The sequence below is a fragment of the Vidua macroura genome, chromosome 3, assembly GCF_024509145.1.
Source record: "Vidua macroura isolate BioBank_ID:100142 chromosome 3, ASM2450914v1, whole genome shotgun sequence".
In the NCBI taxonomy this organism is placed as follows: domain Eukaryota; kingdom Metazoa; phylum Chordata; class Aves; order Passeriformes; family Viduidae; genus Vidua; species Vidua macroura.
In genome coordinates, this window is record NC_071573.1 from 56,067,779 (window position 1) to 56,211,957 (window position 144,179).

Sequence of the window (144,179 nt, forward strand, 5' to 3'; positions counted from 1 at the left end):
GCACTTGCTTTGATGTCTGACTTGTGGTTTGCGTAGTCATGGCTTCTAAAAGAGACATGAGTTTCCTCTTGGGCAATTTCAGCATTGCAACTGATTTCTGTAAGAGTTTCCTCTCTGCTTTGCAAGGTGTATGGAGCTGACAGGACAAGCGTGGCTATTCGTCAGTATTCCTTGCTGGTAAGGTTGTGGCTAATTTTGTTTTGCTTAAGTGACAAATGTTAGTTATTTCTGTCTAGTCAGATCTATTTTCTTTTTCATTTTTGAAGAAAGTATAGTTTTAGCTGATAAGAAACAATGTTCACTTGGTACAAAAAAGGAAGTTCACAGGAGCAAGTAGCTGCTTGTTTTTAAAGGCCTGTGTAAAAGATCTCATGTTCTCCAATCCTCCTCTCTAAATTGGTTAAAAATGCAAATGGATCACTAAAAAATAATGAAATAATTAGAAAAATATTTGTTGAGTGAGGACAAGGGACAACATGTATATTAATTATTCTCTTCTGGACAAGTTTAATTCAGTTAAGTTTTAAAATCCATCAAGGGACACGGTGACAATCTATTCATGGCTGTTCATGTAAATCTGATATTTGTGAAGAAAAATGTGTAATATGGAAATTGAAGCAATTCCCTTACTGATTTTGGGTTTCTAGAGAAAAATGTGCAAATATAGTGTTGTGTGAAGAGAATTTAGGGTGCAATATGGGAGTAGATTTTGTGGTGACAGCACTGAGCAGAATTATTTCTGTTTTCAATGTGAAAAGAATTTTAAAGTCCATTAGTTTTAATGTTTCTCTCATACACATTAAATTGAATGAGTAAAGACATGGCTAAAGTACTGTGTGAATGGGCTTACCCATATAAAAGGACAGCTGGAATTAGAATCTCCTGTCCTTTGTGCTGAAACAGAAATCCCAAGCCCCTGTCTTTATCTCTGGATTCGAGTTTTCCTTCGAGTTTTTCCAGAGTTTGCCTCTGGAGAAAGTGGAGATTAGCATCCAATTTAATTATTCACTTACTCACTTTCTTTCAACAAGTTCTTTTGAAGTGTAGGGCTCAGTAGTATTAATTGGGTTTCTTGGATGGTTTATTATCCCTGTGCAGGAACTGTAGTTCAGTTTGGTAGGATTTTCCCATCTGCCAGTTATACCAATATTCAATAGTTTGTGACAATTCAAAAAGGAGAGAGAAATTGTTTTGTGCCTTATGGAATGGCCTTTCTGTACCCCCCCCTGTGGTGAAACTTTCTAGATACAAGAACTACCTCAGTGGAAAGGAGATTCCCACAGTGCCCCTCTCTTTGTGTTGACTCTGGTGGCAGAGCTGCACACAATGTGACCATGTGTAAGTCCTGTGGCATGTGGAGTCTGTGTGCCTCAGGTCAGGCATGCTGAAGCTGTCTGCTTTCAAAACATGCATCACCAGCATTTCACTTTGCTCAACATGCTGCCTCCCTGCTGTCCCTTTTCCATCACAGGGTGGTGGAAGGCTGTTTCACCTTATAAATAGCAAGAGCTATTAATGCCAGACTGCTAATATTCATGTGAACTTTGGGTTCTAGCTGTTTGCTACTTGTCCCCATGCATACTGAGAGACCTGATGTCTTGCAGGGCTGTCTAGTTGCCAGAACACAACATTTGCTTCTCACTTCTTTGAGTGTATTTCCTTGTAGGTGCAGCAGCTGGGTGCTGCCTGCTTAGCATGGCAGGCTCTCCACCAGCCCTGTGCAGTTCCTGCAAGGTGGTGGAGGAAAGCATCAAGCCAATAAAGGCTGAAGGGCTTCCTCATTTTTTAAGATTCTCTGTTTGTCCTTGTTGATTTCAGATGTTTCCCCTTGCCCCACCTGTCTGTCCCTTACACACTCCCCCATGATCTCTCTAAAGTAATACTGACTTGCTTGTGGGTTAGTGGGACAGGGTCTGCTGTGGATAAAGACAGAGATGCAGGGCACTGTACAGACAACAGTATTGTGCACTCATTTGATTAAATGGCATGGATTTGCAGCCTGCTGCTCACCAGCTTGTCATGGGGGGATCCTAGGAGATTTTCAGTTGCTGTTGGATCCTGTGGTAGGAGCAGTAACCAAAGAAAGGGCTGTCACTGCATGACATGCTAAATAGTTTCACTGTTTTGTGCACAGAACTCTCTTCAAGGCGTCACTCAACCCCCTGTTAAGTCATGAGGGCTGTTTACAGGCCGGTGTAGCTAGTACTGGTTTCATGTCTGGAGAAGGTGTCCTTCCTGATGCGTCACTTAATGCTGATAAAATCATACTGAGTGTTTCACCATCACTAGACAGGGAGATGGGCACAGAGGTAATGTTGCATGTGAAACTATACCTATTACCCCTTTCTGCCTCTCAGTTCCTTCTTGCCCAAAGGAGAGCCACGTTTTTTTTTCTCTTAAGAATTTCTCTGGAAAGCAGAATATGCAGTTACAGACACAGCTCATCAAAGTGTGTGCACTGTGTTTATGCCTTAGCGACATGCATTTCTAAAAATATTTCCCTTTTGCAGCCTCCTCTACTCTTTAATTGCTCACTTTTCTTTCCTATCATCAAGTTACAGTCTGGCTGTCCTCCAGTGTCTGTTTCTTTTGCTTTTGCTATGGGGCATCTCTGGCATAAATCCTGTGAATAGGCTGTGTCTGTCTTCCTCCAGCTCTATCCCCCGCCTCTGGCTTAGCTGAGTCATGCTTTCCCTGTGCTTATGCTTTCAGTTGTCCCCATTTTCTTGTGTCCTTTCTCTCCAAACAGCTCTCATGGGCTGCTTCTAGGGGGGAAGGAAAAAAAAAAACAACATAATGACAGGCCTTGACTCACCTAGTACTTCTTTAACTGCTTCTTCTGCGGATATGGCTTCCTCATCAGGGCAGAGGTCATCTTCCTTTGACTTCTCTACCTGCTTTTCTCCAAAACCTTCTCTAGCCTTTCTCTCTTTCTCAGCTAGCATGTTCTTATTTCTTTTATTGACTACAATCAATGAACAAAATCCTGTCCACTCTGCCTTCATTTATTCTGGCATTTTATCTGAAAATCTCTTCTTAAAACCTTCCATCTGTGGTTCTATCTGCCAATGGTTCTCCATCTGTTTTCTGAAAACACGTGCAAAATGTCTTTCAGAAGGTCCTGATATACCTCAACATGCTGTTTATGATCTAATCTCTACTGTACTCTGATCCATTTCTCTGCACATTTTGCCCAAGTGATTTTATTCACAAACGTCCTCCTATGAAGGACAGATCTAATCCTAAACACAGAGATTTTTTTTTGTTTGGTTGTTTTTTTCTGTTTTGTTTTGTTTTTTCATTTTTTTGACCAAATGTAGTGTTTGGCCTGTCTCTCTGGCATGTCATGGCTCAGCCTCTAGTTGAATCCAGCCAGCATGATCAGCTTCTACCTTTCCTAAGTCATACTTGCTCATTGCTGGCAACAATATCATAATGATAATGCTATCATAGTCTAAGGACTTCCTTTAGTTCTTTGTTCTTGTTTCCAAGCTATTGGTTAAATTTCACATAACTTTAAAATGCCTTCACTCTCCACACACAGAAATATACTCTTATCCAAGTGTCATTATCTAATGTCACTTTTACTGAAATCTCCTATTATCTGGCCTTGACAAAAGTAATTTCATCACCTCATATCAGTTCAGAAACTCAGTGCAAAGGTAGTTTTCCTACTCTGGTTCATTGATGAATCTCCTATCTTATTTATTTATACTTCTGAGCAGCATTAAACATACTGAGCCTAAACTCTCATTTTGAACTCCTTGGGATCCTTCACTCCCTGGGATCCCTCTCTTAGTTTTACAAGCATTTGAATGAATACTATCTCATTATTTTTCAAAGGCCTTGCTTTGGTGCTAACACAAACCTTCTATAATGCCTGTCCTCAGGCTTACTGAGACCCAAAATATGATCCTGGTGGTTGTTGTCCTGCTGTTATCTTGAAGTCTGTCTGATACCTGCTGTATCTTGTCTTGAACCTGCCAGGAGCAGTTGTCTTTTCTTCCCTGATCCTACAGTGCACACAGTCCATTGTAATGGAAGCAAGCATACTGCAATCCCTGTTGCTAACACTTCAGAGAAGTTTCTTCAAACTATATTTTGTGTGGTGATGCTGTGAATCACTTGACATATTTCTCTGCTTTTTTACATTGTGTAGCTGTTTCGTTGTCCTTGTTCCTTCTTGCAAGGTCTCAAGAGAGTTCATGCTCTTGTTCCGTGGTGCATCCAAGTGTCCTAGGTTCTTCTGGGAGCAGCTTCTGGGTACAAGCACCATCAAAATACCGTACCAGCTGAGTCATATTAATTGTGCTTATTTTCTCTTAATCTAAAGCAAGGACAACTGCTAGGCAATTCAGTTTGCCTTAAAGCTCCTTCGTAGTTAATGTGTCTCAGCTAATGCACAGTAATTTGCTTATTGTCTGAGCTTTCTGCAGCTCCCTAATAGAGTCTTTAAATGATTTGTGTGGATCTTACAAAGTGCAAGGAAAAAGGAGATGACGTCAAATTGTCAAATTTTCTCAGTGTGAAGATGTTTGTATTTAGTAAGATGCAGCATTTCCCAAATTGGTTGTTTAACATCTCTACAGATATGAGCAAAATAGGGAGGGAAGGGAAGAGAGCTGAAATGGAGAACCAGAAATTATCAGTATTTATTTATTTATTTCACTATATAGTTCACTGGATTTTTTTTTTTCCAGTTGTGGTTTTTGTATTGTGTCTCTGCCTGGGGTCTTGCGGGTTTTGCCCAAGTGCTGCCAGCACACTTAAAGCAATGCAGAGATGAAGATTGAATCTGGGTTCTAAATTGCCATGTAGTTCACACCATTGCAGGAGTAAGCAAGACCCTCCAGCAGTTCTCTGTGTTCTCGATGTGCTGTCTGTACCTGGCACACACTTCCAAATGAAGAGCAAATGAAATGCAAAGATGCATTGTAAAGATAAAATCCTAGAAACCCAGTGAAATTGCACAGAGCAATTTAACTCTGGTCTTGGGTTCCTAACCCACAGAAAAGACTTGGTCTTGTGCTGGTTAATTGCTGAGGCCTTTTCCAGTTCCTCCACTTCAGTGATTTCTGATCAGATAGACTTCCAGGTGGTGGTTGTCTTCTGGCCTGTTTTTCTCCTGATGGAAAGCTTGGTACAGCTTCAGAAACAGCTGCTCAGCGTGTGGAGATATGTTGTTCCTAATTTTGGGTCATAATATAGCTTTATACTATGTCAGATGATATTTTATTTGGGTTCTTTACTGCTGCCTGTGGATGTGCAAGGACAGTGGGTGCTTAGTTGGAGTCCACAGCTTTCCTCTGCTGCTGCTTCCTCCTCTTTTGCTTTTAAGGATGTGACAAAGCAGGAACATGTTGGTTGCACATGCAACACATTATGAAACGTGCAGAAAACTTGACTGACATACAGTTTGAGCTGTTCAGCCTTCTGACCTGACTCTGGGGAATTTTAGCCTTGGCTACCTTTAATTCAACATTTTCAGCATTCTTTCATCCTTTCCCTGTGGTCAGGTGTTCGTTTCCTGCTAAGAACTGGGGCTTAAATTCTGAAGTGGCAAAAATGATTTAGAAATCATATTGTTATTGGTATAAATTAGAGCTCTGCTACAATGGGAAATACCAAATGTGGGGTTGCTTTTCTTCAAGCATTTGCCTCTCATTTATTGCTTTTACTGCCATGGGGGTTCTGTTGCCAATGAGAGGAAAAACTGAAGTAAGAAGTTAAAATAATTTATTTAATGCGGATCATAGAAATAGAAGTAACTATTGAGGCTGCAATTACTATGAGATGTACAAATTGGTGATAATACTAATTTTATATTGTCTTATTTTTTTATGACTGAGAAGTCAAGAATTTATTTTGGCTATTTGCTTTTCCTCTATAAAGCTTCAAAATACATGTATAATAAGAAATATGAAAAAATTGAGGTGCTCTATATTGAAATATACTCTTTTAAATATAAAAGGACATTAAGAGCTGGGAATATTTTAGAAGAAAAACAGAGAAGAGAGGAAGTTTCTCCTTAGAAGAAAAATAATACACACAGATTAACTTTGTGTAGTCTGTTGTGAGAACCATAGGATGGTGGAACATAAGTACAAAAGTTTGGTGAAATACAGCTTATGATATAAAAGAAAATCCAGATCTTCTGGGAAAACTTTGAAATTGTTCCTGTGAAAGAAGAAGTTCAGTTTTTAGTTATATGTAAGTAATTTTAAAATATGGGTTTCTCCTTTAGAAAAAGGCTCACTGTTTTCATTTCAGATTTTACTACAGGAAAGGAGTACAGAAAAGTGCTCATTTCTGTAAGATTCAAGAAGCAAGCCTCTGATGTAGTCAGATCTGCATTTGCAGGAGAAGCAAATAGTTATCTCTAATGATTTATTTCTTTGTGCAGATGTTCTGGCAAAAGCTATGGTGTTTAAGAAACAAGAATCAGTAAATCCTGAATGCCTACAGGCGCTGAAGGCTGAAGAACAGTACTGCAGTGATCATTTGCATGCAACCATCATTTGCAACCAGTCATAGGGGTTTTTTAAAGTTTTATTGCTGCTCTCAGGGCCAACCAGCTTGTTATGCTACCCACCTTAGACAAGACCCCATTTTCACACTGGTGAGGGTCTGTATTCTATCAGATGTTACTTACTGTGCTCTTTTTGTGTGGCGAAGAGGCTTTTTTCTCTTGCTTATGGCAAATGTAACTCAAAGTAAATATGGATAGTAGCAAATAAAGATGAGAATTAATCTGTTTAAAAGAAACACAAATCTACTGCTGAAACAGTCTAGAAGCAGGCAAGCTACTTGATAATTAAACTGTATTTCTGGGAAAAATGTTTCTAAGAGTACCTTCTCATCGTATTTTTGAGCTTTCATCCTAGAGATGATTTTTTCTGCCTCTCAGCAGTCCCTCTCTGGTCTAACTCAGACATACTAAGAACAGCATTTGGCTCCCAGTTGCCTGCCCAGCTCACTGGCCTGCCTGTCCTAGACCTTGGAGAAATCCTATGCTATATATTAGCACGTGGATGTTGAATGGAGGAATGAGTTCTGGCTGAATTTCTCTAGAGAAGCTGTGATGTCAGCAGTCCAGTTTTCTCCATTCTCTTCTTCCTAGGGAAATGCCTTTCAGCCACAGGAAAAAGGAGGCCACTTGCAAATCTGTATGGTTCAGAAGATTACACTGTGAGCAGAGGCAGTTCCACCTTCCTTTGGTGAAACTTGTCAGGGCAGTTTATCCTTGCTATGCCTCTCCCCACTGGGATGGCCTTATTGCAGAGGTGATGTTTGAGTGCAACACATGTATTTGCTGTGCTCTGATGTGTGGGAGGAAGATAAACTCTTCATTGCTCCTGATCTTTTAATGAAGAACCAGACAGGACTCTTGAGACTTCAGTTTCTTGAGAACTTTATGAATGTGGAGTGGAATTCTTTGATGGAAGAAGCAACAAGTTCTCCAGATATTTCTTACCTATTTCATCCTCATACTTATCAACATAATGATTTTGCTTTGATTTTTAAAATCTGTTCTCTTGAGATTTCCCTGGAAGTGTGAATGCTTTTGTATAGTGTTGTTGATACAAGTGTTTCCTTGGCAGAAGAAACAAGACTTACATCTAAACTTCAGAGAGTGCAAAGAGTAACAATTTTTTATGACCTCTTGTTCTCAAATGCAGGAGTTGAAAGCATGCTCCTGCAATTTTTACCTTCCATTGGATGCATTAACCTCCTGCAATGCCATGACAGCAAAGTTCTGAATAACTGCCATCCAGTGAAGATGTCTCAGGTTGTTGTCACTGCAATAATCCAAATTTGCAAGTAGAGCAGCAGTTCTGTACCTCTGTGCTAGGGTGAGTCATGCCCTTATTCTCTCTTTATGTACTGGACCTTGCAGTGTTCCCTCAAAACTGCCTTTGCTGAACAGCTGATCTGAAAAAAAGAGAGGAGGGGATGATGGTTTCTCTCTCCTCCTCTGTGTCTTTTGACAAGGAACTTGCTTCAAGAGAAACCCCTTAGATTGTTGTCTCAGGAGGGTCTAGAGGCTTTTTACTTTTTTCCCCTTCCTCTCTTCAGTGTTTCATCTTCTGGTCTAGCAAAAACCTGTGCATCTTCAGAGGAGAGCAGAACATCAGGGAAGTGCTTCTTTATCCCTGGAGTGTTCCCTTACCCTCTCAGTGCACTAACTCTTCATCCAGTTTTGCAGAGAGCTTAACTTTGCCTGCTTTCATTGTCTACCACAGCAAAAGCAAAAAGCCAGCTAGGAGGCAGAAGAAATCGAAGCATTGCACTCATCTTTTCTGCAGGCTCTTCCTTGGCCTTCAAGCATAGCAGCACTGGAAGTCAGTTCAACACTACAAGGAATGTGGGGCAGACGCACTTCCTTAAGCATGCCATTTTGTTTTCTCATTTTAGTCTGTGAGGCCTTAGGGGCAGCTGAAGCACCTCTTCCTTTTGCTGAACTTCCTCTTTCTTTCCAGCCCCTCTTCTCCTGAAGGCAGAGAGTATTAACTCCTGCAACTGCTTGCTCAGAGCTGTCAGCACATATAACCTGCTGCCCTTGGGCTTCCCAGCTGGGCTGACAGGACCTGGCCATGATCCAAGTAGGGCGATGTCTACAAACCCTTTCTGTCTCCAACACAGGAGCAGTGAACTTTATTCCAGTTTTTCCTGGCCTTCTCCCAAACAGAGTCAGAAGTCATCTTTTTGAATCGCTTTCACATGAGGGGATGGAGTAATTCCAAATGCATTTGAAAGCAATGTTACAACCAATGGTATAAAATATAAATATATTAGATATGAAAAATGCAGTTTCTTGCTGCTAAGCCTGTGAAAAGAGCCTTTTGGTCTTTTCAAAATGTAACTCTTATTCAAAAGGTTAGTTATCCATTGTGGCCAAAGCTGAATGTATACTCTAAGAATTATGTCTTCTGACTATATTTTCATAGACTTGCTCTTTCTGATGCCAATGGTGAAGCTGTAGTTTAATCTGTAATTAGAAACATGAGGTTATGGGGACCAAAGTGAGTGGGGCAACCTTATCCAGGATGGGAACAGGTCCATGAACTTTTATGAAAATTACCTTAGTGTCTATTTGTCATTGCCCTGAGGTAAAGTACCACCTTAATATCTATCTTCCCTGGTGAGCCTGTATGTGAGAGAAAATCTGCAGGCCAAGAAACTCCTTGTACAAGTTAGACAGTCAATTTAGATAGATGATTGACCAGTTAAGTACCTGACTGGAGCTGACTAATTAGTGTTTAATGGTAAGGTTCTGTCAGATTAAATTGATCTCCAGTAAGCCTAAGGACAATTAAGAGCTTGCAATCGCTGTGATAATTTTCCCTCTGCATTGTTGCAAGAACCCCAGTTAAAGGTAAGGTGATAATTTAGGACTATTATGTAAGGCTGTCTCCTTGCCACAGGACAGTGCTTCAAGCGCTGCTGTAAATTGGGGCAATGTTATTCCTAATGTCTGGTGAAATTTGTGATTAAGTAATCATTGATTTTTGGGGGGGAAACTTTTCTGGCACTCTCACTAGTTTCATATCACCTGTCAATTCATTGCCCATTGAAGCGCAGATTGTTGCAGGCAGCCAAATGAACAGAAAACAAGCACAGGGGTTAAAGCTGTGGCCAGTGTGAGAAATGTAAACAGAAGGCTCAGAGCTTATTTTCCAGGTTGTCTACATCCCTGGCTTGGTGCTTGGTAAAACATAAATTTTCTTTTGGAGTAGTCTGTGTTGATGCCACCTGAACAGGAACTTAGCTATGCATGTTTTGGGTGCTTCTGTGACACAAATAGTCTGAGTCATGTTGCATATATCAAATATTTGGCTCATAAGCAGGAAGGCATATGTCCACTCTGAATGTCATCTGAGAGATGCCTGCAAGGCATGTCTGGCAGGCTTATGCCGTGATCATTGCAGATTGATATATTCGCTGCAGCTTGTAATTGGCAAGAGACAGCATAAGGCCTTGTGGATTTTGATTTTCCCAAGAGGAATATTACTAATGAATTAAGATTGATTTTTTCAATTAGAGTCATTAGAACCTCACCATTCTCTTTTTTCCCCCCTTTTCTCCACCCTTTCAAATTACATTTGTTCTTTATAGAGATATTTCTATATATTTTAGGAGAGAAGATGAGTCAAATGGACTACCTCTATCTATTATTGCAAGATATTTCTTATAAGACACCTGTCACATTTCCATGTTTGTTGCATCAGCTTATTGCTCACATAGGTACTTGTTTATTACTCTTCTTGAAAAAGCAAGGGTGAAGTGAGACTAATAAAACTATGCACACCGATACTTAATGTTCAGTTGTTAAATCAAAATAAAAAGAGCGCTCAAGAACTTGATTTAGAAATCTTCTAACTGAAACCACATTTGACATTGTATTCAATCCAGACTGAAATGAAATCAGGTGGTTCAGACGACTCCTAGAAAGCCAAAGAAATATAGATATGTTTTACAAACTGATAATATAAATCCATACCCTTTGCTTTTATTGAGCACATCTATTGCAGTTTAGCCTCCAGAAAATGAGAGATTCAAGTTTGTTTTACTGTTTCTGAAGCCATCTGAAGTGGAAGAGGGTTTACTGTGTTTAATTTTCTCTCTTTGATTTATTCCACATTTTAATTTTAGCAAATTGAGCATCCATTACAGCAGTTTGCAATCCTGTTGCAAGTCGTCCATGTGGGTACCTTAATCCGTAGGCTGGAGGGTTTTCCTCTCCTTCTGTTCCTAGAATTTATCTTGTTGCAAGTGGAGAGATTTAGGAAGAGGGCTAGAATCCCACACCCACCTTTCAGGGTGACATCCCTCTTCAAATTCCATGTCCACCTAGGTCAGGACAAGGCTACACACAGGTCTTCGGGCTGTAGCTCTGCACTGCGAGTGCTGTGAAATGGGACGAGTCTTCTCCTGCTGCAGCCATTCCAGCTAGGAGTCAGGATGCCTTCCTGATGATATGATCTGAAGGCTTGTCTCTTACTAACCTCTCACTGACTTGCAAAGCTCCTGAGCTCAGGTGTAGCTTTCATGGCCTGGGAAGTCTTTCTGTTGGCCAAGCTGCCAGCCCTGAGCATGGCCCTGGGCTGCCATGGTGTGACCACTACCGGCACACAGAGGGAAAAGTGAGAGCACTGCCCACCATGAGATCCCAGCTGCAGCCTGTGTGAGGGGTGTATTGAGGGGCAGGGGCCTGTGGTTCCCAGAGACAGCCCCTGCAGAGTCATGCTGGGCCATCCAGTAAGGTGGACATTGATTGGCTCTATGTGAGTGGCCACATTTATCCAGCTCCTTCTCCTAGTTCACCTGGCTGTTTTGATAGTTTTCCCACAGTATACCTGCACAAAATTGAAAGGAATCACTTATTTTGCTCTAGGGCAGAGATAAGAAGGTTATGCCCTTCTGAAATGTTAGTTTTGAAACTGATGAGTACACTTGAGTGGATAAAAAAAGTCCTAATGCCTTTTCACAGAGTAACTAATCTCACTTTAGAGTTGGGCTTTCTTGGGAGAAACAAACTCAGGTTAAGTGTCTAAGAGTTATTTCTGCAGTGACTGTGTGATTTTTTAAGTATCTTTCATTACACAGGGAACAATAAATTATGTTCTTTAACTAGAATGGGACAGAAGTCAATGCTGCTTTTGAACACTGGGTGCTGGCTCAAAACTGCTTAGTTTCTGGAAACTAAACAAATGTTTGAGTTAAAGTCACTGAGTAGGGTTAGCTGAAATCCATTTCAACTCCTTTGGCACAAAGCACACAGGAGGAAACATTGCCTTGCCAGTTAACTAATGCTTCTCCCCTTGCTCCTGGTACTGTGTGACTCAAAGCTGTGCAGTTCCTTCCCAAAACCAAGGCACACATGAAATTAAGAAATGACAGGAAAAAGGCCACATCACAATAATTACTGTGATATGGTCTGTTATTCCCTTTTTTTCTTGCTCTGTATTTGAGGATCAATGTTAATTTACTTGTATAACTCAAGGTGTTTCCTCTGCTTGTTTGTACTAGCTATGATTTCTAAACATCCTTGAAATTATTTGCCATAACATCTTTCCTCATCATGATATTACTTCAACTTGAGCTACTTATAGAAAGTGCTTCTTTCTACTTTTGAACAGAAACGGCTGGGAGCCAGAAAAATATGTATTTGTTTGCCTTTCTATTTTTGGTTTGAAATTGCTGGAAGCCAGTAGGTGGGTTTTTATTTTCTTTTTTAAGATTTTATTTTCAAACTAAGACAAATATTATGTATGAGGAGTGGCATATATCTTAAATAACTGGTTCTAGTAACAGGAAATTGTTCTTGTTAGAAATTCTTCTGAAGTGTGGCTCTATTTCTGGAAATCCTTTCTTGCTTGCTTCAGCCAAGTTTTGTATCCTCTTCCATTTTCCTCCATGATTCTTTCACATGCAGAGGGGTGAGTTTTGTAGGAACTTTGCTGGCACTAAAACATTGGTATTCATTCATCTTGTACACTGCACCGATTCATCATCTACCCATTCTACCAACCAAAGGAAAATCATGGAGGGAGCTGACAAGTGCTTGTGTTAACCAAATGAAATCACCTCATCTGCTACCTAAATGGATACCTACTAACCTGGTGTCTTTGGAAAATCCTGTGTCTGCTGTTGGACCACACAGATTTTGGTCTCCAGAAAGGAAAATTTCAACCCATTTTAAAATGAGTAGTATGGTATGAGGTCTCATCCCATTCAGGAGAACCAAAAGGTTATTTAATTTTTATTCCCAGAAAATGCTGGGAATTACTTACCCAAAGCAGGAACCCAAATCCTATAGATTTCTTTCAAAATGAACAAAAAAATCCACTCTCAACTTTATTTATTTATTCTCTCTCTTGCATTTCCTTCTAAAACCCCAAAAGCCTCCAATCCTACCCATCTCCAAAACCTATCACAACCAAGCAAAAAGCAACCCTCTGGCCACATCCATGAGCTTTGTTCTGTTTTTTTTCATAAAAATAAGCTTGAATACTTTTGAGTTAATGTTACTTACTGCTCATTGATTTCTAAATCAGTAAAATCAGTTCACATAACATAGGATTGTCTTTGGAATTTTTTTTTTTTCTTTAGGGACTTTTTTCTTTAGAGAAGTTGGAGGGTAGAGTTAGCAGGACATAATGTTTGAAAGCATTTTTTTACTCTACTGTCAAGACTTATGTTATATGAAAATGTAATACAGAGCTTAAGTACACAAAATTTTCTCTTTTAACAGCTTTTTCATTGAGATTTGAAACCATTCATGGAAGCTGATGGCAATATTCTTGTAAGTATGATTGAAGCTATGCCAGAGTTATTGATCATCTGAAGAGGTCATATGTTGGGATTATATCCTTGTAGTCACAAAGACCAAGAACAGCATAAAAGAACAACACATGTGAACAGCATCTTTCTTGTGGGTCAGCCCAAGCGGAGAGGTTGCCCCACTTCTGCTGTAAGGATAAAATGAAATCTAGTGCATGTGCCTGATGCTAGGGGTGTCCTCGCTTCCAAATCCTACCCCTCAATGCATGAGACAATTGTAACCTAAGATAGATGAGCTTAGCAAAGGATTTTCTTAGCCACACAGTCTAACACTTGGGAAGCTTAAAAATACAGCTCTGTGGAATATAACTGTTGATCACAGCTGCCTTAGGTGGCTTCTCAGACTCATGCCTTGTGAGTCAAACTTCATGAGACATGAAGCCTGTTTTTTAGTATTAGCCCAATGCCATGTAGACTTTTTTTTTCTCTTTCCCCTGAAACAGGCTTATGTACCTATTTCACCCTATTTTTATTCTTGAGGAGTTTGCAGGCCGCCCCTGACTCAGGACTCCTGGAGTCTTTGATGCAGCTGCCTCTGACTAGGAAGGGTCAAGAGTCCTTTAACTGGTGTTTGGAAGGGATCTGCCCTGATAGCAGCCAACAGAGCCATCAGTTTGGGCAGCTGGGTGTGAAGAAGGAGGGAAATAAGGGGGCCTCCATTGAAACTGTGGGGCTGTAGCAGTCTTAGACGTGGTGGTAACAGGGCAGTTTCCCCAGAAGGTGTAGGAACAGCTGTCCCTCCTAGGGCAGAAGTTTCCACACAGAGTGGCTGCAGCTCTCCAAGTCCCAGACTTCAGGGGGTGTCAGGAACCTCTCCCTGAGGCCAAGGGCGAAGTCTCTTGGCCCTGCAGGCCACCTTGGAGGAGCTGTGCTGGGAAGTGGAGGCGGTTCGGGAGGAATTGTGCAAACTGTGCACCATCAGAGAAAGTGGAAGGGAGAGAGATAGGGTTTTCTCTGAGAGACAGCAGTGTGAAGACCACCAGTCCCCATCTGCAATGGAGAAGCAGACAGTGTCTTTGCCCTCTATCAAAGTAAGAAAAACCTGTGGAGAATTGGAAGGATGGAAGCTGATGACTTCTTATATAAAGAGGAAGCTCCCACCTCATCTAAGAACGGGCTGACTGCCCTCATAATTGAAGAGGAGCCAGATTTACAGTCACTTGACTGTAAACCATGCAGGTCTATGAGGAAGAAAAGGTGAGACCCTACTGTGTGTGACTCTCTGCTGCAAGGGACAAAGCACCCATCCATAGGCCTGACCAACCATCCACAGATGTTTGCTGCCTGGGAGGGGCCAGGATCCAGGATGCTGTGCAGAGACTGCCAAAGCCTGTCCAGGCCTCTGACTTCTATCCCCTGTTGTTATTTCATTTGAGCAGAAATGGTACTGTTAGGGGAACCCAGTATATGGTGGAGGCCGTAGAGCTGGAAAGCAGCTTTGCAGAGAATGGCCTGGGAATCTTGGTGGACATCATGAGCCAACAAAGTGCCCATGCTGCAAAGAAGGTAAATGGTATCTTTGGCTACATCAGACAAAGTATTGCCAGCAAATCAAGGGAGGTCATAATTTATTCAGTGCTGCTGAGGCCACCCCTGGAATGACTTCTCAATGTAAGAAACACATGAAGCAGCCCAATGAAGGGCCAGAAGAATAATTAAGAGACTGTAGCATCTAAGATATGAGGAAAGACTAAGTGAACTGGGACTGTTTAGATTGGAAGACAGGCTCAGGGAGACTCTTACCCATGTGCATAAATACCTGAAGGGAGGATGCAAAGAAGAGGACATGTTTTAATGGCCAACATGGTGGTGGTGCTAAGTTGATGGTTGGACTTGATGATTTTAAAGGTCTATTCCAACCTTAAGGATTCTATAATTCTTTTCAGTGGTGCCAATGACAGGACTAGAAGTGATGCACACAGACTAAAACACAGGAGGTTCCCTCTGAAGATCAGGAAACCTTTTTTACTGGGAGGATAACTGGGCACTGTCACAGGTTGCCCAGAGAGAGTGGGGTGTCTCCATGCTTGATGAAATGCAAAAGCCATCTGGAAACGGTCCTGGAAAACCAGTTGTAGGTGGAGAGTGGACTTAGATGACCTCCTGAAGTCCCTTCAGTCTTAATCATACTGTGATTCTGCAGAAAAAAAAGGACATCTGGACTGACAGAAGCCTCTGCTGAAGTTGTCACTTCTCTCACATGTTTTCACTCATTGCTGGAGCCTGCCTAGCACAGAAGTGGCAATGAACAATGCACAGTTGTACAGGTTCCTTTGCAACTCATTCATGGTGTGTTTGCCAAGTGGAGGAGTGATAGATAGCAAGTTTGAAGTCTGTGTTGTTCTGCAGGATCACTAGCCCATCCTGTTCAGTCCTTAGCAAACCAAAGACTACCGAAATAATTAAAACCTACTCTCTATTGCCAGTCTTGCACAAAATTGTATGTTTTGCAGTTATCCCAGAGCTTTCTTAGAACTATTGCTCTCAGATTTCCCTTGGTAAGAAAAAATAGAAATACATCTGATGTTCTTGGTTTGTTTTTCAGTTGAACATGTGATAATGAAATAAATCACTCCCCATTAGGAAATTGAAAATTATAGAAAAATATCCACCATTGTTAAAAGCAAAATCATGACATTTGGTTTAGTTCCAGTGGCTATGTCTGCTAGTTACAGTACATTCACATCTGAAACTTCTGCTATACCCTTCATTTTGTTGGTAACAACTCTGCCTTCCACAGTTTTCTCTTTGTTCTGCACTGGTAAGAGTCTCTAGAAGAGTGAAACTTAAAAGTATCTCTTAATCAATGTTCACCCAGGTCCACTGATATAAAAGATGATTGACTTTTTAATAAAAGAGTTTTCAGTGAAGGAAACTTTAATTCACTTCTTGAAAAAAGGTTTGCCACTGGAGACTTGCTAATGTATTGTATTCTCATAGAAAATGGAATCCAAACTGTGCTGGTGAGGCATTTAATGAATTTTGTGGTAGATTCATTTAAATATAAGTTTTCTATTGGTTTAAGATGAAAACAGCTTTACTGAAAACTGTTTGTTTATTTCATAAAGTATCTATCTGGCTCCAAACACTGTGCTTTGGAGAAAGAGGTTGTTTTTATTTGTTTATAGATCAACTAAATTTGAGAAGGCAATTTTGTGAATCATGCTGCATTTTATTGCTGCATTTGGGGATGGGAGCTTTCTGTTGTGTGGAGCAGAACACATATTTTTTTATAGGATGAAGCTGGTTTTCTGAAAAGCACTAAAACACAACCACAAGTTGCAGAATTCCAGGCTTAGTGCTAATTTGTTGAAAATTTACCTCAGGTTTCAGGAATACTTGGAAAGATAATGAGAAATGTATCTTAATTTAAAAAAATTAATTCATCAGTTATTTTGTTAGAGATTTACCACTGATTTTATCCAGGCAAACTAAATACCATTCTGGCTGTAGAGAAACTGCTCTTCCTTCCACCATTAATTTCCCAACTCCTCCCACAATATATGAAGAAGAGAGGGTTGGTTTATCACCCCTATCAACTTGCAGCAGGATACCATCATTGCTGCAGAATAATACACATAAATTGGTAAATTATTTTAGCTAGCCCAGGCTCTTACTAGGTGATCAGTTTTTGTCTCAGTCTGATATAAAGTGGGCCCCAATGGATGTCTTACATAACATGGGCATTAGCTGTTTCCTGACACATGAGCAGCAGACCATGCTATTTTTCTTAGAGCATCAACAAAGTTAGTGGAAAGATTGCTTCCTCCTCACTTGTGTAGAGAGAGCCACATCCTGTCTCAGTATCGCTCTTCTTTTTTATGACTTCATATTGGTTAGAGATGAAATGACCCCAATATAGTGCCATGGCAAAGATGTGATGTCGCTTTACTACACAGTTTTTGGGCCAGGAGACCTGATTCACACTTGATTTTCTTAATATAATTTTGGATAGTTCTGAAGGAAAGCAATTAGTTTGTGTGACCCATTGATTCCCTGAGGCCATACATTATTTCCATGTGTCCTAAACAGGGCATAAGTTTCTTTGGAATGAAGACATGAAAAGGATGGGGAAATAGCAGAATCTCTAATAAAGCTGATGTGTTTCCTTATTGCTTTTCTTTGTGTGTTGTCATGGAGAATAGTCTGAGACAGAGAGGCAGTGGTAGAATTAAAAAAATGAAACAATAAGGGAAAAAGGAAAAAAGAATACTCAGTGATTAAGCAGGAGTCTGGAATTATTCATGCCTGGTAAAGCCTCCCACAAGAGCGTTGTTCAGGTCATGTCAAACAGGCACTGGATAAGCACAGGACTGCTAGGCACAGCTCTGTGCTCTGTGGTACACGCTGCAGAGATCCCTGCTTCAGAAAGTTGTCGCTCTTGTAAATACTGGTGACAGTGGGCACTTCTATCATTGTTTACAGATGGTCTAGCTTTACTCACCTTTAATTTGTGAGAAGAGCCATCAAATTTTTCAAGATGGATATGAAATGGGGTTTTGTTTTCCTGGGAAACAGTCTGACAAGACGAAGAGGCTACATTAGGGATGTTCATAGTGTAGCTCTGCAGCGGATCAGGTAGCTAGCGGCTTTGCATAGCAACATTGTGGCCAGCATATTAAATCATATGTCACTTTATGCAGCATTTGTCATCTGGGGGCTTCAAACCCTTCCTAAAAATAGGAAAAAGTGAATGCTTTAGTTCCCACGCTAGAGAAGGAAAGGTTGAGGCAAAAAGAAGTCAAATACTTTGTCTGCAATCACACAACCAACCAGCCTGCCTGGGGAGAATTTACTCCAAAAGCCATACCTTCCATTTTCAATTACCTCCTTTTTTGTTCTGTGGTCTTCTCTTTTAGTTTCATTTTCTATGTGTTTATGCAGGATTAAATACGTAGACTGCAAATGCATAAATAAATTCAATTGTGTTATTTTTGCAGTGACTAAAATTTCCATATATTTTGTGTGATTTCTTTTTCTTTAGAAATATTATTAAACTGTTTAATAGGGAAAAAAATACATGTTCTGCATTAAATAAAAAAAAGGCAAAGGTGAAGATCAATTTTTTTTTTCTTTTTCAGGATTTCTTAGAATGAGCTAAATGGGTATCAGTCATCTGGCATGTATTTTAATCTCCCCATGTTTGTAAATCCTCCTTGTGGAGCCTAATGAAGCATTAAAATGCTAGAGTTTTAACTCCTATTTTTTAACTTCAAAACACAGAATACCATTTGGGCAAACATAGCAAAGTAGAAGCTGTCTGTGGATGTGAAACAGGAAGCAGTAGTAGATAGACATGTGTAATAGGGTTGTGTGTGCTCTTGCTCAACTAGATATACATCAATTTTAATTAACACGTTTTTTGCTTCAGCTGCTAGCATCCCTTCAGCAGTGAGTGGGTTATGTGTTTCCATCCTGCATATACCACCAGCATCACCACCACGTCCTTCTCTAGCTTCCCCCTCCCCTTTCTACACAAATGTTGCAACACAATCTGAAATTTCCTCTTTTCTTTCCTTCCTGCATTTCTTACAGGTTCCTTTGCGTCAGAAGGCAAAAAAGAAAAGTCAAGGTAATGAGAGATTGTTTTTTCTTTTCTCTACTGGATTCCTCTTCTGTTATTTTCTTAGTATGTCTTATTCTTGGGAGGGTGAGGATTTTGTATTGCTACTCATCTGGTGAAAAGCTGTTTTTTAACTCCACTGATTCTTACATTGATTCTGAGAAAAATGACAACGGGCTGTTCCTTTGGACTAAATCCTTGTGGTATGTTAATTGAATCAAAGCTGGAAATCAGTGAGGTAGAATCAGCTGCCTGCACAGACATACATGCTGGTGATTTTCATGTACTTGGCATAATAGTTTTCTCTAGCTGACTTAAAGAGATGTATCCTTTTCAGTGCAGCTGTGTGAGGGAAAATATATGCATGCTTCTCTTAAAAGGATCAAAGGCTGTATTTTTAATTTACAAGAACTCGTGTATGGTTATCTTAGCATTAATTAGTATCTGCATTATCTATAGCTTACTGTTTAATTTCTGAACATCACAAGCCGTTCAAATGAATGTGTGTTACTGTCACAGCCATTATAAAACTGAATGACTTCTAAGTTTATTTTAAGATATGCTTGGATGACTTGCTGAGGTTCCTAAGTAAGGATGGTATCCTTAATTGGCAGCAACATCTTTCCTGGTAATGCAGTTTTAAACAAGCACAACACTGTATTTTTAATGGCACAGGGTTCTTTATAATGAGCCGACGGAGGATATCGTGTAAAGAGCTGGGGCAAGCCGATTGCCAAGGATGGCTCTACAAAAAGAAGGAAAAAGGAGCTTTCATTGGCAACAAATGGAAAAAGTTCTGGTGTGTGCTAAAGGAGTCATCGCTGTATTGGTACAGCAGTCAGCTGGTGAGTACAGCATACAGCCAGCTCCGGGTGCCAGAGAAACAGCATCTGCTGGGACTGAGAGAAAGGAACCTGGAGTCACAATTTAGGTGCACCCTGGAGGAGTACAAGTAACTGGGTTTATTTCTCAGTCCTGACACTTATGTGATCTGGGAAGTGTCTATATGAATTTGAAATTTGCAGAAAACTATGTGTTTTCTAGTTCAGCAGGTACTTGTGAAATGTTAACTTGCTGTCTGTTTTGCCCTGTAAAGGGCTGTCCTTTAAAGGTGGCATTTGAATTTGAGAAATGTTTTCCTGGGTATAGGCAAACACTTGTTGTCAAAACTCAAAACAGGAATGCTTCTTGACTTATTATTTAATTTTCAGAAATGTCTCTCCTATTTCTCTTTCCATCCCCTTCCCCACTGAGATTATTCTGTTTGCTTGGTTTCTTTTTCTGTTTTCTTCTATTTTTTTTCCTACTGAAATTTTTTGTCCTCTTTTTTTTTTTTTTTTTTTCAAATACTAGAGGGCAGCTGCTTTGCTCTGTGCTTGTTTAAATGGGCATTGCCCATTCTAGGAAGATTCAGATACAGTTATTCCCTTGACTTTGCTGTCTGGCACTGCTATCTCTAAAAAGCTCTTATCACATTCAAATGATGGAGTGACAGATCTAAGAATTAGGATGTGAAGAGAATTAGTGTATGCCAGCAAAAACATAGTGAAACTCAGCAGCTTCAGTGTCAAATTGTGGATGGCCATGAGGTTCCTTAAATGTAAAGCAGCTGCTCTGGAAATCAGCATGTCACAGGCGCAGCAAAGGATGAAAGATTAAAGGAACTCTTATTAATTCTTAGAGCATTTAAAAAAATATCAAAGGCAATCTGGATGATTTCCACTTGTTTATTTCCACTGCAGTAATCCCCATCAAAATTTTGGCTAACTTTTCAGGGAAAAAAATGCAATAGTTTAAGCCATTAAAAAAGTCCTCATACCCTAAACAAAGCTTTACTCATGTAGACTATTTCACATTTCTCCCTTCAGCTGTGAATATAGTGTTAGTGTTTCTTTGTGGGGTGTTTGTTTGTGTGTGTGTGAGAGAGATTTTTTTGGTTTGCTTTTTTAAAATCCAAACAAAACTTTGTCTGATACTTCAAGAGGATATTAACTATTTCTTTTTGGGGTAAAGGAAAGTAACTCTGCTAGTCTTGGGCTGTTGTTTTTTATGATGTCTTAGTCTGATATAGGTTCCTTTTAAGACTATGTCAAATACATGCATAATAGAAAGAAAATAAATAGAAATATTGGGGAAAAAAGTTTTGTAAAGGCACTTTTTTCCTTATGCTTACAATAGATCTTGAAAGGCGTGGCAAGGCAGTAATACCAATAAGCAGCATTAATACCTTGCAAAACCTTATTGACTTGTATAAATCTGTGTTTGTAGTTGTACTTCTGGCCAAGCAGATTTAAGAAAGGTGAGCTGGCTGGCTGACATGACTTTTTAGGCACAGAAAATATCAGAAAGGAATAATCCTAAGGAGTAATCAAGATGAGAGGAAATAAAGAAGGCAAGACTAGGAAAAGTTTGCCTCTGGGAAGAGAAGAGTGATGGAGGAGAGGTGCAAATTCCACCACTTCCTTCAGTTGTTCTGGCCTGGTTAAATTCCACTCCTGAGATCCAGAGAAACCATGATCATGCTGGTTCCAGTGCTCCTAGACAGCACTCACCCTTTTAGCCCATGCCTACTTCCTGACTATCACTGACTGCCTCCAAAAGAACAAGGTTGAAAAGTAAGTGTCAGTCTCATTCCAGTTTATTTCATTTCCTCTGAAGAGCTAATGTGGCTTCAAAATATTGTCTTGTGTCAACCCTGAGTTCTCACCTATCACAGCTGTTCTTTAAGCATGCTAGCTGATAGCACCTCTTTGCTTTCAATTACTGCCAATTCTCACACACTATTTTACATTAAAAAGTCAAGGTTTCTTTGGGCAACTTAAAGTGCAGCCTCTGTGTAACTATAGATTCAATCAGTGTTTGCAGAATGTCAATAACTGTGGGGTTTGGAAAGGAAGAGAGGTGCTCTTTGCCAAGGCTTGCTCTCTGAAATTCCTCAGAGGCATGCTCAGAGATGTATGTGTGATCAATTAGACCCAGATATTCTCACTTCTAGATTGATGAAGGAGAAATAGCAGTGACACATTCACTTGCTTGCTTGACAACTCTCTGGCCTGGCATTAGGACTGCCTGCACTTCCACTGTGTTCAGTAAAGTTAACCCTTGGTCCCAAGGGGCTGTACAAGATGACAGTCTAAAGTTCTGTTGAAACAGGAGTCCTGCTTCTCATGTGCCCAAGGCTTCCTTCATGTGACCAGCCGTTTTACAGGGGCTGATGCCAAAGGTGGTGATGAAAGAGTGGGGCTGACATCAAAGGGACTGGGGCACACTGGTTGCCTGTAGCTCTGCTTGACCAGTTTGGTTCTGGTGAGAAATGAGCTTGGTTTGTTTGTGGCTATGTGAAAACCAGACACTGGCAACTGTAGCATAGCAACAGGGTGCTGGACCTTTTTTCTAATGGAGATGGAGAAAATAGAGAGTGGGTGGAATTTGTATGGGAGCATGCATTATCCTGGATTTGGGTAGATAACCTCATCTGAATATCATCTTCTTGGTCAAGTTTGTCTTCATGTGCCTCTGAAGCTCTGGATGTTTCTGTCACTCTGGCTTAATTTTTCTTCAAGGCACTCTCATTCTGGGTCTCTCATGAGAGGCAGATTTGGATACATGAAATAGGACACTTGTGACATTTGCAGCTGATATTTCCTTCAATTTAACATAAAATGTTTTTTGAATGCCACAGCTTAAAAGAGTAAAAATAATACATGGGTCAGCAATAGCAGATCAGATACCCTAAGAGTCAAGCTTCTTCTTCACTGAAAGAAAGCCAGAGATCACATGAAAACATGAATATATTTTCGATGAGCTAGCTGAGGTCAGGGCCCAGTGGTCTCAGCAGTCTTGGGTAGGCTGCCCTGGAACCTCTTCCCACACAGTCTTCTTCTTTCTATAAAATGTGAGACAAGTAAACTTCTCTTTGCAACATGGAAGCACTCCCAGTCTGGGGAGGGGAAGCTGTTTGGATTAGGAGGAAGCACGGAAGGGTTGGTTTTGCAATGAAAATACAGGACATGTCTGAAAATATATCTGGGCAGTCAGACTTTCTGGGTGCATTCAAGAACACCAGACTCCTTGGACAACTCCTCTTCATTAGTGTTCGTTTATTTTTTTTCTTTTTTTTTTTTTAGCACTGCTCTCTGTAAGCAGCTGCCTTGAAGACAAGTGTTTAAGTAGTACAGTTTGTGATCTTGCCTGACCCTTTAGCTGTTTCAATTCTCATACTGAAACCCCAGAGGGAATTAGTACTCCTACATAGGAAGAGGGGTGGTGGGGGAGGATTGTCATGTGTAATCCCAGGTTCCTGGCTCTTTTGTTTGTTTCAACTGTGCTGGATAGTGTTGGCTGGAATGGGACAAAGGACTAAATGCCTCTGTCTGGTGGGTCTTTAGGGTAGCTTGACTGGTTTTCCAAATAGAGTTGAAATATATTTTTGTAGAATGTTTTAATGGTGGTTGTCATGGGGATTCAGCTGAAAATAAATATAAATATAAAATTAAAGAGATGCAGGCTGTGATCTACTGTCACTATTTATCTTTTTACTTTTTTTTTCCCTCATTCACTGCATTTGAATTGGTCCTCATTCCAGCAGCTTTGCTGGAAGCTATATAATTACAGTCTTTTAAAAGAAAAATCTTTTACCTTTGAGTTGTAATAGCTGCTTATGTGGGTGAGAAAAAGTCATTGATGTCAGCTGATTGAGCTGAGAGGCTTGGGGACCTATGGCCCAATATCTTACACAAATTATTCACAGTTCTATAAGATGCCTCATTGGTGTACTTGGCAGAGAGAAAAAAAGACTAAAATACTGAACTGCTCCTCCAACATCCGTAGTGTCTTCTGATGAAGCCATGAGGACTACCCTGATTTGCAGATTGGAGCTCTTCCACAATAGCAAGATATTTCATTTTCTAGCACTATTTTTAAAAATCTTGCTGTGACGTTACACTCACTTTAAATGACTTGCTAGATCTCCTAAAGCCACAACATTTAGATAACATATTGAGGCAAGCTCAAAAGGACATTAGCCTTTTTCATTGGATTCATGCATTGTTTTATAAATAATTTCTTATTTTTGAGTGCAAAGCTTTTCCTGTGAAAAAATGAGTCACTTTCTTTTTTGCCACAAGAACTTGCAGAGACTGTTGTTATTAATGAAATTATTTTTCTACAACTTGGAATAGCAAAAGCACAGATTTATGTTAGGCTAACCTCCATAAAACCCACAAGAGATGACAGCTTATTTTTTTAAACATCCTGATTAAGTAGAAAATAGGTCAAGGTTCTTTGTATCGGAGTTTTTTAGGGCTATTTTACAGCTTCACATCAAAATCTGAAGGAATCTTGAATGAAACGTGAGTTAAATAATAGCCTGCTGAAGTCATGTTAGAAATAACATTTTGGAAGAAGGAAAGCACTTAGGATTTCTATATGCTTTAAATGTTTTAAAATGTCATTTTTATCCCAAGAATGACTGATAGGATGACTTCCACATTTCTGTTTCTAGGATTTATTTGGAATTCTATTTGCTGACTGAAATAGCACCCTTAAGATTTTAGTGACTTCTTTTTCTTTTTTTCCTTTCTTTTTTTCCTGATTAATTATGAAGCTACATACCCATCAAACTCCTCTTTTCTGTTACATAGATGGCATGTTTTAGATGTGTACAAATAGGGTATTTCACTCATACATAAAATGAAACATGAATTTTTCTTTAAATGAACAAATATGAAATCACAGACAGAATTAGTATAAAATTTGAATGTATTGAGAGAGACTGTGTATGTGAGAACATAATCTTTTACCAACTGTATGCCAAGTGCTGCATAAGAAATCAAAGGTTTCTCTATTGTACAATTGTGAAAATTAAAGTATTGAAAGCAAGGCCTAAAGACCTACAGTCATTAGTAATTTAGAGGGCACTCCCTTAATTTAGGTAGAGGAATCTATCTAAGTTACCAATGGATTAAGTCAGTGATGCAAGTCTGAGTTCCATTTCTGCATGGGTGGGAGTGTTCCAGGTGAGTGTCTCCACACTGGCTTACAGGGTGCAGGTAATTCACTAATCCAATACAAAATCCAAACACTCAAATTCTTTAATACATTGACAGTAGAAACAGTGACTTATCTAATGGCATTTCATGGACTTAATCCCTTCAGGAGTGTTTTTGCAGCACTCTAAACTGTTTATAGGGTGCAGTCTAGACCGATGGTCACTACACTGATAGAATTGGCTGAGCTGTAACTGCATTCAAAACTTGGAAGAAAGGCCAAACCTGTCCCAGACCTGAGTCACCCACTCACCGACCTGTGGGCTTACCCACCTCAGGCCACAGATTCATTGCTGCATGGGTACCCGGGTATATTTCTTCACCCAGGGTCTTATGGATAACTTTTTCTTAAACTGGGAGTATGGATTCCTACTACAGAGAAGGAACTGGCATTGTATGCATTTCTCATCCAGCAGTGTGTGCAGTAGTGATTGTTGTACTTCATGGACAGCTTTTTTGAGTTTGGTTCATGGTATTCTCAGATTGGTCTTGGGAACTAAACAGGAATTTGGTGATCCAGATCTAGTAAGTGATTATCTTTTTGGAACTGAAATGCTGGATAATACAATCTCTAGCATTAGCACAGTACAGCCCAAGAACAGTGCTCCTTCATTACTTGCCAGTATTTATTTGCTCATCCGTATATTTTTACTATACTGTGGATTTGAGATGGTAATACTAGGTTTAGTTGTCATTTTATCTCAATGACTTTAAGCTCATGAAATTCTAACCTATGGAACGGAAACAAAAGCTCCTTTAGCTAGTCACTAAACAAGTTTTACAGATACAAATACAATCAGAGAGTGTTAAAAGTCCACAGTAGCAAATAAGCACTTTTTCATATGAATATTACAAAATGAAATTTTTTCAGCCCAGAAAAAATAATTTTTTTCTCCTGTACTGAAAGAAAATAAGAAAAACCCCTGCCACTGATGCTGTGTGTCCGTGTCTTGGAGCAACAAAACTGTCTATTGGTGATGATCTGAAATATAAACTTCTCACATGAATGTTTAATACATGTAAATGACAGGAATGAATGGTTAGGGCATGAGTTATTGTATACCAAAGAACATATATGCAGATGTGAGGGGAAGCCACCCACTGAAGTAACCATCCTGTATTAATATTTCAGTTCTCGGAGATTCGTACTGCTAAGCATTAAAGCTCAAAGGCTTGTCATGATGAACATCTTTTTATAGTCTGATCATATTCGTGCATAATGAGACTTGAGATAATGTCAGTCATCTTCATTTATCCTCTGCCTTTGTAATTGTTGTGTGTATTTTACCTGCTTTAACTCAGTGTACATTTTCAGAATTTTAATGTGTCTACTAGCAATGGCTGGGAGCAGCAAAAATGTAATTCAGGAATGAGCACTCCTTGTTTTGGAAAGTATGTTTTTTCCTGACATTATGTCCTACAGACTTTTGTCTACATTATATATTCATCTCATCTTAGGAGGACTCCTAATCTTATTGCAGATGACCAGGTGTATGTAGATAGATGTAGTAAGGAAGATGTTTTTCTTCAGATGTTTCAGTTTCAGGCAGCACAAACAGGGATTTGAGGCTTGTCACTTCAGTTTTTCAGCTCTGACTCAGAGTCCTGCTGACTGAGAGCAGAGACGTCAATGCTCAGTAAACTCCTTGCATGCAGAAAGGGCTGATGGATATAAACAGGGTACTGTAAATATAAATATGAATGTCTGCCTGGAATATTGCTACCTCTTGTACCATGCCTGCAAATTTCTGGAGGTAGTGATAGCTGGGTGACCAAAGCCCTCTGAGGCAGGTCAGCAGTGTTTAATCACAGAACTCAGCTGTGTGGGATGATCCCCTTGCACCTTGTGGGATGGGAACAGCCTGCATTGCTTCTGCCTTCCTTGTGTACAGGTGACCCTGCAAAATGGTCCATGCTGCAATTACACAGGGGACACCCTCCTCTATTTCTACTTAAAATCACCTTGAGGCACTTCTGAATTGTATTTTTCAGCTATACATGGGTCATTTTATGTGCTGCTGTTATGTGCCTGTGTAAGATACACACATGCTGTATCATGGCACAAACCCACTTTTGAGATTGTAGGTGCCATTCAGACTTGAACAGATGATATAACTCTTGTTCATCCTTACTAGTCAACAAAATCTATGCTTACACTCTGCCACTTGTACCAAGAGGAGTGGTGGCTTTCCAGCACCCTGGATTTGCACAAATATAGCTGGTATAGAAATATTTCATCAGGCATTAATCTGTCCCCATGGTGATAAGCATATATATTCACAGTATAAAAAGCTGTCAAAAACAAGCACTTGCATGTTAAATATTATTCACCATTGGAGTCTACTAGTCTACCAGTTGGTTGATGTGGTGATATTTAATTTTTTTTTCTTTTATGGAAGGCTGAAAAAGCAGAAGGATTTATAAGACTTCCAGACTTCAGTGTGGATCGAGCAATTGAATGCAAAAAAAAGCAGTAAGTTTATCTCTTGTTCCCATTTTTGCATGATTTTTACAACATTGCAAGGAATGAATCTCAGTAGTCTTTGACAGTGAAGCTGTGGGGAGTTCTTTTGTGTTGTATAAATATAGAGATATTAATTGAGCTACTGAAAGAAAACCATATTGCAAAATTATTTTTGAAAAATCTCTGCCAGATGTGCTTTGCTAAAATCACAAAAAAAAACCACCAAAAAAACAAACAAACAAAAAAAACCCACAGATGAGTGTGCCAAATGCTTTCTTTTTTTGTCTCCTTTTTTTCATTTGCTGGTTATGAGTAGACTGTAGTTCTCAGATGCTCCCTCTTAGTTGAGGAGGACAGCAAGTAATGCTGTATCACTCCAAGCGTGGATTATTCTTTAGGCTGCTGTGGTGCAACTGAGCTTGGGCTGTACTTGAAGCCTTTGGTTGTGCAGGGAATAAATACTTTCTTTAGCAGGGTGGACATTTAAAAATATTATCTCCAAACACCATATGCAGAACTGATTTCCAGCTGCTTCTGGAAGCTTCTTCAAAGGTTTGGAGAGGTGTTGCTGTTCAAAATTATAAAGTGCAGCATGGTTTTAATTGTGTCCCTCAAGAGAAAGCCTTCATTCTTCTGATGGAGAAGTCAGAAGAGTCAGTCACTCTTCACCCACTGTTCACCCACTGTGTGCTGCTTGTGATTTTACTGTGTCACATATCCCTTCCTTCGGCCATCAGTTTTCCATGCTTTGGGGTCTTAGCCTTATTGACCACAGCACACGGAAGCTGTTCCATGTTTTGGCTCACTACTGGTGCTTTCTTCCAACATTTTTCAAGTTTGCATTACTTCTCAGAGCTGGAGGAAGCAAAATTGCACATAGTATTTGAGGTATGAGAAGGCAACAGAATTATGTAATGAAATAATGGAAGACTTTGTTTTATTCTTTATTCCTTCCTTTTTAGTTCCCGTAGTTTATACTTTCTGAATAGTGTGTGGCCTAGGAAATGAGCTAAAAATAGACTAGCGTTTTAAAGAAAGAGCTGTATTGATGGACAAGCTAATCTGGATTAATACAGTGGAGTGAATAAATATTTTAAATAATTCATTCAGCTATTATTTTTTCATTCTTATGGAAACTATTTTTCTTCATATCTCTTATCTTTTTCTTTTCCCAAAGTGCTATTAAGATCAGCCACCCACAGATCAAGACATTTTATTTTGCGGCAGAAAATGTTCTGGAAATGAACACGTAAGTAGGAGTGACTGGTCATGTTTCATCCTGTCTCATGCCCGAGAATACCCTTTGAAAGTTCATTCTTTCACTGTCAAGCAGTCGTTGACAAAGTTATTTGGGGAATTACTGAGTCTAATTTTTCTGGTCACTAAATGGAAGAAAACTATTGCTCTTTGTTCACTAATTCTGATTGAAATCAGAATTGCATAATTAGCCCAGTTTTGATACTAATCTTCCCAATAGTTATATAAATTTATATAAATCCCTTTCTGTTAGAGCAGTGCTAAGATTCGATAGCAAGTACAGCACTTGGGAAGAAGTGAGGGGAGAAAGGAAAGAGAGGGAAAAGTCTCAGAAGTGATCTAGGACTAGAACACAACAATTTCGGAGTATCATAGCAGCTAACAAGGAGGGTTAGAGGGATGGAAAGGTCTGTTTCCTTAATGTAAATTAGCGTTAACTTAAGCATCAAACTATGCTGTTGTTGGATGATCATCATGGCAGGTCAGAAATTTTCTTTCCACAAATGTCTAGAAGATTAACAACCAAATAGTTGTCAAGTAATAATGGATATGAAAACTGCTATTTTAGAAACCACTAAGCTATCGAAAGATATTCTTTTCTACTGATACAAATTTGGCTGATTTAGATATATTTAGATATATCTCATACCTTTGCCCTTTTTACTTCAGATTGCAGTCATTAAATGGCCAAATACTGGATAAAAAGCAGTACAATTTAAATGGGAAGCGAGCTCCTACAATAGTCAGGTCAGGATTTTAATCATGGCTCTACTGGTGATCTTTGTGTGATTTTTCACAGGGCAATGACTATTCATTCCCTCTATAAACAGGCGACCTCATACATATTTACCACAATAGAAAAAGAGAGAGGTTGAGAGAATGTGTGTGATCTATAGATATAGAAATGTACAATATTACAGTAGTGTATGTACATAGATAGGTATTCATTAATCTGTACTCTACTGATGCCTACAAGTAAATATAGATGAAAAGAATCTGTTGCTCTGTGCAAGCTGGAGCATCATGGAGCATTCTCGTAACCATCCATTTCGGTGTTCCTGCATTTCCCACCAGAGCTCCTGAATGGAGTGACAAGATCCTGAGGCAGATAGGATGAGGATGACTGAGAATGAGGGATCACTGGGTAGGAGAATTTCAGCAGAGAGGGTAACCCTGGTTAAGAGAGAAGAGATGGAAGGACATATGGAGAAGGAAAATTAGAGCTAATGGAGGACATTAGTAAGTGCTAACAGCCAGTTTGGAGCCCAGCTGGAAATTCTCATGTGAAAAATGTTTAGTCTCCTGTGAGTCAGTGATTGAAATCTATGCAGGTGTCTTAGCTCTTATGCCCCTGGAATGATTTTGTTCAAACTCCACTTGATTAAATTTCATTTTGGCTTAAAGCTAGGTAGTCTAGTGTTAGAACAGCCTGCACTATGCTGTACTAACCCCTCACTGTTGCAACTGATGATGTTTTCCTTGGCAAAGTACAAAATACATGCATTTAATACATAAAGTACACGCATACTCACGCATATGTTGAAACAGACTAAAAGACATCTGTTCTCTTGGCTCCAGTCCTGCAAATACACATGTGAATGGTTCCACTGAACTCACTGGAGCATTTGTGTGTGTCGAGTTCCTGGTGTGCATAAATGCTTGATGAATCATGACCTTTTGTAACTCTTCATGCATATATCGATATATATGCATATACCTCTACATATATCTCTATTAAATCAACAGTGGATTTATTAACACAGTCATTTCTTTCACTAATTTATCATGTATTTGCTATTGTCATGTACACATGAAAAGTAAAGCCATGCTGACTAGCTGCATGCATTTAGCTGGCCAGTTGTATATAGTTATTAGTGACTTGTCTGCCCGTGTCATTAATGAAGTCCTAGAAATTTTTAGTAAATATTTTCATTGTTAAGGTGGATTTTCATTTAAAAAATCATTCTGTTAGGATTAGCTGTCAGAAAAGAGTCAATGGACCACTCTTATAGAAATGAAACTTTGTTTTTCTGATTTGTTTGTGGCTCTATTGCTTATACTGCAGTCTAAAAGTGCAGTTAGTTTGATAATGATCTTACTAGCAAATTCCCTGTTGCTTTAGTAGAACCAAATTCAAACAGAATTTTTTTTTCCAGTAATGAATTCCTGCGCTTCCTACTTTCTCTATATATGCCTTGAGTTTTAATCTTAAAAGCTTGAGCCTTTTCAGTTGTTAGTTGCTTAAAATGTGGATAGATCTGAATGACCTACAGGCAAACATAATATACCAAAAGTATAACTAGGGAATGTTTCTAGCACCAGAAAAATGCAGCCACCTAGGAAGATAAGTGAGAAACACCCTGGTTATAGCATAAACCAACACAGGAAGTGAGACTTACTAAAACAAAAAGTACATAGCAAGTTGAAAAATGTGATATGTTCTGATCAAAAAGTTTGGTTTCAAGTGGTGCAGACTGTGCTGCAACAGTTTTGCCCAGGGCAGATGATATCACCTTCTGAGGCTCCCATGCCTTTGTCTTCATCTCAGGTGAAAGATGGCACCTCAACAGCTGGACTAATTCACTGACATGGTGTTACAGCACAAAGACTTTCTTTATCTTACACAAATGCAGCTCCTGGGTCATCAGTAGTACCTTTCTTTCAGTATCAAGGAAAGATGTCCCAGGCAACTAATCCTATTCACTACAGGGAATATTAATATAGAGGTAACTGGTGCCTTTCTAGAAGATGATCTAAGAAATAGAAACTTTGACATTTGGTCTTCAGGCTAATGAAAACAGATGTGATGTAGAACACAACTGAAAGCATCAAAACTCAATCTCAAGAGCATATGAGTGTCCCTGACTCTGTGTTCCCTCTATTTCAAACACAGGTGGCTAAGTAAGCTGGGAATGGCTGTAGACCCTCAGGCACCAAACAGGAAGAATGAGGAAGGTATGCTCCTAACTGGCTTCATTATGGTTCTTCACAGTTTTTGCTTGGCCAAATTTTTGTCAGCTATTTTCTTTCTTTCAAACTGTCATCTTGGGTCTGCCTACTGCCTGAGCTCAGAGAAACCACAGAAAAAGAAAAAAATTATGAGAAACAGTGTGAGAGACACTAGGTGATCTTTTGAGAGGTGTGTAACTACTTTCTGGCAGTTTGCTGGCTTGCTAAGCCTACCAAGTGTGGAGAGGAACAGCTGTGCTGCTCTGGGTTTTGAGCTGGTGAGTTATATTACAGGAGTGCTGCAGCATGGCAGCTTGCAGGCCCAGGATACCTTGTGCTCTGCAGACCCATCCCTACTGTGTCCTCCAGTCCTGGGGTTTCAACAACTGCAGTGCTGGGGGATGAGGGGGTGGTACTGCTATTCTGGAGCCTACAATTTGTTTCAGAGCCAAGCCCGAGTTCATTATGGAATGAAAAACTTTAAAAGTCCTAAACAATTAATTTATTGTCTTAATTTTTACACTCACCTAATATAACTCTTTGGTGGGAGTATACCAGCACTCAAATCACAAATCTGGGCAGAGGGGCTGGTTTAGAATGAGAAGTGCTCTGAGTAATATTATGTTACCAAAGCAGGAATGGACTCTGAGGAATATGTGTCATCATCTGGGCTTTTAAGTCTCCGTTTTTAGAGTATTGGTACCCAGTGCCCTTTTTGGAATTGCTGAGCTTGTGAAGGAGCTGTCATTATGAAGAAGAAACTGGTATTTTCAGTAGTATGAACATTTAGGTGATGCAGCCTGTTTTGCCTAAGCAATGAAGTGTTCTTCTCTGTATCCTTTCTGCTTTATCACAAAATTCAAGATTGTCCTTTATGTCCAGGCTCGAGACATGTCATTACATTATTGATTAATTTAATCTGGCTCCATTTATGCTCTACCATTAAAAGCAGCTTTGGGGTTGGTAAACACTGATGCTACTGATTCCTGGAGAATTCAGCAAGTCTCATCAGTTTCTTTGTTTTCAGTTCACATTTGTTTCTTGTCAGGAAACTTGTAAACTTCCACACCATCTAATTCTTCCTGCCTGTATCCTGTTTGAAGCCAGCTTTATCAAAACACATTAGGATAAAGGGCTATATTGACTATTAGGTTGTGTAGCAAGAACTGCAAGATACTTGTACTCAGGGAGGAAGTGTGCAAATATATTATCCATCTTTTCATGAAGGGAAAGGTTCAACGGAAAATGGGAATGGCCAAAATTTTTTTACATTAAACCAATTTTTTTAAACTCAAAAAAATGTGATACTGGTTGTATTGGTTGAATCAAGAATTATGAAGCTGGACAGAGGCTCTTGGTCAGCACAGGCTTCTGAGTGCCAGTGGCCAGCAAAGGGTAGCACTGGAATCCATGGACACCACAGGGGCAGCCTCTGTTCTGTGATCCTTGGCCCCCAAGTTGTCCTCATCAAGGTCTGAGCTTGTCTTTGCAAACTCTCGTGTCCCCAGCTCAGTGGGGTGGGGGTGAGTGCTGTCACCCTGCGCAGGTGGTGCAGGGCGGGATGCAAGCACTTGCTCCTATAAAGTTTGCATTTGTGTTGGGACATTTAGCAAAAGTGATCTTTGTGGCCTTTCAGTGCACAAAGAGGACCTGTAAGAAAGATGGGGGCAAACATTTTAGCAGGGCATACTGAACAAGGGGTAATGGTTTTACACTAAGAAAGGGCTGGTTTAGACTAGATATAAAGATGTAATTTGTTACAGTAAGGTTAGTGAAACACTGAAACAGGTGGCCCAGAGATGTGGCAGAAGTTCCATCCCTGGAAACATTCAAGATCAGGCTGGACAAGGCTCCAAGCAGCTTGGTCTTGTTGAAGGTGTCCCTGCTCATTGCAGAGAAGTTGGACTATATGACCTTTTAAGGTCCCTCCCAAACCAAACTATTCTATGATCTTGTCCAGTGTTTACTATTGCCAGGTCCTGGGCATAAGAACCAGCAACATTCTGCCTCCCTTTTTCTGTGTATAATTTTATCAGTGATTATCACTTCATTTAATCCACCTTTAAAGAAATTTGTAGAAAATGTTTTCACCTGCTGTATAGATAGTTGAAAGAAATAATAGAATGACTGCCTCTGCTACACGTCAGTGAGTTAAAACTCCTGTGAGATTGATTTTGTTACAAAAAAAAAACCACCAAAAAAAAAGCAAAAAACCAAAAAAAACCAAAAAAAAACCAAACAAAAAAAACCAAACCAAACCAAAACAAAACAAAAAAAAAAAAAAACAAACAAAAAAAAAATCCAACAAAAAAGATACAAGTAGGGTAGTCCTAGAATACTGTGTTTCTGTATGGTGTGTCTATATGAGATACCATGTGTGACAAAAGACTCTCACAAAGCTGCTCTATAGTTTTCAAACCCTGATATGAACAATCAGTTTATTCCAAAATTGCAGCCAAAGCCCCTGTGTGCTGTTGCTAGCTCCAGGAAAACTTAGTGGTCACAGGGATTAAGGGATTGCCTCTGCTACTTGCAACAGCTCTCCAGCATTGCCGCAAGTGGATTAGGAGACACTGACTTGGTAAAGTGTAGTCTTAAATCCAGAACATCCTACTTGGTGATCTTTGGTTGTCACAGTACTGCAAAGAATAATGCACTGGTCTAACTCTTTATTTTTTGCTCATTTTCCATGTTTACCTCAGAATGCTACAGTGAAAGTGAACATGACGATCCAGAAATAACAGACACGCCACCTCCACCCTACGCAGTCCAGACCCCACCTCCTCCTTCGGTAAGTGTTCCAGTTATTATCTTTTTTCTTCTTGCAAACAGGTTGAAACAAAACCCTCCTGAGGTGGTGGACCTCTAGGAATAACCTAAAACATTGTCTGGAAATGTCCACGCTGTGTTCCTGTGAAACCTTCATGCACAGACTGCCCGCCCCGTGGCAGAGCACACAGCTGGCACATCCTGCACCACAGGGAGCTTTGCACTGTAAAAGATCAGCTCCTTCCTATTTATCTTGCTGGAGAAAGGAAGGTGTCATTCTACCTCATATACAAACTGTGTCTTTTCTTTACAAGATTTTTAACACACTGCTATAAGCTGGTTTTTTTCATACTGTTCTGTCTTTTTTTTTTTAAATCCATCCTGAAACCTCTCTCTTTTTGTGACCTTGGTGGCATATCAAACAGCTTCATATTTATTTATTTGAGTGGGCTGTTTTTAAGACTGCTGAATTTAAAGCTGCTTTTGTGGCAGTGAAGTGAGGGGAAAGAGGCCACTTCACACAGAGATAAGAATCTGTTTTATTTCTTCTACCTCTGAAAAATAGACTATGAAAAAAGATAATAGGCATTCTTCCAAAATCTATGTAGCATATTGTCCCAGAATATTCCTTCCTGTCTCACTTCATTTCATAAATTAAAATAAGCACTATGAACCCTCATGAGTCTAATCAAATTGGTTTGCCTAATTATTATCTACTTCTTGCCCTATTAATTTTCTTTCTATATCATTGTTTTTTCCCAGTGATTTCATTACACTTACATGTGATTTAAATGGATTTCTAAAAAAATCTTTTAATTTTTAAAATTTTTTCCCATTTTTTTTTTTAAGTAAAGAGAGAAAGTTGTTAATGTGCTATGACAGGTAGCTTCACTAGTAGGTTTGGGGTAGGTTTTTTTCCTCTCTTTGCAGCCTTTAAAAGAAAAGTTTTATTTGTAGTAGAAGTCAGGAAGTCCTGTTGCAAGTAGCAGAGGCAATCCCTTAATCTCTGTAACCAGTAAGTTTTCCTGGAGCTAGTAACAGTCACTGGGGGTTTGGCTGCAATTTTGGGGTAAACTGATTGTTCATATCATGGTTTGGAACAATAGAGCAGCTTTGTGAGAGTCTTTTGTCACCACATTTTAATTTTTTTTTTATTTTTCCCATTAAAATGGAAAGCCAAAATTACTTAATTCTGTGTTTAGAAATGAGTGATCTGGTTTGGGTTGGTAATAAGGAATCCTGGTTCAAACCTTTCCCTTAACTACCTGAAAGTTAACACTAAGAGGTGTGCAGTAATATACTTAGTACTAAATATTCTCATGGCATTTCATGGAAGGGAAGTGTCGGCTGCCTCACTGTTGTGGTACAAGTTCCTCTGTGGCACGCTGAAATGACACCCAGTAGCTGGGTGGGCACAGGAGCAGCAAAGCAGGAGCAAATCTGAAATATACAGATGACCTAGAGAAGCTTGCGCAATCACAGGCATTAATAAAAGGAGATGTCATGGACAGGGTTGCCTGTCTGGCAATCTGTAATTAGCTCACATAAAGCTGGGAGCACATGCCACAATGTCACCCACTCACCCCCCTCATTTTCTGTCAGATAAGTCAGTCTTCACTTCCTCTCCCAAATGTGTGATGTTTATCACTAGAACAATCCACCCGGCACGCGGGGGTGTGAGGCATTCACTGCTGTAGAATGTGATTCCTTGTTGCCTGTATTAAGTGGATGTTAAATGTGACTGAGTGGCTATAAATATCAGAGGAGAGAAGAACTTTGGCAATATGTCTCCTGCAGTTATTCAGGGCCGTGAATCAGTTAATGAAGCGTCTTGAATTTTATACCTCAGTGGCTTGACTTTAGGAGATGTAGATGTGTTTTCCGTCTGCTCACTTCTGAGTGAATGCCTGCGTTTTTCCAGATGATGGGTTTTAAACAGGTGCTGGTTTTAGTTTTCTGTTTTTCTGGTTTCCTGCTGCCTGTTGGTCTGTTGCTGCAGAGGCCATCTCCGGTTGTCTCCTTCCCATCTGCTCCTCTTGAGTGCTGGCCTCCACATTTTGGCAGGGAACATGTGGGACACAGGCAGTGGTGCAGATGCTGAGGGATACTGCTTTCTCAAGCTTTCGCTTAAAGGGTATCTTCCCTTCAGCCTTTGCCTTTGTCAGCTGATTTTCTGATTCTTCCTATCCCTTAAAATCCCTTCCCTTGTGGACCAAGGTTAGTGTGTCCTGAGCAGAAGTGTCATCCTTTCACCCCAGAATTGGCCACTGCAACTGGCCACTCCATTTGCTGCGGATCTGCCCCATGCTCAGCTTGCTTACATAGTGAGTAGGAGCAGCTCTGTTCGACTGCAAGTCAGAGTCTGCTTTTAAATACCATATTTAATACGCCTTTCATTTCTGGACAACTGCTGAAACAAGAAAAACACTGGAAGGATTGGGAAAGTGCAGCTTCTACTAAAACCTCAGTTCTCGGTTTGCAGCCTGTGGTTGTCTCAGGAAGGCTGGTTAAACACAGCTCTCTGCCTGTTTATTTGTTGCAGAGTTCTTGAACCAAGCTGTCAAGTCTCAAAAATGTGGTGGATTTGGGTTCTTATTCTGTGGGTGCAGCACTTGGCCTACTTCAATTTTCTCAGATTGCTACTGAAAGTGACACTTATCCTGTCAACTCAGCTCAGTGTCAAGAATGCCACAGGCATTGACTGGAGTTCATTTCTTTTTATTATTTTAAGCAGAAAGGCCTTCAAACTTCTTGACATCAACTCAAAACTAAAAGCTATTATTCTGGTAATAGAAACCCAGATGTAGGCTCTGTTACATTTTAGAGCAGCAAACACTTTGCTGTACTTCTAGCGCCAAGTTTGTACTTGCTGTTCTATTCTCTGCTGACTGAAACCATTTTGCAGAAGAAAAAAGTAGTGATCATGAGGTTCCATGTGTATGGATGGGTTTAGGTACTGTGGAGCAAAAAGTAAGTGAGGAACAAGTAAATTGTAACATCTGTAGGGCAAAAGTTAAACTGACCACCTGCATTAATTTGCCCACATGTGAATGCATACACAGTTAAAAAATCAGCAGATACATTAAGACAATAGATTGCAGCAGTGGCCAAAAAAGCAATTGAGGAGTTTCATGTTCATAATTTTTCTCTAAAAAATACCTAGAGACTCATTAATCTCCAGTGAAATCCTTATGATCTGCTTTTTAAAACTTCCCCAAATGGAAATTTATTATCATATGGATGGTTGCAAAACCTCCAGAGGAGTCAAATAAGATAGGTAAACATTTGTCATGCCAAATTAAAAACAAAACAAAACACATATGCAGACAAAAAGAAACACCTTCTGGCAGTCATATTTATTCTCACTCATATTTTTTAATTAACACACAATGAAAATGAAAATAAAAACATATTCCCCTCAGTGAGACATAGCCTTCATTTCAGTAACATTTTTTTTTTTTATATAGACAAATGCCAGAAAAATAGAGGTGAGATCTTACATCTTCCTTTTCCAGCTTTGAACAACTGAAATTAGACCATCTACAATATGTGGGCAAGAGCTCCTACTGTTCAGTTGTTCTGCTTGACTTTATAAACACTTCAACGATTTATCTTTGTGATAGGAACTCTTAGATGAAATGCTTCATATCACCTGTGTTCCCAAGAGCATTTTTAGCATTCCTAGTTTACTACAGCATCTCCTTGTTCTTTGCTTGAGGATTACACATGTGAAGGTTTCTATTTTAGAAACAAAAATACACCTGAAACACAGTGCTGTACTTTTCATAGGTGAATATAAATGTCTGGGTCCTGCAATGTTTGGCAAAGTTTTGTAAGAATCATGAAAAGACCAGAAAAAATCCCTTATGAGGAATGGCTGAGAGAGCTGGGTTTGTTCAGTCTCAAGAAGGGGTGGCTCAGGGGAGATCTCATTCCCCTCTACCATCCCCTGAAAGGAGGTTGTAGCCAGGTGGGGGCCGTGTCTACAGTGACAGGACTGGAGGAAATGGCCTTAAAGTGGGACAGGGCAGATTCAGATTAGATATAAGACAGTTTTTTTCACCATTAGGGTGGTCAGGGAATGGAATAGGTGAGTACCCAGTGAGGTGGTGATGTCACCATCCCTGGAAGTGCTCAAGAGGGATCAGAATCCAGTGCTGGATGATATAGTTTAGGGGTTGCAGTGGAAGTGCTGGGTGCTTGGCTGGAATGGATGAACTTGAGAGTCTCTTCCAACCTTGACAATTCTATGATACTATGAATGGCTTTGAAAATTTACAAAAGTGAAGAAGCTACTATAAACAAATAGTGCCCACAGTCTGATAGAAGTGTTCTTCACCCTCTGAACTGACTACTTGTTACATGATGCAGCTGTATTAGAAGCACAGGAAGGCTTTGCTGGTTTTAATATAAGAAGGAAGTAGTATACATTACAGTATACAACTCTAAATTGAGAAGTTTAAAAATCATAATAAAAATTGTTACTCTTGGTTTGGTTTATTTGAATAAAACTTATTTCTGGTTTACTTTATAAATAGTATTCCAGGCTAGCCCCTTTACTGTGTTTTCAGCTTTTCCAGGTTTCCCTAGCAACACCTTCTCAGTAAGTTTCAATATTTTCAGTCTAGTTATCATCTGCTTTAATCCTTACTCAGATCTATTCTACATAAATATTAAGGACAGAAACTTGCCAGAGTTGTGGTCCATTAAGTCTGGTATTCTGATGCTGGCATTGGCCAGTAGGAGATGATATGCAGAAGGAATAAATTTCTGCAGTAGCAAATCTGGCTTTCGTATCATGATGATCTCATCACAATTTCTTATAGTTTCTGCTAAACCTTCTTGCCCTGGTAAATGATTATCCCTTGAATGGACTAGGAAAAATACTTCTTTACTGTACTTCAGTGCTTGGGACCCCTTTGTCTATCTCTGGTTATTGCATTGATGGAACTGTTGAGTGCTTCATGTTCAATGGCTAATTTGGAGTTTTTCTTCTTCACTCTTGATTAGGCCAATAAAGTGAAGACAAATTAAAGAAAGAAGGTGAATGTGAGACCTACCACAGAAGGCTACATTCAGCATAATAGTTTACCTTGGTCTTTGTTTCTAGGTTTATACCTCTTTTGCCTTTGGCTTCCTGGTGGCTTGGTTTCTGAAGTTACTGCTCTGTAGGAGATTGGCTGCCACACCACAGACTTGTTTGGATGAATAAGTAACCAGATTGCATCAATTTTTGGTCATTCAGCATTTCAGCTGCATATCTATATATAATGTAGACCCTAGAAAAAGGAGTAATTTGTAAATAATTTTTCTTTTTTCTTCCTCCTCCCACTTTTGTTTCTGGAAAGCAGGATCAGCAGAAGTCATCAATCACCTCAACTCTGTCAAGTGAAGCATCTTGTTCTCTCTCCTCTCCTGAAAGTACTTTCAATTCCCAAGAATCATCGTCTTCCTTGACATCCAAAGTGGTTTATTCCGAGAGGCAGTCTTGGCTTGACCTGGTTAACAGCTCTGCCACGGAAGAGGGTGATCAGCCTTTAACGTTCTGCGTACAGATTCATTCGGACGAGGCGCCAGAAGTGGTCTGTGGAGATGCAGCAGAAAGCCAGGAAGTCCGGCTTTCCGAACCCACTGGTGGATCCCAAACCTCTTCCTTAAGTGCAGATACACATTTTCTAGCTGTGCCAGATGGAACAGGACAGCGATCACTAGCCAGAGGTGAGCTAATGAGAGACTTTTGCTGCAGAGCCATACAATAGAAGAGTTACTGGTTTCCTTAACTTCCTTCCCCCTTCTTTCCTCTATATTCTTTGCTGAAGAGTTTTCCAGTGGCATATAATTTATAGCATTTAAATTATTGCACATTAAATATATAACCTAGTGTCTGGTTGGTAGGTACCTTTACAGCTTTTCTCAAATTGTATCTATAGGTTAGACCATAACCTCTGTATATAAATTTAGCATACACATAATTTTATTAACAGTCATTATTTCAATGCACATATCTTTTATTAGTTAGGATTGAATCAAAATGTTAACAAAGTGTGTCACAGAATGGACACTAACAGAACTGTAATATGTAGGGAATGGTGAACATGGGGTTAACTCAGTCCAGTTTTACAAATGCTGTTGTAAATGCTATTTCATTTATTCCAAGTATGTACTCCCTATTTGCTTCATTAAGCTTCATTGTAATCAAGAGAAAACAACTGAAATCCTGAGTCAGAAAGTCCATTAAGACCGGATTTTGTTTAAGCAAATAGGTGTCTGCACAATATCTTCCTGCTGAAATGACTGTAAATTGAAAAAGGTGGTATGGTTCCAGAATTTGGTCATTGTTACTGTTCATAACTCTCCTGTATAGCGAGGAAATATCTCATGCCTTTTGAGCAAAGCTTCTTCTTTCTGAATTAAAAGCAGTTGAAGCCTAAGAGTTGCTTCTGACATACAGTTCTGTGTAGATGGGTAATACATAAGGGAACAACAACATTCCTCTGCCTCAGCTCTTCCCATGATTCCAAATTCTTGTAAAGATTTGAAGTGAGTACTTTGTTGCTGAAAGAGAAGGGTTGTCTCAGCACAATGCAACAGAAAGGTGCATCTAAGAGTTTAGGCTGAAAGTAATGCAGTGGTGGAAAGAAACAACGCTGGAGTTGTCAGGAAATTAGGGTATTTCTCTGTAGGTGAACTTGATACTGAAAGATGATTCTATAAGGCACATTGGTTACCTGGTCAGTCCCCCTGTGTTTTACAAATATCAACGCTTAGAAAGCTGGAACCCCTTTATGTAGTCATATCTTTTCTGATTTTACACAGAAAAAAGGGCATTAATTAAAGTTTTCATCAAAAGTGAAAATTAACTCCATGTTTTATGCTAACATACCTTATCCATTTTGTAGGCTTGTCTGCTAGAAAATTCTGCAGCAATGAAGATCAGAAAGCATTAAAATCCAGAGTGAGCATATGTGCTCTTTCTGTGTATTGGAAAAGAGTGCTTTGAGTTACTGTGGAATCTAATACCCCTAATTCTGGCTTTGCAAGTTGTGGAAAGGCTGGAGCTGGCAGAAATTGAGTCCCTACTGAAAAAGTCACAAAGACATATAAAATATATTGTTTTCTGTAATTTTACTTTCTAGGTTAAATTTGCTAAAGTAATGTCTTTGGAAAGCATCATTAGGGATATTCAAGTGGCTTGTTGGAATGTAGGTCATAAATGGCATAGTGGCTTATAGATCCTGTTGACAAAGATTCAGTAGTTGCTCTTCAGAAATCTTTTGCTTAAAACTTTTGCTTAGAATATATTCCTCTGGTATTAGAAGTCCTGCAATAATGCATAGGTTATTGCTTTCCATTGTAATGTAAGGGTGGGTGACAAATACTCTTATGGATGTCATAGAATGAGCATGACACATTCATAATCACTTAAAGTATAGTTTGATAGGCTCAATCATACTAACCAATTAAATGAGATTAAAATGTAAATCAAGGCATATTTTGGTATACTCCTGCAATGTGCAAGATGGTTTAATTTTGATTAGATTATTCCCGGGGAAATGAATTCTTCTGTTGCTCACTGCTTAGCTGATGGGCAACCCTGATGGCAGAACACAGAACACTACCATCTTAACCACACTGGTGATCACTGACGGAATTCCAGAAATAGATCATTTCACCAAGACAGTCACTATGGAAACTGTATAACCTCACTAGTTCTTGTCTGCATCATAACCCATTGCTGACCAAGTAAACATACACCAGACACAGGTCTCTCTTCCCTTTATCAGTCTGCATATTATGGGCTGGGTGTGGAGAGTGCTGCTGTGTGGGGCTCTCCCCTGCAATGGTCACTGAAAACTTCAAGGAAATATTTTTCAAGGAGATTAAGTTACTTCAATTTGAGCATGAAGTAGGAAAAGAAGGATTAATGTAAAATAACATTTCAGTTCCAAATGAAAATTATCAAAAAGGATGCAATTCTGGTTCTATGGCTTATCCCCAAAGAATTTCCCTCTCCAGCTAGTTGATAAGCATGTGCATAAATACTGTGAGATGAATTCAAGTTGTTGGGTAAAATCTAGCTGCAAATTCTCCTGATTTGCAATAACTGGTAAGAACGCCCTTGTTATCTGATGCAAAACAAGAAGGCATACCTCAGTGCAGTCGGTATTATTTGCTTTACAGTGCTTCAGAATAATACATTTCTGACATGTTTCAGAGTCATGAGACTGCATCTAGGAGGAGACAAGCCTGTCTTTTGTCCAGATTTGTCCTGAAAGCACATGTTCCCCGTGTGTAAAGATGGCCCTGTTGTCATCAGAACAGTCATGTTCTTTGAAAGCCTTTGATCCCAATCTCTCACAGAACCTTCAGCTGTGTCTGTGCACTCTTTCTCCTGGTGAGGATAAAAAAAAACCCTGCCACACTGTTTTCTGGCCACATTCTTTAAGGTAAAACCACAAGTTGAATTTTTGGTTGTAGCTGATAAGAGCCTAGAGTTGAGGTGAAAATTTTCTAAAACTGAAGAGCACTTTTGCTAGACAAAGTCTAGAAATGGAGACCAATATGAGAAAAGTTGGTACCTAAAAGGAAGAAAGAGTAGCTGTGGTTTGTGGGAAGAGCTTACCATGAAAAAGTATGAAAACAGTGAAGAAACCTTAGTGATGAGTTAAACAATGAAAGAAACATTTTTTCAGAAATAAATTAAGAAAAGCTACAGATTCAACTAAATGGTGATGGATTATTTTCTCAACAGAGATTTTTTAATGAATTCTGCAAAGCAACTGTGAGTGTCTGGTGCAAGGAGTCATAACATGATATTTTTAACAATCTTTCCAACCACTCTTAGTGGCGTTATGAACATTGTCAACATTAATTCTCTGCACCAGTTACTGGGGAGATGTTACATACCAGAGATTGATACAAAGAAGGGGAGTTTATCACTTTTCTCTTTTGAAAGGAGACCAACATTATGCATCCATTTACATTTGGTGACGCAGCTTCTACATGCACAGGGACAAAGGATTCTAAACTGCCTGTAATGCAAAGAAACTGAAAGGTAAACAAGAAACAGCTGAGAATACAAACAGCTGTCTATGTGTGATGTATCCAGAAGCTGGCCTTGCCCCCTCCAGGATGGCTAGACATGTTCTCTAGCCAAACTCCATCCTTTGTATTTCTTCTGACAACCACTGGAAGAAAAAGTATATGATTCTGACACACCACCATTGTGATCAAAAACCACAACAGCTAAAGGAAGCCACAGGAACTGAGAGGTTATATAAGAAAATAGGAATACGTGTTTCTATTTAGGGATCTACTACTACGGCAGTAAGATCCTTGTTCCCTGCATTTTCTGAGAGTTTCATGATCATATGAAGTTAATGCATCTTGGCAAGGCATTCCTATTTTACCACTTCTGGTATATTTTACCTTAGCTCACAGTAGCTGTGGAAGATCTGGTGTGTGCTGATATTTTCAAACCTGGACAACTTTTCAAGTACCTCTTGGATTTTATCTGGGTTGGTTTTGTGGGAAGGAGTTGGTTAAATACGAGCTGGATTCATTCAATTCCTTCTGCTCTCACGACTGACATCCTCTTCCTCTCTGGAGTCCGCCAGTGCCAGTAATAGCCAGAACAGATCCTCTGGTGTGCTCTGGCCCCTTTTTTCCTTTTGCAAAAGTTATAGAAAATAGCTAGATTGTGGCTGAGACTAGCCGAAAAATGTGCCTATGGTGAGAACAACTGTGTGGAGAAAAAACTTCAATAATTATTTTGTTTCTCATCAAAAAAGCTTTAGAAATCACCATGAAAACTATGGTGCTATGGTTTTCTGAACCCTCTGAAAAAGAGATACTTATTTATGTTGCTTCCAATTAAGTTTATTAAAATTCCACCCCTCACTTCTGAGTCCACTATACCGTCAGACAACAGCATCTAATTGTGGTGCCATAGTTTTCCTGTTATTTTCTTCCAATCTTTCCTTCCTTAGTTCTGCATTTGCCAGTGAGGAGTTTGCCTGAGTTATGTTCACCTAATTGAATTTTTTCCCTGTATTTTCTGTTCCATAATTATGTGGGAAATGTGATTTCCCTGAGGTGAATTCATATTCCCATCGAAAAGTCTAGTACCACTATGGAGAAGGGCTAAGGGGTGGATAGGTAGGTAAGGGCAAAAATCATCTATGACTTTTTTCCCTTTGCTCTTTTCAGCCTTGGGTGTATGTGTTCTCTCAACTGGCATAAAAACTTTTAGCAGAATCAGAAACAGAGGTGCTGGCAAAGCTACAAGACACTTATAAGAGTAGCAAGAACAGGAGGAAGAAGCAGAGTTTTTTTCCCTGGGATTAATACACAACTGGGGGTCTGTGAGATCTCAGTTACAGAATGGGAGAACAAATATTTACATTTCAGATAAATTTAGTCAGATACATTCTGTTGGAGGTAGTTTTCAATGCAAAATGTTCTTTCTGCCAAACATTTCCATTTTCTTTATCTTTACTACTGGGAAACAATCAACTTTATTTTTCACAGCTGCTTTTTGAAAGTTCTGGATAATTTCACTTACGTAGGCCTAAAGAGCATTTAAGTTGGTATTTCAGACAGGCTCTTGTACTGATGCTCCAAGATGGGGAGTCTCAATATCTTAATGTCTCCAGCCTCTGGCAAGTTGGCTGACATGAGAGCATAAGCTGAAAATTGAGGAGGTGAAGAATATTCATGTTGAACCTCTATGAGGTTGTTCTTGTCTATGATATCTCCTGTTAGAGGGAAATTCCAGATAAATGGCATCAAACCTCAGAATTTCAGTTTGTTTTATTTCCCCTAAATCAGAATTTTTCAGTTCCTCCATTACCTCTCCCCCTTTCAGATTTACAGCATCAATCTAGTGCATTCAGTGGCAGCTTCAAGCCTGCAAAATGTGGGTTTTTTCTTTCTGAACTTGGCTTAGGGGTACTCAGGATGCTGAAGGTAAAATTCTGGATAGGTAACATTCTGGTCTCAGTTTATCGAGGTTTATGTGCAGACATATCCTTTGTCAACAGCAACACTCTTCTACACAAATGCACAATATTAGGATAATCTCTTATTTTTTAGCTGTAGTTGAAATTCATCAAAGATGGAGACAAAAGTGCTATGAAACTCATACTTGGCTCTACACAACCTGTAAGTTCTACTCACCCTTGTTTTTCAGCAGTTTGCTGAAATCCCATTTAGTCCTTTATCTATCTGATATGAAGAATCGGACACATTCCTTTCCCTTTGAAATTACCTGACCCTGATTAATCCCTTGGAGGATGAGAATGGTGGAAGAATAAGAAATAGGAAAGGAGTTTCAGGTAGAAATCTTGAAAGTTTGCAGGAGCTGAGCTGATTTTGCTGGGCAAGTGTATCATGTGCAAGCCTTCTCCTGGGCTTTTCTGACTTTGGCTCCATCTTTCTCTGTGCTGAGTGTTACTGTGCTCCTTACAGTTTCCCACAAGTGCATGGAAGATATCAGAATATTTAGCATGGAAGAAGAGTGTTCAGTGAGGGTGTTTTCTCAGGTTTGCTGCTTTGTAATCCTTTTAGGACATTGAGGAAGTTCATGAGTTAGCCTCAAAAGGTGTCTGGAAGAGACCTTAAGTCCCCTGTGGGTTGACTTTATCTAAAAGTTTCTGAACAGGATTGAAGCAACTTCTTTCCCTTCTTACACAGTTTTTCTTGGATAGCTGATAGAAAACAATTTATCTCTCAAAGTGTTACTGTGCACAGTCCTGATGGGTGATGTCTGCAGCAGACTTGAGCCAGTCCTGTGCAGAAGCTGGCTAATGAAACAAACAGCTGCTTCATCCCAAGAAAGTAGACAGGAAACTAGTTATTACAAGCCTCATGGCATGTGCCAACAGCTTTCAGGAAATTCTATTGCCGTGTATTATGCCTTACACTTCCATTTTTTTTTCTGTTTCCTGCAGCTTGTTAAATATACAACAGTTCTCCTTTTCCTCCCCCAGCAATGTACCAATGTTGGAAGTTATATTTAGTTTTTGTCAAGTTACAGTAGGTTTTTTTGTAATCACACAGTAGTGAAGAATAGGCCAGAAATACAGTGAAGGCAAATATTTGCAGCATATCATAAACCTTTCTTGTAACCTAAATATTTAGAAAGAACAGAGATGTAGGAGGATGCTGTACTTTATAAAACATGGAAAAGATAAGAAGCAGCCTCTTTAGCATACTGACATATTGCAGAATTCTTTTCACAGCAGCATGAGTGAGCAGAAGGACTTGTTCCTTTTGTTCAGGATATATTTGCTGACTGCAGATGATTTAGAAAAGTAAATGTTTAACTTTAAAAGAAAAAAGTGCCCAGCCAGTTGAACGGGAATAGGAAGGACTGCGGTTGAGAAGAACCAACACCACTACCCCCAGTGATATAAAACCAAGTGTTGTCCAAAGTGGATCTTGAGGGATTCATTAGCACCCTGAAAAGAGCAATAGCTGTTAGATTTTCCTTTAGAGATCACTGAAGCTGTGTGGACTGAAGGACAAGAAGCGAGTTGCGCAGTCTGTTGCTAAAAATGGCCATATGCCTGGCACATTTTTAGTTTCTGTCTGTTCATTTTTAAGTTTTTTTATTCTGAGAATTGCCTTTACTTCAATTTTTGTCTTATCTTATGCTATTCTCAGCTTTTTACTCGCTTTTCCTTTCGTGTACTCTCTGTCTGGTCCTGCAGCTTGGGAGCCAGCAGAATAATTAAGGTGGAGATAATCAAGGCTTTGTTGTGAGGCATGGCAAGCAAATTCTCTGCTGCAATCTGTGAAACTCAGGGGCAAGACATTGGATCCCGCAAGGGTTCTTGCTTTAATCTGTTTTCTAGGAACCTTCTCTTGCAGCCCCTGAAATATTTCTATGTTTCTTTTAATTGTTCATTTTTTTTAAAATTCTGTTTTCAATAATTACCAAAAGCTGGTGATGAATCAGCACACCAAAGAGAATTTTCCCTGTGAGTTGCCAGGTACAAGCATAATTCACTGTGTGTAGCATGCAGGGAGGGGTGAATGTGTGTAGATGCTATCAGAGTTGTTTCATTCAAACATAGAGCTACTGACAGTTGTTCAAAGTCTGTTATATATTCAGAGCACTAAAGCAGCACTCTATTAGTGGAGATACAGGCTCACATCTGTTTGGCTCATTACCTGATTCTTAACAACATGTGAGTTTGGAAGTATATTTTTCTCATAGGCATTGTTACCTTAGATATTACCCTAATTGCCCTTAGTTTTAACTCTAATACAATTATTTTTTGAGTTGGTTGAGAGCCTTCCTGATGGCTGAACATAACTTTTCTGTTATCTGCTGCCACATTCACGTTCTCATACCTAATTTATTCTTTTCTTTGCAGACCAGGAAAAATGTGATGATGATGATGAGATGGAGCGACTTTACAAGTCATTGGAGCAAGCAAGCCTGTCTCCCATTGGTGATCGTCGACTGTCAACTAAGAAGGAGCTTAGGAAATCATTTATCAAGCGCAGCAAAAACCCCTCCATTAATGAGAAACTCCACAAAATTCGAATGCTGAACAGTACATTAAAGGTGAGTTTGCAGATCTTGCCAAGGAAAAGCTTGAGACAAAAAACCAGTTTGGCTGAAAAGAAGCAGTATAGACTTCAGCCAAACTCTAATTACATATTTACTGAAATCCCCAGAGAATTTTGTTAAGTTTTTGAATTCTTTTTTTCTGGTTCATTGTGAACACTGATCTGCATTATGTTGTTCAGTTTGAACTGGAAGCAGAGGCAATAGCTCAGAAGGGACTTTTCTTGCAGAAGTTCCAGTCCATTTGGAAAATTTAATAAAGAAAACTCTTCGTTAACTGGAAAACTTGCAAGCTCAGCTAAATGCACTAAACAGGGGAGCCTTAAAAAAGGAAAAGCAGACAAAGTACATTGATGATAAAGCACATGAAAATGACCCTGAGCCAAAAAAAGTTTTCCGTATGTGATTATCAGAGAATGTACAGGATGTGCCAAAGCTATTGTAAAGACCTCCTGTAACTAAAATATTTCTAATAACAAAAGCATCCTGCTTTTATGTTGGAAACATATCACGAACTGGTACAGGGATTCAGGAGATGTTCCATGAAAGGGCTGGTAAATCTGCCTGGAATATGGGAATTTATGTAGCAGTTTACTTGCCAGCATCAAGTGTCATGGGATTTCAAAGCCTTTTCTGAATGGTACTGAGAGAAACAAAAAGCTTAACCATAACATTTATATGGTAAGGAGAAGACAGAATAAATGCAAACTTGGGACTTCACTTGTTTCTTTTCGTATGCATTAGAAGCAGGAATTGAGTATCTTGTTTCAAAAGGATGTATTTGGCTTCAGGCACTGTAAGCTGGAGAAATGCATGTAAAATGGTTGGACTTGATGATCTTAGAGGCCATAGAACCTTAGCAGTTCTATGTTTCTAAAAACTTATCCTGCCAGCACAATCATTGATTTGATTATTAGTTGCAATGGAAGGCTTGTGTTTGGCACCTTAGCCTGTATTGAAATTCCTGAAAAGTACAGTTGTAAAGGGAATTGGAAAGAGAGGCATTCTTCTTGGCTCCATATGAGACCTGGTGAAGACTCTCCTTAGTATCAAAGAGTTTTCAGCGGTGTGGCAGTGACTACAAAAGTATTCATTTGCATCAGCAGGAAAATGAGCCCCCCACATAGCAGAAAGTTGATTTTAAAGGTATGCCTACTTCTGTACATAGGAAGCTATGTACAGAAACCTTCTGCAAGGTTTTTCCTGACAGGACCCTCACTAATAAATCTAAGAACCAGTTTGTGCAAAATGGAGTTGTATTTTGTGGGACAGTCACTTTCATTAGTATGGAGCTGAATGGAAGCCTTAATGTCAGACATGAGCAAGGAGGACAACGGTGCATTGATTTAGCATGGGAGTATTATATAAGTTGTGATTAGCTTAGGCTTGTCTAACAATTGTATTTAATATAGAAAAATAAGTTTTGGAGTGTTCATAACATATAAAATGTATTGATTATCTTTGGGGGTTTTTTGGTTGGTTTTTGTTTTGTTTTGGGTTTTGTTTGTTTGGGTTTTGGTGAGTTTTTGTGGTTTGTTTCTTTGTTTGTTTTTTCCTTTCTTCAAACTAAGAAACTGGAGTATTGACAAGACAAATAAAAAAGCACAAACATTTCTCATAGACACAAACAGAGTTCTGTACACAGCAGTATATAAGTTAGCCTGTCTGAAAGTCAAGTGCCTGCAGTGGGAAAGTGCCATATTAATTACATCAGTGGAATTATGTGCTTTTAGAGTCAATTTTCTTAGTGTATAATATAAGGCATAACATAATTGGAAATAATCTACTGGAAATTTAAAAATCAGGGTTTTTTTAGGTCCATATGTACTCTGCTTTAATTAAAACCCCATTAGCTGAGAAGTGATTTATGCAAGTCTCAATGCAATTTTAATTTTAGACTTTTGACTCCACTTATTTAACAACAGATTAATGTTGCTGCCACAATATATCATTAACAAAACATGCTTTGAATACTTTGGAAGAAAGGGAATTTATGTGCAAATGCATCACAGTCTTAGTGAATGTGGGAAATAGTTTTAGTGAGGAGAAATTCCATTGCATGACTTTTTGCTGCCAAGTTTGTCCAGTAGAAATATTCCTCTCCCTTCCACCTCCCTATCTCCTCACTTTTTCTTTTAAGCTAACTGCACAAATCCCTGCATCAATGCCAGAAGTCTTCTTAAAAGAGCTGGCACTGGGGTAGGACGTGTGTAAAATACAGTTGAATGAGCTTTTGGGTTTAAAAAGCAGCTAAGACATGACAGAAATTGGAGCAGTTGAAAGTTCTTTAGAGTAGCAGTGGGATATAGATGTAGAAACAGCTGATTGCTGCTATCAGAAGGTGAAATGCGTGTGTGGGAGTACTTTCAAGGTGTTTTCAAGGCAACCACCAGCAGAGGGTGTCCTTGGGTATGATAAATGGGTGGCAGCAGGAGAAGATGGTTAGAACTATTCCATCACTTTCACACACAGACTGGAGCAAGGGAGCCTGGCAAAAGTAGCCAAGTTCTGTTAGTGCAGCATGGTGCCTCCATTAATAAATTATACCTGCTAACTGAGGCTTCTCTATCCTGTGATCCATTGCATGGATAGGCAATATGGGCTGGAAAAGCAAAGTGGTTTGTTATGCCACAACATGTGAGGACATCAGAGAACATCAGTGTGTGAGAGTGTAATGAAGACAGAGCCAGGCTATTTTCAGTGGTGCTCAGTGACAGGACCAGAAGTGGTGGGTTCAAACTGAAACACAGAATGCTTCCCCTGGATAGCAAGAAACACTGTGGGGGTGACCAAGTACAGACTGTCCAGGGAAGCTGGACAGAATATCCTTGGAGATATTCAAGAGTCATCTGCACACAGTCCTAGGCAGCCTTCAGTAAGTGGCTCTGTTTGAGGAAGGGTTTTGAACGAAATGACTTCTAGAGGTCCCTTCCAAGCTCAACCATTCTGTAGTTCTGTGGCATACAAAGTCTCAGTGTCCCTGCATCAGTCTGCTTGCATCTTACAAATGAACCAGGGTGCCTGCAATATATGGTCTGAGCTGCTCTTGCCTAAAAGTAGATACCAGATTTATTAGCAGTAGCTGGTGGTAGATGGCAGACAAAGATACTGTAGCCTCTCTACTGCCAGTGCACAAATTATATCCAAAATTATGTTCAGTCAAGCTCCCAGAGAAGAGACATTTATTACATGGAATAAGTGTTTTTTGAGAAAGTCAGAACTCTTGTGAATTACAGAAATAAATGCTGTTGTGCCTGGTTTCATGCAAGTACTGTCTTGTTGAGTGACAGCATAACAATGTGTAATTTTCACATGAATCTTCTCTCATCAAGTTTTGTTAAGAAGCCTATAAAAAATCTAGATTAAATTATAACTTGCCTTTAACCGGGAAGAATTTTTACTGTAGACCTAACTTTGATGACCTATGGTCTAAAAATGGGAACAAGCTGCCAGGAGGATGGGTAATTGGCCATCCTTGTGACGTGAGTCTAACGTTCCCAGAGTGTTTTTGTTAGGGACAATTGTCTTGACATTTTCTGTGGAAATAACCACTTGTTCTCTTCCTAGTGTAAGGAACATGACCTGGCCACGATTAACCAGTTGCTAGAGGACCCAAAGTTGACAGCAGTGAAGTACAGAGAGTGGAGGAGCACAAACATCATGCTGGTCCAAGATATATATCAGCAGCAGGAGGTCCAGGACATGTCCACAGAGAATAGTGAAGACCAAGAGATGACTCCACAGCCAGTCACTGAAAGTGCTATTTAATCAATGGCACATGGCAAGATTTTTCTCCACGGGTCTTCAGGTACAAGCAATTTAAGCTGCTGTATCTTGAGGTTTGTTTTTCGCAAGTGTGCTTCAAAAGGAAAACAACCCATTCTCCAAAGTTTTAAATGCTCTTGCAGAACTCATTTAATGTCAAGTGGGCAATTTCCCCAAACTTGCCCAAGTTGCTCAAAAAACCACGCCTGAATGTGGCCTGCATAGATAAGAAGACTATTTAACAAAGCAGCAAAGAAACATTTTTCAGTTTTTGGAGAAGAAAATTATAAGTGTCCAGCTTCTGGAGGACACAGAACTATGTAATATGTACTATATAAATATGAGTTCCTTGGGACTGTTTTAACTATACAACTTACCTTGAAATGAAGCTAAACTGATCCCAATAGGATGTAGTCTACTCTACCTTTTTACCCTCTAAGGTAACCCAATGTATATATTTTCATCTCCATACCCATTTACTTTTACTACTCAACCAGTTTAAACAGAGACAAATGGAAGAGTAATTAGGCATGAGTTGATACTGTAGACAGCTGCCAGGCACGCAGTTTGGGCTCTGCCTGATGTTTTATGAGTTTCAAATTTATTTATGGTCCAGACCAAGAAGGTACTGTCTTTCTACACGAAGAAGAGGTCTCTAAGTTTTTGCTAACATGTAATTTACTCTTCAGCGAGACAAGATTCAACTTTTCTTATGGACTTGGCAAAATTCCTTGGAAGATTATGGTCTTCTTTCTTATTTTTGACAATTGGGAGTATATAAGGTACAAGTTCATCCCAGAGTCCAACTTAAGGAAGGCGATCATATTCACAAGCCAGAAGCTAAATGACTGAACTCCTAATGTGGACCTGGAAGTGTAAAACAAAGCTGCAAATATTTTTGTAAATATATGTAATTTTATGACTTATATGAATGTGACTATGTACTGTATAGACATTTTATTTATATATTTATATATGCTGAATTTCCTAATGTAAATAGGCACATGTGGACCAAGCCCACCCTGCTGTGAGTGCTTACAGATTGACTTGAAATGACTTTTTATTTTGTGTTCCATTATAGATCACAGTAATGGCTCTGCAGCTGAGACTACCCTGAGGCATATGCTGTGACTCTTTCTTCTGCTTTTCTAGCTTTGAGTTTTAGATGAAGAAAATCTGTACAACTTAGGGCCTGAAAAAGTTTTCTAGAGAGTTTCAAGATTTCTCTTTGGGGGAAAAAAATAAGAGGTATTGCTGCAGGATCATGATTTTTTGGCTTCATTGTCCTCAGTACAAGGTTTTGGGCTTTTGCCTTCCTCTCTTCTGCAGTTTAAGGAATTTTGCAGAGTGCTGAATTTTGAAAAGTAAGAATTAGTCCACCATTCCAAAATTAATGTCATTACAGGAACTGTGACAATCTGCACTTCCATTGCTCTTTCATGAAGATAGTCTTTGTCATTAGTTTTCGATACAGTTTATCTTTTAAAGCAAAATACACTATAGAGATGCAGCCATATTCATCTCTCTTTATACATTTTATGTTTTATCATAGCTTGATTGAGAAAACAAAAGATAATGGTGTTAGTGGGAACATATGAAGTCTTTTCCACCTGTGTAGTGATTTGTTTGACTGTTGATATTGCATTTTTAATACTCAGCAGCTTTTCTTCTAAAATAGAGGCAAGGAAATAGGTGAAAAAGACTAAATGGGGAAGCAGACACAAAACCCTGGATGGTTAAATATCTATTTTTTTCAGGAAATCATCATATGAATGGTGATTTTATCACTTCACTAATTCTAACTAGAAGTCAACCAAGCTAAATACCTGGTGAAATTTGGTTTGGAGTAATTGCATCTTAAAAATTGAGACCATTTTTAGGTTGCTTTTTTTGTTCTTCTTTTTGTTTTATGGGTTTTTTTAAATAATTCTTCTACCATTCCCATTGAAATGTTGTCAGTTAACTGCTGAGAGCACCCTGAAAATTAGGAGTGTAGGGATTAATCTGCTTGGTCTATTTAATTTTTAACTACCTGGTGCTAAGTAATGGATAAATATTGGAGGTCAAATTGCATGTACATTTCTATCACACATGTGAGTTTCTCATGAAACAAAGCACGTAAACACTGTTTTCTTTCAAAAGGGTCTTCACTTAGATGTTGAAAAGAAGCATATGCTTAAGTGGCCTGTTGAGCTGGGCCAGACAAGTCAGTGCCTTGCAGTTCTGAGCAAAGTCTGAGTCAACTCCATTTGCTGAAGTAGATTTGCTGTATGCAAAGAAAAGCCTATGTGGCTTGTACATGCTGTGTTGGCTCTGTTCACACTGCACTTGTGTAAGCATAGACAAAACAGCTTTCCCAAATCTAGAGACAAAGAGATGCCCTTGGACTGCCCAAACTCCACTATTAGTTTTGACAGATTACATAGCCTGAAATTGCTTTTAAATTACTCTCTTTCAGACGGTCAGTATATACTCATTGTTGAACTATTGAGGTTTTGGAGACCTACTGAGCATGGGCTCTATCGCTGCTTAAAAAGAACAGAAAATTCTCTAATGGAGTTACTTTAATCCCACTTATAACTTTAACAAATTTCTTTGTTCAGGAAAACAAATGTATGTGTTTTATGCAAGTACTGTGCAGGAAGTCTGACTCCACTCTCTTCAGCTACTACTTAGACTCAAAATAATGAAAAGCGTGGAAAATGCGAATTGAAAATTGCAGTGAAACAGGATTAATTTTCTGGCATTGCTAATTACTGTGACAGTTGTTGCCTGGGTTTATCACAAGGGGCTGCCCAGCAGCGTGAAAGCCATAATCAGGGACAGAATTGCGCACAAGCTGACAGCTACAGTGGGGAGCCACCTCAACAGGAGAAATTTGGACAAGTCTGTGCTCTGCTCAGTGATGCTTGAGTAACTGGTATTTCTTGGTCTGGATTTGGAAGACCTGCACTATTGACTCATAGAATAGGGAGCTGTGTATCCCTAGTGTGTGAATGTCAAGAAGTCTTTAACCATCTGCCTCAAGGGACGTGTTTTATGCACTTTTTTGGGAGAAAGTATGTGTGTGTGGATACGTACACATGCACAATTTTTCCTCTGTCAGTAAAGCCAGTTGGTGCAGCAAGTCCAGCCATGGAGGTTTTGGAATTCTGGTAACAATATCTAATTTCAGCTGTTTCTGCAGCTTTTCTGGAAATTGAATCTCTCTGTTTTGGTGTTGTACATCTTATGGGATACCAGAGTGAGGTGAGATCACATTTCCTTTCCTATGATGGAAGAGATTTCATGTGGGGATTGTGAATATTTTTACATCTAGCTCTGATGATTCAATCAATACTAGGGTTTCACCTTGCCATGGTGTTAAGTGCAGCTGGAGATGAAACACCATGCAGTTGCTTGCTCAGCCCCCCTCTCTTTTCCTTCCCCATCCCTGTGTAATGGGGAGCAGAACTGAAGTAAAACTTGTATGCTGAGACAAGAAAGGTTTTATAATTTCAAATAAAGTAAAATACAACAGTAACGGTAAATAATAATAATAATGATAATAAAAAGGAAAGAAACCCAAGCAAGTGATGTACAATGCAATTGCTCACCACTCACTGACCTGCCAGACTCCTCTTCTCAAACCCAGATCAGGCCCCCCTCTCAGCTAGCTCCCCCTGGTTTATATACCTGGCATGATGTTCTGTGGTGTGGAATATCCCGTTGGTCAGTTTAAGTCCCCTGTCCCAGCTATGCTCCCTGCCAGTTTGGTTTTTTGTGTATTTCCTCACTGGCAGTGCACAAGACAAGGAAAAATATCCTTGACTTAGGATAAGCATGGCTTAGCAAAAAACAAAACACCAGTGTGTTATCAATACCATTCTCATTCTGAATCCAAAACATAGCACTGTAACAGCTACTGAAGCAGAAATTAACTCTACCCTAAGTGATACCAGGAATAAACAGGAATAAATAAACAGGAAAAAATAATTATTTTTTGCAAATAATTTGAATTTTGGAGGGAACCATCATATTGAGAGAAAAGGCTGGTGTGGGACAGTCAAGGAGGGAGGGAAGAAAAAACGTGGTATTTGATTTAAAACTCTGTGGAAATTCAGAATTTAAAATTATTTCTAACTTGGAAAAATTATGGATGTGTTACACCCATTATTGTGTGAGCCTGCAAGCGTACATGTCTATTACAGATTTAATACGAAAACCTGTATTTTTAAACTTTTTAGTAGGAAAGGAGCCCATGAAAGCATAGTTTATGAAGGGAACTCCATGTACTGTGATTGGGTTTTGGGCTTTGGCCTTTTTTTTTACTCTTTTGTTTCTTTAGTCATAGAAAAGTAGCCAATTGTAACCAATTGTAACCAAGTGCGGGCCTGAGTTGAGTTCACTTTTACGGACATGTCTTTCTGCTAACAGGAAGCCAAAGTGGTTTTCTTGTAGTAGTAGAGCCAAAGTGGAATTTCCTGTTTTGAGTGGGGCATTTCAAAACAGCAGACATTTTAAGATGTCAGTGAGCATTTCCTTGATGCTTGAAGATTCATCCCATTTTGGTTTGCTTCAAGCTGCAACATTTTTGCATTTTTTAAAAACTGCCTTCATTCTGAGCTGAAACAAAATTTGAGGGGAAAAAAGGGAAAATAGAACAGAAAAAAGCTTGAAGCTAAGATCATGCTGAAATTCACTTCCCTGCATAGGGTAGTAGGAGCTGTGTTTGCCAAAAGCTGATCTTTTAAGTAATTTCAACATTGAAAAAAAATTGTAAGGTGTTGAAAAGAGTACTACATTCCTTGAAATTTGCTATGGGAGAAGTTCCAAGACCTGTCTGCTCTGGAAAAATGAATATTTTCCTAATTTATTTCCTCCTGATAAAAATCCAAAGGGAGTGGTTTATAAGATGGCAGCAAGTTAAAGATGAAATATGCATGTAATTCATTGATAGCTCAACAACCTTTGTATGATCTGGAAATGGTTAACTTTAGATGACTCAGCCTGTAACACTCAGCCTGTAAAATCCATTTCTTTGGGAAAGCATTGTAGCTACCAGTGTCTGAAGCTTATGCACCCCATCTGGTCCACATGAGGTCCATGTTGAAGATGTAGGTAAATGGCCTTTCTATAGGGCAAATAGTTTGTGTCATCATGCCATAGTTTAGGAACCATTCCGTGTCCTAGATGCCTTATAGGACCTGCCCAAATTATTCTGACTCTTGAATCTGCTTACTGCAGTTTTATCTTCTCCCAGCTAAAAATAAAAAAAATGTCTGAAAACACATCTCCCACTCCCACATGAAGAAAAACTAGCACTAGTCTAGCAGAGATTAATGTAAGTCACCTTATTTATGAATGTTTGCTAAAATAAGTCACCTGGTGAAAAGCCATTTGTGCATACAAATAGCAGTGCTCTTGTGACGAGCTTTCAGTGCTGAGGACTGGCTGGCCCAAAGGAAGAAAGGATGTGTCTATCGCACTGTGCTCTGTGTAGAGAGGAAAAGTCACACACAGAGGAATATTTGCAAGGACTTCTATGAGGCAGTGGCAGGGCCTGCAGCACCATGAAAGTACATGGGATCCAAATTCAGTATTTTATCTGTTGAGTCTTTTTTTTTTGTTTTTCTTCACTAGTTTAAAACTCACAGCGCAATGTTGGCGCTCAGCGCTGCCTTTTTACTGCTTGTTGCCTACATGTGTGAATTGATTTTCATGGAATGATGCACACATCTTGCAGAATGAGAGCCTTATGTTTGCACTTGTCAATTAAACACTGAAATGAGAGAAAATTTTGCTCAGCCTTTTTCTTTTTTCTTCTTATTTTCACTGCAGATTTTTCAGTTTACTGCTATAAAAAGAAATAAATTTTTACTGGTTCTTCAAGCAAGCAATTTCCCAGTGGGACTAGTATTATTATTAAATTGTATAACCTGAAACCAGGAAGAGTCAATGAATGGTTTGACTGAGGAATGCCCTCTACTAATTCACAATGTGGTATTTGAAACTGCTTTTAAATTAGTTCACTCTAACTCTTAATTGGTTATTGTAGACACCCTTTAGGAAGAAGAGTCTCTTCTGGCAGGTATGGAGCATTACTAGATTTTTTTAAGCTCACAGAGCAGCCTGTTTCAATTAAAAGAAGATAGATATTTTTGTCAAAAGGGTTTCAGTTTAGCTGGATAGGCCAGCCAGGTAGCAGTATGGTAAAAGCGTGTTTCCTAGGAAATGAGCTTGTCCTAAGGGCTCAGCTGAAAAAAGAATGTTCCTGTCTCTGTCCCCTCTCTTCCCCCAACCTCCAACGTGCTCCCACTGCTTGCTTTGGGCTAATCAGCTCATCATTTGGCGCCTCTGTCAGCTCAGCCAAGTCAGGCAGCAGGGAACAGACACAGCAAGCTGGATACTCATCTACAGTGATGATAACTAAACTTGCCTTATGGAGGGGTTCGGTGCCTGACAGTCCTCAGAAGGGATGCAGCTGGATTCTCTAGGCAGAAGCAGAAGGAAGAAGAGCTGTGTAAGTGGGAGGGAAGAGGGGGACTTTCAGAAGCAGAGCATTAGCTTGGCTCGGGTTTCCACAAAGTAATACCTTTACTTCTCTTTTTTCCCCCTGCCAGACAGGGAGTCATGAAGACAACCTGAAGAAACAGTTTTCATGTGATCTCAGCCTGTGCTCTTGCTTTCAGTGCCTAATACATGGCTAAACATTTGGTTTCTGAGTCTGAAAACAAAACTCTCCAAAAAAGCATCCAAGGATACCTCTCTTTAGGATCCTTCCTGGCATGCTTGCTGTGGGAATGCTGACAGGAAAGGCAGTGGGGCACCATATGTCTACCCTTATGCCTGCTGTAACACCTCACCTCGCTGGCTTGGGCTGCCTCTTGTTTGGCTCTTGCTTTTGCTTTACACCCTCTCGTGGTGGTACAAAACATAAGCTGTTCCAAAGTTTTATAAAGGTATCATTGAGTTGCATTATGATTTGGACATTTGTCTTTTGTCTGATTAAAAAAAATCCGTTGGGCTTTATTTGGCTTGCTTCCTGTGAGCTTGGGATGAGTATGATCACTGGCAACACAGAGGGCAAAGGCTCCATCCCTGGCATCTGACCCTATTTCATCACTGTTTATTTTGGAATGGCTCAGTCATCATCTTCCTTATTATTGTGGCTTTTTCTTATTGCTGGAAGAAAGTGCCTACTGTTAGTGAGAAAGTTCCTGTACTATCTTCCTGTTTTCAAGAAATATCCTGGTTATCACTAGGGGATGTTTCAAATTGTCTTACCAAAGCCTTGGCAGTACATGAGATACAGCATACAGTGACCAACTGCTCTATTTTGGTGGTTAAACTCTATCTTTCCCTTTCCACTTCTTGGCAAAGTGCTTTTAGTCTTGGACAGACAAAAAAGTTCTTGGACTGCCGGTGAGAAAACTTCTGTAAGTGGCTCTCAGCATGCTCCTGAAGGAGAAAACTGATCCCTCAGCACAGCCTGCTGGCTGCCGGCAGCACGACAAGCAAGGGAGGAAATCACAGGTTTGTAAGAGAGGAAACAAAAAATAAGAGGGTTTGCTGTAGGATCATGTTTTTTCAGCTTCATTATCCTCAGTACAAGGTTTTGGGTTTTTGCCTTCACCTCTTCTGCACGTGTACAAGTTTGTGATGGTCTCAGCTCACATTTGAGGAAGTTTTGCAGAGAGGTGACAGCATTTACAGCAGGTGTGAAAATGGGAGATGCTGTCTGGGACACTGACCCTCTCTAGGGCTGAAACAGAACAGTAAAAAGAAAGGTCATTCTGGAGATAAAGATGCTCTGTGAGAAAGAGCAAGTGAACCTGTGAGCAGCAAAGTCAAACACAAAGAAAAAAGAGCTGGTAAATTAGGGGGCGTGGGAAAGGGGTAATTATTGTCTGATGAAAAATGAGTGGCCATACAATGGATGGGGAATGATTTTTAGTATCTGGTTATTTAATATCCATGTATCTCATCCGGCAATTTATTAAAGCTGTTCAGCAGAGCATCCTAAAAGTTGAGGGTCTGAACCTCCTGAATGTCAGAGATTTGTGGAAAATGCACTTAAGGACCATGGTGTGTTTCTGTCCCTTGTGAAATGTTCTGTGCATGCCTGGTGAAATCCCAAAGCCACTATCATGGTGTGTCATAAGAAAATAGTTTAAAAGTCAAAGGCATTTCCAGTGTCCTCAACCCTTGCAATGGCAGCCATGTCCTGGTAACTGACATCCTTGCCTGCGCTCTTGCAGTCCTGTTGCTGAAGTAGAATCTTTGTTTCTAATGTGCATTTTATTAAATCTTATTTTTTTTACAGAAAGTAAATTCAGTCCACCTTGGCTAGCACTTAAGTTTATATGTTACAGCAGCTACGAAGATGATTCTGATAGTGGAGTCATTTGCTGTGAAATTTGGAAATTTTGCTCTACAGTTGACAGGAGGAGCTCCAAATCAGATTTTATACTGTTGTAAAACACATGTATCACCTTCCCAGACAGATGTGATATTTCATCATGAGCATAATTTGTTTTCTGTGAAACAATTTATTCTATCAATCTTACTGCTGATGACATGAGGCAATTCAGGCAGCTGTGTTGTTTCTGAAATGTGTTTTCTAACACAAGAAAAAGAATGGCTTATGGTGCTGGTACTATTTGGAAGAAGTAGATGAGAGCCTCAGGACTGAGGCAGCAAACAAAACTCAGCACTTTGGAGACAGTAGCACAAATGACATCTTCAAAAGAGGATGTGGGAATCTCACTCATTAAAGAGAGAAAGGAAGCCTATGCCATAACGACTCAGAGAAATGATGAAGGCAGAGTTTGTGTGACAGCACTGTTCATACAAAAATCAGTGTGTGAAGTAAACTCTGGGAATAAGGTTCAGATGCAGGAAGGTGTGGACTGGTTTAGGAGCACAGCTGCTCTGGAGGATTGTAGGGTGACCTGGTTGAACCACAGCCCAGGCAGGACTGGACAGCACATCAGCTGACATCTGGAACTAGCTTAATGACACAAGGCAAAAGGATCCTGTGGAGAGAAAAAACAGGCTGCAAAACTGCCTTAGTTCCCAAGTTTCATTTGTTTCATGGACACCACCTGGCAAGATAAGCAGAGCATCAAGACATAGTAAACCATGTCTTGATGTTAAGACAGGTTGGGAAGGTGACTCGAGGGAAACTGCAGTAGGTTCAGTTCCCAAGGACATGTTTGCATGCAAGAGGCACCTGCAATAGGTCAGCACCCTGAGCCTGAACTGTGGATGTGGCCTGAACTATGATGTCATTTCTGTTGATGTTCACAATCCAGTTTCTCCAGCCTTCAGTCTTCCAGCTGATGTTTTTGCTTTGGAAGACATGAAATCCTACTGTGTGGGTTTGCACCTTCCCCGATACACTATCTACCTCCTGGACAGGATACAGTGATAAATTCTGTTTATAGTTCAATGCAAGCTACAGAGACACTGCACAACTGCCTAGAAAGACACAGCTATCTTTGGGATCTAATGCCACCTGCAGCCTCCCAGAGTTTCACAGTAAAATGACTTCAGATGAGGATCTTTGCAAGAATTTCGTACTCCTACTTTGTCTGTCAATATTTACAATAAAGATCAGAAAAATAACTAAACACAAATCTGTATTCAGTTCTCAATGTAGCATCCAATTAATTCCAATTCACCAAATTCACCTTTGGCATTAGCTGAAGAAAGAGATACAGTTTTTTCTTTGATTCATTGAAAGTTTTGGAATAATTTGTAGCTGAAGTATCAGGCTAAATTCTTAAGTGTTACATTAGTGAAGATAATAAAAGTAGTACAGATCAAGATGAAAGAAAGACATTTATTCAATATTCAGTATTGAATATTCAATATCAAATTAATCTATCTCTATCCAATTAATCCTTTCAAATCCAGCAGCAGCCTTTTCTGCAGCACATACCCACAGAATCACAGATGAAGGTGCTGATATTGATTGCAACAAAACACCTTGAGCTTGAGGAAAACCTGTACAATACTGAACACTCGGAATACTTTTTTTCTTCATAACACTTTTTATATAACATTTTATTTCACTGTTCTTTGAAACATTTCCTCCCATTAAAACCATCACAATCAGAAATTTAAAAAAAGGTAATACTTCTTCTAACACTCTCATTGATACCTCTGCTGAAAGCCCAGCAGCACCTATCAAATACATTATTAGAAAATATGCACTTAGAAGGAAGAGTCATTTCTACAAAAGAATAGGACAAGAAGGAGGATTGCTGCTGTGTTGGAGAAGAGGCAGCAGTAGTTCCACTGAACTTACACTAGACAGAAAGTAAAATAGTAACTACAAAGCAGAGGCAGTAATGTTAAAAGGAAAGGGGTGAAGGAGTGAAAAGGGGGAACCTCAGTAAGACAGCCTGTGGAGATAACCACCTATGTGGCATTTAAAATTTGCCCTAAGTTTTACTTCATTATAGATAATACTGATTTCACTGAATTTTCCTGCATAATAAATTTATTTTTGCTGTTTGCTTTCTTCTTCTCACTCACTTCTAGACTGTATTTTATTATTGACATATGTTAGTTTAGGGAGTGGAAGAGATTTGCTGAAGTTTTGGCATTGTTACCTAGAATCTACTGCAACTAGTGACCTGCATTATTACTTTTAAACCAAAACATTGTGAAAATTTCTTTAGATGATGTTTTGCTCATAGGCAAATTCACCAATCCAGAGATTTGAAAGCTGAACCCAAATTCTACAACCTTCTGTTCAGACTGTCTACAAAGGCTGTCTAGTCTTTTACCAAGTCCAAGTGATCCGAACACGTGATGTTTTGCTTTAAGAAAAGTGTGGACGGAGAGTATTAGTTGAATAAGTTGAAATCCCATTACACCTTCATGATACTTCTGTCTAAAACGTTTCTAGTAGGGATGTATACAGAGGAGCCACCTGAATAGGCCATTGCTTTACTTCCTACTGATTGCAATTCATTTTCTGACTGTTTAAAGATCCCCTGCTATTAAAGAGGCTAAAACTTCCAGATGGTGAAGGGTCTAGAGCACAAGTCTAAGGAAAAGTGTCTGAGGGAACTTGTGGGTGTTTAGCCTGGAGAAAAGGAGGCTCACGGGAGACCTTATCGTTCACAGTGACTGCCTGAAAGGAGTCCCAGCTAACAAATGATGGGATGACAGGAAATGGCCTCAAGTTGTGCCAGGAGAGGTTTAGATTGGATATTAGGAAAACTTGCTTCATGCAAAGGCTTGTCAAGCATTGGAACAGGCTACCCAGGGAAGTGGTTGAGTTCTGATCCCTGGAGGTATTTAAAAGATGTGCAAATACAGCCCTTGGGGACGTGGTTTAGTGGTGGGCTTGGGAGTGCTGGGTTAATAGTTGGGCTCCATGATCTTAGAGCTCTTTTCCCACCTAAGTGATTCTATGATTCTGTGATTGTACTTCAGTTCAACCAATAGGCATAAGTACAGGTAGTGTGTACAGTTACAAGCACGTGTGTACTTCCACTGCTACTTCTATTTTCACATGGTTAACATGGGGTTTCCCTGCCACATCTAGCGCATGCTTTTCTTGGGACAGAAGAAGAGCTTTCTTACAATTATCCCGTATTCAACTTCCAAATTGCAGAGATGATGATTGCAGTATAAAAGGCAGCACAAATGCTCTATCAAACCTTTTAAAAAATTAATTTTCTGTTGCTCTGTAATAAACTGCATCAAGACATGAACACAGAGGGAGGTTATAGTTATTAGCAACACCAATGGGAGACCCCCTCCATTCAGAGTTCGTCTGGTGATGATATTCATCTTCTCCATTACCAAGAATTAATGTCAATGAATGAAATTTTGATCCCTCATAAGTGGATACTATGATATGGTCTGATTCTCTCTTGAAACTAAAAGTCTCGTAAACATTGTATAACAACTTTTTTTGTTAGTGTTATGATGCTACCATTCTCTGTTTTTATCTAATTGCATTATGGCACGTGGAAGCAATCTTGATTTCTAAATCTTTCAGAGCAAGAAGTTTTGTCTGCCTTCATCATCAGATCACATTATCACATTTGGATCTACCAGATTGTATTTATCCATCTGACTCAATGTACAGGACTCTTGAGAAGAATAAGCTCTTCTGATGCTGCCTACTGACAGCATCACAAGGGAAAAATAAAATAGATATTTATAGAAAGAGACTGTGACAGTAAATTGATGTGCAGAAACAATGTGATGCATCATTTACATGTGACCAGTGTATGCCTGGAGCCTGCCTGTTCCCTGTTCTTTTGTCTTGTCTTCTCTGGAACATCAGATACATGAAAATATCACAGTGAAGGAATACAAAAAAAAGCAATTAAAATTGAACAGCCTATATAATCTCCGCACTATTGAGTAAACCAAGCAAACATTTAATATAAGAGGTTTGAATATGTACATTTGCAGAATTGGTAAGAAGTGGGAGAGAATTTAGATGATCCTGAACTAAACTGCACCTTATTCACAAATATCTTGCTTCTTTGAAAAATTCAAAAGAAAATAACTAGTTGTTGGAAATCTATGGGGGAAAAAGAAAGGAGAAGAATATGATCCTGTGTCAGGTGAAAAGTTCAGCCAAAGTCTAAACACTTTTTTCTTCACGTTATTTGACAAAATGTAGTACATGGAATCACTGGGAATCAAGGGAAAAATTTTAAAAGATCAGGAGAAACCGCAGCTGGTCAAATTAGGAACTGGATACCAATAGAAAGTAAAGTGCTGATCTTACTGCCTGGTTTGGAGATTTCAGTACTGGCAATTCCCAGATGATATATTTTCCAGGCAGTTAACAGTCCTGACACAAAAGGCATCACTTTGATCCTACATGTTGAAGAAAATGTTTGATGCAAAGCAGAAGCTGCAAGAACGTCTTTCAGTTTGTTTGTACAAAAAGGCTTTCAAGAGAACATGATCTTAAAAATATAGTTCTGAGAAAATCAAGTAATGTAGAAGTAGGTCACTTTAAAAAAATTATTGAATGGTCTTTGGAAAATCAGAGCTGAACTGTTATTTCATAAATTTGGCAAAACACTTATATAGAAGACCTTACATAGTAAACTTCTTTGATCAAAAAGACCCCAACACCCCAAAACCTGTGAAAAATAAGTAGTAAGGATAGGGACACCTCCTGGAGGACTGTGTCTGCTGGCAACCCACACAGGGGCAGGGACCCACTGGAGGCCACCAAAGTAGTTTTTTTACCACTGCAGTTGGCATATAGTTGACTTCCAGAGTTTTTCCTGATTACCTGAATCCTTATGGTTAATTATCAAGGATTAGTTGTGACTGTTTTGCCCATGACACAATCCAGTATGAGTGCCCTATTTTTTTATTAATTTGGAGATAAGGAAGGGCATGATGTAGATTTCTAAGGTTTCTTCCCATTATTCAAAATGAGAGCCAGATGCCTGTAGCACAGGTAATCCTACTTATGCTGCCTTGACTTTATTAACCATAAATCCAAAAGGTGGGGAGTTTAGCTGCTGAGCTCTCCCTTCCCTTTTTCAGCTGAGTGAACCTGCACAAGCCAGCTCAAAGCCAACTCAGCTGCATATTTCTTCTGCTAGAGCATCTGTAATTACAGTCAGCTACATTCCAGCTTCAAGAGAGACAAACTCACACAAAGAGACTTGGGTTCATGGAGTCTATCTCTGCAGTGGAAAATGTCAACTCAATTTTCCTCTTCCCTTCTAAAGAGACTCCTTCAAGTCAATAGGGAATTGGCTGATGTAATTGCTAAGACATTCTCCATAGTATTTGAAAAGTCATGGCAGTCAGGTGTAGTCCCAGGTGACTGGAAAAAGGGAAACATTGCATCTGTCTTCAAAATGGGTAGAAAGGAGGCTCCTGAGAACCAACATATCAGCCTCATCTCTGTGTCTGGGAACATCATGGAACTCCTAGAAGTTATGTCAAGGCACACATGGGACATGGAAGTGTTTTGGGACAGCTGGGATGCTGTCAACAAGGGCAAATCCTGCCTGACCAACTTTGTGGCCTTCTACGATGGTGTGCCTACATCAGTGTGGATTAGAGAAGGGCCTTGAGTGTTATCTATCTGGACATAGGTGAGACTTTTGACATGATCTCCCACAGTGTCCTTCTCTCTAAATTGGACACATATGGCTTTGATGGGTGAACTATTCAATAGATGAGAAACTGCTTGGACAGCCACATCCAAAGAGTAGGGGTCTAAGGCTCAATGTCCAGATGGACAAATGGTCTCCGTCAGGGGTCTGTTTGCAATCAGTGTGCTATTTAATGTTTTCACCACAAACATGGACAATGGGGTTGAGTGCAAATCCACAAGAAACAGAGACATTTTTATTAAAGGTTTACAATGCAGATACAGAAGTTGTGTAATAATATGCTACTTACTGCAAAGCACTACCAATGAACATTCAAGCCTTATGGAAAAAGAAGACATTTTTCTTATTTTTTGCTAGTGCTCTGCTAATAAAATTTACTTCCTCATATCCTTAAACCATCAAGGCTACAACATTATAACTGCTAAACATATTTACAGTCAGGTTTCTCAACTGTTGGATTGCAGAAACAGAAAATGTCCTTAAAAATATTTGGCTGTCTGCTGGCAAGTCACAGTATTTTGCCTGTGTGCTTCATGCAAAGTAAAGAATAAATAATGGCTTCAATTAATTACATAAATTTTGTGAAAAGCTGAACTTTTGACTACTCACAAAACTAAGATCTTAAGTTTACTTAAACACATTTTTGGTCTATCAGTTAAGACTTTCCAAATATTCATTCAATATTTTAAAAATTTTTGATTGTTGTATGTGAGCATGTCAGACTACTCTGAATCCACCAGGTAGTAATTATGACATAGGATGTTAGTCCACTTAAACCTAGTGTATACTATGTAGGTTTTGTTATTTAAATAATACTGCTGTGAGGTGCAAAACAAGGTATCAACTTCTTCCAAGTGCCTATCTTATGATGTTTAAAAATTAGATGCAAAACCTCCTAGAATGGAGATGATTCTGGATTAAACTTTCATGATGGCCATGAGGTGATACAGCTAAAGTAACTCAAAATTAAACATAAATTCATATGACCACACAGTTGAATTTTCAACAGAAAGTTAAAAAAATTAAGGCACTTCTGTTATATCTAGCTTCATATTCTGCTAATGTATAGGCTACATATTTAGCTTCAACACCATGATGAAACTCCAATAATCCTTAAATTTACAACTTGCAAGGATTTGGTCTTCAATCTTTATTATGCAGTCTATGGCAGAAACAAACAATTTCACATTATAACCTTATTGTTACACAGACTTTAACAATGAAAATAAGAAATACATTTTGGCTGCAGAAAGAAAAAGACAAAAAAAAACCCTCAAAAAACCTGTTCCATATAGATGTATTTCAGAATACACTTAAATTCATCAAAGTACATTTTCCCCCCAGTTAACTATTGATAATTTATTTACAGAACAAGTAACAAACAATGTCTAGAAAATGCCATTGCACCACAAATTATCTACATGGATATTTCTAATCTTCATACTAGAAAACAGCTAAGAAGGCATTTGCAGCACATTGTTTCTTCCTGAAATCGTAATGTGTTTTAGCAGCTAATACAAAATGCAGATGCAGACTGTATTATGTTAATTAGAAAAGCAAATATACTACCAGTTTGGTTAAGAAAAAGTAGATGTCTAGCAAATTGTCGTTTAAAATTTCTTTTTTAAAAAAGGTCTAATGCATGAACTGCTCCAAGTACTTCACATAGGGGCTGTTGTTTACTTACAAATTGAAAATGCTGCTGACAGAGCAGCTGAAATTTGAGAAACTACTTGAAAGAGAAGACATCATCAGCCTGCGCAAGCTGTGACAGGCTTATAGCTACATTTTTATTCACAAAGAAATTTATGTTAATCTATGCTATTTTGGGGATCATTTGACAATCAGTAACAATGTAGAATACTTTCTTTTACTCACCTCTTTTAGAAGAAGTGATAGCTCATTGTTTTGATTTTAAGGTATTTTTTAAATTTATGTGAAATAGAAGCAGAAGATGAAGCTTGGAGGGTTTTTTTGTGGTTTTTTGTTTTTGTTTTGTTGGTTTTTTTCCTTTTTGTTAAAGGATCTCTGAAAAAAAAATCCTTTGAAACTGCAGAACATGCAACCCTTGTAAGAAAAGATCTCTTGAACTACAAATGTGTTGTTCTATTTGACCTTGTGATACTTCAGCACGTAAATAACCTGCACAGAAAACACCTCTACAAATAATTTTAAGAGTAAATAGAGTGTACCCAACAGTATTACAACTTCATATCCCATTATTTTCCATCCTCAAAAGCTCACCTTATTTTTCAAACTATAGTTGTCTAGCCTTTGAAGTTTTGTTTCCAACCTCCTTTACCACCACTGTAACTTACCAAGTGCATGTCAGGTTGCTACAGGCACAGTAGCTGTGTTTTAGACTACTGTATATGCTCCTGGTAAACAGGACTGCTTTGAACACTGGAACCTGGAAGGCCCCTGTATCTCCTGGCTCTGCTCGCTGTTACATTTCATGCTTCTGTTAAGTGCAATACAGATGTGCTGCAGAAGCAATTTTTGACAGACTGGAAAAGCAGGCACTTTCCTCTGTGTTTTTTTTTGAGGGAAAGCATATCCTACATGTTCCCACTAGCACTCTGTGGCACTGGCAACTGCTCTGAGAGCCATGCAGCAGGAGACCCTGTCACGGCAGTGGAGTAGTTTCAGCTTCTTGAAGTTCCAACTGAAAGGAAAGAAATTGCAAATACAATGAACAACTGTGATATCTTCCCACCCACAAGACTGCGTGTGTGTGTTTTTTTAGGAGGAATTTATTTCTCATTTGCAGCTACTGTTCTAATGTTATAAAGCTGAGCACACAGCCCAGAGTAAGACAAGACTATGCTTTTGTCTGAAGCAACAGATGAAATGATCACAAAGAAACATTAGTAGGTCTGAAATTTGGATTAGAATTAGAATATACTTAGTATCAAGCCAGTTGTTCTCTTTCTAGGGAAGAACTCTCTAAGAATTTCATGAGCATGGAAAAATTTCACTCCCTCTCTGTATTCTTTCTGTAGCAGTTACAGGGGAATTACTGCTTCAGTTGAATACATTCTGTGCTCATATCAGAACAGTGTCTAACTTCTGGATTTTCAGTTATAGTCTAGTTTCAATTCTGCGTGAGGTGAACTTACATCAGCAAACAAACCCAACAATCCCTCAGCCCTGTGTGTGCATAGTCTCCACACTGAGTGCTACTTGCATGTAGGCACGGTAGCACTACAGATCTTTCCACCAAGAAAACCTGCTTGCTGCACAGCATGTTCTGAAAGGCTGCAACCCCTTTTTGCTCAGCAAATTTTGTACCAGAACCTGTTAAGAGCTGGGTGGGAGACAGTGCAAATCAAGGGTTTATGGAATTGAAAGCATAGACACAGATGGAGCCTGGAGACTCACAAAGAGCCCGTGTCAACGCATATCAGCTACGAAAGAAAGCCCAGTTTTAAGGATCTATTGAACTTAGACAAATGTCTCATAGATGTCGCTATCTCACCAGAAACAGGCTGTTTAAAAAACCAGTACTTTAAAGTTATTATTGAAATACAGTATAATTCACAAAGGAGATGTATTAATTTTCTAAAAATACACAGGAAGGCAATTCTCTGTTAATACAGGTAGATGTGAATCTGACAAGAAGCTGCCCATTTTCTTTTCATGTTTCTGCAACAGGAATCACCAACATTCCCCATATTCATTCACAGTGGGTCACATAGCACAAGAAAAATTAAGAAGCAAGAAAACACTTTCTTCATTCATTTAATCAAAGTGAAACTGGCTTTGAATTTTTTCCTTGTTTTAACTTAAAAACTTTTTCTTGAATCCAATATCCTTTTTATTTCTACATGTGGCTGCCAGCCCAGGCAGTAAAGGCAAAGCTTTCGGGGCTGAGCCTTTTGTTATTGAACATATGTGAGGCCTCATTTTCAGCATATGGGGAGGATTTACAGTTTCCATTAGGGCATTTAGACATTTCAGTAGTTGACAAAAAAACAGCATCAGAAGCTAAAATTGAAAAGAAGAGTTACACACTAAAGTCCTGAAGATGTGCCTGTACATGATTTCCTTAGTTGCTTGGATGCATTCAGGTGAAGCTGCTATAAAAACAGCTATAAAAATGGGTCACAGAGAAACTAATCCACTGAAACAAATTAAATTTCCCAGATTTCTATAATTATTAATAATCCACTTCCCTAATTATTTAGGATTTTTAGTTATTAATACATAGATACTAGCAAACCCTCAGTTTTCAGGGAAAAATAACTATCAATTGATTTTAAACTCAAAAAATTAAACCTTCTTCTAATTTCAGAGATAAATTGATGCAGAGAGTCTCTGAGCATCTGAAGTAAAAGCCATTTCAATACACTTGCCAAGATTTTGATATGAATCAGTTAATGTCAACAACATCAAAAACTCTCAGCCATTTGCAAAAGTTACTATTTGGTCCTTCATTCCCCTCCCCTGCCAATACATTTTCCCCCCAGGATTACATCACTCCTTCTCCATGCAAATTCACCTATAAGATTGCATAAAACCTCCTGAAAACTATAAGCACTTAATCTTGACCTTTTTGGTAATGCCAAGGAGCCACAGACCAGGCCCAAGGCCACTATATTAACTCAGAATAATATGAATATTTATGATGTTTCCTGTGGTGCTTTTGAAGTGGTAGAAGACACTGTTGTTCCTTCCAACAACTTAAATACTTAAGAGTGTCTATTCTAAATGCTTTTAAATGCTTTAAGAGTGTTAGGCCTTATGATTGAGCCTTGCAGTTCTCATTTAGCAGGAGAAAAGAATTCTGACTTGGCAAAAAAGCAACTTGTAGAACATCTGTTTCTTAGAAAATTATATGAAGTGTGCCAAGTACTGCACAACCTTGCAATTACAATTCATACCAAATGCTCTCCAAGGCCTTGTCTATACAAGAAATACCTTGTCAGTATACCTCAATCAATAGATACACAAGCTAGACTTTCTTTTACAGAAAGCACTTACCTGTAAAAAGAATACCCTGTCTATAGAGTTTACACAATCTCACTGTCTGAGAAAATATTGGTGTCTGTCTTGGGGTTTATTTTCTTTTTTCTTTTCTGAGAGCTAAAGCTGCATTCACTCTAGGGCCTTTTGTGTTTAAAATAATAATATAAAAATATTAGGAATTACATTTTTAGTTACTATTCCAGAGAACCTTTTTAGTGTAGATTAATTCAACAATCTTGTCTCTCATTCTGATAAAAGCAGACATCAAAAAATATCTCTTACATAAACATTTGCAGGAGAAAAAAGATAAATTAATATTGAGCTTTGAACACAGCTTACTGTGAATGTATTCTATAGACACTGTGGAGAGTGAGAAAGACTGTACCAAATAGCTGCTGAGCTGAACTCCAGGGAGAAGGCCCAGGTCAGCTTTCAGGGAGCACATCTGGCAGAAATAAACTAATGGCAGCATCAGCAGCTGCCAAAACAAGGACTGCAGGAATGGTGGTGAGGGAAGTGGAGTTGGCCACTCCAGAGTCTTTCAAATATCTGAACATGCAAAGTCCTATCCATCCACCTATGAGGACCTGAGCTACCAAGTGCTGGCTTCTTCTCCCTGGCTCCGGGGAAAACTGATGGCTAATTGCTAGGAAGAGCTACCAAAGCAGTCAAACAATTTCTTCCAGCTCTGCATGCACCTTTTTTGTTCTCTGCAGATTGGTTCTTTGCAGATTGGTTCATGCAGTTTCCATCCTTACTGCCTCACTTGGACCTCATTCCTTATGTTTCCCTTTCTCCTCAGCATTCTTCCTCTCAGCTCCGCTTCCCTTCAGAGTCCTTCCCTTCTCTTCTCTTTATATATGCTTGATTTCTTCATAACTAATTTATTTAATCACTATTCCCTGAAGGGAAAAAAAAAACCCTAACCAGCAAAGAACCCAACTACAGGACTAGTTTCCTCCTTATTGCCACTCTCAAGATCACTTCACTTGCTTGCTCCATCCTTGCCCCAGCAGGCTGTCTCTCTTGGTGGTGTAGGCTGAAACATCTCTCTGGGAAACATCATCTTCTATTCTGTGCTTGCTCAGTTCTCAGGGAAACAGATTTTATTTCACTCAGCCTCTAGGCAGTACCACATTAATCTTTTCTGTGGGTAGAAGTTTAGAAGGCTACAGCTCTCCTAGAAGTAATATAAAGATATATAACTAAATGTAGAAAATGGGTGCATACACACTGCACTCTACAAAGCTGGAATTGTACTAGACAGAAATACAATCTTGCTGTCAGACACATGCACAAAATTGACTCCATTGAGGCTTGCAAATGCATTATTAACAGATGAATGTAGTAATTTGCTACACCTAGTAAATACTACACTACATACACACACATATATATGTGCACCTATGCCAAGTTTGGCAGTTCTGCTTCACCACCAGACTGAGCAGGTGCCAATTTCACAGGCCACAGTTTGGCATGTATGACTCAGACACAGGTGAACAACACCCATTGTGGATGCTTAATAAAGCTTCTCGCTTTAGCCCTTCTCCCTTTAGACTTCCCTCCTCTTTTGTGGTGCAATTACTGTTTAGTCTCCTTGGAGATGGGAATACTTTTATTTGGGCTATCTGGCAGCAGCTGAATATCAGGCAAGTAGCTGCTTTCACAAGAACCCACTGAGTTCTGCACCTTGAGGAGGCAGCCAGCTTGTGGCTGAAGTGGCAGCAGTGAGAAACTGTTGTATGAGCAACCGAAGTATATTGCTGAAAGGTGATAACGGCAATGAACCAGGCTTATGCCTTTTGTTCTTATTTTTAAGGAATTACAGAGACAACTCAAACTTCTTCTAGTGCTTGCTGTGTGCTTGAATTACTTTAATGAATGCTAAGATTTACTTTCCTGTTTTGCTGAGAGATGAAGCTTTGAAAATCTCAAGACCACAGTCACAGGACCGTGGATATTGAACATGTACAAAACAGCTTCTTTGCAAAAATAGGCTGAATAAAAAAAACACAAACAACTCTTGTTATCTGATGTGCCATAAAATCCCTACTTCTTAAAGGCTTTTTCTACATGGAAAAGGTATTTTCTTGGTATACCTGAAATGGCAAAATGGCACATTAGTATTTAACATGTGTGTATATATTTTCATATATATATATATACATATCTAACCCCACCTTATTCACCACATAATTATCTGACACAAGAATGGCATATAGACAAGCCTTGGTTTATCTCTTGCATGACTTTCAGGACAAACAAGGCCAGGTAGGACTTCTTTGTACATCAATCAAAGTGAAAAGGTAGAGGTTTTTTTTTTTTTTTTTTTTTTTTTATTCCCTGTTGCAATGGGAGAAGATGAGAGATCTGTATTCTGTCCCACTCCTGCCTCCATCAGCAGACAAGGAGCATGAACAGGTAAATCTGTGTTTTTCAACTGTGGCAAACATCCTGCAAGTGAAACACTGTTTTATGTGCTTTGTACATGCATGCATGCTGGACCCAGTCACTCAAGGTACCCTTCAGAACCCTTGGCTTCTGAGCATCAAGCAGGGCAGAGAACAACTTAGCACCATGCAGGACTGGGGTCTCTGTGTATGCATACACCAGTTTCAAATACAACCTTGAGAGCGTTCAGACCTTCCAAAAGCTACAAATCAGTGTACATGGTAACTTCAGAACACATGTCATCTCCAAGCGGGTGGCCTGGATCCAGAGATGACATCTCCACTGCTAGTCATACCTGGTGGTTAGTCCTATCCACAGTGTTGGCAGTGGAAGCATGGTCACGAGTGTTTTGTCGGACTCGGGTGGAGTTTTGCTGCTCAATGGTTGAGGAAGTGGGGATGCAGAACTCTCTGAAACACCTTTTGAAATTCTCATCTAGAAATGCATAAAGGACTGGATTAAGGCAGCTATTTGTATACCCTAGAGCAATACAGAAGTGCCAGGAGACAGTCTGGAAAGTAGTTTCTGGGATGTTGACCAGGGCTTTAATGATAACATAAATGTGGATGGGAGTCCAGCAGACAATAAACACGGCCACCACTACAAGAACCATCCTTGTGATCCTCCGCAGGTTCCTGTCCTTCTCTTTGGAGCCGGATAACATGCGAACGCTCTTCAGGCGTAAAATCATCAGCCCGTAACACACCGTAATGATCAGGACTGGCATGATGAAGGCAAAGATAAATACACAGATTTTCAGGAGGTTCTCCCAGTACCAAGCAGGGTGGGAAAATGTAAGTGTGCAGTCAATTGAACCTGAGGAAAAGGAAAACAACAGAGAAGAACATTCAGGTCAGTTTTTCATTTGCTTTTCTTTAAACCTTTCTTTAATTAAATATCACAGGCAAATATATTAAGACTTTACACCTAAGTAAACATGTAAAATGAAGCAATCTGTGACCTGTCATTTGCACAAACATTGGCAGGATAGAGTGCTGCAAAACATGCATGAAACGTGAGTTAGGAAAACAAAACCAAATTAACATGCTCTCTTTTGCATATTATGGCTTGGAACTTAATGTATACTAAACAAGGAAAAGAGTTGAACTGTCATATATGCTTAAACTTTGACTGATTTTCACTTACAATATAAAACATGGTGAAAAGAAGGATTGTTAAGCCACCATATATGCTGAGCGTTTGGGCATTTCGGGGCAACGGAGAAGAGAACGACATGATGCTTTGGTAACTATGCACTGTGGAAGGTCTGGATTTAGGCTGACATGCTGTCACTGCCCCTTTATGGAAGGTCTTGGAGCACCAGTGGTCCAGAAAATGCTCTCTGCTCTGTATCATGTCCTGCCAGACAGGGTGTAGCATATCTATGACTGCCAGTGGGAGTATCCTGGGTAAAGCACAGGCTCCTGTGCTGAAGGACAACACAGAACTGCCCCACAGCAGAAGGCAGGCAGGCACAGATCATTTTCCAAACACTACAATAACCAAGTGGGACAGCAAGACTTGCATGGACCCACTGAAGGAGCTGGAGCTGCTTGTTGTAAAACACAGATCACATGCACTGCTTGTCCAGTGATCACATGCACTGCTTGTCCAGTCAACTACAGCAAAATTGTTGAAGGGGCTCATTTTCACTGATACTTGCTTTACACAGGTTGGAGGTCAGAAGTTAATTCAATGCCTCTACACGACAGTGAAACAATGCAGAAAGGAGTTGAAATGCTGAGTACTCAATTTAGGAATGAAAGCCAGACTTACCATGCCTGTATTTAGTAGTTGCCATGAACATAACTGGCAGGCCAATGGCAGAGGAAAGAATCCAGTTGCAGATATTGACAATTTTGGCATTTCGGGGGGTACGGAAATCAAGGGCCTTAACTGGGTGGCAAACAGCCACATAGCGGTCCACACTCATGGTGCAGAGTGTGAAGATACTGGTGAACATATTGTAGTAGTCTATGGATATAACAATCTTACAAAGGATGGTACCGAATGGCCAGGTTCCCATCAAGTAATTCACACTCTGGAATGGCAGAGTACTTGTTGCTAGGGCATCTGCCAATGCAAGATTGAAAATATAAATGTTGGTGGCAGTCTTCATTTTCGTGTACCTAGAAAAAGAAATTGGCAGAGCATGTGAATGACCACAACTGACATTATTAAGTAAAACTGAATTCAGTGCATCATCTATAAGAAGTTTCTGTAAAATAATGTGCTAGATACTGTCAAAGATCACATTTTCTGCTTTTAGCTATGATTCACCTACATGTTGGCAGTTCAGTGTGACATCAGCTAAAGGGTATATGGAAGAAAAAACTAATTTAACTTGTGCAAAAGGAAAAGATACACATAGAAGAAACAATATTATAGAAGCTAAATAATTGAGAAACTGAAAAAATTGAATGTACAGATCAGATACTGTACTACATGGATAGATTTTCTGTACCTGCTGATGTCATGCCAAATATCATAACTATGGTCTGTAGAAATAGAAAATTAATTTCTAGGTTGTGAAGTAGTAATGTTGTCATTCCAAATGAGCAGCACTTGAGACCCATTTTTTATGCGGATGCTGTACTTTTGCAGTGGTACAAAAAAAGTTTCAATTTAAGTAATGTTCCTGGCCATTCTGCCCTGATTGCTGCTGAGGTTGCTGGGCGCTGTGGCTGCATGGATTTTGGGGGGGTCAGATGGCTTGCTCTTTTGATGAAACTTCCTTCCGTTTCTGCAAAACTAATAAGCAGAGTGTTTGATCAAACATTTTACAATTTATATAGTGTTTTTCAAGAGGAATAGCTAATTTCAAAAGACCTGTCAAGGAACCTGCTAGGGAAAGCAAAATGTAAAATACACAGTTTTGAGGGTTTTATCTCTCTGAATGAGATCTCTTCAGAACATGAGTCAGTTGCAAAAAATCCCAATTAAAAGATTGTGTAGGAAATGTGCATTTGGAACTTTTCTTTGGTAGGTTGTGCAGAAATGCAGATTTCATGTTGAATGGACCTAGAAAGCTTTAATGATGAACATTTGAAGTCATTGGCACTGGATCTGTTCTGTCATTTTTCGCCCTGCGCACGAGAAGGCACTAACAATCCTAATTTCAATTTAGGGTGGTTTTAAAAACAGATTTTCAAGTAGATACAAATGCTATCTTGACTGCTGCCTTGAGAAAGTATGAGTTGAATATAATACTTTCAAGTTGTAAATAAACTCCATATTCTGAAAGTCCTGTAAAAACTTTTCTTACTCCATTTATATAGCAAGTTCGTAACTAACACAGGAGGAGGTAGATGCTGCAAGCATCTACAACTCTCTCTTCTGGAAACTGGAAAAAATATACAAGATTGCAGTGTGGGAGAAGTACACAATAAAAGCTACAGCTCTAAAAACTGTTTGGAGGGAGGACAAAATATTTCTTGGGCAATTTGCTGGAAAATCTTCCAGATAAAGAATGAAAGCAGCAGCATTTATATTTTGTTATTAATATCTCTCCAAAGGTCTGAGATATCCAGGAGTAGCTGAAGGTGCGTCCAGAGCTAACCTGAAGGTTTGATTGTGTTGTGAGCAGACATATCCAGCTTGCTCCCACCTGATCTGCTCAGGCCAGGACAGCCACAGAGGGGCAGTGGCTCTCAGCTCTGCACAAACAGGCAAAGGTGACGAGGGTTCTGTGCCCTCACCCGGGCTGCTGATCCCTGCTCAGACCTTAGATGATTGCCTGCCTTCTTCACAGCTGGACAAGAAAGCACACTTGGGAATGCTGCTCAGTGCTGCTGCCATCACACGTGATTCTGGGACAGGTCTGCCTGGAGAGCATCGTCAGATAATAATGACAATGCTTTGTTATCAGTAATTAAAGCCATTATGATTTAAAAGGAATGCTTGACACAGCAAAAAAGCCCAAACCATCAACCAATATGTAAATGACTTTCAGGTTAGCATGAGAAAGGATGGACAGAAAAACACTCTGAATAAATAGAATTAAGTTTCTTAAGTGGGCCTTATCCCACTTAAGTGCTGCATATTTTCCAGTTTTGCTATCTAATTTTTGTTGTCAGTTTAAGTTTAAAAGTTCTTGGAATTGCTTTGCTTAATGGCCTCTATAGACCATTAGTGAAGGGTTTTGCTTGATGTACTCTATAGTCTTTGTATTTCTAATCATGCTGTTCTTACAATGAATAGAAGCAGAGCTCTTACGGTGATAGAAAGTATTTACTTCCACCTGCTGCCTAATCAACAAAAGCCTATTGAAATGCACAATATTCTTTTCAGTGAATTCTATGAGATTTGGATGTTTCTCTGTACAGAATATTTAAAGATTTTATAAGGGGCTTATTTCTGCAAGGTACATTTTGTAAAACATGTATTTTTCCAAATAAGTAGATTATCAGTGTCCCCCAGGATTATTTTTTGGCATGAACAAATAAATACCAAAGCAATTGATTAAACATCATTTTAACAGCATGAAAAATAACAGTCAATCAAAATGAAGTTTTTCAAAGTCTTGATCTTAGCTGTTATTATACTTTTTGCTAAGGTATCAGTCTACCTATTTGAACAAGCAGAACAAACATTTCCATTATCCAGACACAGATGTATATTTGATGCTATTTCTACAGTTGAGAGGGACTTAGTAATACCAAAATTTATAATGAAATACCAAAATTTATAAATGCAATCTTTTAAAATACTGCTTTCACACTTTTATTCAAACTTACTGGTATTTAGATTACATTGAAATTTCATTGTTTAAAACATCAGGTGTATTAAATTCTGCACAACAATGAGCAAGGTTGCAAGTGAAGACAGAAGTTTGCTTTGGGTGGCCTTAGTTTTATTTTACAACTTTGCAATGTAAAGACTAATAGAATGTGATGAATCAGGGGCTTCTTGTGAATATTTAGTGCAATACTGCTCTTGGTATATATACAAATTAATTATGCTCATTATAATACTGGCACCTACTAGTATACCCCTTCTAATTCCTCAGTGCAGGTTTTGTACCATAAAATATCTGTTCATGAACTGTTGTTTTGCTGGTAATAGTAGATGATAAATCAGGTTTACAACAGCAAGAACACACTTTATGCCTGTCTAATTTTTTAGGGAAAGCTCAGCCTTGTCTTTATCTTCAATCCTACAAAGCTTTAAAGTAGACTTCAAGTTTGAAGACCTGAGCTATACAGGTCCACTCAACTGGGATTTGCTTGGAACAAGAAAAAGCAATGGAGAAAAGAGTGAGAATTCAGCTCAGATACTCACCATGTTCCTAGCATTTAAGGATTAATAGAAAGTCTTGAAATGGATCCCTCAACTATCTGCCCACGGGCCACTTGCAGTTTGTAAACCAAATAAAACTTTTGCCAGATTAACTTCAGAGAGACTCCAGCTCCCAGGTGTAACAGCACGTTGGACAGGAGCCAGGAGCACCTTCCCTTCCATTTCTCATGCAACAGGAGAGACGTGATCATGTTTGTGACTCTCTGCAAAGACACCTGCCATTGCCCTGCTTCTGGCCTGTCCACTCCAACAGTTTAATTACCACCTTCAAATATTTTTTAAGAGTCTCTTCTTTTAAGCTTCTTAAAATTTAATGAAATCTTTAGTTTGCATCACAGCTTATTTAGGCCTCACAGAGTTTATACTGCTATTGTAGTCTATACAACTAACGTAGTCATGTCCCTACTGCTCCCTGGTCAAGTGGTTTACATCCATGTGGATTGTTGAGATATCCCCTCCTCCAAAGCCTTCTGCCCTTCTGGACCAGAGCATCCTTGGACCAGCAGGCTGGTGCAAAGAAGCTAGAGAGGTCCACATTTAGCTCAGTGTAATACAGAGTATAATAATAATAATAGTAGTAATAGTAATAATACAGATAAATTATTGTTATATGCTTATATTATTATTATTATAATAATTATTATTAATGATAATTATGCAGCTCAGAATAATACATAACATTACAAATTAATTAAAAAATTTCCTCTGAATAACATCAATGAGGAAGAAAGCAGAAAGTCTTTTGCACTTAGGAAATGGGCTGGTCGATGACAGACTGGTAACAATTACTTTCAGCAACACAAAGGCATGCAAGGTTTTGCCTACAGAATGCTAATTTGGAGACACTTCAAGAACTGTGTTTAAGTTCAGCACAAAATACATGAAAAACTGGACAAAATCACCAGAGATTCACTGCAGAAAGCAGTCACTCTCAAAAATGGTTTGGCTGCTGAAAGAAACAGCAGCCAACAGTTAGGTCTTGCATACAGACAACCTGACATAAATCTTCTTGATGCTGGAGATTAGGTTAGCATGTCCAATTCATGTTCTTCTTGCATAAATGACTTGTTAAACAAACGAAGAATCATTATGTGCATACATTAGATTAGTTGAGGTTGCCTTGGGTGGGAAGATTAAAAACATGTTAAGTATGCCTAGTTGAATCAATTTAAATTATTTTTTTCCCCATGACTGTTCTGGTGCACCTTTTATATGCAACTCAAAAACAGTAGGAAAAAGGGATTTTCTTGCATGTTTTCTTGAGATATCAGGTACTTTCAATTTTTCTTGAGCCCTTAAAGCTTTGAACAAAGTCATGACATACTCAAGGTAATCTGTAAAACCCTGAAAATTTTTTCTGTCTGCCAATCCATTTTTAATATTTAACACTGAAATAAAGTCTCTCAAGCCACATTCTGGAAAGTACCTTTGAGCTAAAGGGCTTCAAATGATGGAATTTACTGATGTCCGTCTATTTTATTATCCTTTTCTTCCCATGGTAATGGGTCTCCATAGAGTGAAAGACCCATACTGTATCTCAGCCACAGCTGTGACGTGTGTTGTGGCAGGCCATAACCTGTTAAAAGTTTTGAAGTCATATATATTCTGGAAAGGTCTAACCTTCCTGTCTGTGAGCACATGATTTAATCAGCTTGTAAACTTAAATCTTTGATTTTTCTATTAATGGGTACTTTTGAATGCTTATTCCTTAAGCCATTTAATTTCATCTCTGGCTATAAGCACCATGAATTTGTGCACACCCCTGATAGGTTATTAGGCAGTAAGGCCACTCAGATTGGAGGTGCCATGTTGTGGTTAACAACCTCTGCATCCTTTTGATGTATATTCTACTAAAGAGATCTTATACAAGGCTGTAATTTAACATAGTACGCCCTGAGTGAACCAAATGAACAACAAATTGAAAAACTAAAGAAAACCTTAAGCAGTTATAATAGAGCTGAAAGCAGTCACACTTGGTTGCAATGAAATTGTGCAATTTGCATCACATTCACTTACTTCCTGCACCCATCCTGAGTTTGGGGGTAAAAGCTGAAATGGGTGAGTGAGGAAGCTTTTACTGCCTTTAAGAAAGACAGCTGTTGCTGTTCCCTCCTGTTAAAGCCTTGCATCCCGACTGCCAGCTGTGACTTGTCACGTGGTTTAATTAGAGATGAAAAATATTAGGCGTCACTGAGGTGTCCAGGCATGACATACTGAGGGAGTGCAGTAGATCTAAGATCAAAGAGTTTAGTTATTTTACATACTCGGTCATACTTCACGTACATTGTTCTGGATCAGCTTTCTCTCCTTTCTTCACTCACTGGCAAGGGGCTGTCCATTTTCTGAAGGAGTCTGAGCATATAGGTGGTCAGTGTGGGCCTCAGCACAGGGCAGGGAACTGCTGGGCTGTAGTTGCTTCAGTTGCTACCTCTTTTCTCCCTAACAATTTGTTTTCCCACTCTTTCATCACTTTATTCTCCTCCATAGTACAAATGAGATTCGGCCAGAATGTCACCAAAGTTTACTTCTCTCAGGTTACCTTGTTAGCATCTTTGACTTCCCAGCTTATCCCTTCCTCTCATTGGGACAGTGTCAAGGCATGTGCAGATCCAGCAGTATTTGCTTACAGGATGCAGGAGAAGCAAGCAGAGCACCTGGGAAGTAGCACCAGCTCAGGGCCATTTTGCTTGTAGTCAGAACCCATCATGAATTTATCTCATACCTCAGCTTTGGGAGAGGGTGAGCTAAACAAAAACCTTTTAGGCAGTCACCTTTAGTTTTCAATGCCAGTCTTTTGGGAAATGACATGGAGTTGTGAGGGCATCTGACTCATCCTGTTTTCCTGTGTTGGGACTTTGGACTAAAAATTACTTGCTGCTGTCTTTCTGGCTCTTCCTGATTTTATTTTTTTGGCTACTGAAAGGCATAATATAGAAGTTTTCTTTCTGCTACTTAGTTTAAGCCAGTGAGTTTAGTCCCTACACAGAGAAAATAAAACAAGCTCTTCCCAGACATCATAAAAAGCTACTTAATGATAAAAAACAAATGACAGTAATAAGTATGCTTCAGTGCCCAAACAGTCATTTGCTGGTACACTTCCTTCCCTTCCAGCCTAGTTGAACAGGGGGAAAATTACCTGCCAATTATTTCAGAACTTAATCTGGCCTGTTTGTCAAACCACTTTTATTTGACTCTCTGTTTGCCTGGGGCTGAGGCATATATGGGTCTCCAATAAAGGTCATTGCTTTCATGGTTATTGTGTAACATATCTCTCTGAAATAAATCAATGGTGCTAAAAAGGCTAACTACAATACATTTCCATTATCCAGCAGCAGGTGCTTATTGTTGAAGGTTTTGCTTTGCTAGGAAGACATATAAAGGAAAACTGTCAGTATATTCAATTTGACTTTTTCCCCCCTCTGCCTTCAGGGAAATGTGATTGAGAGTAAAACTGCTGACTATACCTCTGATAACAGATAATGTGGTGACATTTTCCTAGAGGGGACAAGTTATCAGCTACTTTGTCTGGTTTCCAGGCACTGGTACCCGCTCCTGCTCTGTATACTGATCACCTGAGATAAGGACTGTACATGAAATATCCCCGGTCAGCAGGGAAGCTGGCAGGGAAGCCTTTGAAGATAGTTTTAATGCTAGTAGATGTGAGATTCCTAAAGGTGTGGTAGGGAACAGCAGGTAATCAATCCCCCTGGTCAGAGGGTAGCAGAGAGGTGGCATGGGGCTGGAGGGCAGGCCATACACAGACTGTACAGACCAAAGTACCGCCAGGCATACAAGGTATGGCCTCTTGCATGCAGGAGATTGGGATCTTCTTGTGAAGCTGTTGAGAGGGATCTGGAAAGGAGCAACAGAGGTGAGACAAAGGAACTAGAGAGAGAATAAATGAGGAGGAAGGCTTGCCTATGATGTGGGGAGAAGGGGAAAGAAAGCAATGGTGAAAGATGGCATGAGAGGAAGAAGGAGCACAGCTATGTGGTATGTGAAAAGACCAAATCAAAAGTACTGGAAAACATGGACTGAGTCTCTACAAGACAAGGATGAGATTGTGTCTGAAACTGTGGCTGAGGGAGTTCCTAAGACCACAATCTTATGAGAGTGATTTGGGTAATTGGCTCCTTAGATGATTTTTCTATAGGGGCAGCACATCCCAGGGCTGAAGATTAGCACTGTGACAACTGCTGCTCCCTGTTCTCCTTTAAAAGAGACTTCACTCAGTTGGAACTGCTCCACACAACACGATGAGGAGGAGGAGATGTTCCACTTTACACAAACGTTTTTGTTCTCAAGTTTTATTCCTGATCTGAGATACAAAATCTTATAGCTGATAATTGAACACTTCTCAGCAAGAAGGTGGAAAAAATCTATTTCATGTCCTTCACAGTTATTTGATTAGCTATGGTGCATCATCCCTACCTTTTTTTCATCATGTAAATTCAAAGGGAAATATAAATAAAATTTAGAAGTGTTTAACATTAAATGGATAAATCAGAATGCTTATCACAGCTTTGCTAACCTGTGGAACTCCTTGAGAGTGAACATCATTAAAAGCCCACTTCCAAAAAGGACTAGAGGTCTTTGAAAGATAATTATAATATTCCCACTTTCAATACCATAAACCCAAACTTCATTATATAAACCAAAGAAGACCTAGATGGTTATAAAAAGAGCTTTCTTTGAGATCAGGTTAAGCACAAAAATTCAGAAAATAGTTGCTTTTGGATTTTTTAAAAATATAGTTACATGAGTGGATTTGTACTTTGAAGAGACTTATCAAGCATTGAAAACTTTTCCCTTGGAATCATAATGAAAATAAGTAATTTTCTGAAATGTCTGTTAATGAAGATCTCTACAACAACCATCTTAGAACACCTAAGCTTAAAAACAACAAAATTAGAATCCGTAAAAATGCTTCACATGTTTGTTTTGAAGCAGTTTTGTTTAGTAGTGGCAATCTTTGTGACCTTCTTCTTCCTATCTTATTTTTGATCCTCATTTTTTGGGGAGTACTGCATGTTAGAAATGTCCACAAAAAGCTACTGAATAAATGCTGATGCAAACTGCAGCTCAGAAACTCTCTGCAGTCTAAAAGTCTATTAGAAAGATACTCACACAGTTTTGCCCCTATTTTTTCCATTCTGTGACTAAACACCAGCTGCTGGCTATGGCTAGAAAAGAGGCTAGTAAGCTAAATTATGGTTCTGTGACATTTGGACTTCCACCATATTATGTTTGAGATTTTTGTAAATATGTCACCTTTTGATCTAGAAAAGTTATAAAAGCTTATCCACAGTGTTCAGCAGAAGTTATGCTCAATGGTTTGGGAAAACACTGTAAATTAAAATAAAATAAAGCAGTACTTCAGGATTATGTTAGCTAAATAGCTAATTAGTCATTAGCTTGCTAGTAATTATGTAATGTAAGCAATACATGCATACAGTATTTTCTACCCTTAGTGAAGCCTCGAAAAGTTGGTTACTTTTGATTATTTTTATAAAGAAATTTAAAAAAATCACGAGGAAGTGTTTAACACTATTTTTTCATGGCAGCCATTACTATAATGTCAATCCAGGAAGAGTACAGTCAGTGGGATCCAACAGCTTTTTACAGGCAAATTGAGTGAGAAGGGTTGTTTCCTGCTCAGAACTGCCTGGTGGTAGGCACTAGCAAAGCCAGAGCCTGGCTGGGCTGGCACGCTGTCCTGTGTGCAGGAGTTCACTGGGACTGGGGCCAGGCACAGGGTCTGGAGATGAGTCTGGGGCTGCAGAGCTCCCACTCATCCCTCAGGTGTCTCTGCTTCCTCAATGAGATGGGTGTTACCGCCAGGTTGTAGCCTCATGTATTTTTGGTCAAATTGTCATCATGTCTGTAAAAACATAATTTAAAAAAAAAGAATATAGAAGTATACATTCCATTTTATCTGTCTGCTTTCCTTCATCTTGAGGGAGGGAGGGGAGCTGCTTGCTAGTAAAACATTTACCCACTAGCAAAGGTTGGTAAACTCTGTCACAAACAGTATGCAAACAGGGACACCTGCCTTTCTGTAAGGGAGGATGCTGAGGGTCACCCCCTTGCTATTCTGCTGATTTAATTCAGCTCCTCTGCTGCTCCCTCAGTTCTGTCCCCAGGTCTTCTCTGGCTGGTGCTGTGAGCTCTATTAATTCATAATTGACATGACTGGATAAGGCTGCTGAGGCTTTCAGGTCTTAGCACAGGGGTGGAACCTTTGCAGTCAGTGGAACAGGGCAGGACACACACTCACACAAGCAATGCTGTGCAAATGCAGAGAGGTTCATGAGGCTGTGGACAGAAAAGTGGGAATTTTATGCACTTCTTTGTTTCTAAGCTCCCTGATCTGAGCTGCTACAAAAGATGCTGAAGGTCACCTTACATACAGCATCCATAACACCATGTCACCTTGCAAACCTATTTTTTAGAAATACTTGTTTTGCTTCGCCCACTTTCAAGCTTAAGATAATGTACAGATTTTTTTTTTTCTCTAAAAAGACTCTACACTTTTGTGTACAGGTGTGAGAAGATTTATTCCTCTGGTGATATCAATTATTTCTACAACTGAAATTTCAACTCTAAGTCTGTTCTACTTAATAAAACATTTTTTCTGAATTGTAAGTAAACTCAGCTGAACCAGAGTTTTCAGTGCTGAACAGTCTTTCCAGATTAGATGACGCTTCAGCCACAGCTCTTTTTTTTTCCAAAACACTAATAAGAGGCTGTTTTGAGACACATAGAAAGCTTTCTCTTAATTTCAGAGAGAGGATTTCTTCGACTTCTTTCCCTGTTTGCCTTTTTTTTCCTTTAAAGCACTGTAATAATTTACTCAATGAAACAAGACATTTCCTACCTCTACAAAGGATTGCGGAGAACCTGAGACCCCTTTGTTGTATGTAAAACATTTCTAGCAAAACAAATGAGGAATCACTCTGAACTTGAGTGACTTCAGCGGCTGTTGGTGGAATTACAGTTCTCCCAGAGCATTTGGATTGTGGAGGACTGGGGCCTCTGTGAGCTATTCCTCTCTTCTAGACCCGTGATGCTTAAGAGTTTAATCTAGGATCTATTGCAGCTTTCTAGCATATTACCTTAATCACAAGGCATATTCTTATTTCCACTCTAATTGTGAGATTAATATCCCACCGACTTGATGGGAAAGCTGCAACAGCCTTTGGATTACTGTGTAAATTAATTCAATGCCACATGGTACTAATCGTACACTGTTTTCTTGTACTCCACAGCAGGTAGAAGTAGCATTTGCTGTTGATATATCCATAACAACAATGTATTCATATTAGTAATTTACACTTACACAAAGCACATGAGGAAAACAGATAATAAAAATTCTCTATAGATTTTTTTTCAGATTACAGGAAATTTATGGCTAGCAGTAAAACCTATTAAACTACTACTGCTGTCACTTGAAGGCATTTTTTGGTACTTGAGAAAGGAAACACTTCAGTGTTAGTAACATGAGGTTAAGCCTCACACACTACATATAAAACATGTAAATATTAATTCAAGGATGAAAGCATTCAGCTGAACAGGAACCATCTGGAAGAATGAGGAGGGTGGATGAGAATACATTAATTATAACGTAATGTGTATAAATTGGAAATCTTGGAATGCATTTGGTCAGTCTGCTTTGCACAAAGAGCCTTCTTTTCACATTGATAATCACAATACATTTCTAACTCCTCCTTGGACATATCTGCTTTCTGACCTCTGTTTGCCCCAGCAGAGATAGCAGGGTGGCATTGTCGGGTGATGATAGTTCCTTGTCACGCCAGCTCTCACACAGCTCTGGCTCCAAACCCCTGGATTTGCCTCATGTGGAAAAATTTTAAGAGTAATAATGTTTATAAAAATGATATAATTATTTTAAAACTATTTCCAAAGAAACCAAGCATGAGATGTTAGCATGCAGCACACTTGATCTGAAGTCACTGTTGCTTTCACTGGGGCTGGACTCTGAAAGATGAGTAGGACAGTTTCAAACATCTAAGCACCTACCTCCCAACTCCTAGTATTTTCAAGACAAACTAGATACCAATACTATTCAAAAATGTTAATTTTTAGTAGCCTCAATTTCTTTCACAATTAATTTGAAGTTCAATATTTTGTTCTTCCTGAGAAGACATGATGGGAAAGGCAAATAAAGAAGGAGAGTTTTATATGATGACAAATTCAATCCAGTGAAACTCTGGCCTCTTACGCATAGTTGGATGCAAGGAGGCATGAATGTGAACACATAGGGTCACCATTTCATAGGCTCATATTCTGATTTGAAACACTTTCAAGCTAGTATAGCTTGCAGCAGGAACTGCAATCACTAAGTTCCCTATTGCTGACCAGATACACTACACGTGCAGAGAGGCACAGAAAGAGAATGTATTTTTCTGTTGCTTAAGCCACAGATCCTATTCAGCCATTAGCATGTAAATTCCTTGTCATCCCAACTGCTAAACAGCTGTGTGGTGTTAATTTGGAACAAATTCTGTCACACCAAAAGCTGTTCTTGCAAAGGAGATGTGAGGTTTGCCATAAAATTCCTGATGGTTTTGGACAAGCCACTTAATTTGTGTTTTCCTCTGTAAAATGAAAATATATTTTTGCTTTCTGCTATTGCTTCTGGCTTTTGTTTGTAAGTTGTCATCTCAGGGAAAGATGCTTTCTTTAGATAGGAATCTAAATACAAGTGCCTCATTAGATTTGGCTTTGTGGTGCAAGTGTAATTCAATTAATTACTGTAAGAAATATGAACCTAGTAAGGGTTATGTCCAGGATAATAAATACATAATTCCAGGGACAAGCTGGAAGCATATTTCTCTGCTGACAGCTATCCTGTCTCTGTTACATTGTGCATCTGCTTTTCCTCCCAGAGGAATGCATTCAATACTGCTACGGTGGTTGCAGTCATGCCCCCACTCAGAAGCCTTTCTGCAATGTATCCTCACACAGATAGCTTGAGTTTCAGACTGACCAAAACCACAAGACAGAAGAGAATCTCCCCAGCTCTGGGCATGCAGCTTCTAAAGCATAGTTAAACCCACAAGGCTTCTGAACTGCTCTAGTCTGAACCACTGATGGATATCACTTGTGTTCCCACTAGGTCTACCAGATGCACAGGCTTTGCAGTGACATCCCTAACACGCGCTGCATCCTCCATCCTGCTGCAACACCCCACTGTGACCGCGACCCTCATCCCCAGCTTTCTACAGCTGGCACTGCTTGCGCTGCACCCACGCACCACAAAGCCGCCCGCTGCCGCTGGTGTGCCAGTGATGCCAAGAGACAACCCCGGTTCCTGCGGGCCCGACTTCTCGGGCAACGCAGAGCTCAAAGGGAGAACGGACGCTCCGAACGAGGCGGGGAAATGGAAGTGCTGGGGCTGTCCCGATAGGAACGGAGCGCGCCCCTGGGCCACCCCTATCTCCCCCCTTAAAAGCGCCCGCCGAGCTCTCCAGGGCTCAATGGATGCTTCGTTTGGAAACGACGAGCAGCCGCGAAGGGAGATGAGCTCAGTCGGCCCCGTCCTGTCGCGATCCGCCGTCCCGCTCCCGGCCCGTCGCTCCCGGGAGGTGGCAGTGTTCCCTCACGGAAGCCACCTGCCCAGCTCGGCTGCCAGGCCGGCAAGGGAGCCTCTTTTCATCTCCCTCTCACTCGTTTTCCGCTCATTTACGGGCAATGGATTTATCGCGCGTGATCTGATTTGTAACAGCCCCACTGGGGGCTTTTTGTCTTGCGGGCGTGAAAGTTGCGAAGTGCCGCAGCACAGCCGGAACGCCGGGATTACAGAAAGCGGTCGCGATCACCGCATGCGTATTTATACACGTGTATACGCATGTATATCTATACACATATATAAATGTATTTCAATATACACATATAGATCTAGACATGAGGCAGAGGATCTCCAAACATGGCCACAGAGAAGTGTTTAACCGCAGTGCCATTTACATTTTGTTCGTGCATTTGGGAGAGGTGGGTGGAAAGACAGGTGGATGCGTGCCGGCTATCCGTGTACCACCCCGTACCCGTACACGCTCACAGGCAGTGGCTACAGTCCCTTTAAATCCTCGCTCCTAAGGGGACAGGTCCAGGATTCAGGCCCCGTTGGCCAGAGCCACTCGCAGAGGTGGGCAGCTCGGAGGATCCTTAGAATATCCTCGGACGCGCAGCGGTTTCTGGCGGACCGGCCGCCCCTCACTGCTCCACCTCAAGTTTCTCTTCCCCTGTCACCCGCTCCAGCTCTTTATCAAAAGCCTCCTTCCTTTTCCGCGGGGGCCGGCGCCCGTCCGCACCCCTCAGCGCGCTGCCCGGCGGAGGGGAACCGCAGCATCCCCGCCGGGACACCGTCCCGCATCCCGGCTCCGGGCGACGGGGTTCCGCCCCGACGGCAGCGGCCGTGGGCTGCGGGGCGGGGCAGGGCGGCACTCACCTGACGATGACATACATGACCAAGAAGTTGCCGAAGAGCCCCACGACGCAGACCACGGAGTAGAGGGCCATGATGGCGATGGCGGTGACGACGGAGGGGCCGCCGCCCGCGGGCGCGCAGGGCCCGCCGCCGCCGGCGCTGCCATTGCCGCCGCCGCAGGGCTCGGAGCGGTTCCAGTCCAGCGCCGCCGAGGCGTTGCCCCAGGCCGGGCAGGGCGGCCCGGGCGGGCGGCAGGCGGAGGCGTTGGCTGCGAACGGGACCTCCAGGGCGCCGGCGAGGAGCGGGGCGGACCCGTTGCCCAGCAGGTAGGCGACAGCCATGGCGCGCGGCGGTGTCAGCGCGGCCACCCGCTCCCCACGCCCGAGGGACTCCCGGCGCGCCGCGGTGCTGGCGCGGTGTCGGCGAGGCGACGGCACCCGCCCGCCCCGACGGTGCGCCCCGCCGCTGGGTGCGGGCACATGTGTGCGGCGGGCGGGGCGGGCCGGGAGGAGGGGCCGTGTCCGCAGGAGCGGCGGGAGCCGCCTCCCGCGCCCGCTGCCCGCCACCGCTCCTCCCAGGCTGGCGGGACGCGGTGGCGGCCGCCCCCAGCGGCGAGCGGGGCGCACCTGCGGGGGGCAGCGGGCGGCGCGCCGGCGGTGCTCGCTTCCCCTGCAGATGGCACTTGAAGGCAAAGCGCTTAACATATTCCTTTCCCCAGCGCCGCAGGCATCGGTGGCAAGCACCGGAAAGAGAAAACCGGGGGAGACTGACTTGGCGAGATAAAGGCCGGTGCAGAGAGGAGATCAATGCGCGAGAGACTATCGTAGTGAGATAGGGATCTTGGCAAAACGATGTCCTCAGTGATTAACAGAACCTTGTAATAAAATGTGACGAACTTTACGGCAACAGTTTTGGAGGGGTGGTTGTGAACAGAATTGTCCTTTAGAAATGACTCGAATCTCATGGATCCTCAGGGTTTTCAGAGGACCTTCTGTTCAGAGCTCCAAGGATGTTCTCCCCTAGATGTTGGTGTGATTGTTATCGGATGTGATAACACAGATAAGAACGACATCAAAACCGTTCTTAAGCAGTGCACTCATTGTTACTGGGTGCTTAATTTGCACACCGCTTGTTTTCACCGGTACCTTTTCATGATCAGTTGTTCCAAATGAGTACAGAGGTGTGGGACTGCCTGATGGCTGATTATTAGGACTTAGCTCATTTACTGTCTCACTAATGAAATCAGAAGAGATCCCTGGTAAGGCAGAAAAAATATCTCCTGGTGAACAGGAAGGTGACAGAGTAGCAGTGATTGCTCCTGTTGCCTCATTGTGGATGCGCACTTATTCTGCTCACCCTGTGCAGAGCACCTCCCGCTATTTCAAGAGTGGTAATGACAAAAGTGGAGAAGAAACAAGTTGCAGCCTAAGAGAAAGATGCAGAATCCTGGGCATTTTAGTATAAGGTTTACCTATGTGCTTGTGCCACAAGCAGTGGGAACCAGTGCTGCTCAGGGCAGGTAACAGTAGCGGAATTGACCACACACTCTTTCAATGTATATCTTGATAATTTATGGAGAGGAAGAAGAGGGAATGGGAAAGGGGCATCACTGGACTTTGAGAGGGATATAGGTCTGGATAATTTGTATTCCTTTTTTCATTCTAAAGCGAAAATGGAAGGAGAAGAACAAGTAAGCTATTAATGGGTACTTTCAGTAGATAGCATGTATTGCTTCATGGCCAGAGAGAGTATTTTCAGCATCGTTCATTGAGTAGGAGAGAGCCCATTTAGCATTGCATTTAGGATGAGCTTTAGAATAGGAGTTATTTTTGTCTCTGGAAATAGCTGTGGACAAATGAAAGCAAGAACTTAGAGATTTTACGTGGTCAAAGACACTGCCTCTTTATCCCCTGCTGAAGTATAGTATATATATGTATATATATATACATGCTGAAGCATGTATAGTCATACACAGAGCAGGAGGAGCAAGACTTTAAAACTGGGCTTTTCTCAGAGACTTTCATCTCTGGATATGTGCACAGAGTGTGGGAGCCTCTGTCTGTGCTTGCCCTTTGTTGCACCAAAGCCATCAGAAGAGTTTAAGGTAAGCCACAAGTACACAATTAGTATTTAGCCCTTTGAACACAACTGTGCCCGGTTGTGGAAGGGATGGGGAAGATCGGGAGCAAAAATCAAGGCTGCCAGGAGATCCACTCCATATCTTGTGTCATAGCCAGGTTTGGATCATCCTCACTATCAGAAGGCCCTTTAAAATGACATTAAAAATACATTAAAATATCTTTAAAAAAAACCTTAAAAACAGGTGCTGAAGTAAATTGAGTGCTATATGCACGTCTTTATGACTGCTCACAGAAAAGTGATTAACAAAAAAAAAAAAATTATGCTCAAATAAATCAACCTTTTGGCAGGTGCAGATGAAAACTTAGGATGAGGAGAGGGCTGGCAAAAAGCCCTGGGAGTTGAGCCTGTTTATGACAGGCCTCATTAAGCAAAATTTCAAGGTAGGGGAATGATAGTTGAAGGCACCTCTCTGCAAAGTTATTACAAGTGTTATTTCACAAGGACATAGGCAATTTGAAATAAACGTTTAGAATAATGCTTTCAGATGGTAAAGGTCATTTTGGGTGTAATAATGTGTGAGACTCTTTCTTCAAATAATTTCAGACAGTATAGGACTGTGTAGCCAAGATTCTGGTGAAAGGGTGTTTGTGGAATTGAAGACCAGTAATTCCTTCTTGTTGGTAGTAGTTCAGCTTTTTCCTTCTTCATAGAAATGAAGCAGTCTCAGTCATTTGCAATATTTCTGTATTCACAGATCACCAGTGTCTCCTTTCTAGATTGTGACAGTGACTCTGCAGATAAGGGCAATCTGCAGAGTGGCAAATACTATATCCATTAGTTGAAAATAAGTACTTTAAACTTCATCATCTCTGAGTTCTTCTGCCCTTGTAGAAAATAAAATGTCTCTTCAAAGTTTAATAAATGTAGCTATAAGTGATAGTTTTTGTGTTTGTATAACAAGTCTGAAGGGTGTCAGTTGGACCACATTGATGGTTGGAGTAGATGATTTTTAAGTCTCTTCCAACCTTGACAATTCTGTGATTCTGTGATATAGTCTTCAATTTCCTTATCTGGCAAGGCTGCAAAGCAGATTCATGACGGTTTGTTAAGGACTGTATTTACTAGCTGTCCTTGATAGTTAGCTATATTCTCAATTACCCTTGACAAACGAATAGTTTTACTTTTGCTGAGTTGGAGCTACATATTGAATGAGAAGAGTGAAAGGTGTTCCAAAAAACTATCACTGTAGTTAATGACATAAGGGTCTAGAGGAAGTTAGTGTGTGATATAATTTAATACAATAGTAAGGGGAACAGTTCAGTTCATACAATCTTATGTTTTCTAGCTCTTAGGTATTTTGCAAGTTCACTTCTTGGTCATTGGTTAGGCTTTCCAAATCCAGTAGCTCAACAGAGAGGAGATTGCTGCAGCTCTGTGCCCTTAGGTCTAGCTAATAGCCAGACTAGGCTTGTATTCCCAATAGTCACGCCTGCAAGCACCTTTACGGAACCCACACATAAACATATACACACAGCTGGCCCCACAGACCAGCACAGACACAAACAGCACTAACAGAGACACAAACTGCACCAACAGCCTCACCCTGCTCCCATCTAGTTGTTCAGGGTGAAAATCTCCTCGTGTGAATATATATGTGTACATGTACACTATATGGCTGTCCTCAGTGAGCATCTGGATCAGACACTCAGTCTGCCCAGTAGCTGCTCCCTGCATCCCAGCTGTTTGCACATGGACATAGGAGCCCTGTGTACCCAGTGGCTGGCCTGTATCCCTCCCTTTTCCTGCCTATGTCTCCTCTTCCCTTAAGCATCTCGTGACACATTTTTGTGCAATCCCAAGATACTCTTCTCCTGAATCCCAGATGGTGTCCCATATCTCTAGCAGTTACACCCCACAGTTTGGGAGGTGCTCCAGGAAACTGCTACCCTGTGGTGTTGGTTATAGTGCTTGGCCCATGGGGCTGAGGATCCCCTGTGTCAGCCTGGGGACAGTCTAGGGAGAGATCTCATTTCTCTGATGGCATTATTAGTGTTCTCCCACCTGCCCTTGTGTCCTGGAGCTCCTTCCTGTGTGAGGACATGGGTCTTTTTTGGGGTGGTGGTTCCTCTGGTGGCTCCTGGAGTAGCCATGGCAGAGAATTATTTACGTTCCCCCACCTGTTGCTGTGTCTGTCTCTCCCTGCATGTGTGCAGATATAGATCACATAACTTAAGAGTCATCTCTGTCAATCTCATTGCTAAATACTGATTTCTCTAATATGCTAGAAAGGCAGCATTAGGCATACACAAAGGATGCACCTGTTGGAGAAATACTGTCCACAGAGACTGACTACTCTGCCTACTCACAGATGGTAATGTAGGGAAAATATTTATGTGGCCATAAAATTGGCTTTTGCTGAAGGGAGGAGATTCAAATAGATAATTTAAATGCAGTTCTATACTTCTAGGAAATCCTCAGAATGCACTAATAAAATATTTGTTATGGGCCTCACAGATTCCACAAGGCATTCAGAAATAAATGGAGAACTCTGAGCCATCATAAATTACCCTGTCACAAATACAACTTCTAAACTACAGTGTAATGCCACTTTGGTAGCACTAAAAGTAAAGCATTATGTGACACTAAGTAATTGCCACCCATTATGTGATTAATGAAATTAAATAATACAGTGTGGCAGAATAAAGAGCTGACTTTGATTCTTGGAAGGGGAGGACACTAGCAAAATCTGTATAGAATGGACAGCGTGATATCTAGCTTTTTGATTTATCCATGTGATTTTATTTTGAGAAATAAATTATTTTCAAAACCAAAAGGAGAGGGAAAATGAGGGATTATGATTTTGAGACTTTTCCAATGTGTGTTTTGGTTACTTTTAGAAATTATGAAAAGTTACAGAATTTAAAATCTGACAAGCTCTACTTATTTTCAAACGAGGAAATAGTCTCAATTTCCTCCTGTGTGAAGTGTGAGCTTATGATTCTTTCCATAAACCCAACTGGGATTTTGTTTCCTGACATGTTTATCAAATTTAACATTTCATTGCCTCTACCTGCTTACATTTCCAAAACTTTTTTGTAGGCATCCTATATGGATCTGTTTTTAGGACTGCATTATTTATTCTGTCCTTCAAACTCATGTCCTGTTCCCTTTTAAATCCTTCCTTGTTTATTATTTTCTTTGCAGCCCTATCAAGAAGTGATAAAACATACATTTGATCTATCATAGGAAAATCTGTAACACTGCTGATATAATTGCCATCATTCATGTTCCCATATGAATACTCTTAATGTGAAATAATGGGGAGTTTTGAACAAATGGGTAGTTTTACTTCTAATTATTCTTGCATACAAATGTTAAAAATGATGTGCCCTTCAAATATCCTGTTTCCCCCCCTCACGAAAGCATAAGCCAGAGCTGAGGCACCACTGAAATGAGCCAAAATAAAAATTCAGCACACCTCCTCCCAGCCTTTATCTCTCTGTTCTTCCACATGCAGAGGAAGCCCACTTTACCACCATATTTGCAGTAATTTGTAGGGAGATAATTTTAGAGGCTTATATAAATCATGAAGGCAGTGTCCTCACAAACTGCTTGCAAAGGCACCAGGAACACACCCAACTGAGAGCAATTACCTACAGGCATGCCATGGGCTTTGTTTTTTCAAACCTTTCCTCAGTAAGTGATACTGCGAAGTGAATTAATCTCTCTTTTGTCTCCCCAGCAAGTATCAATTAGTGTAAAATAAGGTCCTCTGTCTTCCAGCTCATAATTGTTGCTTCTTGCTTGATTTGTCTGCTCTGACAATTGATACTCAAAATGCTCTTGAAGCCTTTGTGTGCATTCTTGCTGTGTGCAGCATGCCTTGCTTCTATCAGAATGGAAGGCTGCCTGTTTTTGTAAGACAGCACTACGCTTTAAATCTTGCACATAACAGATGTAAGACATAAGCAGGGCTAGAGGCTAAGCAAAGACAACAGGAAAGAAAAAGGCACACTGGAAAACTTGAATTCCATAAAGAGTCTGATGTCAATCTGGCTTCTCATAACACCAGGTGCAGTCCTAGAAAAATCCCTGCAAATAGAGATGGAGGCTGAACCTCATTTTGTGTTATTGAATAGTAGGAACAATCACCTTGAGATGTGACACGAGTTCTGTTGTATGCGGGGTTGGTTCAGTTAGGGGTTTTAATAAATGTTAGTTAGTCGGTTCTCTGTACCCCCATTTTCCCCTCACAATGGTTCGCTCCAGGTTGTCCACCACAGGAGCTTTTACATGTCCATCTTGTAGCCACTCCCGAATTCTTCCTGAAAGTTCTGTGTCAGTCACCCCATTCCTGCAATTCCATTTGTCCCAGAATGCTGTACCCACCTCTGTTTTGTTCCCGTAGGTTGCCGTGATCCATGTCACTCCCCTGTCGTCTGTCCCCATTGGGTGAGGGGGGCTTCTGCCCCATCTGCCCGCCCCCTATTTAACCCCATGCCTCCTTTGTTCAATCGCCATTTTGTCCTAGCGCATGACCTGAGAACAGCCGCTCCAGGCACCGCAGCGGCCACACAGGAAATAAAAGTTCTCAGCCACTCAGGCAAGGTGCGCCTTCTTTCGTCCCTTTGCCTCCTCTCAGCGTACGGCTACGAAAGCTGCATTACCCATGCAGGAGCGCTCAGCCCTAGAGCTTCGGTCTCACAAAGGGCAGCGCTAGCCGGGCTTCCCAGCCGCCCGAGACCGGAGCAAAGAACAAAAGAGTTCTTCAAGTTCAAGTCATCAGATTAGCCACAAAAGGCCAGTTTGACCAAAAGGTTTAGCTATTTGGTCACAGAATCACTTCTTTCCAAAATGTAAAGTTCTATACTTCTATTTGGCTTTTATGTGTCACTAGATGCTAAATATTTTGTATTTACAGTGTTCACTGGAATAGGCATTGGTGTTAAAGTTCACCTCAGGAAGGAAAACTTCTTAATAGCTGAACTGGGAATTATTGTTGTACCTTTGCTCTGGCTAAATAAATGGTTAATTATCCCCAACTAAACGGAGCAGCTTCCAAAAAGAGAGATCTTTTTGGTCCTCTTTTTTCCCAGTCTCCCCTGAACTATCATCTGCTGTTTAAGCACTCTGCTAAAAATTGTTCTTAGGTCCTTTTGATCTCATGAGAGATGAGAGCTCAGGCGTTCCATCATCTTTGCAGGGTGTCTTGTTCTTGGGGTGCATATTAGGGCGTATGAGAGAGAAGGCATAGGAGCAGCAGCAGCAGTAATTGGTGAAGTGACATGGAGATGGACACCCAGCAGTGGAAGGAGTTGTGTCTGTGATTTCAAATTGAGGGAGGCATCTTCCTCAGGTACAGGGTAAGAGAACTTCTTTGTCCAAAGGATAAATTCTGATTTTCGTGCTCAAATTCACTTTAACACTTGCAAATGCCTGCTTTAAAGAAACCTTGGGGTTTGAACTCAACCCACACAATGGTCTATAGATGACTGCTGCAAGATAATGACATTGTCTAAACAGAGTATTTTAAGCAGAGTGCTGGTGTAATCTCAGTTTAGATTTACGACAGAAAGCATAGCACTACTCTTTCTCAGGTGGTTTACTTGCTTTTGTCCTTGTCATACATTTGACAAATGTTTGAGTTTGCATCTTAAAAGTATTGCATCTGTATAAAACACAAAAGAAAGACACTTATACTTCTCCACGTATTTTTTCCTAAGTGTCCTAGTTTTAGCTGGGATAGAATTAATTTTCTTCTTAGTAGCTGGTACAGTCTTGTGTTTTGGGTTTAGTACAAGGATTGATAATTGATAATACACTGACATTTTGTTTGTTTGTTGCTAAGTAGTGCTTACTCTAAATCAGAGACTTCTCAGTGTCTCATGCTCTGACAGTGAGGGAGAGCACAAGAAGCAGGAAGGGACCACAGTCCAAATTGTCTAAATGGACATTCCATACAGTAGAACATAATTTCCTGTACATGAACTGGGAGGAGTTGGTTGGGAGGGAATAGTTACTGCTTGGAGATAGGCTGAGCATTGATGAATGAGTAGTGAGCACTTGTATAGTTCATCACTTCATTTTCCTGTGTTGTGTTCCTCTCTCTCTTTCTCCTTTATTACTATTATTATTATTATTATTATTATTATTATTATTGCTAGTTTTCAGTTTGTTTCAATTATTAAACTGTTCTTATCTTGACCCAAAAACTTATACTTTTTTCCAGTTATCCCTCCATTCCAGCAGGGATAGGGAGTGAGTGAGTGGCTCTGTGATACTTAGTTGCCAGCTGGGGTTAAACCATGACACTCAGAAAGCAGAACTCTCTTGGTATAATGCTTTTTTCACTTTTGGCTTGCCAGTTCATGAGCCAAGAAAAGGATGAACTATTATAGCCTTGTTCCCACACTAATCCATTTTGAACAATCAGCCTGGAGAGGGGAGACACTGAAGGAGGGCAAAGAGTTTTCCTGGTTAATTTTTCTTGGAGAAGTATATCTGCCCAGCTTATTTCTTTGCAGCAAGTACAAGAGACAACAAATGAACAGGTAATAATCTTGGTGTCACATAGCATAGGATTTCACTGGAACATGGTGATGTGTTATTGTATTCTGACTGCAGTATTTGTATTGTGAATATGTGCAAGCATGCAGAGACTCTGCTCAGTGAGTTATTAAGCCTCTTTATCAAATGCATAACAGAATCAGCAAGCTACACAAATTAGATGTCTGAGTCATAGTTTTCACATTTGCATAGGAGGGATAATAGTACTACTTATGACAAGATGAAAGGTCACAAGTATGTCCCATATTTATTTATGTACTTTTAAGTAACATAAAATCTAAAATTTGAAATAAACTTTTATTTCTGATTTATGTTCTCTCTTCCTTCCTTTTCTATTTTCTTTTTAGTTGTAAGTAGTCTGCAGTTACTAAAAAGAGAGCATAGGAGATGATTCATTTCCAAATAACCACAGTAGGAGAAAGAAATCAACTTGAAGATTTCACACTTATCTGTATAATAAGCACTTCCAGTTTCTCATCAATTAGTGATTGCAAAAACTAATTTGCAGTAGGATATGACATATAGGAAAATGACCTTTAATTTGTTACTACGATTCTGAATGCTAACAGCCACTGGTAATAGAAAGGTGTCCTGTTGGAGTACAATGACATTTGAAGTGATGGGAAAAAATAGTCCTTGCATCCCCACCCCATTAGATTGTGGAAATTATTGCTTATTGAAATTTCTATGACTTCAAACTAGTTTAGAATATCTTTTCTCTGATTTTTCCCTTCTATGAAAAATTTGTAGTCTATTAGGTTAAGATCTCTTGTAACCTCTGATGTGTGACTTTGTTGTCTTTGCCTGCAAGACTAAACAGAGTGAAGGAGCATGTGCATTTTTTGCCTGAGGTAAATGGGAGCACATATGGGGCATGCAGTGGAAAATTGTGTGATGGATGACTGTAAACATACATATTGTAGTTGCATAATTATCTTTCGATGTTTTATGTATTTGAAGTGTTTGAAATGATAGAGTAGTAGTATCTATGGTAGCTTTATTCTTTTCTGGTTTGGATATGCCACCCTTAGCATCACATTCAAAACTTCTCCTTTCTGGATGCCAGAACTTTTTTTTTATACTATAAATCATTTAACCATAAAGAAAACGATGGGACAAATTTGTCTTTGATGTTAATGGAGTAAGTAAGGTATAATTCTGATGAAATCAGTGGAGCTTCACAGGGCAACAGGAACTTGAGGAAAGACTTGGTTTTAACAATTACCCAGGGGAACAGATTCTGTCTGCTCTCTTGATTTACTTAGAATGCAAGTTCTAGGGGGTGGGAAAGATCTTCCTTTTGCTGTAAGTAAATGTGTAGAGTGGTAGAGGGCCAGGGAAAAGAGTCATGGCAAAGGAGGTCACATGAAAAATAAGGAGGTAATTTGTGACAGCCAATGTGCCTTCTCTAAAGGCAAATCATGCCTGACAAATCCAGTGGCCTTCTACTGTGGAGTTACAGCAGGGGTAGATGAGAAAGGCCTAACTGACATCATCTACCTGGACTTGTGCAAAGCATTTGATGCTGTCCCATGACATCCTTGTCTCTAAACTGGAGAGACATGGATTTGATAGATCAACTATTTGGTGGGTAAGAAATTGGCTGGATGGTCACAGCCAGCGAGTTGCAGTCCACATCTCAATGTCCAAGTGGAAAGCAGTGACACATGGCATTCCTCGGGTGCTGGTATTGGAACCAGCACTTTTTAATATCTTTGTCAATAACACGGACAGTGGGATGGATTGCACTCATGGCAAGTTTGCCAATGACATGGAACTACATGACGTGATCATCATGCTGGAGGCAAGGGATGGCATCTGGAGGGACCGGTTTGAGAGGTGGGTCTGTGCAATCTTCATGAAGTTCAACAAGGTGAAGTGTAAGGTCCTGCACCTGGGTCAGGGCAATCCCAAGCAAAGTACAGACTGGATGTAGAAAGGATCCATACTAGCCCTGGGCACAAGGACCTGGGGAGGTTTGTGAACAAAAAACTCAACATGCACTTGCAGCCCAGAAAGCCAACCACGTCCTGCACTGCTTCTAAAGCACCATGGCCAGCAGGGCGAGGGGCGTGATTCTCCTCTACTCTGCTCTTGTGAGAGAGTGCCCATCTGAAGTGCTGCATCCAGCTCTGGGGCACCCAGCACAAAAAAGACCTTGACCTGTTGGAATGAGTTTGGAGGAGAACCATGAAGATGATCAGAGGGCTGGAGTAGCTCTCCTATTAAGAAAGATTGTGAGAATTGAGGTTGTTCAACCTAGAGAAAAAAAGGCTCTGATGAGACCCCATAACAACCTTCCAGTACCTAAAGGGTACTGGAATAATAATAAGAGAGATGGAAAGGGACTTTGCACAAGAGCATGTTGTGTTAGGACAAGGGGCAATGGCCTTTTTCTGAAGGAGAGTTGGTTTAGGCTAGATAGTAGGAAAAAATTCTTTACCATAAGGTAAAGGCACTGGGACAAGTTGTCCAGAGAAGTTGTGGATGCCTCATCCCTACAAGTGTTTAAGGCCAAGCCGGAGGGAACTTTGAGTAAATTGGCCTAGTGAAAGACGTCCCTGCCCATGGTGAAGGGGTTGGAACTAGATGATCTTTAAGGTGCCTTCCGATCCTAACCATTTGTGATTCTATGATTTTATGTTTCCAGAGCCTTGGCGTCACAGAATTGGCCTGCCTGGGGCCACACCACTTCATGCTGCATCCATATCATGACCCATAGTGGGAGGTTGTACAATAGCCATAGTTGATGGTATAGCTGCCATACAGGGATAGCAAATGATGCAGGAAGTGGAGAAGAGAAGCAATGGATGATGCTTTTTAGCAGAATTTACTGCAGTACTTCAAAAAGAGCTTGGGGCACTAGTATTACTAAGTAGTCAGCTGTGCTAATAGGAGAGAATAGTAAATTCCTGACTTATATTTTCTTTAATGTTTCAGTGAGTCTGAAGCAAAAGGAAGTTTTAGCCTTCTGGAATAAACTGCTACTGAATTCCCTTTGCTTTATTTCAAAGCAATATGCTGACATTTCTCACTTCCTGCTGAAGTGTTTATATACTGTCAGACAATTTCTTGATTCTCTCTTGGAAGCTAGTACAGTTTACTGAGGAGTTGAAGCCTTCATTACATCTTTTATGTGTCTCAGAAGGGTATTATGAAGTTCAATTAACATTTGAGAAGTGTTCTGCAATCCTCAGATGACATGTACAGTGGAAGCATACAAAATGGTTATTATCCATTAAATGCATGATTTTTGCAGTGTATCTATCTTTCATCAAGTTACTCCTGGGTAGAAGTGTTCTCTTCTTGGTTAGAAGACCACTTGAACTTGTGCAGCAGTACTGGCCAAATATAGCATTAGGGGGTGTGAGATTTTGCAGCTCACTGAAATCGCTTACAATTGAAGGGAGAGTGACAAATCATTGTTCAAGACTTCATTTATATAAAAATCATAACAATTCTCAGTCCCACATCTTGTAAGGACCTATGAAGTCATTGTGATAATGAGCACAAAAGAAAGGAAGTCTAGGAGGCAGGAACCTATCCACAATGCTATTGTGAGTGTTTCATCTGCCAGACAATGATTACCTTTGCAGTCTTCTCACAACTTCTAAGGTCGAGTGTCGAGTAAGCAGAGTAATTAGAACATGAATTCAGAGTTCAGATTGTGCTTGTAAGTTTGTGCCTGGATATGGCAGACTGTGGGAGTATGGGTTGCCAAAACCTTGACATTTCATTAGTCCTGGAATGAATCATTTGCGCAGGAGAAAGGCTGAAGTCAGACTGCCCTCTTTGAATGAATATAGGTTTTCATATTCAGGTATTGTGAAACTGGTTTCAGAGCACCACATGATTCATGCTTTCCAATAGCACACTTGGTCAGTCAGGAAGCCCTTTGGATAAGGCTCTCTAAATGCAAGTGCTTGGGAAAGCATTGGAACATCAAATGCTGAATGGGGTTAGGGCACAAGTATGAAATAAAAGGTAGGAAAGCACATAGGGTCCTTCAGCTGTAATACAGAAGATGCAATTGCAGATGAGAATCTGTGTCTAATAAATAACTCAGCAAGCTGGTGGGCTTATTTCTTCCCTTCCAGATCCTTGTAGGAAAACTTTTCTTTGTTCATGAGTATCATAAGAGTGCAGCAACTTCCAGTATCACTTTTCTTATGGCACCTGCTGTTATTCCAGCCCATCCATAATGAAATTCCCTTTCTGCCAGGAACACTGAAGAAAGAGGTCCAGTTCTGTAGGATGTGCAGGAGGGATAGAGAACAGAGCTACAGTGGGGAGAAGAAGTAGTGGCAGAGTGGTAAGTGCATTGACTCATGTGCAAGAGGCATTTCTCTCTCTTGAGGAAGCCTCTGTCTTTCTGTTCCTGTGTCCATGATGGACCTCAAAAATCCCTAACACAGGTGCCTCTATTAAGTGTCCAAGTAAAATGAATCTAATCTTCAATTTCATAAATTTCCAGGGAATAACTTGGCCATGAGAACATGTAATGACCTATACTCTGGAATAAATAGAATTTTTTGTTGACTAAAGCCATGGAGTTTATCCATCAGTTTATCTGTATCTATTTGTTTCCTTTTATGGCATTGTAACTCTATGGAACATATATTTTCTCTGTTGAGTGTAAACTGAAGTAGGTTGCTTCCAGACTACAGTGCATGCACAAAGGTAAGGAATTCTGAACTGGGACTGGTGCTTTGTCAGACAGCTCCTTGCTCATGGATCTGTCAGCACAACCATGCCCTCACTGCACTGAGTGTCCACAAGAGCACTGTGCCTGTTCTGGCAGGGGCACTTCAGAGGTGCCAGGGCTGACTCCTCACTTGTTACAGATGTTATTTGTAAATTTCCCTCACTACTTTTTTGTGGTGTTCTATAAACAACACTAGCAAATAAAGCAAAGTGTATCAATCACCATATCTGTTGTCAGGTATTAGTGGATGAATCTCACCATAAATATATTTCTATTTTTAACTATTGATATGAACTTGTCTTTGGTAGTACAGAAGAATATGAGTGGAGTAGCTTATGAAGTGCAACAGCAGAGACTTTAATTTTTGAAAGAGTGAAGGGCTAATCTTGTCCCACAGTGTTTTTTAAAAATACCCAATATCTTCTATTTAAAGTGTTTGCTCTTTCCATCTAATAGATATTTGCGTGTCAGAGGTGATGAGAGATGATTACCAGATGTTTCTAGTCATCTTGGGAAACTGATTTGTGCCCAGAAGGCTGGAAGCCTTTCCCCTTTTTTCAAGAGGCTCATTTGTAATCCTACAATGGTATTTAAGGATGTACAGGTATGGGTATTATCAATGTTATCTTTATGTGATTTTTAATAAAAAGATGGATCTATATTTCTATTTCAGCCTTAACTCCCACCTCCTACAAAGACCACAAACTTTGAGACTTATTTCTAGCATTAAGAGTAGAAGAAAGGGGAAAGAAAGGAGGGGGAAAGAGAAAAGAGCCTACCTGTGGAGAGACATAGCATGTGTCTTCCTTTTTATGGTCCTCCAGATAGAAGAAAAGACCAACTCTCTTTCCTTCCTCAGAAATGTCTCTCTAGAAGGACACTGTAAATGCAGTCAGAAGTCTATATTCCAGATTGAAACTTTGGGGGCACCAAAAAATAAGTGACCCAATCTGATATAACTAATTTATGTCTCAAACAACTCCACAAATGGAGAGTACAGGCTGCATTCTCTGCCTTCTCAGACTGGCCGTAACTACTACTTTAATTTAGAATACTTTAGAATACTTTAATTTAGAATACTAATACTAATAAAATTACTACTTTAATTTAGAATACTTTGTCCTTACATGGAAGCAAGGTTTGGATGTAGTTTAGAAGTCCAGCAACTCGGGAGCAATTCACTTTAAAATTGCTTAATAGTGAAAACTTCAATAATTTACTTTTACATGTATCTTTTCCTGTCTCCATCAAAAGTTCCTTGTTCCAGCCTAAATTTCTCAAGCTCACATAGAATCTCTGTTTGAGACACACAGAGTAGAAATTCATTCTCTCAGAGAAGCTTACAGTTTTAAAAAATTATTTTAATTTCAGCTATATGCGTAACCTGGCATTTTAAAATTTGCCAAGAAAGAATATCGAGAAATAATAATTTCACATGGAGCAAAGTTCCACTTTCAAAATGCTATCTTTTTTCATCTATGATTTATTTTTATTAGTCTCATCTGCTCTAATATAAATTTTAAAATGAAAAGTTGAATCAAAATTAGTTTTCAGCAGTCATGGTGCTCTGTGAAATGTTTTAGTAATCCCAGAATCTCCCGTTCGGATACCAAGACCTCTTGTCTCTTTCTATCCTTCCCTACCATGAGCTTCTCTGTGCTTTTCTCCACATGGAACGATCTTCTAACTCAGCACTGTTATACTGGGACTTACTGTCATTTCTCCCATTATATTCAAAGGGTTGGAATGACATTAATCAACAAAATGAAATCAATATTCAAGTTCTGACCTTCTCCAGTGCAGGTCCCAGGGCATATCCTATTCTCTGGCTTTTAGACATTAGTACCTTCTCTGTGTCCCAACGCAGCAGAATATTTAATTGTGCATTAACAGCTAAAAAAAAAAAAAAAAAAAAAAAAAAAAAAAAAAAAAAAGCTTTGCAAAATGTGGGCCACTGAATTTGAATTAAAGTGATCAATCTTGACATGGACTTTCTAAGTGACCAATTCAGACAGGGTGGAGTTCAGATCCTTGAACATGGACATCCATACATCCATTGCCATTAAAGATATCCTTTAAGGTGTTCATCTAGTCTCCTGTTGAGTCTTCAGAGTCTTGTGTCATTGCCGCCATGTGGTCTCCTCAGACAGTACAAGAATTCTGTCCTTAGGGTTTATTTAAAGTGGATCACAGCAGCAGTTTCACTGAACTCTGTGTTAAGCAGATGCTGAAGTTAAGATACCACCTAGTGACATGTTTCTGCAGAACTCAGACCACTGCAGGGCTGTGTTTACTTGGAAAAGCCAGAGTACTATTTATGATTCACAGAGCAACATACTGAGTGAGAATATAAAGATGTCAGCCTAAATCCCGACTTTGTTAGTCATCAGTAGCAGATGCTCTCTGTAACACAATAGTAGCAGGACCAGCATGTAGTAGTGCTTCCTTCCTCAGATTTTCTTCTGGATTCCATAAGTTTTCACTTAGGATCTTCCCAAGACAGGGAGGATATCCTTGCATTTGCTAAGACATGGCTTTTCCCTTCCCTTCCCTTCCCTTCCCTTCCCTTCCCTTCCCTTCCCTTCCCTTCCCTTCCCTTCCCTTCCCTTCCCTTCCCTTCCCTTCCCTTCCCTTCCCTTCCCTTCCCTTCCCTTCCCTTCCCTTCCCTTCCCTTCCCTTCCCTTCCCTTCCCTTCCCTTCCCTTCCCTTCCCTTCCCTTCCCTTCCCTTCCCTTCCCTTCCCTTCCCTTCCCTTCCCTTCCCTTCCCTTCCCTTCCCTTCCCTTCCCTTCCCTTCCCTTCCCTTCCCTTCCCTTCCCTTCCCTTCCCTTCCCTTCCCTTCCCTTCCCTTCCCTTCCCTTCCCTTCCCTTCCCTTCCCTTCCCTCCCCTCCCCTCCCCTCCCCTCCCCTCCCCTCCCCTCCCCTCCCCTCCCCTCCCCTCCCCTCCCCTCCCCTATATGGAAGAGTTTTTGTTACGAATACCGTAATCATGAGGTATAATAATGCATGAAGAACTGTCAGTGAGCCTTCCCTGGCATCTATTTGTAACCTTGGCTTTTTTCATAGACAAGTATGGTATGTTAATGCAATTTTCTACTGTCTGAGAACCACCTACAACTATCTTTATCCTTACACATTCATCAGAAATCCACTGTCAGCTGTAAATAACAACAAAATTGAATTGAAGGCATTTTGCATTTAGCCCTGTCTCGTCTGAAAGACATTAACACCCCTCTCTACTTAATGTAATATTTTCAAATGTCAGTGTCTCTTCCTCTACCCATGCATCATGACTGCCACTAGGCAATGCACTTAAGGATAGAGTTCAATTATTTCCAAAGATATGGCACTATAATATAAGGTATGCAGGTATTTTCTACAACAATTCATATTACTTCTTGTATGATTATCTGCTCTTTTTGGCCACAGTTTGCCATCCACTACATAAGCAAGTGACTTGCACTTGCTGATCTCTAATTTGTTTTCTGATTAATCTAAGTTTCCTGACTGCTAGCATGCAAACAAGCACCCCCATTATCTAGTTTGCCTCAGCATACACTACAGATACATCCAAAACTATCTGTGTGAATAGTTTCTTCAAAGGAAATACATTTTTCTTACTTGTAATTTCTGAAGTAAGGGCAGTAGTTATGTTGGTTTGCTAAAGATGCAGTTACTCTTTGCTCAACATTATCTTTTACCATGTCAAAGCAGAGTGAATTTGCTCAGCATGTCCTCATCTGCTGTTGCATTAGGAGAACTCCTGGGAAAAGGCATGAAAAGCCAGAGAGACTTAGGGTTGTGAAAACATTTTTGTCAAAGAAAACAGTGTGCAAAAGCAGAAAATCAAGCTCTCCTTTTCTGTTTTTTTTTTTTTTTTTTGTTTTTTTTTTTTTTTTTTTTAAGGAGACTTAACACTTACTTTCTTTTTCTTTTTCTTTTTCTTTTTCTTTTTCTTTTTCTTTTTCTTTTTCTTTTTCTTTTTCTTTTTCTTTTTCTTTTTCTTTTTCTTTTTCTTTTTCTTTTTCTTTTTCTTTTTCTTTTTCTTTCTTTTTCTTTTTCTTTTTCTTTTTCTTTTTCTTTTTCTTTTCTCTTTTCTCTTTTCCCCTTTTCCCTATCCCACAGGTTAAGGAAAACTGTGTTCAAACTGCTGGTCTTACCTAGTTTGGCTTCTCCTCAGGAAGAGAGTGCTGTTTACTGCATGAGTGAAAACCCAGTAATGGATTAATTTTTAGTGTTATTTGAATTGCTCCCTGGATTGGAGGAAAAAAATCAAATCTGTGGGCATGTTTTGTGAATGTTAAGCAAGCTGTGACCTTAGTTTATGAATTCCTGATTTGCAATTCAGCCACAGAAGTATTCATGTATTCACATCCTATTTAAATTACATGCTTTAGGTTAATTAAGTCAGGACTAGATCTATAAACACTCAAGATACGCAGTTCTTTATGTAGCTTTTTTCTATATGCATTTAAACCAACTCTTCTAGCAAGCCTGTGGCAGTTACTGTCAGATAATGTAGGAAATAATACATGATAACCACCGCGGACAGAATAAGATGTAAGTAGCATTGCAGCATTTATGAGTAACTGTTTCAAGTGGTTTGTGTCAGCATAGCTCTAGTTAAGTTGAAAATCAGATGACTGAAAAAATGACATGAGAAAATGAGATGAGCTAGGGATTTCCTCTGGAAAGAAAGATAGTGGAATTGGCTTGACTGCAAAGGTTGCAGTCTAATTATGTTTTATCTTATTTTCTTAAAATGGTATCTAATTGCCTATTGTACATTAAGATGATTTTATATTAGTGAAGAAGATAACAAAAGAATAGCCCTTTGCGCAGGTAGTCCTCCTTTGGCCCTGAATTCATATACATGCTGAGTTTCCCAGAAACTTTCAAACTTTTTTCTGATCTTAGGAAAAATTTTCAAGGAGTGATAGAATATCTGAAGGTGGAAGGGACCCACAGGGATCACCAAAGTCCGACTTCTGGCCCTGCACAGGACTACCCCAAGAGTCACACCATGACAAGGAAAAGAAAAAGAGGTCTCAATAGGCAGGCTTTTGTGGCTGACAGTTCACTCCTTCCAGATTTCAGGCCAAGGTTTTTTTGAGAACAGAATGGACCTGGTTCTGATACCTGGGGGAGGAATTGCCACATGGGACAAAATCTGAATTTCAATTCAACTGAACATGGTGACACCTGCAATCTCCTCACTGGTACATGACAAAAAAGTGCTCATTGCATGCTCCCATCTCTTATGAAATTTTAAACAATGAGCTAACAATATATGTCATATGTCTGACAGTGTTTAAACAAACATAAGAAATTAATCAATGTTTACTTATGTGCAAGTAATTCCTTTGGTGATCAAAATGCTCTGCAGACTAACTGTATGTGGGTATTAACCACTAATAGATTATTTAAGGGCTAGTTAGGCTTTTTGTGGATATAATTTTTGCCATGTTTTGGCAAAATAATTCTAAAAGGAGAATGAAGTGCTAAATCCTAGGCAGGTGCAAAGAAACCTGAAGTTTGCGACAAGCAGAATGTTGTAAATTCAACATTTAAATTTTGTTTAATATACCATAAATTGAAGAGCAAAAGAAGTTCTTCTTATGCTTGATTTCTGTAGAACATCTGCACATTTTTTTTGATGGTTGTGAAATATTGAAAATGGGAAAAGTAGACTTGCGCTCCACTATAGCTAGCTGTTGTGCATGACTGAGAGATAATACAATATGGAGGTATATGTGTTACAGAAATGCTAGGTTATGGCAAGGTCTGAGAAAGGAAATGTGGTCATCTGATTTAAGACTTAGTACTAACTATAAGTTCATTTCAGCTATCTCCACTGACAGCTGCCTGAGACTATTAAATCAAACAATTTGTATCCACTTGCCATCTGTGAGCTGCTAGCAGCTTTTCTCTCATCTGAGGCACTCTCTCCGACCGTGTGGCACTCCCATTTTACTGTAAAATAAAGGAATCCACATGAGATCTCACTGAAGGTGCTCCTCCATCTGTCTAGATTGAGGAGCTTGATCTTGTGAGCAATTTCAGAGCATGCTGCCCAGGTTGCAGGTGACACTGCAGGGACTATTGCTTTTTTTCCAAGCCGGTCCCCCCTTGCTAAGCAAGAGCTTCCTGGTTACAACACATGTAAAATTCTGACTCCTGACATCACTTTCCATTTCCTTCTGAAAAAAGAATCAGTATTTTCCTTCTCCAAAGATTGTACCTTTGCTGTTGTTGTTACAGTTGTTGCATTGCTCATAAGAGTTCAGAGTAGCTGTGAAAAAAGGTGTAAAAAAAAAAAGTCTGGTCTTTAGCTACATGTTTTGGCTATTCACCTGGGAGCTAAATAACATGGGACTCCTGTTTAAACAGTCACTTATGTCAAGCAGTCTTTGACTAGAGCACACAAATTGTCTGTAAACCAGGGTGGGAACCTGACTCTCCTCACTTTAATCTGAATGCTCAAACTACTAAACTGTGAAGCCACACTTGCTAATATTCTATCTTTGCTGCCAATTCATCGTTAATATTCTTTTCCCAGAGGTTACACTCACTAAGCAATTTGTAAACAACAGCAAATCAGATAAAAAGGCAAAAGCTGCCTTCTATAGTAATAACAGCAAACAATAAAAAAGACCCAGACTTGCCAATACTGTCTAGATAAGATCACTTTCAAAGTGAGAATTTCCAGCATACAATGAGTTCTTTTATTGAGGTGTTCTGAGAGGAACATAATTACCACCCAAGTAAGCTGATACCTGTGATTCATCAAAGGGAATCAAAACTTCAGCCTCGCAGAAATGATATATTATTACATACAGCACTGGACTGTAGTCTATGGAAAAAATATTTGATAACTTTACTTTAGCTTAGCTATATGTTAACTGTAGAAAATATGTTAATACTGTTGGGGTGATGAAGTGCTTTCTCTTAACCTTTGGTCCAAACACCTCACAAAGGTCAATGACACTGTGCCAAGATAAAGCTAGCAATAGTTGCTGGCCATTGAAAGCCAAAGGTAAATTGACTGATTAGGATTTATAAAGAGTGAGAGATGAATAAAAAAAAACAAAACAAGAAAAAAAAAAAAAAAAGAGTGAGAGATGGGAAATAAATTTACATCACAGAATCTTAAGGCTGGAAGGAGCCTTGGGAACATAGTTTTTCCCCAGTCCTAAGATAGAACTAAATATGCAAAGTACACTTCTAGCAAATGTTTGTATGTTCCCTCAGTACTGGGAGGAGGTTTCTGCTCCGAACAATGGGGTTCTGGAAACATTTTCTGAGAGCAGCAAAGGGATTGAAATGCTCAGTAGTGTCAGGATTGGAACCTGACCGAACTTGACCAGGTCTGTGAAAGGTATAACAGCTGGTACTAGGAGGGGACTGGAACTGATCTCTGGAAGAATGTCTGTATCTGCTCTATATTCTTAGAAGGCGCTAGGTATTCTGCCAGGAATAATATTTCATTTTATTCTGGTTCACATAGGCTAAAACTCTAGATAACTGTAAATTTGTTTGCAGAGTAGGTTTAATCAAGGTATGCAGTGCAAATCAGCAGGGAACACACCTGTGCTCAGTCTTAGCTGCTCCTGCCCTTTGACAGGAATACAGGGACAAAAACAGAGAAACACAGACTAGAAGAGAGACAGGGAGGGGATGGAGCCATTGTCTAGGGCAGACAGGCTTCTTGTGTGGGGGGTTGAATAAAAGCATGAGTGTGAATCCAGCTTCCTCAATCCCCGAAAACTGTCCCACTCCCTCACCAGCAGCCAGTCTGACCTTCCAGGAGCCTAGCATGGGCAAAGGAGGTACCCAGCTTATGACCATTGTTTGCTGCCCTGTTGCTTTTGGGAAGTCCTTACATCACCTCTGCTGAGCCATTGCTTCCTGCTTGTAAGCAATCACCATCAGAGTTGGAAGAGTGTCCTCAGCTAGCTGACCCAGCTGTCCTGATGGCTTGGTGCCACCAGAAAGCCCCCCACACCTTTTTCTTTTCCCTATGGACCATACCAAGTCCTGATGGCATATGACTGCCTCTCAAGTGATGCCAAAATAATGTTAGATTGATTCTTCTAGAAATTATACCTCCACTTTTCTCCCCTTCATCCCTGGAAACATGACTTTCAAAATGCGAGGCAAACTTGCATGGCTCTTAGGGCTGAAATCTGGGGCTTTTTAGCAGATATCTAATCATTCTAGATGCCAGTTCTTGTTCCACTTAAACTGCAATCCAGATTTCCTGATATGCCACATCTCCAAATTAGATACTGTCTTACATATCTCAGGGGTGAAATAAAGATGTTTTTCAGAATAAAACTGTCAAAGAATGTTAGTTTTATTAGCAGTTACAAAAATGAAAAGCCAGCTGTCTTGAGTGTAGGCAAGATGTAAAACTTAGTGAATGCAGATAAAAGGACAGTTTTTATGCAATGACAGCCCTAGATCAAGAAACTGAAACAGAAAAATGATAAACATACATAAAACATTAGGTTCCTTGGTATTAAGAAAACATTAATTTTATCTTGCATAAACAAGCAGAACTGAAGAAAGTAAAATATTAAAGACTGGTAAATGCTGAAAATCATGTAATATAATGTATTTTGTGTAGATTTACTTTATAGTATTCAATTTCTCTTTACAAAGTCGTACCTCAGTTTACATCAAATTCTATCACCAAATAAGAGTACTTGGAACAGGTTCACATTCTTTTAATTCATACACAGGCAAAAACTTAATTTAAGTGGAGCTCAGGTTGGAAACATAGCTAAACAGTTTTAGTTGTAATATGTTTAAATATACTTACAGGTTATTGTAATTAACTCATCTGGAACCAGAAACAAAAAATTGAGATAATGTATTATTAGATAAGTGAATCTAGAAATTATAAGGTATAAATGTGTTTGGGTGAGCTAGGAATTGTAATATTCTCTCTTGAACCTTTCAAAATCCTCACCTGGTTTAAAGGCTGCAGTCCTGTTCACTAAATACTTCAGAGGTTGCCTTCAATTTTTCTTCATTCATCACTGATGAAATTGCCTTCTTTGGAAGAAACCTTCACTTTCCTCATAGTGACATTGTACCAAACCTACAGGACTGCATTTGGGGTAAGTTTAATGTTTGTTGAGCTAAATTAATTTACGCTATAATAATTTTTAAATATCATACTGTTTTATCTCCCACTCCTTGATGGTCTTGCTATAAGAGAAGGCAAGAAATGTTGCTAGGGATCTGGCAAAGATGATGGGAAAAGACGGAGTTTGTAGCCCTAATTTATTTTGTAAGCTCATTCTCCCAGTTTGCAAAGAAGGATTTTAGCTCTATATTCAAAGCAGGAAGGATGAGAACTGTCAGTTATGATGGAAAGCAGAAGTGTGTTTATGCCCTGTGGGGTGCCAGAGGAAAGGGCTCCATCATGTTTGCTTTAAACAAGCTTGCTTGGGTGCAAGAGCGCTTCAGCCATGGAAGCAGTACAGGACAATTAATGTGCTATTTCCTTCTTTTCTCTGGCGTGGGAGGACAGCCTTGGGTCCTGCTAGTGATCTTCCCTGCAGCGTTCCCACAGCAGCATCTGAAGTTGGCTGAGAATCCAAAGGGGCTTTCACGTTATTGTCTTGCAGTGGGAAGATAGCTGGTACCCCTTGAAAATAATTTACATGGCAGAAAGGAATGTTGAGAGACATGCTGGTGTTTTTCCTTTGAGTTTCCCATGCAGATGGTGCTTAGGAATTTAATGTAGGCCTTTCAAAGTGTTATCTTCTGTCAATGCTTCTTCTTATCTTCAGGACGTCTCATTTTGTTGTAATCCCAAATCCCACTGAATTCCACTGCAGGATTTCACTGGCCTATGTGGGTTTGGGACCATATTCCAACATATAATTTATCTTCAACTGCACTAGAAATGGTCAAAAATGAGCATAAGTTATGCCATGTCTCAAGCTGAGCCACCTTTCTTTCAAAAAAAGTGTTTTGAAAATGGATAAATGACAACATTTAAAAAAAAGGTATCTGGATGCATTTGACGTTCTCAATGAATTTAGCACAGTTAATGGCAATTCTGATAGTGTTGTGCTTTTTATCTTGTACCTTCATGAGTTGTTTGAGCTGGTGACAGTCCCCCATTCCAGCTTTTGAGCAACATGATTAAGCCAAATGTGCATCTTATTACTTAACTCTTTGCAACAATTGGTTCATTGTGAGCCACAAAGTTTGTAGTGTTGTATCCCCAGCGGACACAGCTCAGCATCTTCAGGTAATGTTGGTTAAAAGGACAGCCTTATGATAACTGTTAATATTAATGACTAATGTTGTTTTCAAGTGGACCAGTAAGATCACTATTGCTAGTTACAGGTCACACACCCTACACTAATTTTGGAATGTGAGGAACAACACTTTTAGGGTTAAAAATGCTTCTAACTGGTATATGGGTCAGAGACTGATCTACTTTTGATTCATTGGCCTCTCAGAAGGAAGCACTGAAAAACACTTAAACTTTCAACATGGCACTAGAAAATACACTCAGTGAAAGGGCGGATATATCAAAATAAGGGAAGGCAATGGCAGCTGAGAGATAAATTCATTGTTTCTGAACATCCTGACTACGTCTCTGAACATGCGACTCTGGTGCGATTCTAACTGTGTGGGGTTTTGGACTGTGGAAAGCAGGGGACCAGCCAAGTGATGAAGAACAGTAACAGATCAGTATTTAACAATGGACTTCCATGAATATCCTTCATTTTGGCTGTAGAAAACCGTCTGCTTAAGGTGGCTGTCTAGAAAATTGAGTATTTTAAAGAAAATTGTTGTCCAATGATCAAGGAGAGCTGTCAAAACCACTTGGCGAAAAACAACACAAAGTAATTAATGCCAGAGATATTTATGTGTTATTGCTAAGGAAAAAAAAAGTCATGCTGTGTATATTTGAGAGTCTAGCACAAGTTGCCACACAAGTTTTGTGAGGCAGAAGGGGTGAAATATAAAGAGCTTATAAACTGGGCTCTGAACATGTATTTCCCTGTAATTAAGAACAGAATAAATGTGCCTCTCATTTTTGGTTGATGAGGTCCACTCTAAAAAAAAGATCTTTTAAAGAATTTTATGAGTTTCTGGCTCTTATTTCTAGCATGGCCAATGATCTCCATTGCCCTCAAACTTCAACTGTTCAAGGGCTGTACTTGTTGGGATTTACTGTCACACATTTTTTTCCTAGAAAGCCATCTAATGAATGGAGGCAAAGAAGAAACTACAGATCAGAATTTCTTTTATTGTCTTATCTACATCTTTCTATGTGCTGAATCAGAATCTCTCCCAAGATTCCTCCCTGTTTGTGTATGATTTTTCTGTAACCTACTACCTTCTTCTTCCTTCTGGCTTTGCCCTCTAGCTTCAGAAATATCTATGTTGAGCCTGAGGTGTCTAGTCAGGCTCATGGTAACGACTGAGCAGTAGGATGAGCTGCAAGTCTCCTGAAAGGAGAAGTTGGGTGACCCAGTCAAGAGTTTCTTAGTGTCAGTGTTTAGACCCATCTCAAGGTGATGCCAGCAGCTCCCAGTTTGTTTTGGACATGGAGGAGCAATGTGAGAAGGGAAGCTTCTGTTTCCCCCTTTGCCATTTAACTCCCTGTCTCCTTTGTATTGCTTGTAAAAGAAATCACAAAAGGATCGACAGAGATGATAGCTATAGCCTTATCCCTGTTGTCTGCTCTGCCTAAGGAGGGAGACAACAGATGCAGATAACAAATTTCATTCCAAGGTGGTTTTCCTCCTGTAAAAATCAGAGAGGAGGAGAGGAAAAGTAGCTGCACCGCTTGATTTTCTCACCTGACTTGTAAATACCGGTTTCATGTTTGCTTACTTGAACGGTTTGTCGAGAAAAAGTCGGCGCCTGACAACCAGGCTGAAGCGCCAGTGACTCTGAGCGCTGCGGGGGCGGAGGAGCCGCTGGTGCCTCCCCAGGGAGGGCGGCAGGATGCGGGCAGAGCCGGCCCCGGCGGGGCGCTCCGGCAGCCTCACCCCGGGCGTCCCAGCCCCCAGGTGCCATTCCAGCCCCCAGGTACCATTCCAGCCCTGCAGTTGCCATTCCAGACCCAACAGGTGGCAATCGCTGCCCGGCTCCGCTCCCCTGCCTCCACTGAGCATATGCACAGGCTCTGCCTGCCGAAATGCTCTACATCCAGCAAAGCCGGCGCTGAAAATGCAGCTTCCTCTGCACAAGCTGCCTCCTATTCAGGTTTCAGAAAATTTCCTGAACCTGATATCGTTCTCTGCTCCATGCCAGAAATCTGAAGTAGAAGTAAGTGGCCGTAAACTATGGCAAAAGCCATGATGCTGTCTCAGAGACATTTACCTGGAGTCACACCGAAGTCCTCAGGCCTTTCTAGGTTATAGTCTGATGTGGGATTTGCCCGTCTTGTTCTGTTTTCATTTCCATATTTGTTCCTGAGGTATGAAAAAAGAAATAATCTCAGAAAATGAAAGAGAGTGTGTGGAGAACAGTGTTGTTAGTGAAACTAAGAGTTCATGCATTGCCATGGAAACATTCACCTCCTAGCAACAGTTTATTGATAGCAAAATGACATGGAAAGACAAGAGCTGATGCCTTTGACTCATGGGAAAACAAAGATATCCTGCATTTCTACTTCTCTACCTTCTTTTCTTTTCCAAGAGTGTATAGTGGTTTAACATAAATCCCTAATGGACATTTCTTTTCATAATTGTTTGTGTTTTTGTATTGAAACATTACTTGCTAAGAAAAGTTCATACAGTTGAATTACTTTAGTTGTCTCTCTGAAAAAAAAAAAAAAATACAGCAAAGAAGTCCAAGGACATTACATTATTTTTTCCCTTTAGAAATGTAGCGAGATGTTTTTTGATTAATTGAAAACATGTAGAAGGTCAACTCAATGTTTTCTGTCCATCTCTGCAATTACCAGAACATTTGTTATGGCCAAAATCATTAAGATGTCATTTGCGGGATGCAGGGTGGAATCATCTGTGGTATGGTCTGCATTCCTTGTGAAGCCCAGGGAATGCACGTGCTGGGAGATACTGAAAGTCTTTATGTGCCTTTGGGTTTGGGTGGGCAGAGCAGGACTCATGTACATTTGCTGAGGAAGTGCATTTCCTTTATTTTCCTGAGACACCATGGTACAAGAGGCTTCACCCCAGTGAAAACAGAGTACCACAGAGTCACTGTGTGTGGAAGGAGATATCTTTATATCTTTGAAAGCAAGGACCAGACGGCTGTTAGCACTATTATTATTATTGCTGTTGAGTACAATAGCACTGTGGAGTCCCAGCTGTAAAGCAAGATTTAAATGTGACTTGTTCCACACAGACACAGGAGGTGTTTTTACTTAGGAGCTTAACAATTAGTTTGTTTGCCTATGTGATTGTTCGTTGCTAAGTTATTAATTGTTAAGAAAAAACAAAATCCAACAATTCCTTTATTAATTTTGTGTGTGCATGTGTGTGTGTGGTGGGTGTATGTTTGTAGGAAATTTCTGTCGAAGTAGGCATTCCAATAACCATCTTGGAAAATCAAGAAATGTATGATGTTGTTTTGTACATAGCATTACTGAAGTGTAAACATTTGTTTAAGAGCTTTGCTGAATTGGATTTATGTAAAGGACTCCCTGAAAATTGCATTTATTTTGAGAATAACAGAGAATTATAAAATTTTCACAGCTAATAGAAACCATGTTTCACAAATCTGACCCTTTACCTGTGCATGAATTAAAAATGGAGCTAATGAAATAGAGAAAATAAATCTCAAGAGAAATTAGTGATGTTTCCAAACCCTGAGTTTATAAATCCTGCTTATTTACCTACTTTACTTATTTTTTTTAAAAAATGGGGGTTTGTGCATTTTTTGTTCCTTCAGCAATATTTTCTCCTTGGAAAATCATCAAGGACTGCTTGGGTGATCGATAAGTCAGGCTGATGTTTTGATACTACCATTGCGTTAGGTTTACAATAAATGAGGAAATGAGTGCTGTGGAGTCATTGTGGGAGCAGTCAAAAACGTGTGAAGGAGAGGAAGAATGCAATAATGCCAGCAATATAACTGTGCACCATGCTTAGGTGCAGGATTTTTAAAGAGAGAGAGAGAAGCAGCATCTAGAAAAGAATGATGATAATTAAAGCAGGGCATAGACGGACACTATACTGCGGTCATAGTTTTCACCCTAATGTAAACAGCACTTGAGCTAACTCCTGTTCTGACCTGGAGTTCCTTCAGTGCCAACTGTGTTGCAGCATTTCCAGAGCAGGACTGACATGCATTACAAGGTGGAGGACTCTGATCAGCTCCTTACTTGTTTCCCAATAGTAAGCCATAAATCAGAAGTAATCCTGAGAGCAGGAAGTAGACTTGCCAGGCTCTTCCCAATTGGCACTGGCTTTTGCGTGGTCTCTCTAGGGCCCCTAAATATCGTTTCAGCTCCAGGTTTGAGAAAGGTGGAAGACATAGAAGTGGAAATTGCCCTAATGGACTATAGTGGAGCCTTCTGCATTTCCTTAGTTCTTGCTTTGGAAGAACTAAGCAACATCTAAGAACCATCACTGAGAATGGTGGGCTAGGCTCTGCCATGATTTTTACTTACTCATTCTTGTATTTGAAATTATTTTCCCCAATTCCTGTTCTTTGATAAATTCTTAGAGTTAGAGGCAAGGGAAGCCATGCTAAAGACCTGTCAAGGTTAAGGGCAGGTGTGCATATGTTTGTGTGAATCTGTGTAACAGCACATCATCAGGTAGCTTAGATGAAAACGTGTTTTCCCTCCACTGAACCCTTTACAGATTTGAAAAGATACGAGTTTTGGAAAGGAGCAGGCAGGCAGGGAATAGCTGCAAATTTTGCTTCTCTCTCTCTCCAGAGAAGAATGAGGAAACAGTTCTGCATATCGAGGTTCATGACTTCTCCCTCTTTACTGAAGAATAATATGAAGAAGTTCAATTCAAGAAATTTGAAGTGAAATTCAATTTTCAAGAAACATGATCAATAGTATTAACTTTCTTGCAGGGGCTGGGGGAATATTAACTTTTTGGATAGAAGTAATTTTTGAATTCTAATAATTCACATTAATTCAGGTTCATAACTAATGCTTCTTCTTTCTCGATTGATTTCTTGGGACTGATTTGGGAAAATGTGCTTTTCCTTTCTTTCAGTTAAAGGTGTGTTACCTGTTAAGAGAAGATTGATTAGTCACCATTAGCACCTGGGAATGCCTTTATTATTATCACTTCAAGCAAATATGTCTACAGCTAGAGTCATAATTATGTGCATTACTGAGACACTTTTTTGCTATTTTTTCATTATATTTTGACAGAAAAGAAATATCAAGGGAGTAGCACTTGCTTTTTAGCTCTGAGGCATTTACATCTGTTGTACATATTTGTCTCCTCTTTGTCACACTATCATTTCAAATCTTCCTTTTGCTGCCTTGTAGTTAGTGTCTTTCCACTGTTTTATGAATTAACATCAAGGTTTTATACAAAGAAGAACAGCTGCAGATTGTCTTCTCTGAAGCTGTAAACCATCTTTGTTCAGTTGCAAGGCATGAAACCCACTGGGGCTTTAATCATGTACAGCAACTGCAAAGCTGGTCAATCTCTCTAAGATTTCATCCTGGGCATACATTTTTTTAGTCAGACACCAGTGGAGTCTCTATCCTGTGTTACAAAAGTAAAAGGCATTAGTAAATGCTACACATGACTTCAGGATTAGTGTATTTTAAGTCTGTTTTTCTGGTGTTTATTCTGATATGTATCAAACAACTGGGAAGAGAAGATAAAAACTGGGAATGCCAAAAACTAATTCTGAATTTTTGCAATATAAGAGGCAATATTTCTGTTTATTTGGCTTACATTTTTGTGCAACAGCCGAGGACAAATCTCATCTGCAAGCATTTGCAAATGGCTGAGATACAAAGCAAAATTTAGTCTGGGCTTGTACCAATTTTTTAATTAAGGAAGAGTTTGTCCCATCATCAGCAATCATTTTCATATTCAAAGATGTGTTTCTAAGAGGAAAGCTTAGAAAAGCTTCCTGTTACAAAACATCCCAAGCTCATTAAAAGAACCCAGTTATAATGGGCTATAGGACAAACTGTCACTGGACTTATGACAGTAAACAACATCTAAGTAGCTGTCAGTGAATCTCAATTGTAAGAATTAAGTCATGTGTGGCACTGTTTCATCTAAGCTGTTCTGAGAAGCTGATGAGAAGAACTCCGTGTACCATGCCATTTCCTTGAGGTGTTGCTTGTAATTGAGGATGCTCTGAGGGAATGACATACCATCCCTAAGTGATGCTGATGCTTTGGATGTCACATTTCCCATAAAGTTATAACTGAACCACAACCCTGTTGGGATTTTAGGAGACAGTGTATTGCTTTGAATCATTGTCATACAAGGCACAAACTTAAGGATCCAGCTTGTTTGCTGTCCTTTTAGGTGCTGCTGTCCCTTTTAGAAGGAAGCAGACATTCTTCTGAGATTTCTGCATGCATAACCATGCCTTTTCCCCCTAATATAGGCTTGCAATTCAGGCTGACCACTGAATTGCTGCTAGTTCTTCTTTTCTAACTTCTTTCTAGCAAATTTCTATACAATTTGAAACAACATTTCAGAAAGGTATTGTAGCTAGCCTACCATTCCCAGTCCTACAGGGCTTAAGACCATGATATCTGCAATAAATAAAAAATTTTACAGAACCCCAACTGAATGAAAACATACCATACACTCTATTAATAGTTTCTTCGCTCCCTCAAATTGAATTCTTTCACATTTTCTTAGGCCCTTTCTCCTTGAGCTGGAAAAATAGCTGTAATGATTGGCTATTTTAATAAGGTTCTTTTTCTCTTTGCAATATGCCTTCAAAAATGGCCATTTGCTTAGCTATGCTAACTGCTGGATATTTAGTTTTAATCTAGGGGTCACCACTGAAATCAGCTCTACCAAGTTCATTTGGCTCAGTCAAGATTGCATATTTACTTCATGGTGCATTGGACCATTTCTCTGCAATGTGTACTTTTGAAAATTGTGTCTCATGAATGAAAATTCCAGGCAAGGTTCTTGGCAGTGGCACAGAGAACCCTACTGAACTGACAGGAAAGCGTTATTAAAAAGGGGTATGGAGAGAAACTGAAGACGGTATTCTCTCCTGCTGATTTTTTTCCTTAGTGTTTTATAAAAGAAACCTAACTAACATTGAATGACACCCATTACAGGGTTTCTTAAGCTTAGTTTTTCCTGCTTTCCCTCTTTCCCCTTTTTATTACCATAGCCAAGCAAGGATCAGTGTTGTCCAAAAGTTGTTTTTATCATCCTCACTGTTCACTACCTTCTTTCAGGGGAGGTGCATTAGGTCTGTGAGCAACTTCAGAAGAGTTGTAAGAGGAAGAGGCAATAGGAAGGTGCAAATACATGGAGAAACCTTATACCGAGCAAGAAGATATAAAAAATAGTGCGGCACATGAAGGACTGGCTACACAGAAGTCCTGGCATCAGAAAAGAGGACAGGATTAAAGAGGGTGGGGGAGACCTTTTGCATGGCAATATGGCAAATGGAAATGTGGGACAACAGAAGATGAGCTGTTTTGGAGGAGGGCGAAGAGGAGAAGCCCTTGGATGAGACAGAGGCAGAGGACAGGGGTCAGATGACACAGGGAGCTGAAGGAATAAAATGAAGGAAAGCAGCGAGCCCCCCTTACGCAACATTGCACAACTTTCAGAAGCTGCAATGAGTGTGATCTTCTAGGACTGGGATACAAATGACATCTGACTGCTGAGGTTCCAGATGGCATGAAGGAGGCTGACTGATTATAATCAAGTTTCCAAGTAGTTCTTTTGAACACTGTGTTTTAAATCCACTGAAGTATTCAAAGATGTGTACCTAAATGTCTTTTCCACAACCACATTATGCTGTTGAAAGTCAGTTGCATTTCACCTTAACAGGAAGAGAACATGCAAGGAATGAGAAAACACAGGAAGTCAATCAGCATAAAAGTCTGAGCAAATGCTCAGTGAGTAGACATTTTTATGCTTGGTGAGCAGAAATTCTGCTTGTGGTTCTTGAGTAAAGCTTTTTCATACTTATCATGGCTAGTGAAAAAAATGGGAAGAAAACTTAGATTTATTTTTTAATGTCATTGGGATATCTGAGAAAGTGCAATGGGATGATTCATTGGTATTTCATGCCTGGCTACTTAGAATACCAATGATATATATTTAAACTTAAGAAGATGAGAAATAGATGCAGCCTTTTCTATGATAGGTTATCATAATACTTTTATTCTAAGTTGTCATTTAGGCTTTTGTAGAATTGAAGTCTGAGATTTCTCCTATGAGTCAACCCTCATTCTGATAAATCATTTAAATAAATGAGGTGATTATCAGTTTTTAGTGTGAAGAAGAACATTCAGATGTCGTAGAATGTGAGACCACAGAATGAAAATAGAAAGGAAGACTTATGTATGTTTACTTCATTGTGAATTTCTGAGTTATTTTGGGTCAGGGATCAGAATTTTATGTGTAATTGAAATATACTCTTGCACTTTACAGAGACTCATAAAGCAAGAGATCACTGTCCTTGTTCTGTGTACATTGCAAGCACAGTTGAAGGTCTTGTTTTCCTCTTGGACATTGCTAAGTATGCATGTGAGGACAGGGGAAGAAAAACCGATGTTAATGAAAACACTTGCAGAGACTAAGCCTTGATCTAACCCACACAGCCTCAAAACTGTAGTTTTTCCATACATGTATTTATGAATGTTTGGGGAAGGGAGAGTGTATTCCTGCTACAGCTTATGTAGTTTGAGGGAATAATTTTTCAACTACAGTAATTTCATATTTTCCATATATTATTCAACCTACAACCCTGGAAAAGGTTAATGCAACCAAAGAAGTTAAAGCTGATTCTTCCCAAGATTTGAAAGGAAAAGTGATGTGCAAGTTAGATTCTACATATTATCTTTATCCTTTAAGTATATGTACACTTTAAAATATGAAGGAAAAATGCAGGCTTCACTATATGGTATGAAAGTTGGGGAGAGCATTTTTCTTAATTCAAATATTTAAGTTCAAATTCAGTATTTTCCTCTGTAATAATAATGAGTCTTTTGATTTGTGGTTTAGGTTTAGTTCATTGTGGTAAGGGGCCAAAGTGTGAAATATGGATTCCCATCCTCACAGCTTCTCCATATTTAGTCCATCATTCTGCATTCACTATGAAATAGTGGGATTAACTCAAGGCAGAAAGCATTGCCATCCTGTAAGAGGAAACACAGGGGTTTAATGCTTCTTAGATAAAGGAGAAACAAAACCACAAATTGTAAAGCATAATACAGAAATGTATAGAAATGTTATAGAGTTCCTATATATAGAAAGATCTGAATCAAATTTCACATGTTTTTCACTTCTGGGGGCATCTTATGTTCCAGATGAGCAAAATCTTTCTGTCTACAAAATCTTCATGTCAGCCTCATCTGTCCTGAGTCCTGTGAATTTGTTACTGGGGATTTCTGTTTATTTTAATTTTAGCTTGTACTTAACACAGTTGGCCAGAGATGGTGCTGAGTGCTCGGATATTGCAGAGTGAAATGCAGTGGCAACTTGAGCAGAAGTGATTTGGGACATTAATCATAGCCATACTCAGCTGCAATGAGTTATGACTTTGAGTGAATTTAAAATTAGGAAAAAACACCCTGCTTTTAATAGTTAGCAAAACAGTGTCAAATAAAATTATTTTAGAAAATGAGAAAATGGTTGGGAAGATGTAACACAGGGAAGAAGATTTATCTGTTTTTTTTATCTGATTTACCTGTATTTGCTGATATTTTATTGTTCAATTAAATTAAGGTAATCTTCTGTAAGCGAATTTATCTAGCTTTATCAGATAGGTGGTAGAAATAGAAATAAGCTAGATTTACTAGTAGCCCCTGTGGGTTGCAGCTAATTTCTGGCTGTCTTTTCATAATTGCTCTCTTATTTCATCTCTGTCCTTTATTTCAGTATGAAAGTCTGTGCAATAGTGAGGCACTTACACAACATGAAGAGCTGCACTGTAAGTGAAAGTGAAACACTGGAACCCTGTCCTTTGTGATGGGTTCGTATCCAAAACCAACCCTATTGTAGTCAGTGCCAGGGTTCACTGGGGTAAGGATCTCTAAGAGTTTCTGTGAGGAGCCTGGAGAATTAGCCTGCTTTGTCATGTATACTGGTCTTTTCCAGCTCTTCCATGATGTTTTTTCTCTAATAATACCTTTTCTGATTTATTGAAGTATAACCACCATGTCAATACAAAGAACAAACAAAACCAGTTGAAAAGTCCTGTTCACACTCTGTTTTTTTCGGTTTTTATTCTGCATTTGCTGCTGCTAGCAGCTGGGTCACGCCCTTCTGGTGCTGGACCTAGGATGTTCATCTCATTAACCAGTAACATGGGCACGCTGGTTGCAGCTGGAGGGTGTTCCAACAGATCAGAAAGTTCTTGTCCCCACTGAGCTCTTCATTGTTGGCTCTGATTGGCTCCAGGATGTCCGTCCTGCAGGGACAGGCATAAAAACCTGGAGTAATGTTATGTTCTGGTTCCCTGTTTGTACAGACAAGGGATTATCCTGAGGATGCCTTGGCCTGTGTGACAGCCAACTTGCCATGGAAAGCAGTGCACAGGGAGAATGCTGTCCTGACGAAGTCCTTGACTTGCTGCTCAGTCCCATGGTGTAGATATTACCTAAGCACAACTTACAAGGCTGGTGCATCCCAATTTCTTTCCACAAATTCACATGTTTTTTCATGTCTGTCCTGCTCTTACTAAAGCATCAATTCCTTTTGACCTTTTTTACCTGACTACAGGAGTAATACTTTTTTAAAATTAAAAAGATTTATTAGATTTAAATCTTAGAGTCATGATTTCTTCTTCAGTTTACCTTCCTTTTCCTGTGGAAAGAAGGATCTCCCTGTGGGCAGAGCTTTCCAGGTTCATGGGGTTTTTTTTCTTTTCTTCAGTACAACATCAAATTTTATCCTTTCTCATCTCCTACTGTCCTGTGGCTTGGGATGCTGGTCTTGTGGAAGCACAATCCTACATCAAGTGCTCAGGTATTTTGACTCTTGGACTGTGAGGGCAGTTTTCCCTAACCAAAGGATCTAGACTGCTATTGAGTCATGGAGTCAAACAGGACTGTCAGGAAATGTTGGGTATTGCTGCAGTCAGAAATGGAATTTTTTCTGACTCTGACCTCTGGGATATTTAATTTGAAAAATGTGGGCAATTTCCTGCTATTTATGGAAGCCATTAAACAATGGGATGGGTATGTGGGAGTAGGATTTCTTAGGAGGTCACTGGCTGTGGAAGTGATGGACCTGTCAGCACAAACTGTATTGACCTCAGCTGTCAACAGCTGCTACAGCAACAAAGAGGGGCTTCTCTCCCATTCTAACAAAGATTTTTGTGGATTGTTCCTACTGATTACTCTTTGATTTGGTGCTGGGGATATTCCAAAACTTATGTTTGTACATGTTCTTGGGAATAGAAGACAGAAGCACTGATTCAGGAATATACTCTTTATACAATATACTCTTTATGAACTCAGTGAGCAGATGGTGCTGTCATTAATACATGATCTTGAGCTTAGTGAAGAGGCAAGCAAAAACAAAAGACAGAAATTGGAAAAAAAACCCCAGATTATGTGTCTGTTCTTAACTGCTGGTGAAGAACTGACCAATATTCATAAACAGGTTAGTAAAAATAAGCAACACAAAAGCAGAGAATGGTTTTTAACCTTTTAGTTAATGAAGAGTGGTGTTTGTTTTACTTAAAGTGGGCTTTGTCACTGAAAATCTTTGAGAATCATTTTCCTAATTAATAAGGCAGGGTTCATATAGTGGAAATGAAACTGCTTCCTACACTTTCTATCCGTGACTATTTTGACGAGGGAAAGCCTATTCTACATTCATGTTCCTTTGAGAAAATTATATTTTTAAAGCTCTGTGGAGCATTAAAAAGGTTTAAAAAGCTTTGCAGAGCCTTAAAATCTTCTTCCACCAACCCCTTGCCCATGCACATTACTTGTTAAAAATACAGAAACTGAATTAAAATAAGCCATATTCTAACTCGAAGATCTGCATCGGGGGGACCTTAAATTGGGAAATATTGGATCTACTCACAGCGTCTAGAAGAGCAGAGATCAGTATGCATGTCAGTGCTGAACCATTTACTTCACCTAGTAAAATGAATCATAATTGGACAGATGAGTGGAAAACATGATAATGAAGTGCCTGATTTGATCACACACTTTCTGTTGTGTATTGTGTCCTGCACACCATGTACACACAAATAACAAGTTAGGAGGGGGTAATTGTGGCCTAGAGGGTCATGTTTTGTGGGCACAATGTGGAAAGCTCTTGGATGCTAATGAATAATCCAAACAATTTCCTACTTTGCCAGATAAATTTAGACACCTTTTAAATCAAAGTTTGCATTCCTTGACAGGCATAGTACTTGGCCACAGATAAATAGTGCATGAATCACTCATGTTATTTTGACACGTGTGAGACAGATTAGGATATGGAGAGAAAATTTCTATGAATTAATATATTTGGTGATCCATTGCATCCAAGTAATAGTTAGGAAGACCTTCCAGCTGTCTTAGAGTATGAATTAAAAGCCTACTCTGAGAACTTCTAGAGTAGGTGACCTCCATAAATTCACTGTTTTCGATGTCCAAGAGAAATTGGAATATACCACAGACAAAGTAGTAGTGGACTGTGTCACCTGTCTCTCTGTTTTTTAAAAATTTCATTACTTTACGGAAATTTTATACTGGGCTGGTCGGCAAACCTTCAAGTTGTTTGTTGACAGCTATGTCACTTGTCAAATCTTCCTGATGGGTGTTTTCTCCACTGCTTATCCTGTTGATTGTGTCTCTGACCTTTTGTCAGTGCAGAATATCATCTCTGACACTTGTGACTCTTTCCTGTGTAGCTGTCATCAGCCTTACTAACTTGACTACTTTTTTAAATCTGAAAAGATATCCTTTTCCTTTGACTAAATTTGTGTAGGAAAGCACATGGATTAGATTCCTAGGTAGAATCTTGAGCTCAGCTGGCACCACTGCTCTCCTTAATGCCCATGGTGTATTTTGGCCGTGCATTTTCTTACACACCCACCTCTAGCCTATTTCAGTGCCAGTTAAATTGTTTGGAAGGCACCAGCAAGGACTCTTTGTTGACCAATGTCTCTTTTTCTCCATGTGGTCTGAGGAGAGCTGACAGAATGCTGTCATGCCCTTGTAAGAGCCCATTGCATAGCTGCAGGAGTCATGTTGTTAACACAGATTTTTCCAAAAGGCTGTGAAAGGCATGTGGGAGGATAAAATTATATTGTCATGCTGTCTACAGATGAAATACAAGTGCACAGGGCTACACAGTTTTGTATTACTGGGAAAAGTGATCAGGACTCAGGTGCGTAGAACAAATTGTTTCGGGGGAGTTGTGTGGCTTTTTCTTTATTTGCTAGTGAAAATCAGTACAGTTCCAACTCATGTTATGAGGGGATGGTTAAGGCCTACATTCCATTAAGGAACAGCAAGTGTATGGGAAGATGTTGAAAGAAGCAGCTCAGGCTGCCAGTGCCCAGCATTATCGGCTGTGATGAGTAACTGTCCCTGTCCGTGCTCGCAGCTTTTGCTGACCCGCTGTGACCAAGGGAGAGCCAGCACACAGCTACCCCATGGCAGAGCACAAGGGCAGGTAAGCTTTAGCAGCTGTGCTGCCATTTCACACCCTTGTTTACCACAGGACTATGTGTGTGTGCCTAGGAGCACCTCTAAGACATCTGAATTTGGTCACTTCCAGAGACAGCAAAATCATTCCATTTAAATTGTTGCTTCTGTTTTAAATTTTGTTTGGTTAAAGCTATTTAGGTAGCCATATGTAATAAAACTATTATTAAACTCCTTTATTATACAATGTCAGAACCTGAAGTCAAAGCAATATTGGCTTCCACAGCTGTGGATAGATATTCTGCTTCCAAAACAAAACAGTAATAATTCCTCATGTGGCTTGAAGAGTATTTGTGTCAATAAGATTTGTTTTAACAGCTTTTGCATAAGCAGACCCTTTAAACAAAAGTGTTTGAAAGACAGTGTTTCAATCTGGAAGAGAAATAATAACATGTTGTGCAAAGCAGTATGATGCTTTAAAAACTGTATTAGCCACACAAAAGCAGAAAGGAAAAAGATGTTCTGTATTTATAAATTTTTAAAAAAATAATTTCTGAGTGTAATTAAAATCCAATTAGATGCAAAATAAAAAATAAAACAGAAAAAAAACATGCTATTATCTTTTTGCCCACGAGCCAGTTCCCAGAAAACTCACTGAACTCTCTCTTATGTTATATTGTGAAGCAAAGAGATTAAAACAAGAAATGCAAGGAAAGGCTGTCATTACAGATGAACTAGATAAGTGTCTGTTCCTCTATTTTCCATTAGAGAAGATGTCTTTATCACCTCTCCCTTCTCAGCACCCTCTTCTACCCTTAAAATATAAACCATGTTTTGTGCAAGATTGTAATAATTTAAAATTATCATGTTAAATACAGAACATTGTTCTTGTATTTATATTTAAAGTTTTTTGCTTCTCATTCATTTCTGAAATAGAGCTTCTGCTTTCAACAACTTATTTCTTTTTCAGCAGAAGCAGCTGGTAGAAAAACAGATGTTATTGCTTTTCACAGAATTTGTCACACTTCTAATATTTAAAATGTTTTGGAAATTAGTTTTATCTTTCTTTGGTGCTCTGTATAATGGATCTAACACTTTCCTGGTTGAATATCCAAAACTAATCTAAACCCTTTCCTTTTCTGTGTTGGAGGAATATGTTTGTTAATCAGCATACTAAACTTTTTGAGACTGGAATCTTGAGAAAGAAAGATTGGATTTGTGATGGACCCAATATGATTTTTAGGATAAAGAGGGCAAGATAAGCAAGGATACATAATGTCTATGTTCTATGGTAAACTTTAAGCCTCATATGTTGGCATTGCAATTATACCCAGTTGACTTTCATTTCTCAAAAGCCATTTCTTATCTGGGTTATGTTTGATTTTTTACTTTTTTTTTTTTTTTTTTTTTTTAGCTGTCTGGGGCCCTTATAGCATCACCTTGAGCTTGACACCAGTGGCACCCCAAGCAAGTCGTGGTGCCACCCCTGGAGGATGTGATGTCTGACATATGAACAGTGTCTCATATAAAATCTCCTGGCAGGAAGGTGCTTCCCTTACTGTCCTGCCAGCAAGTGCACCTGAATTTGCATGCACAAATACATCCCATGGACCCCATTGCTTTGGAGCTTATTCACACATCACACTCACCTGTGTGAGTCAAGCTGCATGGGTTCCTGTCCCTCTGGGTTAAGGTGCAGTTGGGGAAGATGCAGGATATCTAGCTGAACTTTCTATGGGAGAACATACACCTGTATTTTTCTTCCTTGTCTTTTATGTCCATTTTCAAAAATACAGCTAGTTACAGTTTAAGGGAATAAATGAAGTTAAAAGTTTGGACAGAAGGGATAGTTTTTAAGTGGTATAGTAGGAGAGGTAGTAGCAGCATGCCAAACACCTCTCAGAACAAAGGTATTTCTGTTATCTGTACCAGGTAATTTGAGGTGAAAGACAGCAAAGGGGAGACCTTAGGGCCCTGGTAAAGCTCTTGGATAAATGTTACAAAATCTCTTATGTCCTGAAAGTGGGGAAGAGGTGAGGTTCTTAAACTTGGATTTTTTTGCTCGACTTTTGGCTTTTCCATGTGCATGGCATAGATTTTCTTTTTCCTTTCAATGAAAGGAGAAATCTGCAGCTTCACATTCTTCTCCCTGGTCTGGGGCAGCTCGGGAGCCTGGCTAAAGGTGCTGCTTCTCGGCTGGACCGGGGTGCTGCGTGGTCTGGGTGCTCTGGCTTAGCGCACCGGCGTGGGCTGGCCGCGCTCTGTAACCGATGCTGGGATGAGATAAAGAGGCGAAGGAGGCGCACCCTGTCCTTGCGGTTGGCTGGAGAACTTTCATTGTCGCGTGGTGGCTGCGGTGAAGAGCAGCAACTGCTCCCTAGTGCCGTGTGGACAAGATGGTGAAGGAACAAAGGGGTGCATGGAGTTTTATAAGGGGCGGGCAGACAAGGATGGAAGCCCTTCCGCGCAATGGGGACAGGCGACATGGCAGTGACGTGGGCCATGGTAACCAACGGGAATGCGACAGAATTCCAGGATGAATAGGGATGCGGGGATGGGGTAACTGACATGGAAGTTGCAGGAATGAACAGGGGGTGGTTGCAAGACTGATGTGGGGAAGGTCCAATGGCAGGTAACCAGGAGTGAACCATCGTGGGGGGAAACGGGGGTACACAGAACCAGCTAACTAACATTATAAAACCTCTAATCTGAACGCAACCCAGGATGCAACAGAAATCCTAATGATTTAGTTGAGTAACCTGTCCTACAGTAAGTCAGTGCTTAGAGCTGGTGGAGGAGAAATGGAATTACTAGGCACCAGATATAAAGAGCATCCTGATGCAGTTTGCATGTATAAGCCCAGTTTCCAGGAGTGTTTATGCAGCACGTAGTGCAGGGATCGCTGTGGGCAGAAGGAAATTGCACGTACAAGTTAATCACAGTTTACATTACTGGGAAGACGAATGAACTCTGATAATTTGTGAATTTTTTTTTTCAAGTCTTCAGCTTCACTGGGATAAGTAAGGCTTGTTATAGGAATTTAATTAACATGGAAATCGAAATATATATCACTTGGGTTAGGAAATAATTATTAGGAACAACTCTACATCATCACTTATGCATAAGTGCCCCAAATGGAAGAGTAGAGGGAACTCTGAATTTCAAGTGGCTATAATTGCTCTATCTGCTTTGATATGAACTTTCTACAAGCACTCACTTTCTGGAATTTTAAGTTGTCTTGTCTTAAAAATTGATATTATATGAGCATAATAGTAAAATTCAGCAAAAATCCCTAGTAGTGATAAACTATCTTATTCCAGAAGAACACATTAGGACTCAGACTAACATTTTCTGCAGTTCTGTCCCTCAAATGTCTCTCAGCAAATCAATAATTTTCTTTAAAGAAAATAAGTCTCAAACAGCAAATCTCTCCCTAGAGAGCCTATTAGGTGAGTGAAAAAGTCTTTCCAAAGTGTGGCAATCCTGGTTTTATTAAGCTTTCGATTTTTATGTTTTCAAAGTTTTCCTCTTTGGGTTTACATGATTCTGAGGTAGACAGCTTGATGCAAATTATAAGATGAAATTTGCAGAATATGATAAGCATATATTGCACATCTGCTGATGAAAGCTTTCTGCAAACACCATTAAACATTCCAGCATATACTGCTTAGCAGAAGGGAGTGGTGAGCTTTCATCGCTGCTTCCCAGTTATTGGGATAGAACAGCAAGGCTGTACATAAGTAGGCAATATCACTGCATGTATCTCTATTCATGCCAAGCAGATTTGCTTGTTCAGAGGATATTTGTGCTCTCACTATGGCTATTAAAAGGAAGGCCATAGCCACTTGCAGTTACAGAAGCACTAGTATTTTTTCCCAGAAAGACCAAATTTCAAAGTGAAGAGTTCTTGGCTGAGGTTTTGTGCTCTCATTTGCATGGTTTATCATTGAATAATATCAGTAAGCTGTTTGAGTATACAGGTTGTGCTTGCAGTCTTTCTCTGATTGATGAAGAGAACTTGGGACTGCTTGGAGTCTGATTCATTGGCTACTTTGTTTATGGACTTCACTGGAAGCTGTGCTCACAGGACAGGTGTAGAACTTTGAATGTAAATCATTTGTGGATCTGTTGGGCCAAGAGTCAGCATGTATATGTTGGACCATCACAGCTGTTCTCTGTACGTAAAGCTTGAGTAAACCACTAATGTACATAAAAAATAGAACCACAGAACTAAAAGCATGCCTATCAAGCTAAGCTGCTTAATTCAATTAACACTGATGGATCTGAATGGCCAAAACATTTTCAGAAATTTTGTTAGGTGAATTATTCCCCCAATTGCATTCTTGTAATTACTTAAAATATATATATATATATATAAATTTTTCTTAGCAGATCATTCCCAAATAACCTATTTTGATCCTTGATATTCATCATCTAAGCTGTGCTACTTGTTATTATTAGTTAGAATCATAAAGTTTATTTTCATTACTTGGCTTGTTCAAAGACAAACCTAACATGTAGATATCTTAGAGCTTGTTTTCCTTTAGTACTCTGTAAGCTTTCCTTCATAGTCATTAATTGGGAAATCACTGATTTTGCTAACAAATGTTTATCTGTAAAGTTACCAAAAAATCAACTTAAGCCAGGCAAACTCAACAACAGGCACAAACTCAACAATTTGTTTATCCAGTTTACAGACATAGGCAAACATTAGTCCCCCCCTCCGGCCACTCTACTGTTAATTAAGTCTTTACCTGCAATATCACTGTGCAGTGTAGCATACTGAAATCACTTCTACAACTTTCCTTTCAGAAATTCTTGAACATGGAATCAGATGAAAGGCCTTTCATAGTAAAAAAGAAAGGAATGAAAAAAATGTGACTAATCAGAAGGATTGAAATGGCCCTTTATTAAAAAGAAGTACAGAACAGGTACTTTAATTGTCAATTGTAAACGGACATGCTGATTATCAAATGATATATATTTTGTATGTAGTGACAAAAGGGATGCAGAAAAAGTTAAGAGGAACTGAGAAAAACTGTTGCTATAAGCTTTCTAGATTATTTTATGTTATGAGAGATACAATGCTGCATCCCAGTGTAATCTTAATTCAAGGCCCTCTTTAATGCCTCAGAATTTCCCTATTTTAGTACTCACCTTCCTCTAGAGGGATCCCTTAAAAAAAAAACTAAACCAAACAACAGGACATAATCAGATTTTAATGACTCAGACATAGAACATCCTGCCTCTGAAAATTACTTAGACCTTGGAAATGCTAGCAACTTTATATAAGTGGGCAGTGCAGATCCTTGGGTGTCTAAATAGGCAAACAGCGAGGTGATTTTTATGCTGGGACTGGAATACTAGGTATAAACCTTCTATCGTCATTATAAAAGGACCAGGAAAATCCAGAGGGAAGGCGGGAAAAACAAAAAGCCATATATTTCTGGGATTGAGGAGAAATGCCTCTGACAGTGGAGTCTTCTCTCTGCTAAAGGCAGTGACCTGTGATTCCTTCTTTGGGGTGTGTAAATATTTTCACTAAAGAAGATATGAGGATCTAAAATGCTACTTACTATGGCCTACAAAGGCACACTGTGGGAACTAATGGCTGGAGTCTGCAACTTGAAAGACTCAGAAGAGAACTTGAGCAGAATGAGAAATCCATTTTTGACTCTGACAATGTTCAGCTGGTAAAGCAAATGAGCAAGGGGAGCACCAAAGACATGTTGGTATACAATACATTTTTGAGGAAAGCTGATGGACAACTGGACAACAACTTTAAGCACAAAAATTAAAGTAAGTAAAAGAAAAATGACTGTAAAGAAATTGAGGATGTGTGCTTCCTAGACAATACTTACTTTGAAATATAGTTTCTCAAAAACTAAGCTGCTTATAGAAATACTGACTGTCCTTTGCTACAAACTGATTAATTATATTTATTATAATTTGGCCTGTCTTGTTTCTTTATCAACATAAATATTATTATGAGCAATACATATCCCATAAAGTCTTTTTGCATTGTGAGGCATCAATCTGAACTTTACAAAACTCAAGAGAAAAAAGTGTTATCAGTAAGGAAGTAGATTTTTCTGTTTTTTTCGTAGGGAAGTCAGTTTGTTAAAAACAGAAGCTCATTTAACAATGATGAAAGAACGTTAAGTAGCTGAAAAACTGCTGCAGGTCAGAGTTATAGCTAGAGCCGTATGGCAGTTAACAATAAATCAGTTATTACTTTCCCCTCTGGTAGTTTTACACAAAGCAATAACTTGGACCAAATTAAAAGTCATTCAGGTATCCATGAGTAGAAAAGATGCAGCCACTCTCATTCATCATTTTTGCCCTGTAGACACCTCTAGTGTTTCCTGTAAGGACTGCATGAAGTGAAGTAACAACCCTGAAGTTCCTGGGGATAAGGTGGCGGCATAGGGAAAGTGCTTACATGCTCCCATCAGAATAGGTAGGAGAGATCATCTCCCCACACTACTGACCAGCCTCTCCATTGCCACTGACTTCACTGACAGCAGGTTTTATTCCAAGCATTCTCCGAAATCTTAGTGCTGAAGACCAAGTGTGGATCACCATGGGCTTAATTTTCTAAGTGTGATTAACTGCCTGGCAGGCAGAATGTAACATGTTACACCAAGCTGTTTTGATAAGAGTATTCTACAGATTTTCCTGCACTTACTAGATTCCAAACAAGATAACTGGTTATGATGGGGTGGTTTTTTTTGGTTTTGTTTTGATTGGTTGGTTGATTTTTTTAATTTTTTTTCTATTTGAAAGGGGAAAAACCACCCCCAGAGCAATTCAGCAGTACAGATTACTATACAGATTAGTCAGTGGTTAAGTGTCTTGCAAATCGTACAAAGTAGATTAGTAACTGGTCTTCTTTCAGCAAAATGTCAAGGAATAAAACTTTTCTTAGTTTGCAGCAAAGAACTTGGTCTGTAATGTCAACAATTTAAGGAATGGAAGGAAGCCACTTAATCAATGCCAATGTGTCTATTTATTATGCAGCATGTAGAAAGCATCTGTGAATTTTCTCATCATTGCCTTTGAAACTACCTGTTATAAAATAAGCTGTGCAATTAATTCTTAAGAAGATAAAGTGCTCAAGAACTCATTATTCCTGGAAAATATATCTTAAGAGTCTTCAGTCTTCCAGAAGGTTTTCTCCTATCTCACACAATTACTTTATTAGAAGATCAATTAGCATTTATCAATGTGTCTTGTCATGATACTTTCAAGACTCTTCTATTTAATGTCTAATGGCCACCACTACTTCACCTTAATGAAGGTACATGGGTCATGGCGGTAGTCGACACCAAATGTAGTGCAGTGCAAGTACCATTATATGGTATTATTATGTAAATAAGTAGTGTATAGTGCCTTTCAAATGTACTTCAAAAGAAGTTGGAGGAAAAGCTGATAGACTTGAGAAGAAAGTACAGGAATATGAGGCCGGAGTTTGAAATGCGGTGCTCTCGACATACGCATATGTCAGTGTCTCGCAAATGCACTGTCAGGTTGTCTAGGTGATGTTCTAGAGAAAAATAACAGGGAGGTAAGAGTGTTGTATCTCAAGTAAGTGTGATTATTTTGAGGAGATTACTCTCTGATTCTAAGAGGATGTTCAGAAAAACTTATTGAAGAATTTCACTGTGAAAGATCTCCACAAAGTAATTCTGTACAAACTGCAAGGGACAGAATGTCTCTAAGCATCATTTTGTAGGGCATTTTGTCTCCAAAGTGAAAGTTAGCTGAACATAGTGTCATATTTTAAACTATATCCAGAAGAATCTAATTAATTGAAGTTAGTGTTTTGACAGCATATGTTTGAATATTCAGCAATTATTTCTACCCAGACCCACTGAAAAGCTGAAGTGAAAAACCAATTATATTTTAGTAACACACAACCACTCTTACCCAGCTACTTCCTTTAGTCAGTATCTGAGAGCTGAACTAATCTTGTGCTAGCTGTATGCTTTTGACATTTTGCAGTGTTTGACAGGAAAATGTTGAAACTCTAAAGCTGGGAAGGGTCAAGGTGAACTGCAGCATGTGTTTATGTAGTTATAAATTCCAAGAAACTATTTCCAGAAGGAGAACAGAACTGGATATGTGGTTTACTGGTTTTCCATAAGGTGGCAGATAATCCATGATAACTATTACTGCCTCAGCAGCCACGTGTTGGGGAATCATAGAATGGTTTGGAATGTACCTTAAACATCATCTAGTTCCCACTCCCCTGTCCATGGACAGGGACACCTTTCACTAGGCCAGGTTGCTCAAAGCCCCATCCAACCTGGCCTGAAACATTTCCAGGGATGGAGAATCCACATCTTATCTGGGCAACCTGTTCCAGTGCCTCACCACCCTCATTATTGAAAAATTCTTTCCTTGGATCTAATTTAAATCTGCCATCATCTACCCCTTGTCTTGTCACCACATGCCCTGGTAAAAAGGGGCATCCATCTTTCTTCTAAGCTCCTTTTATGAGTGAGTTACAATAAGGTGCCTGCAGAGCCTTCTCTTCTCCAGGCTGAACAGCCAAAACTCTCTCAGCTTTTCTTCATTAGGGGAGATATTTCAGCCCCCTGATCATTTTTGTGGCACTTGGCCAGACCTGCTCGAACAGGTTCACAACTTTCTTGTGTTTGGTGTCAGTCAATACTAATAATATGGTCAATTAAATTTATTACTGTTTTATACAATTATATCTTTGTCATTATAATTCCAAACGTTTTGAAAAAGATGTCAATTATAGCAAGAGGCAGGAAACTCTTGGAATGCCAAGTGTTTTCTATATTCAGCCTCCCTCCCGCTGTCCACAGATTTTAAGCAATAAGTATTAGCATACAAAGTATTTTATAGATTTTTTTGCAGTGTTTTGGGGTCCTTAGGCTAGTGTTCTGAAAAACACAACAGCAAAATATAGGCATGCAAAAGTCGTGCTGACACTCTAAATAACAGCAGCTAATGGAATGATGCTTAAGACTTGGAAGAATGACTTTTCTAGTAGTCATCTTTAAGTATAATCCATTCATATTCTGTCTATTAATAAATATGCCTTATATTAACATTAAAACCTTAGTGAAATTGTTTTTACAGTGTCATTTAGCTTACCAGAAGTGGTATTTTAGTGCTGAGGTTTGTCCATTTTGATAATTCTGTATGCTTGTTGGTTAATATCTGAAGTTTTATTTAAAAAATACTTGGCTTTTGCTTTAGCAAAAGGATTTTTTTGAGAACGAAGGAAATTTTTTAGTAATGCTATTTAATAATTAGATAATTTAACTATCTACAATTTAACTAATCTACAAGTCCTTTATCTTCAGTGCTTACTTATAAATAGAAACTTTTTTTTTAATATAATTTTTTTGCATTGTCTTTGAAGGACAGGACATTGACAGTGTTTGTGACAAATTAACAAGTTTAGATGCTATTATTTTTTTCTTCCAGTTAAAAGCAAATTAAACAAAATATCTTCAGGTTTTTCTTCCACCTTTCAATGGAATCCCCATTTCCACTGTAAGTCTTCCTGATGGAAAATGGTGCAAAGTGTAATCATAAAATTGAAGAATCATGATAGTCATGAAAACTGTGAAGTCTCTGAGCTGCTCATTTATCATGAGAGCTGTTACATCCTAACACAATTCCTCAACAGTTCAGAGTTCACCTTTCAGACAGCAAAACCCGGTGTGAATGAGAGCTGAATTTAGGGTCTAAATCTGTAAACCCTTCTCTAAGACTCTGCTATCAGCTTCAGTGCAAATGAAAAGAGCTGACAGGAGACAGCAAGAGCTCTGCCAAATATAAATGTGGCATTACAATAGCCAAGTAAGCTTTTGAATGGTGTTTAAATATCACTCTAATTTTGGGACAAGCCAGTGAAAAGCATTTGAATTCATCCCAAGTATAATGGATGCATACCTGTGTAGTTTTCTTCTGAGGGCAGGCTGGAACATCTTAATAATTCCATTTTGCTCAAAATGGTCTGTATACAAAAGTTATGTTGACAAATGGCATCACTGTCTGATCTGGAAATTTTGTCCAGGTGGCAACCCTCCAACCTGTGGCCACTCTCTGAGCAGAGTAGCCAGTCTTTTGAAAGGACTTGCAAATGGTATTTTCTCATGTTCTTCCTTCTTGGTCTTGGTGATTTCTCATTGTAGCAAAGAACTAAATAACAGAAGAATTGAGAGAAGAAAGGAGGCCCTGCAATGACCACATACTTCCTCTAGACTGTACCTTTCTTCACAAGTGCCTCCACTCCTGCTGACACTAGTGACATCCAGCTTCAGTTCCCTCTTTCCTGAAAGGAGGACAGTGTAAAGGACAAGTTGCTGGGAAAATTTCCCCCCCAAGAGTGCTGGTGGCACTCTGATCTTGCTGTTAAGTTAGGTCATACTGCTTTAAATCATACCATCTGTGTTTTTTCCTTATTTCAGTTTTCTTAGGGCCCTTTGAGAATGCTTGCTGGGGCCATCTCTGTGGTGATCCTGTGAGGTGGGGCACACTGCCTGTGCCACACTCTGCTGTCTTGAGACAGACACAAATGCCCCATGAGCTCAGCAGGTTACACTGTAGACACCCAGAGGACTTTTACTAGTCCACAAGTGGTCACTGAACACCTCTTCCTGATTCCCAGCACTTCCCAGGGCACCTCATCCTGTTGTGTGCCCCAGCCAGAAATTGTTTGAGTGAGGCAGGCATTCAATGTACCATTGTATGCAGTATGATGGTAGAACTCCAATAATCAGGCAATTGGTTCTTTCCAGTGATTAGCACTGGAGGCATCTCAAAATAGGCTCTTTATAGGAGACAACAGTTTGAACTGAGAATATAACCTTCAGATTTTAAGTACTGAGCAGTCTTTTTCTTGTGTTTTTGAAGAAGCAAAAAAAAAAAAAAAGACTTGCAAGAAAGCAGTCTTTCTTGTTTTTTTCTTCAAGACGTTTAGGGATGTACTGGCAGCAGCAATAAGGTACAAGAAGTAGCTGCCCTGTGATCGAGCTGTCCTAGTGCATCACTCGACTGCTCCAACCTGGTAGAGACATGTAACATTGCTTTGTATCTTCTGTCCATCGTTCAACTTAGGAGTTATCTGGGGCATGGATTCATTTTTTGAAAGGCAACCAGGAGGTCTGCAAGACTTCAGGCAGGCAGTGTCCAATGTAACATAACGAAACACCCTCTTCCACCTTCTCACCATGACCAAAAAGCCCCAGAACTTAAGATGGTTCTCACAACTGCTGGAGCATTGTCTGAAGAGTCCTGACCACATAAAAAAGTCCATATTGAGAAAGAATTTTTTCACTTTTCTGCCTCTTGGACCAGATTCCGGGTACAACTTGACAACTGACTTAAAGCACTTCCAAATTCATTTTAGCAGCAGTTTTGCCAGTGACAATTGCTGTCTTCTGTGCAGATTTGATATGAGCAATCAAATGCACAGCAACATCTGAAAACAAAGTTAGATTTGTAACTGCTGCCAGAGCAGCAATTCCACAGGCTTCACTGCAACTCACACGTCCTTTTTTGTTGGCATTTTTGCCAACAAAATGAGTGCAACAGAAACAATTTCATGACTATAGCATCCGCAGCATGACTGCGAATGTGAAGTATTCACCTTTATATCCATTATGCTTTCTTTCTCATTAGCTAATTATGGCATAAAGCCATTCCTATTACCAGAGACTTTAGGAAGATGGAATTTCAGTTTTTCAAGTTTCAAAATTTGAGAGATGTGATTGACTGTTGAGAAAGCATTTTCTAACCCATTTAATTGGCCTCAAGGAAAGAAAAAAAAAGAGGAAAAATAAAATCTGCATATTTCTAGCTATCTCCTGTAGAAATGTCTTCTATCCTTCTGTTTTCATGCTCCTCGTTTCTGAATAAATGTTTTAAAATTTTGAAAACACAGTGACTTGAAATCACTTGGCCAGGGAATACTCTGCAAGCTCTCTTCATGCCTCTGATCAGTAAACTCTCATACAGGGAGGGGAGCTCCAAACTCTCTGAGTCTGCCTTGTGACCTGAAGCTGATGGGCTTTGCAAGTAAATCTTTGTAAAAATTTTTATGATTGAAAATATATTGATATTGTTTTTCCCTCTGTAATTCCACCCCATGGGAGGACACAGAATAGTTGAAATTTTAGCCTTTTGAGACCAGAATTTCTGTTTCAGTGCATTTGTCATTTAGCAATGCATGGAAAGCTTTTGAAAGGATGGAAATATTTCTTCTGATATGGTAATAAAATCAAAATCTCTATGTCTGAAATAATTTATTTTTGAGTTAAAATGTTCATGCTTAAAGGAAAAAATTGAAATTAAAATAAATAAATAAAAGAAAGAATCTCTTTTGTTCTTTCCGGTCGTTGATTAAAACTAGATATTTTGTTCATCAATTGTATCTTTAATCTCTGTACTGGAAATTGAATGGTTTCTACAGCTATTTTTTTGTGGCATTTTGTGCTGTGAAAAGCCAATTTATTTTGTGAGATAATAATAAATACCACTGTAGTTTCACTTTAAAATGCCAAAAAATTAAATTGTGGGGAAAGATGAAACATTTCCCTGTATATATTTTATTCTGAAGTTTAGTGAATGTGTTCATGAGTTCAAAAAGATAATGGAGATGTTTCTAAAGCAGTGTTGTGGAAATCCTTCTCTAAACACCTTTTATTTTAGCCTACACATCCTTTGAAAAGGTGCTGAAAGATGAAATAAATCACAAGTTTTCTTCTATAGTGAAGAATACTCTTGATCTCAGTTTTTGCTGGCCTCTCTATGCTCAGAAAAGAACATAACAAAAACCAGTGGGGTTTTTTCATCCTTTCAGTGAAATGTCTACTTTAATCCCAGTTGCTCTAAGCATTTCTTTATGCAGGGTAACTCCATCAGGAATCCTGCAGAAACAGTGAAATTTCTGGTTACTCGGTTGGATTCTAAAGAATAGGAGTTTGGCATAGCTCCTGTACCCCACACTGGATTTTTGGCCATCCACAGTAGCCCTGTGTTAATTGAAAGCATCACATTGAATAACTCTTACCAGTGTGAAGGCAAGTGGTATAGAATGCTTCATGTCCATGTCCTCTAAACTGTTATCTCCCAAACTGGTTGATCACATCAAAATGTCCTTTGGGAAGTTGGCCTCAGCCAATGTTCATACCAAGCAGATGTCAGAGCCCTGTGGGTGAGTATTAGTTAGCTAAAGCTGAGCTTCAGCTACAGCTGAAAGCAGATAAGGGTCTAGCAATTTTACAGCAGGGATAGTGGAGTTCCATTGCCCTGGAATATTCTCTGACATGAACTCAGGTGCTGGTTTTGGTGTGGGGCATGGGGATCTGCCCTAAAGCATATGATAGATGGTAGTGCCTTTGCATTTGGGTGGAAACTCACACAAGTGCTTTTCAAAACTTCTTGTGAATAGCACTTGCATGACTGCAGATGGCAGGGCTAGCAGAGATGTTGTTTTATTTCATTTGCAATAAAAGTGTGTGTCCTGTTCTGCACAGCTGAGAATGAAGTACTGGCTCAAGGCTACGTGTGGTTAAATCATCATCCTAAATACAGACCACCTGGGCAGCACATGATGCATGCCACATTGACCTGCTCTTACCTCCAGCCTCAAACAACGACTACACTGGCCCCTGTGTGATAGGATACACGTTTCTGCACAGATCTATTTGAGACTTTCATACAGAGTGGTGATTAACTGTGGGGAGAAGGGACAGGTGGTTAGGGTGTACTTTGATGAGTATGCAGCCAGGGGCCTTCTGGATGCAGTCTGACCTTGGAGTGTGTATGTCATGCCTTGTTCATGAACTAGCTGGAGTTGTTAAGCTGCTTCTTTCTGCCTCTAGTTTAGGCTGTCCACTTTTTCCTTTTTTCACATCTCTTTTACATCTCTTCTTTTACTTACCCAACATTTTGTGGCAATTCTCTCATGACAGCTTGTTTTGTTTAAGATTGATAATTTTTTTTTATGAGCCTTTCATTGGCCCCAGATAAATAACTTTGCTGGCATTTACTCTTTCTGTCATTCTGATATTTATGGCATGGTTATTTTTGCTGAAGGCTGCTCATTTAAGTGATCACAGACAAATCATGTGGAACTCAAAGACCCAGGGAAGATTGGAAGAACAATGATGGGCAAAGGAACCTTACTAACCCAATCAGTGGAAATGGACAACTCAGCTGCTCCCTAAGACCATCCAAGGGATGGGAGAAAGATTGGCTCTGGAGTGAAACCTGTGGCATTCACATTCTCTAGACAGAGAGACATAATTCTGTCTCTCAGGAGAAACACTGAGAGAAGAAGAGAAAACAATTTTTATCTCTACTCCTTTGTTTTCCCCATGTGAAATGTAATATAGCCATTTTTTACCTGAAGTGATTACTTAATTAGATTATAGTGAAAGTTGTTTAGGTTCAACAACCAATCAAATCCAGCTGTGTCTCAGACTCTCCACAGAGTCACGAGTTCGTATTTTAGTTAGATAAGTAAGTAAAAAATAAGTATGTAAAATAGTATAGTATCTCCTTAAATAGTATATTGATGTAATATAGTATAGTTTTAATAAAGTTATCCTTCAGCCTTCTGATCTAGAGCCAGACATCATCATTTCTTCCCACCATCCAGAGTTCACCCCATTTTTACTATAGAAACCCACTGAGATCCGTTGGTGGGAAAAGACAAAACTGGGGAAAGAGAGGTAATAAGGTGGACTGAGGAGGAACAAAAGTGGAAAAAAAGAAGGAAAAGGGTAAGAAGTGGTTAACTGAGTAAAGGTCAGGCAGATTGTCAGACAGAGCCCTGAACTTGATGATTGCAGTCAGTTCTCTTTTACTTATATTTGGTTTCTGACTGCCTTCTTTGTGGCTGTGCTCTCTGCTCCAAATGTGTGTGTGCTAATGCTGGCAAACCTTAGCTCACACAAGTTGGTGAACATGAGAGGTCTGTGCCCAGCAGCAGGAATGAGCCTTGAACCTCAGGGGCTTGTGGGTGCCAACAACTGGAGCATGTCAGGAGCACTGGGGGCTTCTCCTGGAGAGACTGAGGAGGATGAAAGCAGCAGTGGCCCTTATACTGTGTGTGCCACATGGCACTAGCAGACAGGTTCCAGTCCTGATGAGCAGGAGAGAGGAACAGGACTGGGCCACCTGTGCTCTTCTTATTCATGTGAGGGCTGTGTGAGGTTGTGCTTTCTCTTTGTGTCTACCTGCGTGGCTGGATGGGTGGGCAGTGTGAGTGCACGTGTGTCAGGAGGGGGTGCTCAGCCTCTCTCCTGCCTGCAGTCAGGGAGAGGGAACAGCAGCAGCCCCACATCCATGGGGCTGAGACAGGAGGACAGCCCCTGGCTCCCACTGCCCATCAGGTTCAGCTACCTCTAACACAGATGAATTTTTCCTCTTGCCAAGTCCATGAGCACTGTTACTTTTGTGGATTCCTTGCCACATTAGTAAGTTAACTTCTGTCATTCATCACTCCTAACCCACTTTTACCTGCCACTCTCTGTGCAGGGGACTCAGTGATCTGTGACTTTCCTACTGCCCTGCTAAGGTGTCTAATCATGCCTTTCAAATAGTTATCTACTTAATCTTCTGCCTGTTTTGTCTTACCACTCATCTCTTTTTTTTCCTTTTAAGAAAACTGCTGCTGCTAAACATACAAGTAAATTAATATATTTATTAAGAAAAAGAAGAAGCACCTGCTGAGGCAATAAGTTCTGGGTCTACAACATTTTCCTGGAACAGTACAGTTATTATATTTTTATTTATTTGCTTATTATGATTTTTTTAAAAAAATGTGTCAAATTGTCATACAAGTTCCTCAGTATCCTGGAGGTACTGTTGTACTTTTGAACTGAATACAATATAAAGAGAGAATGCCTTAAGTCTTACTTGAAGACTATTATTTAACTTTTTGAACAGCTGGGCTCCTTCCCAGCTACTCAAAAGCCAAATTCTGGCTCCCCTTGAGCAGTAATGTGCACATATCATCACAAATAAATGTAATAGATTGCCTTTGATAGAACAGCAATATCTGAAAGGTAAAGTTAACATCTAACAATAATATCTATTGTCTTTAATAAAAGCTGACCCCTGCATACACATCAGCCTTCATGAATAGATTTTTTCATAGAAATAGCATGGCATAAAAATGAAAAATATGTGAGTTGTGACTAAGTGAAAAAAGGTGTTTTGGATGTGTTCAGAACACTTACCTGTGATAAAATCTTTTTTCATGCTTGACCATTTAACCCAGATTCCATATATTCACAGGGAAGTGTGAGATTATTCAGTGAATACACTGAAAGATGTGGGGGTCAGTTGAATGAAGTCAAGCGTGTCAGGCTTCTGTGAAAAATTTTCAGTCAGATATATTAAAAAAAAATATTTTCTGCCTGGAAGCTAAATTGCAGCATTTTGGTCCAGTTATTAGTTCCAGTGATTAGAGAAAAGTAGTTCCACCAATTTGGATTGTAACGTCCTGAAGCGAATGAACAGAAGGCCTTGAAACCCTGCTGGAGCTGTGGGAGAATAAATAATTGCAAGACTCTGGGGCTGCACAACAGGAATGTAATTGAATGCATCAACTTATCACAGAAAGGATGATAAGAGTCCTTAAGAAGATAATGCCTTTCAGATACACCTGTCAGAATTTCTAGAACAGTAAGATTGCCCCTGGCTGTGATTTGCTCTTTATGAATAAAGGTATATGTAGGCATTCTGTTGACTCTTTAAAGTGGTTTCAACATTTCTGCCTTTATATTTTATAAAATTCACCATGAGTGAAGCTATCAAAGTTAGAATCAAAAGCAATTAGCTAAGATGGTCCAATTCAGCATGTTCATAAATCAACTCAGCGTGCTTTGATGTTCATACTGTGGCCCACACTTTTTTACCTCTTCTGCTTAGACTAATGGATACATTTTGCTTATTATTTGAGGCTGGTTATTAAGTTGTATTTGTGTTCCCTGAAAGACTTATTTCATATGCAATCACATTAAATAATTTAATTGGAAAAATAAACAGGACAAAAAAGAGATGGAAGGGAAAGGTTGAAAATGAGAAAGGCAGGCAAAAGAGGGATTTGAAGAAAACAAAATAAGAAGTGGAAAGGGAAAACTAAGACTGGAGAAAAGAAAGAGGTGAAGAAAGTCAAGATCAGATTTCTTAGTAAGAGAAAAAGAATAAAGTGGTCCAAGCAGAGCCGGTGAAATAGAATCAGAGAGTCCAGGAAAACCCCTTGAGAAAAGTTTGAAAAGATATGCAAAGGGACAGAATACCTAAAAAAACCCACATTTAAAACAACTTCCGTGTGAATGCTGTAAATGTAAGGTTTTGCATAAATTAATCTGAAAGACTTCTAAAACCAAAAGGCCTGGTCTAATAACCTGGATAATCCCTTAATATAAATTGATGTTTTTCCTGAAGGAGTTCCTGGTTTAGTAATTTTATGGAAAAAAAAATAAAATCTTGATTTAAAATGTTTATAGTAGAAGCTCCCATAAAAGTCTTGGCAGTTTTTTTTCAGAGACTTATTACACTTATTTTTACATGTCTTTCAGACTCCAGTGATTTAACTTCAACTTCATCTCAAAGACCTATCAAGCAGAATAAAGACCCCTCTATCAAATTTCTGTCCTTATGAGATACTTAAGCATAGATGAAGTAATTTTTACCATAATAAAATGTTTCAAGGTTTCTGAGTCTTGTTATAAGGCATGTTTTAGAATCTATGTCATGACTCCCTTCTCGTTTCCACTTTTATCCTGCCTGTTTTTTAATACCCTTCTTCAAATGGACACAGTAGTCTGGTAGCAGGCAGAGATGACAATCTCTTTGGGTTTTTGCTGAGCATCTCCCAGCTTACACACCTGAAGACAGCATTAAGCTTTTGGGTAAGGATTTAGTTGTAGACCAAATGCTGCTGAAGACAGTCACTGGGTCTCTAGGATTTGGGTTACAAGCTTGAGGCAAGTGTGGCTATTGACCAAGCAAAGTGAGAGAGAGGCAGTTAATGTTCATTTTCATGTGTACCTGTATACAATACTGCCTTCC

At 39.7% G+C, this 144,179-nt stretch overlaps 2 protein-coding genes across 3 annotated transcripts; one reads left to right on the forward strand and one right to left on the reverse strand.

The window, feature by feature from the left end:
* The first annotated feature begins 13,282 nt into the window (after positions 1-13,282).
* IPCEF1 (interaction protein for cytohesin exchange factors 1) lies at positions 13,283-51,740 on the forward strand. Its single transcript, XM_053974013.1, has 10 exons — positions 13,283-13,306; positions 18,880-18,916; positions 19,583-19,752; positions 27,354-27,427; positions 28,596-28,667; positions 31,569-31,630; positions 34,327-34,415; positions 39,745-40,111; positions 47,776-47,969; positions 51,540-51,740. The coding sequence occupies exons 1-10, from the start codon at positions 13,283-13,285 to the stop codon at positions 51,738-51,740; spliced, it is 1,290 nt and encodes a 429-aa protein (XP_053829988.1).
* A 14,307-nt stretch (positions 51,741-66,047) lies between these two features.
* OPRM1 (opioid receptor mu 1) lies at positions 66,048-89,350 on the reverse strand. 2 transcript variants are annotated; one of them, XM_053974352.1, is made up of 4 exons: positions 89,031-89,350; positions 75,041-75,393; positions 73,560-74,080; positions 66,048-68,004 (listed from the first exon to the last, which is right to left on the reverse strand). In XM_053974352.1, exons 1-4 carry the CDS (start codon positions 89,348-89,350, stop codon positions 67,972-67,974), a joined length of 1,227 nt encoding a protein of 408 aa, XP_053830327.1. In that variant the 3' UTR covers positions 66,048-67,971. The 2 variants fall into 2 exon arrangements, with proteins under 2 accessions (XP_053830327.1, XP_053830326.1); XM_053974351.1 differs by having other exon boundaries at positions 66,048-68,510.
* Between the last annotated feature and the right edge of the window lie 54,829 nt (positions 89,351-144,179).

Bases quoted from the DNA above. Each gene is read 5' to 3' on its own strand.
- OPRM1 (XM_053974351.1), bottom strand. From the start codon at position 89,350: ATGGCTGTCGCCTACCTGCTGGGCAACGGGTCCGCCCCGCTCCTCGCC. The intron at 74,081-75,040 runs GTAAGTCTGGCT...CCTTTTCCTCAG, and splicing joins AACTACTAAATACAGGCATG to GTTCAATTGACTGCACACTT. The intron at 68,511-73,559 runs GTATGACTAGCA...CTTTCCTTTCAG, and splicing joins TGGATAGGACTAACCACCAG to TTGGAACTTCAAGAAGCTGA.
- IPCEF1 (XM_053974013.1), top strand. From the start codon at position 13,283: ATGGAAGCTGATGGCAATATTCTT. The intron at 13,307-18,879 runs GTAAGTATGATT...CATTTCTTACAG, and splicing joins AAGCTGATGGCAATATTCTT to GTTCCTTTGCGTCAGAAGGC. The intron at 28,668-31,568 runs GTAAGTAGGAGT...TTTCAAACACAG, and splicing joins AATGTTCTGGAAATGAACAC to GTGGCTAAGTAAGCTGGGAA.